The sequence below is a fragment of the Mirounga leonina genome, unplaced genomic scaffold, assembly GCF_011800145.1.
Source record: "Mirounga leonina isolate KUSES-001 unplaced genomic scaffold, KU_Mleo_1.0 Mir_82, whole genome shotgun sequence".
In the NCBI taxonomy this organism is placed as follows: Eukaryota; Metazoa; Chordata; class Mammalia; order Carnivora; family Phocidae; genus Mirounga; species Mirounga leonina.
Genome location: NW_023270825.1, coordinates 42,033,794 through 42,177,972, shown reverse-complemented (window position 1 = coordinate 42,177,972; position 144,179 = coordinate 42,033,794). Strand labels below are relative to the sequence as shown.

Genomic DNA, 144,179 nt, shown 5'->3' with positions numbered 1-144,179 from the left:
GCTCAGTTAACGATAGGAGTTTTGTTTTGCTGGTTGGGCATTAGAACTTTGGGGCCAGAAGAAAAAAAGAAAAGAAAGAGAAATTTGGGACCAGAGCTGAACTGTTGACATCAGCAGCTGGTGTTACCAAACCTTCCCACCTTAAGCCTTAGGCGTTTCTACATATTGAACAACATTGTAAAGAATATCAGTTTGAATGAGATCCAAGTTATGAAGTCCTCTTGTCTCACTCTTGTACCTGCCTCCCTGTAAAAAACCTCTCGTCCAGGTCCTCTGTCTGCAAAGACAGGGGCGTCCAGCCCAGACTGCCATTTGGTAGTGAAGGGGGAAGCTCAAAAGCCTTGCTTTCTTCTGAGACAGCATTTTTATTACAGCTATTGTAAAACCTCTAGCCAATTTAGATTAGATTTTTTAAATTGTACAGTTATAAAATATTTTTGCCAACATGTCTCAGTTGTTTTTTTTAAAATCCTTACTGATGCTGATACTTAAGCATTTTTAAAATTTTAGTCCTTTTTTTTTAGTTAATTCTTAAACTTTCTTAACAGATACATAAGTGAAGCATTACCTAAGAAGGAATCTTGAGTGGAAAGAAGCATCTTTTTGGCAAGTAGTCCAATGACAAGACAGAGCTAAATTCCCAGGTGGAGGGGCATCAGAGAGCTTGTAACTAACCGCCATCTGAAGTCAGCCCAGTACCTGGATGCAATCACACAGCTAGTGCATTTTCAATGTCATGACCCATGTACTTGGGCGGCTGCCAAAGGGGTGTCTTATCCTCACATATCATAAACTATTAAGTAACTGAATTTAACAGGCACTTTAAACCAAGCCCTGGAGTAGGTGTTTGGCAGGTGTGGTCTCACCCCTCCAGAAACTTATAATCCTCATGGGAAGAGAAGACATTTTCCCATACTAAGCAGTTAGATACCAAACTGTATCTCAACATAGATGATAGAACATGTACCTATATTTTAACTCAGTTCACCCACAAAATGGAATAATAATACTTACCCACAGGGTTGTTGCTAAGTGAAATAACTATGCCATTTGAATAAAATATTTAAGCCCTGAGCATACAGTAACAGTTCAGGAAATGTTATTTCTTTTCCATCTATTCATCAAGGGGATAGAGAACTTAAAGATCACCAGGACTCGTAGCTTCATCCTATTTTAATTTTTTTAAAGATTTATTTGTTTGTTTTGGGGGGGAGGGGCAGAGGGAGAGAGAGTTTTAAGCAGACTCTGCGATGAGTGCAGAGCCCAACGCCGGGCTCAATCTCATAACCCTGAGACCAAGACCTGAACCAAAACCAAGAGTTGGGCACTCAATCGACTGAACCACCCAGGGGCCCCAGTATCTTCATTTTAAAAGTAAAACTCAGAAAGGTAAAATGAATTGCCCAAAGTCACACAGCTAGAAAGAGGCAGAGCTAATAACCAAAGAAACGAACTGTATTTCTCTTTGGATTTCTCAGAAAGCGATTGCCAGGGTTCTTCAAAATTCCACATTGCCCCCTAAATGAGTGCCCCAGAGCAATAACCTGAGGTCGCTGAAATGACAAAATACAAGTCCCCCACCTAGGTTTAAAGCCACATTCATCCGGTTTCAGTCGAGAAAGCTGCTAATGGCTCTTACCATGCCTTTCCCAGCTGAAGCACAGAACCAGAACATTTGCAGCCTGAGGATTCCCTCCCACTGCTTGTAGATCAAACACAAACAGAAGCAGTGGGAGGCCGGGCCATCTCTAACTGAGAGAATCAATATCAATGAAACAGACAAAATCCCAAAATCTCAAAATAATGAAAACAAAGATATCCAAGTAATAAAATCTGCTAGAATCACAAAGACAACACAACTCCGATCTCAGCTGGCTCAAAGAAAGTGTCCATTAACAAGGGATTAACACAAGGAAAGGACACAACCAGTCAATAGGAAATGAAAACATTTCACACAGTCTAGTCGAATTTGAGCCCACCCTCGGATTATGGACGAGGGTGTGTTGAGACGGTGTGGTCCTGACTATAGAAAGATAGTCTCCAGAAACCATCAGCCAGATGCCAACTGAAAGAAACACCCGAACCTGCTGCTATTTGTTGGACTGAAAATTTGGGCTGAAAGGCCAGAAGATAAGGCAAAACACAGATTAACTGCCCTTAAGTAGTCTTGTCCATTGTGATTTTCAAATTAAAATTTGAAAGAAAGCCTCCATCAAAAGAAAGGGGGGAAGGGAAAAAAAAAAAAAAGAAAGAAAACCAACCCCCAAACTGTGGAATAAAATTTTATTAGTTTATTATAAAATAAGTAAAATGGCATTCCCATGCCCAGTATGAAGACAATGTGGGTACTTTTCTGTATAAAATATTACAGTTTGGAGGAAATCAAAAGCAAATATCAAAATTGGAATATAGTTGACCAGTGCGCATGAATTAGTATAATAATTATATTCTACTAATGGCTGTGATATTCCTAGTTAACAGCCAAGCAGCCCATAGAATTGAATCAAAAGTATGCTATTTGTATGATAAAATTCAAACATTTCTGCAGGGGTTAACATTTAAAGTTAAATGATTTTTTTTTTTTTTTGCTCATTTTATTTGAGGAAAACGCTGTAATGACATCCACTTGATTAGCATATCATTAACCATATGCACTGATTTCAGATAAAATGGATCTCCTGTGTTTGTTTGGGAATCATTAGCAACTCCAAGAAGGTTGCCAATTTAAAAAACTGGCCCCATGAGCACGCCAAGCTCTGTAGTCTGAACCTAAAAATGTGAGTTGGACCCCTGGAAACTTATTACAAAGAAAAGCAACAGAAAGGAACAGAGAAGAGGGAATGGCTAAAGTCTGAATCCTTCCCAGACACTGAACTACAGCAGTTCAGGCCATTTAATAGAAAACGAGCCCAATAATCATCAGTAGCTCACGGCTAAGGGGCCATAGTTCACACATGACAGATCAGGACACACCATCACATGTGTGATCTGCAACGGAAGAGATTATTTGAAAGTGGGACTGCCTCAAAAAGTCTGACTCGTCCCTAAGGGTTTCCCTATGATGGACGGGTCACTATTCCAGAAGAAAGTCATATTTACGATGGCTTCGCCCATTCCGTGGGGAGCTCTGCCATCCAGGGTCTATTTCAGCAGCTGCCATCTGAAAAATCTTTCCTCCATGGGTTTTACGTCTACATGTGTGTATATACAGGCTCGCGTAAATCACTCATTTGTTTCCCAATTACTAAAATATTCCTCATTTCGTCTACTTAGCATCCCATGTCTCCTAAGGAGAAAACATTTTAGCAAAAACGTGAAGCTTAGTCCCCAAAGCTTATTACTTAAATGCAAAGGATTTGAGGCAGGTCTTTGGGGCTATTAGGAAAGGCTTAGATAAAAGAGACAAGAGTAGTTTGGGGTTGTTTTCTATATCTGGCTGTTGGGAACATCTTTTCATGTAAATGCTCTCTGAAGCTTTAAACACACACACACACACACACACACACCACTTAACGAAGTGGCAAGGGTTTTGAAACTGGGTCACCCTAGAATCCAATCTCAAAGTGATAGACAATATAGTTACTTGCCTAATTATTCTCCCTTATTCTTGCTAAAAGAATCCCACCTCAGGATCTTTGTTCCGATAAAAAATGCAGCTTCCTGGACTTCCATGCAGACAGAGTAGCCATGAAACACGTTCTGGCCATGAGATGACGGGATATGGGTATGAATTCTGGGGAAACTTTTAATTAGGAAAGGCAGCCTCAGCTGGCAGGGTCCTTTGCCTCCCCGGCCTTCTCCCTTCTTCCTGCTAGAGTTCCAGCAGCCACATGGCAATGATGAATCCAAGGACAAAAGTCAACACACTGAATGGCAGAGTGGAAAGACAAAGAGCCTGGGTCCCTGGGAATATTGAGCCAATGCAGTGCTTAGACTGCCTCCCCATGACATCTTGTTTCATGAGCCAAATGAATCCAACTTGCTTAAGCCACCAGCTGTCAGATACTCTACTATTTCCAGCCAACGCACCTCTGAATGATAAACTGTCTCTGGGCTTCATTTCCTTATCTGCAAAAAGGGGGTGGAACCTTCACCAACTGTCAAGATTTGCTGTAAAGCCTAGTTGATAGCTATATAATTCCTAGTGTAATGCCTGGCTCACAGTAATAACTGGATGCCATCATTATTATTATTTATTAATAAGATTAAAGTTATTTCTTTTTCTTTGGCAAAACTCGAAGGAGCAGAGTCAAGCTTTCCCTGAGATGAGGACTATCTTCTGGGCAAGGTGCTGAGGTCATTTTGGGGTGGAACCAGCTGACTGAAATCAGCTTTATAAGGACCCTTACCTTACTTAGTAGAATGGCCAATAAATAGCCAATATCCAAAGGCTGTGTCCCTCTGTCCTTAGTTTAGAAGATTTTTCCGGCTTATTGCTAATGCATACTAGCTATTTTTAACACTTGGAGAGCAAACTGTTGATTTCTTTATAGTGAAACCAAATCCCTTGGCTGCATTTCACTCCTGAGCAGCAATCACACCAGCAAACTGCAAAATTAGCATCTAATAGCTCATTTCAATGAAAAACCAGAAGAACATTCTTTGGGCACCACAGGTTTTTGCCTCCAAAGATAGCACTTCTTTTTTTATTTCCTGAGTATGTGAAATTGCCCTAATTCTGACTTACTTAGTGGGATATGCATTTGGCTTCCTGGTTTCAATTTTGTGGCCAAAATGATCAGTTGTTGCTCTTTTCTGAAGGCTGTATAAATTAGTTTTACTTGAAGTCTGTTGATCTATTAGTCCAGCACGATCAATACGCGAGGCTTAAAACTAAATCCCGGGGGATGATTTAGAGCATCCTCTATGACATACATCCCAGCATCAAGACCCTGGTCTTCAGTGCTCTCCCAGGCCCTTCCATTGCTTTGCCACAATTTGGCTCAACATCCCAGTTAAGCAAATTCAGCATGCTAGTCAATGGTGGCTGAGATTTTGTTAGGGCCAAACCAAATCAAACAAAAAACACCTGTTTGCTAGGAGGTCCATTTGAAGAGTGATAACCAGAAAAAATGGCCAAAATGAATCTCATGGTCTGTTAAGTAGGCGTTTTCTGTACCACAGAGATTTCAGTCAACTACTCCTAGGTGTTTCAAGTTTCTCAATTGTCTAGAGGAAGCTCTATGCCAGCGCTCTCCAACAGAAGCATAATGTGAACCACTAACATGAAACATATATGTAATTTTAAGTTTTTTAGTAGTCACATTGAAATAAAAGTAAGAAGACCCAGGTAAAATGAATTTCAGTAGTATATTTTACTTAACCCCCAAATATATCCAAAATACCATCATTCCAACATACGCTCAATAACAAAAATTAATGAGATATTTTTACGTTCTTTCTTTGTATGAGATCCTTACAATCTGTGGTGTATTTTACACTTATAGCACATCTCAGTTCAGACGGGCCACATTCCAGGTGTTCAATAGGCACATGTGGACGGTGGCTAACATATCTGACAGCTATACCATAAGGCCTATCATTTCATGTGCTGCCTTAACATCCTGAGGCCTCATGGGGGCCCCCACGTTCTAACTGTGAGTTCCCCTGCTCTTGCCACCCAGTGGGAAAGGCTCCCTACCCAGCTAGTTTCCCTAGCAGCCAGACCAGCTGTGTTCCACCTGGTCCTCAACCGAATGAGCTTCACCTCTCTGCAAGCCTGTGGAATTATTCAAACAAGCCAATCACATCCTCCTCTGGAAACCGGAAGTCACCTAACCCTCTTGTTACTACAAAGCTAGCATCCCACGGCCCCTGCTGCTTCCCTTTGCTCCCTGATGCCATCTCTATGTGGCTCTGCATGGCATGTGGTGTCTCTCTACCCCCAGCTGTGAGTATATGGGAATAATAAACGGCTGTCAATCTCCTGTTCTGTCCAGTGGCGTGTATTCAGCTCTCCTTAGAACCTTAGGGCAGGGCTCTCTCCTGCACCCATGAGGTGAAGAGGAGGTGAGCAAAACAACAGCATGAGTCTATACTTTTTAAGAGAGCTTTAGAGTCAATTTTTCAAAAATATCTAGAGGAATCTGGACTCGTCTCTTAGCTTTCCTACATTTACATTGTTGGAAAAACCTTAGTTGTAACTTTGGAATACATTTTCTTATTTTGTTAATATTTTTGGTATTTCATGGTGCTAATCTTTTAGCTCAGCTTTGTAGCTGGTCATGCTTGGTTCTGTATTATTTTGTTGCATGTTCTGATCTTTAGCATTCGTGCTGAAGGGGACTGATAAAATCATCGTTAGACAATAACATGAATTTACTTCAAAGATAAAGGTCTACTCCATGGCGAAACACTCATTTAGTCTGAAAAGGATGACAAATTCCTGGCAAGAATACTGCCCCAGCTCTTCCCGCGCCTGTGGCAAGATCACTAAGCCAGCTGTCCACCTCAGAATCCTCTTGACGTCGGAGATGAAATCTCTGATCTAGAAACCCTGAGCTATCCTTGAGCCTTTTTCATGATCCCTAATCTATATACAGCAATCAATGGGCTGCCGCCCCTTCCCTCAACATACTACTTCCAAAGCATCTTTTGAATATATATCCTTCTTCATGCACATCACACACGCTTTCATCCAGGTCTCCAGTGTGTCTAAGGGGAGCCATCAGGCTGTGTTCCAATGGGTTTCCCTGTCTCCAGGCCCTCTACCTTCCCTCCATCCTCCAATCTGCAGCCCAGGTGGTCCAAAACTCAGAGTTCATTTATAACTTTTTGTCTTAAATACCTCCAACTTCTCTTCACTGCTTCCAGGTAACAACCCAAATCCCTTAACCTGATAATCAAGACTTTTAAAAATCAGGCCCCAGTCTATCTTTTCATTTGTTTTTTTTTTTAAGATTTTATTTATTTATTTATTTAGAGAGAGAGTGAGCATGAGCAGGGGGAGGGGCAGAGGAAGAGAGGCAAGTAGGCTCCCTGCTAAGCGGGGAGCCTGATGCAGGGCTGGATCCCAGGACCCCAAGATTGTGACCTGAGCCAAAGTCAGACACTTAATCGACTGAGCCACCCACGTGCCCCTACCTTTTCATTTTAACCTTCAGCCACCGTTTCTCATTTATCCCTACTCCAAATTATTTCCAGAAAAACCCAGCACCTTCATGCTATGGAATCTTTATGGAAGCTGCTCTCCACTTGGCTTGGCTTGTCCCTAATTCCTACCTTAAAAAAAAAAAAAAGAGAGAGAGATTGGAGTGAACGTTTTAAAGGAAAACCACACATGGCAGTTCAGGACACTGCCTTGTAGAACACAAGTTCTCCTTCTTAAGTCAAGCACAGACTACTCTGTCAACCATGCTAGACACGACAGACAGCCTTGAGTCATCGGCTGCCCCCAACAGATTTATTTGTGTGATTTGCTTTATCAGAAGTAGCTGTAAAGAAAGTGTATCTATAAACACATAATAAAATAAAAATTGTATTTCACTTCATTATAGTTTATCAAGGCTCAGCTTTGTGAGGACGGCTCCTAGAGCAGAACAGGGTGAAGAACACCATCACTGCCTTCATTGAGAAGGAGCCGCAAATCCTGGCTCTATCAATTAGCTCAGGTGTTTAGCTTCCCCGGCCTGTTTTCTACCTATAAAATGCAGATAATAAGTTACCTACCTCCTAGAGGAGAAAATCTACATTATGTACTTACACAGCACATAAAAATAGTACTAGTAGTAGGACTATCACAGGCTTATTTTCAATTCTTACATTTATCATAGTAATTAATCTTAGAGAGAAAACTCTCTCTGATGGGAAAAACACTTCAGTTAAAGCCTGCTGTAGAATAAGGGACCCCAAAGGTTTTTTTTGTTTGTGTGTTTGGAGGGGTTGCTTGTTTTTTTTGTTTTTGTTTTTTTGTTTTGTTTTTGTTTTTTATATCCCACGAATACACTATTTACACCAACACTGCTGGTAATGAGAACCAGAGGGGAGCGATATCTTGGTATCTCCAGTGCCTGGCACTGAATGAAAGCAGCAGGCTCCCCTAGCCATGGGCAGGTGACAAAACTTCTCTTAGAGTTTCATCACCCTTATCAGTTATTTACCCACATCTTTCAGCCTGGAGAAATTTCAGATTTTTTCCCAAAACACTGGTGCTTTGAACAAAAGATGCAGGCGTGTAGGAAGACGAAGCTTGCCAGGGAGGAAGGGGGACACGGAGGAGAGAATGTGCCCAAACTAGATTTCTCCCACTTCGCTACCACCCGAGGCCAGTGCCAAGAAATTATCATCTTAACTGGCAAGGAGGAAGGAATTGAATATTTATGGAGTGTCTACCTCACACGGGTGCTTTGCTGGGTGAATTATATAATAATAAAAACATTAGCTATCTTTTGCCATGCCTTATACTAATTGCCTTACATTTTTTTCGGTTTATTCTCATGACAATGTTGTCAGCTTTTAGGTAGGTAGCTCCGTTTTACAGAGGAGGAGTTAGAAGCTCAGAGAGGCTAAGTAATTTGTCCAAGGTCACACAGTGAGTTACTTTAATTCCACCTAGAACTAGACGCTGGATCTGCCTGACTGCAGTATATCTGTATTCTCAGTTCCATGTACCACAGTAACTCTCAACAGGCAAAGACCTCCAGGGGAAAGACTACCATTTCCTATTAATGCCCAGCTCTAGGAGAACCCCTCACTCATAGTAGGCGCTCAGGAAATGTTTATAGAATAAATAAAAGTAGAGAAAAGACTGGAGCAAAGTAGGCATGGAGTGTTACTATATTGCCAAGAAGCAAGTGCAGGAAATAAGAGAAGAGACGAGAGGGTGTCCTTCATAATTCACAGTGACACCCTGTAACATGGTTATGCTATTCTTGGTCAGCTACATTTAATGATGCCCATAGTCAGAAAGAAAGTCCGCCACCGTGACCATCATTTTGCAAGCCTGGTTGGACTCTTCGTACCTGCTGATTTCCATTACATGCCGTTTAGAAAAATAATTGTGTGACCCTGCCCCGTTGTCATTAAATATAAATCGTTCGTTTGGCTGCTAAAATATTAACACTCAAGGAGTGCAGAGAGACCAGCAATTTTTTTTTTTTTCCAGATGCTTTCAACCGAAGGCAGAAGATACTAGACGGCTTCCCATTGCAATGGACCACATGTGCGTGGCTTGCTCTGCTGGAGGCGCTGTGTGGCCCAAGTCACAGAGCCATCAGTCACGGATTATGGCTGCAAGGGATGTCTGCACTTAATCTCATTTTTGAATGAATTAATATTATTAGTTTTGACAAATTAATGGTATTAGATGTGCAAGGTGAGTATGAATTATGTCCACATCCACCTATTACTAAATGTGCCTCATTCTTGCGTGAGAAAGCTTATTGAATCAATTCAGTGGAATCCCCTCCCGTTTCCATGTTTGAAAATGCCTTCTTAGAAGCCTTAAAGAGATGGGCTTGTATACCTATGGACACGTGTTTAATGATATAAATCTGTACTTCAGTCCAGGCTGAAAGGGGCTACATAATTGAGTCAATCAACAGAGGAAGATATGACTTTGTGGTGACTTATATATACATCCTTACAAATGTAATTCTAAGTATACTCCACCTGAGAGAATCCTATCTTTTAGAAAAACTTTGAGCCTCCCTGCCTGCCCTTCCCCATTCTGATAAAATAATCTGTGCTAAGGTATACCCATTTCTTTAGTATTAAAAAAGAAAAAGAAAAAAACAGTCATATGCTTCTGTGTATCTTTTTCAGTTTGAAACCATTATTTCCCCCTAACTTAAGTCTAGAAGAAATGTATGCTCGGGATGCCTGAGCAGCTCAGTCTGTTAAACGGCTCCCTTCGGCTCAGGTCATGATCCCAGGGTCCTGGGATCGAGCCCTGCATCGGGCTCCCTGCTCAGCGGGGAGCCTACTTCTCCCTCTCCCTTGGTCTCCCAGCATGTGCTCTCACTCTGTCAAATAGATAAATAAAATCTTAAAAAAAAAAAAAAAGAAAGAAATGTATGCTATTAGAGTCCTAGGTCAGCAAAACTAAACATGATGTGTGTGGTTGAAGATCTCGGATAGATGATGATCAAGTGTGAATGAGCCTGAATGATTTTCTTAATTGATGGTTTTTCATGATTAATTTAAGGAGTCTATAATGTCAGATGCTGTGAACCTGTTCATTTTTTTAACCTGGATATTGTCACAGCAATTGTCACATTTAGTCCCTGTTTTAAAAACTCAGATTTTGTTCAGATAATAGGCAGAGATGCCTTGATTTCAGGAAAGGTCGACTTTCCCCCCCCCCCCCCCCACCATCTATGGTAATCCCGTTATCCTTCGTGATGATTAGTGATCTGGTTCTGGCCACTGAGATGTAAGCAGAATAAAGCTTTTGAACCCAGGTTCAATACCTGGTACTCAATAACTACTTATTGCGCCAATGAGATATATTCAATCTATATGTTCTCAATGTGTAACAAAAATATTCTGTACACCCACACCTTTAGTAAGTCTTACAGACTTTCTCGGAAAATGTACATATATGTACTCAAGTAACCATATCATTCCCTTCCTGGATTCCTCCTGCATCGTCTCACTTAAAATCTCCACCATTTTCCACTTTATTAAAGCCTTTTGCCAACATTCTATAGAAATGCTGTCTCATAGAAATATAATGTAAACCACATACATAGTTTTAAATTCACTGGTAGCTACATTTGAAAAGTCAAAAGAAACATGAAATTAATGTTAATGACATGTTGAACCCCAAATATCCAGTATTATTTTGACACAAAATAAATATAAAAAATTATTGAGATATTTTACCTACTTTTTTTCATTTTAAGTCTTTGTCTCAGTATGTATTTTATACTGTAGCTCATCTCAATTCAGAATGACTTTCTCTTTCCCAATCTAACTTCTCATCCAACTATTGACCTAGTTAATTCCATATCATGCTCAATGTTTTGAAATGCTTTCTTCTCCAATTTATCAAATTTTCATTCATTTTATATCTTTCATTTTGATGAGTATTTGTTACTTAGTGCCTACTATAAAAAACAAAATATTTCCTGCCTTTGAGCTGCTTACATGTCTGGTGAAGGGAGCTCTGCTCAGAGCTAAGGACTCCTTCTTTGCTATTCCCACTGTGTTTTTGGGGGGTTTTTTTGTTTTAAGATTTTATTTATTTGACAGACACAGCGAGAGAGAGGGAACACAAGCAGGGGGAGCGGGAGAGGGAGAAGCAGGCTTCCCGCTGAGCAAGGAGTCCGACGCGGGGCTTGATCCCAGGACCCTGGGATCATGACCTGAGCCAAAGGCAGATCCTAATGACTAAACCACCCAGGTGCCCCCGCACTGTGTTTTATATGCACCTCCCTTATAGCAGTTGTTAGGCTTCCTGCACCTAGGGAAGGGCTAAAGAGACAGAAAACGGTGTCCGCTTACAGAAGTGGTTTTGTCTGTGTATTAGTGATAAATAGGATTGTATATCATAGGAATTTGAATTGGAAGAGACCTCAGAAAGTTCAATGCTTAACTTTATGTGACAACTTGACTGGGCCACAGGGTACCCAGATACTTGGTCAAACATTACTGTGGGTGCTCCTGTGAGGGAATTTTTGGATGAGATTAACATTTAAATTGGGAGGTTGAGTAAACCAGATTGCTCCCCATATTGTGGGTGGGCCTCATCTAATCAGTTGAAGGCCTGCATGAAACAAAAGGCTGACCCTCCCCTGAGCAAGAGAGAATTCATCCTGCCTGAACACTTTTGATGGGGACATCAGCTTTTTTTCTGCCTCAGACTTGAACTAAAACATTAGCTCTTACTGGGTCTCAAGCCTGATGGTCTTCAGAATGGAACCACACCATCTGCTCTCCAACTCACTGACTCACCCTGCAGATCTTGGGACTGGCCAGCCTCCATAATCATGTAAGCCAGTCCTCTATAATAAATTTATTTGTGTGTACACACACACACACCCCTCCTATTGGTTCTTTTCCTCTGGGGAACCCTGACTAATACAGAAAGCTTTTCATCCAACCTCTTCATTTTAGAGTTGAATCAACAAAGGACCAGAGAGTTTAGTGACTGCTTAAGGTCACACAGGAAGTTGGGAATGGATCAGGACCAGAAATAAGTCCTTGAATTCCTATGTTAGTGCTCTTGCACACTGTACCACATGCACAGTACCACTGGTGTGCACATGTGTGTGCATGCACACACACACTTTTTAAAAAAAAAAATGGCCTACTTAAATGAGAATTCTGTTTTTGTATCCAACAGGGAAGGATATGGAACTCAAGTAAATCATGGTGAGAAGTCCATCAGGGTTACATGGATAGAATTCATTAGCTCGGGGTACAAATGAGGTTGGCAGTAAGAAGTTTGAAGAGATGACAGCCATAGCTTTTCAGTAAGGATGGAAAAAGCTGTCTGGGGTTTTGGCTCTGCCTGCAGATCTGGGTCGATGATTTCATGAATAAGCAAATTGAGATTTGAGGTTTCTGTTTGGCACATTTCTTGCTACAGTGCATTCCAACCCAGAAGTATCAGAACCTTGAGAAGCTAGGGGTCACGCTCAGCTAGAGTGAGCTGGAGGTCCCAGAACACAGCCACCGAGACAGCCTCTTGTTGCCAAGATGGAATGAGAACAGCAGTAGCCAGTATTTACTGAGTGCAATGGGCCGGGCACTCTTCTAAATCTTCTCTTCAGTTAGCTCACATAATCCAACAGGAACTCTATGAAGAGTTGCTGTCATTATCATACCCTTTCTGCACACGGTGATACTGAGGTAGAGGGAGGTTAGAAAGTGGAGGGTCCGGGATCCAGCTCAGGTGTCCAGCTCCAGATCGGTGCCCTTAACACCATACCACCCCTCACGTGTAGAAGCCTGAACATTTCCTCTGGAAACTCATAAAGTCGTAGGTTCTATTCAAGTATATGTGCCGAGAAATCTTCTGACCTCCTAATACTGCTTCCTGAATGAGGGCGAGGAAATCTGTGTTAGTCCTAGCTCTGTCACTAATTAGCCTCCCGCCTTTGGCAAGTCACACCCTCGCTTCTAGGCATCCATTTCCTCATATACGAATTATGTTGCTGGGTGAATTCTGACAATCACATCTACCTATGAAGTTCTAGGATCCTAATCGCTCTGAGGTTATACTTGGAGACTATCATTATATAGATTCTTATTGTAATCTTTTTAGTTATACTCAGGAAATACCTTTAATAATATATAGATGACTTGCTAATTTGCGAGTAAAAATCTTCAGAGGGTACATGTCTTATCTTTTGAATGATATTTTAACACCATGCACCTTCTAGTATTTTCAAATGGGATCAGGAAAGAAAAAGGATTTCTGAAGGAATTTTTTTTTAGGACACAAGGCTGAGATGTGCATTAAGGTAAATGTTCTAAATATACATGGACATGTCATGAATGGGGAAATGCACAACAGTTTCATTAATAGAGAGTCCCTTGTGCATAGTTTGCATTAGCCATTGTCCAGCAAAAGAACATGGTCTAGGAAGAGTTGAGACCGGGAATCCAGCTCTAGGTCTGGCACCACCTACACCTGTGATCTTGGTTGTCTCCTTGCTTCCAGATCTCAGTATTTAAAGGGAGCTGTTTAGTTCAACTAATTTCCTTGTGGGTACAGTGGTGAAGACATGGGCGAGGCCTCCCCGGAGGGCTCAGTTCTGGGGCCATGCTCCTAGTGTGGACCACCTAAGGCAACTGCACCCGAAAGGAAGTCTCACTCTTGGCATCTCTCACAGGCTCCATTGGATATATGGTTAAAGGTGGGAGTTTCAAAGTTGTGTCAAAATAATTTGAGAAAAGAACAGGAGGATGAGTGCCCCTTTCCTTCTCCCCGGCTCAGAGCATGGGATCCAGAAGCTGCCCCACGTGTCACACCCAGTAGGTAGACTCTAAAGGACCACCCTCCAAAGCTCATGTCTTCCTCAGAGTGTAATAGAAGGCTATTGTCTCTGTGACTAGTTACCTTAGAAGCAGGGCTCTCAGAAATAATTCTCAATTTTCACTAAATCCTTGCACAGCCCCTATTACACGTGTATTTTGATTCACTGGCCCTTTGGTGAGGAGGCCACTTTAGATTCCATCTGGTCCTTTCCCAGAAATTTACTTTAATTCGGTTCTGTTCGTTCAATATAATCCACCTCTGGGTGTGCCTTCTGAGGGAGGAGAGGTCTGGCCCCAGCTCTCCCACTCTGTTCTAGACCTGTGATCTTAGACAAGCCCCATTCCCTGTAATCTGTCCTAGCACTTCCCAGTAATGCTCTATCCCAATTCCTAAGCTAATCTTACCGTGTTTCTGTGATTGGAGAACTAGTTGGTTAACTGCTCTATAACACAATTCTACAGGTAAAGAGACAACCATTCCTGTCTGTGGCCTCTGTGTGTGTGTGTGTGTGTGTGTGTTTCCCAAAACTTCTTCCAGACTTGAGTTTTGTAATCCTTAACCACCTTTTTGGTTCTTCTCTGGAGACTCCTGAGAGTTCTTTTTGTACCAGTATATTTGGTATCATACCTACCAACCCTCAAGCAAGCACTAACCCCCCACAGTGATTAGCCCTAACCAATATTTAAGTGCTTAATTTTTTTCTAGTTCTGTTTGTTTTGCCCATGACTCTAATTCATGGGTAGGTTATAACAATGGCTACCATTTAAATTGCTAGAGACCTTATTTGGGGGAGAGAAAAAAAAACCCTAACGTGTTGTTTGTCATTATTTTTGTTTTAAAATTCTGCCAGGATTTTCTCCCTGCACCTTCCTTCATTCTAGGTATTTTAGGAATAACTAACAGTGAACTTGTCTGTGTAAAACTGCCCTGAGCTATTCTTTAAGTTAATTATCACTTCTTCTGGTTCTGTGAATGGCTGTTCAATGACACTGTCAGCAAGTGGAATGAACCAAATTACTTTAATTATGGAGTAATTGCACAGAGTGATGGTAATTAAATCTTGATCAGTTTAAGTGAGTGAATTAATTGCTTTAACTTGGAATGCACACCACTGCAAGAGGAGTTGTTTTGTAGTTTAATTAACACCATTCACTAAAGTCTTATCGTATCTAAAATGTAGACAATTAATGAGTTTGATATTATTCTCACCTTCACAAGAACTGGGACAGAATACATGCTGAGAAAGGTAGCGTACTAGAGGAATGAAAGAAAACTTAATATTCTTGTCACTTGTATAGATATATTGGTTGCAATCTCTACTTTGCCTTCTGAAGAAATGTGCAAATAGAAATATTTCCATATAATTAGCTTCTGGCCCCATTTCATTTCAATATTCCCTGATCTGTGCAACAGTATACATTTCCAAATTTGTTAATGTTTTAAATTTCTACAGCCTGAATTTATCCATCACTTGCTTCCTTTTCGGTTGGAGGAGTCTTGGCCTCGTGAAGGTTTGCTTGGGGTCTTCACAGAATTTGATCATTTGTCAATCATCACTTAGTAGTTTTAGATTTCCATGCTTTCTATTCCATGGTGCTGGGAAAGGCTTTATGTTTTTAGAGGAACTTTTCTGCCCAGATCTAGATCAGCGATGCTCAGCCTAGACTGTCAATTAGACCTACAGAACTTTAAAAAATTGGGCGCCTGGGTGGCTCAGTTGGTTAAGTGACTGCCTTCAGCTCAGGTCATGATCCCAGGGTCCTGGGATAGAGCCCTACATTGGGCTCCCTGCTCCTTGGGGATTCTACTTCTCCCTCTCCCTCTGCCACTCCCCCTGCTTGTGCTCTCTCTCTCTGTCAAATAAATAAATAAAATCTTAAAAAAAAAAAGAACTTAAAAAAATTACCAACACCCAGGCCCCCTACAGAATTTTAAGGGGGTGGGATCTAGGCATGAGTATGTTTTAAAAAGCTCTTTAGGTGATTCTAATGTGCATCACAGGTTGAGAACTGCTGCTTTAGAAAGTCTATGCCTCCCACTCCATTAACCCTAAGAGAAAGAGGGTATTATCATAAATTTCCATATAGAGACCCTCTGGCTTGTTCGAGTGGTCAGGACCTGGATCCAGTCCTCAGACCCTCTGCTGCCAGGTCTTAAGGGACAATGCCTCATAAATCTATTACAACCATACTCTAGAATAAATCAAATTGAGACATCCTAGTTTGCAAACTAGGGAAGCAAAGAAGCGAAGAAATGAACGTGATTTATTTGGCAGTCTTGGACATTGTCTTATTAAGCTCCAAATAAGGAAAAGATGTATTGTTCTAAGTCCCAGGATGTTAGTATGTGCACAGTTGGTTTCAGGGTCATTTCGTAAGTGTCAGTGAGTCCTAATGATTAAATAGAATTAGTTGGGGGAATTGCATCTGCCAGCTTAGCCCTGATTTGAGTCCGAAGTAAATTTCTCAAGGTCATACATTGCCAAAGCCAGAACTTGAATCTGGTCTTCTCTCATTTCAGTGTCCCCAGAGGTGAGCCTCTCCTTCATAGGATCTGGCTCAGAATTAATCCAAGACAATGGGAACTTGGCCCAAGAAAATGTTAGGGTTTTAGAAGTGTTCACACATGAGTTGTCAGGTGAGTTGGATTCTGAAACTAAGATAGTTTTCTATGTGGAGAAAGAGAAAAGGTCCTAAAAGCCAATGTGCTAAAAGACACGTGTGTGGGAAATTGCATGTGGTCTTGCTCTGACTACAGGACACAGTGTAGAGGGCAGAGGTATGTTAAAATCAGTGGCCCAAAACCATCCATAACCTCTCCTAGGCCAGAAAGGCAATTTTATTTAGCTTGTTGTAGCAAGAGAGAACCATCAGCAGAAGGTCTGTGGAACAGCTCCGTAACAGAGAGTTGGGAGAGGCTCATTACAGGATTCGGGAGGAGTGTCTGAGAAAGTGGAGACAGCGTTCTGAGAATGTGTTCTGTATTTAGGGCCATTAAGAGCAGGGTTAATTCAGTAATTGGGTGTTTAATCATTTTATCCAGGAGATAGAAGGAGCGCAGCGCGGCTAGCATCATCCACTGTGAGGTCTTCCATGTTAATTGGGAAAGGGGGATAGTTAATCATTTTGTGGTTGCAGCGTATCTTTGTCTGTGTTTCAGACATGGTTGCAGAGCAAAGTTGTCTCATCCTTGTTCTGTGAGCACAGTTCGTGTTCAGTTGGGAACCTCACAGGCTAGCTGCCAGGGATGATTCTTCCTTTTCAAGGGTCCAGGCCCTTGAGTGCCTTTTAAGGAACTAGGACTTCAATGTTGAAGAGTTTTACAAAGTGGAATGACATAACACAATTTCTGTTTGGGGGAGACCCCTTGGGTGGCTATGTGGAGGATGGTTTTGAAGGTGGCGAGACTGGGTACAGATGGGTCAGTAGCAGCAGAGGCAAGAAAATGCCCCAGGAATGAGAATGGCGAGGAATGGACAGCTAAGAGATGCCATAGGGGCAGGCAGGGGAAACTTGGGCTACGTAACAATTCAAAAACAAGTGACGATACCAAGCTACTTAGACAAATCAAGCATGCCTTATCTCCAGTGTTTCACTGGGGAAAACCATGAAATTTTGAAGTTTCCTTTTCTTTGAAAACTAAAATCCAGTGTTTACTATGTTCCTGCTAGGCAAATACAATTTCTTAGGCACGTGAAACTTGTCACAGCTCTGGTAATGTCCCTGTAGTAGCCTTTTCTTACTCAGGATGCTACGTTTGCAGTATATTCATCCTGGTACAGTCAGAGCAAATATAACAAAGAGACTGCTGGTCCCAGGTGTTTTTTGGGGGGAGATGGACTCCATCTATTTGGTTCAAGGCCATGAGTCCTGAATCAGCTGCCAGGAGCCTGAGCAGCAAATAGGAAGGACAGGTGGGGAAAATAGGGTCAGGTCACCTGGTTCAGACAGTTTCCACCCTCTCCTCATCCCATTCTGTCCCAATGGGCAAAAAAGAGTAAATGGGCTATTCTGGGAAAGCAAGAAATCAGCAGAATACAGCAGAACCCTGGAAATTAGGAGAACAAAAAGAAAAAAAGAAAATTTTCTTTAGGGTAAGGCAGGAGATTGGCAGTCAGTGAACATAAAGGAGAGGAGACCATCTTATTTTTAAAAAACAGAGTGCTAATCATATTGTCCTGCTTTTTTTTAATCCATAAAATTGTCATTTACTGATATAAAAATAGATGCACAGAGAAGATTCAAGTGATAGGGGGGAAAATTAACCAAAGGATGAAATCCAGTTGCAGTAAGTCATAGAGCATTACAGCTATTCATGGCCGTAAGTTACAGGGGGAGAAAGGATAAGAAGAGACCAAAAAGTCTTTCCTTTTAGTCCTTTTGTTTGTTTTTTGGGAGATTGCCACAGGTCACTTAATTTTAATCTGTGACAGCACACTTATATAAATAGCTTTGCACAGAGCGCTTCTTAACATTTACTTCTGGTCCATTTAACATAAACGTTTTGAAGAGCAGATACTGGTTGAGAGCAACATTTCACAAAATTCCGATGTCTTATTTCCCCAGCACTTCTACAAGCCTATCCTGTGGATTAATCTTTTCTAAAACTGGTTTTTGTTTTGTTTTGTTTTGTTTTAAGCCAAATGAAACGCTCAGAAAGTGAGGATTCTATTAGTTCGTGACCTTATGTTTTAGTGGAGAAAAAGTGGCTTTGCATCCCATAAAATGTATTAATGTGGGATAGAAATCTTTATCCTTCTACTTATACTAGGTCCCGTCAACAGGATGGATTAGGCCCTAACTAATCTGACATTAGTATTAAAACAAATATTTAAAAACAATGTATCCATTACTGGAACATTAGGTATGGGGCTTTATTTCTTGGTATTAAGATATATCTTGACCCCAAAAATATTTTGTAGAAATCATGACTATATGTGAAGTTGGGTTGGGAATACAGATTATGACTTACATCACTTTTTTGAGTCAAGAATGATGGCCGTTGAAGAACTGATTAGTGAGGCAGCAGATGAAAAAGATGGCACCTTGGGGCACCTGGGTGGCTCAGTCAGTTGAGCACCCTGCTCTTGGTTTCGGCTCAGGTCATGATCTCACGAGTCATGAGATGGAGCCCCGTGATGGGCTCCATGCTCAGTTGGGAGTCTTCTTGAAGATTCTCCCCCTCTGTCCCTCCCCCCTCTCTAAAATAAATCTTTAAAAAAAATAAAAAGAAGATACTCTGTGACATATTTTGCTTCTCTGCCTTTGTCCAACCTCAGTGTTGAAGGACGTCTGCCATGAGCAAACAACACATCAGTGTTCAGATCTCATAACTAAACTGCTGTTGTTAGAACAAAAGGCATGTCAAAGTCTTCAAAAACCATAAACAGTACAATTATCAACAAATTGGAAATGGCATTACATACAGCTACAGATGTAGTTAATTTAAATTATTTTCTGAAAATACAATTTTACATATTGCAAAATGTATCTCATTTCTATCCAATTGCCTAGGTTTTTCCAACACCTAATTATCACTCATTTCTTTAACGCATTTTATTTTGATCTCATGCCATTTGTTTTCATTCTGACAAAACCCATGGGGCATTTAGATGCATAGTATATTGTTCCTGCTCTCGTGGAACTTAAAATCTACATGAAGAATCATTAAAGGTTAAATGGTGGCATATTTAAGTAACACAAGATCAGTGCTCGAAGCCATAATATATTGCTTAAGTAGAAGCAATCATATAAGGGCCCTCTGCTGTGGCGGGCAGGAAATCATTGTTGGGCTGGAGTAGTCAGTTGAAGCTTTATGAGGAAATGGGTATCGGGCGCCTGGGTGGCTCAGTTGGTTAAGCGACTGCCTTTGGCTCAGGTCATGATCCTGGAGTCCCGGGATCAAGTCCTGCGTTGGGCTCCCCTGCTCAGCAGGGAGCCTGCTTCTCCCTCTCCCGCTCCCCGCCTTGTGCTCTCTCTATCTCATTCTCTCTCTCAAATAAATAAATGAAATCTTTAAAAAAAAAAAAAAAGAAATGGGTATTAACCTGGCTCCTGAAAGATGGATAGGGGCCATAGAGTGCTAAAACCCCCCAGTTCTTGGGCTGGGGGAGCTTGATTTGTAGTTTTTGCAATTTCCCAAAGTACTTCCACCGTGGCCGATTTAAAGCTACTGAGTTAACATCATGGATCATGAAATGGGAGAGAGACGCTCACAATTGGCTCTTGTGAGCCAGTGTAATCTGACTCCAACACCACTGAACGGGAGATTTTTAAGTGATGAAGATTCATTCAGTTCAACAAGTGCTTTGAAGAAAAAGAGAGGATGGCATGGTTTTAGGTCTTCCTAGAAGCAAGATAGCATTTTTGCCTTATCTCCCCCAACCCCGCCCGCCCCCACCCCCTCCTCAATCCCAAATTCAAGCTCAGTCCTAATTATGAATCGGTTACTTTTGAAAACTACGTTCAGGACCTTTCCTATTAAAGGTGACAATAGGGCGCCTGGGTGGCTCAGTTGGTTAAGCGACTGCCTTCGGCTCAGGTCATGATCCTGGAGTCACTGGATCGAGTCCCGCATCGGGCTCCCTGCTCGGCAGGGAGTCTGCTTCTCCCTCTGACCCTCCTCCCTCTCATGCTCTCTCTATCTCATTCTCTCTGTCTCAAATAAATAAATAAATAAAATCTTAAAAAAAAAAAAAAGGTGACAATAGTGATCTAACACCAGCAGTGCCTTGGAGGTGCTGTCCCAGGGGTGGTGATGGTCTCACCCTGATCTATGTACCCTTTCTTTCTCAGCATCTCTTATGAACAGGACACGCATTTCCAAGATGATGGGCCCAGATTAGAAGCAGGGGCTTTGTTCCCAGAACAGATCAAAGTTACATACAAGCACAGAATTACAGGATTTAAAACTTGGTAGAACTTGGCTGATTTGCTCACTCAGCTATACGTTTGAAGTGTTCAGTGGGGACCCCAAGTCCTGATCTCATCGCTTAAGAAATGTTAAAATGCCTCTGGTGATTCTGACTTTAATTCACCCTGACTGCTAGAACAGGAGCTTTGGAAACGAAAGGAGTAGCAAATCTCCTGTGTGAGATCAGAGCTCTAAGGGGGACATTTTGTGGCAGCTTCCTTGGATATGTGTGTGTATCCAAAAAAATTAACATGACTTAAGTATTTCTGGCCATTTTCCAAGTGCAGATGTATGACTGGGGGGAGGGGGAGAAAATGTAATTTGCACATTCATTTATCCATTCATTCATTCATTCAACTATAAAAAGATGAAACTAGACCTCATTCTCCTTGCTTCAACCCTTGCCTCCTTTCTCTTTTTCCCTATTATTTTCTCTCCACACCCCCTTTTTTCCTACCTCCCCTCCCATGAACCTTGATTAACGGACAACCTCCAAGTTTACAAAAACAGCTTTTGGAAGAACTGTTCTGACAGTTCCTGGGATGAGATTGATCCAGTGATCTCCACTAAGAGTCACGAAAACCCAGAGCCATCTCCAACTATCTGCAAATATTGCAGCAGTTAGAGATAAAGAAATTGTAACCTAGCAGACCACAAGATCCCACATCCCTCCCTTCTCAGTTGATAAGATCCCAGACTGCATCATCTTGGATAGTCAATGTGTCTTCAGATCCAGATTTCCAACGGCTGAATAAAGCCTTTAACCTCTGTTAGAAATACTTGAACTATTTCTTTTTCTCTGACACAACAAATATTTAGGGAGTATTTCCTCTGGCCCAGCACTAATCTCATTGTTTCGGGTACATCAGTGAAAAGACCCCTGCCCTCATGGGGTCCACATTCCAACTATCCACCAAACCACAGCCTGATTTTTTTGTTTGTTTGTTTGACAGAGAGAGACACAGCGAGAAAGGGAACACAAGCAGGGGGAGTGGGAGAGGGAGAAGCGGGAGCCCGATGCGGGGCTCGATCCCAGGACCCTGGGATCATGACCTGAGCTGAACGCAGACGCTTAACGACTGAGCCACCCAGGTGCCCCACAGCCTGACTGATTTTGGATATGGAACAGCAGGTTTATATAGGGGAGTCATAAACATAAAGGCTGAAGGCAGAAGTCTAAGATTCTAGACCCATTGTCCATTCCCCAAATATTGTTTATGTGCATAATCCCCTCTCTGATGTCCCATTTTCATTCTAAAGTGGATAATGACCTTTTATCGAACACTGCACTTTCCAGAAAGGACCCCCAAAGTATCAGACTCTTAGGAATGGTATAAAGTGGGAGATTTAAAATATAAATCTTAATTTGACAGAAGAAATGGAAGTTCAAACGCTTAAGGCAAAAAGACTATTGATATCTCTGAGAGTATATAGAAAGCACCCAGCTCAGTGTTTTGTAAGAATTACTAAGGCAATAAAGGACTACTACCAGAATAGTCTTTTATTGTCTAGAATTCCTCATGCACTGTGATAATAAAAAGTGGACTCGATTTTAGTTGATGTTATTGTTTTTAGACTCTCTTCAGACAGTGCACTGCCATTTTGCCTGTCCCCTGGGCTGACCACCCTGATCATCCCCTACTCTTGGGGACACCACTGTTCTTCCTTCAAACATTTTCTTAGATTCATCTCATCTATAGAGTCTTTTTAACCAACCTATATCAAGCTGGCTCCTAATACCTGTTTCTTCCATGATCTTCTCCAGCCATTACAATCCGTTTCTCTTAATTAGCCATTATTTAAATGCAATCCGGAGTGTGTGAATTACTCCTTCCTGCACATCCTGTATCTTAGACTTAACATAATGAGGACAGGACTGGGTCTGGTATCCATTACCCACCAAATGATAGGTGCGCAGTAATTGTTTTATCAGCAGGTAGCAAAGAGGATGTGGATGGCTTTGTGCAAACCACCATCCCCCTAAACCAGGGACCCCCTGATTCCTCTCATAGTAGGGAAGCACATCAGTGTCCCAGCTGGGCCCAAACTGTGCTTCCTGCAGAGACTCAGCTTCGTCTCATGATCCAGTGCAGCTAGCCCACTGGGGGAAGAGCCACCAAGCCGGGCAGCTCACCTAGTAGCGACATTCCAGGAATAAAGGGCAGAAGGCTGCTGAAGTGAAAGATGGGGACTTATGCCAGAGTCAGAAAGAGAAAAGAAAGGTCAGGCAAATCTTAGTGAGACCTTGAGGCCCAAGCAATACTGTCTGGAACCTGGGTAACAGAATGTGTCTTCCGAAGGGTAGGACTCTGCCCAACTTTGCCATAAATCCCTGTGTGGTCTCCAGACAATGGTAGGAGCTCCATGAGAGAGCAATGTGATGGGGAAAGAATAGCATCAGAAAGGAGAGTGGTGCCTGGCAAGGGTGCCACCTCCTCATTATAAAAACCCTAACTTTTAGGGGCGCCTGGGTGGCTCAGTCAGTTAAGCGTCTGCCTTCAGCTCAGGTCATAATCCCAGGGTCCTGGGATTGAGTCTCGCATCGGGCTCCTTGCTCAGTGGGGATTCTACTTCTCTCTCTCCCTCTCCCTCTGTGCTCTCTTTCTCAAATAAATAAATTAAAAAAAAAAAACCCTAACATTTATTGAAAACACAACTTGTTGCAAACACTAGGCTAAGGTACTTTATGTATATTATTTATTTACTCTTCACAGTCCTTTGAGGTAGTTTGATCTCATGGATATGATGTGACAGAACCAGGATGGTAGGTGACTGGTTTTGTTCAAGAACACATGTGAGGCACCGCCCAGGAAACATCAGACATGCTTGTGGGGTGAGCTCTCCAGGGGCTGAATACTAGGGTGAGTTTTTCTGGTGGCTATTTTATTCATGTGACCACATTTGATGTCACTGTTAGTGAAACCCCAGAAAATGTGGGTGACAATAATACAATAATCATACCGGCTGAAGGAGAAGGTAGATAACCAGGAATTACAGATAAACAAAGTAGTCTGGGCTCAAATATCTGGAGGGCTGGTCTGGGATGCAGGAGCTTGAAGAGGAGCAAGCCTTGGGGGTGTGCATGGGAGGGAAGCGGGAAGTCTCGTCCCCTCCCCCCTTCCCTCCCCACCACCCCTGGAGGAGGCTAATTAGCCAGTGCCAGTTCCTAGGCCAAAAAGAAGTGACTGCTCCTTACACTTAGACTAGTGGTTCTCAACCTACGCCGAATGCTGGACCCACCTGGGGGCTTTAGAAACGGCCCCACTTACTGGCTCAGAGATTATCATTCACTGGGCTGAGGTGTGGCCTGGAGGGGCGGATCAGGGTTTTTCAAAGCTCCCCCAGGTGATTTTTTTAAAAAATTTTATTGTTATGTTAATCACCACACATTACATCCTTAGTTTTTGATGTAGTGTTCCATGATTCATTGTTTGTGTATAATACCCAGTGTTCCATGCCCTAATTTGGGGAAGGAAACCGGCATCAAAATCCAGGAGGCACAGAGATCCCCCAGGTGATTTTAATGTGCAGTTGTCTCGGTTGAAAACCCCCGGGTTAGGGCAAGCCCAGATGAAGGAGAGTTGATGGCACCTAATATTTATTGAGCAGCTACTATTCCCAGGCACTGTGCTGGGTGCTTTATGTGGATCCTTTCTGATCCTTAAAATCAACTTGCCGGGAGGTATGCTCCTCTCATTTTGAGAAGTGAGTAAACTAAGCCTCGCTCGCAGCTAAATCGAGGTCACAGAGGCTCTATCCCATCTGCCTGCCCCCAAGCCCAATCCTTTCCTGCTCTATGTCCCGGCAGGACAGGACCGCCACTGCGAACTCTGACAAGAGAGGTGGAAAGACACCAGAGATTATCTTCGTGAACACTCTTCACGAGAGATCATAAACACACCAAGAGAGACCTCTGAGACCTCTTCCGCCAGTGCCGTGTGATTGCCCTTGAGCCTGGGTCCTTCCTCCCAGCGGAGCTGCCATGACCTCTGAAAAATGTTTGCCTCTGTGCCTGTTAGGACTTCACCGTTCTCGTTCTGATAACAGTGTCATGCCAGGTGCTAGGGGGTGTGTCAGAGAGACAGGATACCCAGTGCCTGTCTTCGGGAAATCTTTTGTTGAGCTGAGCAACAACTATTCAATGACACCACTTTGGACTAGTAATCTGGGGTAAGGGGGATTATTTGAAAGGCAGAGAATTGCTCTAGCAATTGGTGGTCCTCTGGGGCGCCTGGGTGGCTCAGTCGGTTAGGCGTCTGACTCCTGGTTTTGGCTCAGGTCGTGATCTCAGGGTCATGAGGTCAAGGACTCCACGCTGGGTGTGGAGCCTGCTTAAGGTCCTCTCTCTCCCTCTCCTTCTGCCCCTCCCCCCCAAATAAATAAATAAATCTTTAAAAAAAATAAAAAAATAAATGTGGTCCGCGAACCAATGGCACCCACAGCCTATGGGAGCGTGTCAGAAATGCAGACTCTCAGGCCCCCAACCCAGACCTAGTGATTCGGAATCTGCATCTTAAACCATCCCCAAGTGATACATTTATATAGTAATGTTTGGAAACAGTGGTCATGAACAATATTGGCATTACTTCTGTCCCCTGTTGTTGCTTTAGGAATATGTTTTATTTCCTTTCTCCTACAAATCTCCCCCGTGCTCACACACGCTTTTTTTTTTTTTTGAGCATTGTTGCAATTCTCCCTGCCCTTCTTAAAGTACATGAAACCAAGATGAACAGGGAACGTGGATCCTGTTTATAACGAAGTCTTTTGTCAGGTTTCTCTCGATGGCCCCAGGTGCCCTGGCACAGCTGCTGATATTTAGTGACGTTCTGCACCAGCAATTCTAGCATTTGGGAAGTGAAATTCATTTTTCTGTCTCTGGCTTATGAAAGCCTGGGGCAAAGGAGGTGAAGGAAGGGGAGCTTGGAGGAAATCAGTATTGGAAGTATCAGGTGCAGCAGCGAGGTCAGACCATTTCCATCTTAGGTCCTGGCGTTTTCTTGAGGCCTGGGCAATCTATCCCTTTAAATGCAGATGGGAGAATTTCTTTAATAAGTCCATAGACAAAGGTTTGTAGTTCTAAGAGGCTCCACATTTGACTCAAAGTCCTTATATTGAGTTACACCCTCTACAGGGATTGTGTTCTGCTCTATGTTTAATTACTCTCAGAAATGGTCAGTGAGGTCCTCTCAAGCACAGTCTTCAGGCACTTGTAATATTAATTGTTCCATTTAATAAGCAAACCACAGCCCCATTTAACCTTTCATGGATGTATGATTTTCATCTAGTCAAGTAATAAAGCAAATCACTTTCTTAGGTCCTAGATCGCCTCTTTTACAAACCTGTGCTCCTCGTTTTAGCATCACAAATAAAGACCTACCTTCGCTACTGAACAGATTAAAAAACAAAATCTACTCAAAGAGAGGAATGAATTTACAGATATTGGGAAACTTTGGAGGTTCAGGATTGTGGGTGACTTTGAAACAAATTGTATTATTCCTGCAAAGTTGCAGAATGATGCAATATAATGTTTGCATTTGGGAAAATTAATCATAATCCTGTCATCGGTCAGAAATATAATTAAACTGATTAGTGTCATAGGATAAAAATAAAAAGCAAGGCCTGTGACAGCTTCCTGCAACCCCCCCCCCCCCCCAGCTCCCCAGAAAGGCTCTTAAAGGAACATTTAAAACACAAGTCTTTGTTCCCTCAATCTATGGTGCTCAGGTCAGGTGGACCCTGTGGCGTGGCTGAAATATTTCAAACAGTCACTCACAAATGTGTCATTTGACCTGCTGTTCTTCCAAAGAGGTATGAAAAATGTGTTTCTTGCTGAGATAACTTGAAATCAAATAAACATAATCTCTTTAATTCTTTCTAAATAGTTCCATATTTTAAGTCTAAACACAATAGAACACAAAGCTTCTAGCTTTTAAAAAAAGTTTATTTTTTTTTATGTGTGTTGTTGGATTTTTTTTTCCCTTCCAGTTTGTGTTAGTTAGATTTTAAGAGTATAATTTACACTTCAAACCAAACGAATATATTTCCTTCGGTTTGGAGACACATACACAAAAGATGGCAACATTTTTACTTGATTAAATAGAAACGTGTGCTTTCACAAGAGTGCTATCTTTAAGCAAAGACAGACATTCTTATTTATATTAACCATCACTTGTTAAACCAGAGGAAAGTCTAAACCAAGGCTCGCAACAAAATTGAACGATATTTCCTTATGCAAAATTGGTTCTGGTCCATTGTTTCTATTTATATGCAATAATGGCACTCCCTCAAGTTTGTAATAACACTGTCATGGCTGAAGGGAGTTTGTTTTAGGTATTATATCTATTATCTGCTTCCTCTCCCTTCTTTAAATAGAATCTCCAAGGAGAAAGTCTGCATGTGGCATGGATTTAAGAACAAACGATAAATCAAAAGCTTTCCTAAAACCTCACTGAGTAGGATGTTATTTTAGATTGTTTTAAGATTTTTAATAATTCTTGTTTGTTTGCCCTTGACATTGAACATTCAATGACACAGAACTTGCCTTATTCTTAGTGGAGAATTATACGGCTTGAAGTCCTCGTATAATGTTCTATTCATTTCCTTTGCTGCCTTCACGCAAGCCTACCTAACCTTTTGCCCAAACAAGGAATATTTATCTAGGGCTCCCTGTGCAAGGATGAATTGAGCGGTTTGGAAGTGGCTGCTTAGCTCACCACCACTAGAGTGTGCTCTGGTGCCGTAAGATTCAGAAGGTTTTCTTCCGCGGGTCGGCAAGGTACATGGTTGAAAGGCTTCGAAAAATTCTTTCCATCTAACCGCAGAAGTGTCCCTTTAAGTGTCTTGGTAAGACTGGATTATGTTCATGGATTTGATTAAGGTAGAACTGAAGACTTTACCTTCAGTACTGACACATGACAGTATTCGGCGAGAGTTCATTTTCGGATTTGAATTAGCTCCACTTAGTTCCAGTGGGGTGGTGGTAAGAAATAGTATTTCCCCTCCATCCACGAGCTCTGTCTTCAGGCAGTAACTCTTTCACCTTATTTATAAAATAGTGTCGCTGTGGCCCCAGGGCCTGGATGTACGCTAGAGTGACCTGGGAAGAAGGGATTCCTGAGTGACAGTGGCCCTGTCGCAAGTCCCCGGCAGAAGCCCCTGGCAGAACCTTGGCCGCAGGGTGGTGGTGATGAAAGCACAGTCTCCTTGGGTGTCCGCGCTGGAGGCTGGTCGTGCTCCTCAATGTGCTTCCAGCACCTGTTAGCAGCACCTCCCCGTCCTTCAGCACCTTCTTTTGCTTTACTTCACCCCCCCCCCCACCCCCCGGGGAAAGCGGATGACTGGGACTCTCTTCAGGCACTGTGGCCCCTCAGTTCCCAGTGACCCACAGTCCTTTTGCTCTTGGTCCCTTCAGTAACTTCAGACCCAATGTCACTTCCTTCTCCTGGGGTCGGCCACGGTTGCTCCAGCAGAGTCTGCGAGGTCCTTGTAGCTGGGACCACTCGTCTCCCTGAGATGTCTAAGACTCACTGCTCAGGCTTCAGTGACCACCAGCTCTGACCAGAAGGTAGCCCAAGACCACTTTCACAGAAGTATGTCCCCAGGTCTGCCTGGATGGATGGAGGTTCAGCTCAGGTCCAGCTCTGGAGGCCACCCTGAAGCAGATCGGCCCTAGAGGGACCACAGCCCAGGGAGCCATTTGAGGGGGCCCAGTGTGCCCGGCTTCCTTTGCCCCTGGATGGGCGTGGAGGGACCCCAGCACCTGTGTGGGACTTTGTGCTCCCCTTTCCGTACGAACCCAATTTAGCTTGGGAACAGACAGCATCCCAGAACCCTTTTCAACGTGGCAGTGGTGGTGCTTCTCTTCAGTTGAAGGTTTTTCTTATACAACAGGGACACAAGGAGGTAGCTTGGGAGATTTCAGGGACACCTCCTACCCCTGTGCACACTAATGTCCACCTAGCCCCTTTCAAAGCCACTCCAAATAAAAGCAGAATCTAAATAAAAATAGTGCACTTGCTATGTAAGTACAACTTTAAGCCAAGTCATGTCATGAGAGGCCTCTCCAGCTTCCATCCAGAGCCCCATCCATATGGATTGGACGTCCAGGAGCCATCTTTCCTCTGATGTGGCTCCTGGGCAGTGAGTCCCGCAGACTCCCTTCCCAGAAACCCAGGGTAGCCAGTCCCTCCTGGACTCTAAGCCTCCTGTGGCAAATGAGGGCCGTCTGTCCTGCTACTGATCCCAAGATTCTACCAGGACCAGGAGCCCCCTAGATGCCACTTTTGGACACCCCATAGGCTTCTAAGGACATTCATGGAGATATACCGTGTGATAACAAAGTCTCCAAGCCGACCCTCACTCTTCTCTTGCTCTCTTGAAGTTCCCTCGGCCTCCGTGTTTGTATGACTTGCAGACAATCTTTGGTCAGTTAAAAACGATAGAAACCCAGCAATGTACTTCTCGCTTGGACAACAGCATGATCCTGTGTATGGAAAGAGCCTGTGCTCTTTCCCCAAATCCTTCAGCTTGTCAGTTGTGTGACTGAAGGAGTTTGCTCCAACTTCCTAAGCCTCAGTTTCCGTTTTTATACCGGAGAGGTGCAATGGGAACAAGCCTTAGTGTGGTCTAGTGCTACCCCAAAAGTGCAAATCGGTGCTACTGCCTCAAGCAGAGAATGGGGTCAGCTGCGCACGTAACTGATCAGCTCATCTGCACAGGGTGGCTCACTGGATCACATTCGTCCGAAATGCCTTTAAAAAGGAAGTCATCTGTTACTCCTTCTTGGGTTTCTATTACTTACAGGACAAGCTGTAATTTCAAAGGAACAAAGGTTTGCCAGACTTGAAAAGAGAAAGAGAATTCTGAGAGTTGCACAAAAATAAATATTTTCCTACCACAATATTGAGTTTTCACCACCGACCATGCCCTAATATGTTGGCTTTTAAAAATCACTGCGATTACTTAACTGAAATTTATTAAATGTGCCATAGGAGAAGTTGGAGATATAAAAGTGAAAAAACAAAACCAAAACCTCGGTGGCTCCAGTGAGCTTCTCTCATGCCACCTGGGGATAGAACCACACACCTAGGAACTGTAAAAAGAGACTGTTAAATAGAATTTATTGTGCATAATTGTAGTTACAGTTTATGATGATGAACACTATTTGATAATCTCATACCAATACAAATGCACTATCTGGGAGTATTTCCCCCTAAAGCGCTTTACCCTTTCAGCATCATGGCAGGAATAGAATATTGTGGAAGAACATTGAATTATAAAGCCAAGTTCCAGTTCTGCCGTCAACCAGTTGTGTGGCTCAGGTGAGACCCTTAACCTTCCAGGTGTCTGCTTCTCTATCAGTCAAATGAGGAGTTGTAACTTTAGATCAGTGAGCCCCAGAGCACGCTAATCAACAGGATCATCTGGGGAGCTTTGAAAACGTGCAGCTATCCATTCTCCCTCTACCTGGAACTGTTAATTAGAATCTCCAGGTGTGGGCTCAGGAATCCACATTTTTAAAAAGTTCTGTCACATGTTTCTGATGATCCATGGGTTTAAGGAATGCCTCGTTAGAAAGCTGGCCACATTTGGCCTTTCTTTAAACCACCTCTTTTCTCACCCTGCTTAAAAACATGTCTCTCAATTTTACCTGGTTTCCGCCATTACCTTCCTGCTCCCTGCTCCGGGATTTCATGACACACTCCTTTGCATCTGTGGCCTTAAACACACACCTCTGCTCCTCCTGTGTCCTCGGCTCCCTCCTCCACTGGGAGCCCCACACTGTCTCTACTGCTTGGGTTCCTATCCCTGCAGCTGACTAATCCCAGTGGGTGAAGTCTCCTACCAGGATGAACCCAGCCCCTCTCACCCCACCCCTACCCCTCACACATCCAATCAAGCTCCAGGGCCAACACTAGCCCAAGACAAGGGCACTTCAAAAATTAACTCAAGGATTCAGTGTCAAATCAAGGGGTACAGACAAGATTCCCATTGTGGTTAAAGTGGGGGCCCTGAGATGAAATGTGGGGGTCTGAACTCTTGCTCCACCACTTGCTGGTTGTGTGACGTGGGCAAGTTACCTAACCTCTCCATAACGCCCTTTCCTCATCTGTAAAATGGGAATATAAATGGTTTCTAGCTCACAGGTTACTGGGAATGTAAAATGAGATCATGTTTCACAGCTAACGTTTTTTGAGTGTTTATTATGCATCAGGCAGTACTGTAAGCATTGTATATGCATCAATACATTTCAGTGGTGGAGGGCAGTCCAAACCCAGGCAGGGAAGCTCAAAATCCACAGTCTCAGCCACTACTCTATAATTCATGTAATGTACTTGCTGAAGTGCCTAGCATACGGTAAGAATTGAATAAATATTTAAAGAAAACCCAGAATCTGGGCTCTTGCTTTGTACACTGTGACTATTCTTTTATAGTCCAATTTCAGCCAGACTCTTCATTATTCTCTATCTGAGACTCCATCTTCCCACCTTGTCTACTTACCCAGGTCCCCCAGGACTCAGTCACCTCCTAAGAGCTTCCTCTTATAAGGCTTTCCTTCCTGACCTCTTTGTCTTTAACCCCACATGATCTCTCTGCTCTTCTGCCATTACCATGAGAAGGACATGACTGTGTGCTAGCCTGATGGAAGATGGGAGACACACAGAGGAGACTTATGTCACATGGGTCCTCCCAGCCAAGGCCATCCTAGACCAGTTAGCAGCCAGCAGATCCTCAGACCCGTGAGTGAATTCAGCCAAGATCAGCAGTCACCATGCTGACTTCCCCATGGGCAAACATAAACCCTTATTGTTGTATGCCACTGAGGTTTTGTGGTGTTTTCTTACACAGCATTATTGAAGCAATAGATGACTGGTGCATAATTGTTAAGTGATATCACATGGATGCAATAATAAAAGCCAGAATGTGGGGAATCCTACAGGATAAATAATCCAGTTTCTTCTCTTGTCCTGTAGAATTCCCCACATTCTGAAGGGAGAAATGTTATAGATGAAAGGAAACTTGAGAAACATATGAGCCAAGGGCAATATCTGGATCTTATGTGAACCTCATTCAAATAAATTTGCTATTAAAAAACATTTATGAGGGCACCTGGGTGGCTCAGATGGTTAAGCGTCTGCCTTCGGCTCTGGTCATGATCCCAGGGTCTTGGATCGAGCCCCACATCAGGCTCCTGGCTCAGCGGGGAGCCTGCTTTTCCCTCTCCCTCTGCCTCTCCCCCTGCTCATGCTTTCTCTCTCTCTGTGTATCTCAAATGAATAAATAAAAAATCTTAAAAAAAAATTTATGAGACCACCAGGGAAATTGAACACTAATGCTAATATTAAGAAATTACTGTTAAATTTTAGGTGTTATAATGGTAATATAGTTATTTTTTTTAAAAGGTTTTATTTATTTGATAGAGAGAGACAGCAAGAGAGGGAATACAAGCAGGGGGAGTGGGAGAGGGAGAAGCAGGCTCCCCACTGAGCAGGAAGCATGATGTGGGGCTCGATCCCAGAAACCTGGGATCATGACCTGAGCCGAAGGCAGACACTTAACGACTGAGCCACCCAGGCGCCCCTATAGTTATTATTTTTTTTTTTAAAGAAACCGTATCTCTGAGAGACACATACTGAAACATTTATGGATGAAATGATATAATGTCTGGAATTTTCCTTAAAATAATCTAGTGAGGCAGAAAGTAGGGGAGAGTTATTGGTGAAACAAGATTAGCCATATATTGGTAAGTGCTGAAGCTGGGTGATGGGTACTAGAGATCATTATACTATTCTCCATAGTTCTGTGTATGTTTCAAAATTTTTTTAATTTAATTTTATTATATTATGTTAGTCACCATACATTACATCATTAGTTTTTGATGTAGTGATCCTCATTTCATTGTTTTCGTATAACACCCAGTGCTCCACGCAGTACGTGCCCTCCTTAATACCCATCACCAGGCTAACCCAGCCCCCCACCCCCCTCCCCTCTAACACCCTCAGTTTGTTTCTCAGAGTCCATAGTCTCTCATGGTTCATCTTATAGGGGCACCTGGGTGGTGCAGTGGGTTAGGTGTTAGACTCTTGGTTTTCGCTTGGGTCTTGATCTAGGGTTGTGGGATTGAGCCCCATGTCAGTTTCCAGGCTCAGCATGGAGTTTGCTTGAGATTCTCTCCCTCCCTCTCCCTCTGCCCCTCCCACTTGTGCTCTCTCTCTCTCTCTCAAATAAGTAAGTAAATCTTAAAAAAAAAAAGATAATCTCCATTATAAAAAAGTAAGGAAAAAAGGAAAGAAAGAAGGGAGGGAGGGAGAGAGAAAGGAAGAGAAGAACATGAACAAACTGCAAGGACAAATGATGAGTCATGAAATAAGGTCAGAACTAAAGACTTGCCACCAGTGTCACTTATGGTAGAACCCCAAGTTAAGCTATTAAGACCTAATTTGAAGCTGTGGATCCTTCCATGTTAAAAGGGAAGCAACTATGATATAGTCTTAGAATATATCTGAGAAAAAACTCACAATAGAATATGCATGCAAACAATAATCTCAGGATCAATGAGGGTCTAATAGAGTCAACAGCTCTAAGAAATGGCAGGATCCACATCCAAGGAAATAAATACAATAGAGCAAGTCTCAGGACATTAAGAAGAAAATAGCAAGCATAAAACAAAAACTGGACGTTACAAGAAAAAACTTATAATTATGAAATAGGAATAGGATGATAAAGAATAAGAATCATGGGGTGCCTGGGTGGCTCAGTCGTTAGGCATCTGCCTTCGGCTCAGGTCATGATCCCAGGGTCCTGGGATCGAGCCCTATATCAGGCTCCCTGCTCAGCAGGAAGCCTGCTTCTCCCTCTCCCACTCCCCCTGCTTGTGTTCCCTCTCTCACTGTGTCTCTCTCTGTCAAATAAATAAATAAAGTCTTAAAAAAAAAAAGAATTAGAAATCATGAAGTGAAAAATACAGTTGATTATATATACTATTAAAAAAATTCATTAGATGAGTTTGCTAGTAGCCTATTTATAACTGAAGAGATATTTAGTAAATTGGAAGAAAGAAGTAAATCTCTCAAAATGGGGTGCCTGGGTGACTCAGTTGGTTAAGCGACTGCCTTCGGCTCAGGTCATGATCCTGGAGTCCCTGGATCGAGTCCCGCATCGGGCTCCTTGCTCGGCAGGGAGTCTGCTTCTCCCTCTGACCCTCCCCCATCTCATGTGCTCTCTCTCAAAAAAAAAAAAAAAATCTCTCAAAATGTAGCTCAGAGAGATAAGAAATGGAGACTATAAAAGAGATGTAGAAACAAGGAGAAATCCAATTGGAGTTCCAGAAGAAAAGGAAAGATTATATAATAAAGAAGCAATCTTTGAAAATATAATAGCTAATAATTTTCCAAAACCAAAAGAACAAGTGAGTACCAAGAAGAATAAGAAAGTTCTATGTAGAAAGTTCTATGTCCAGATAGATCACAGAAAATTTAAAAACAATAAAGGTGCAGAAAACAAAATCCCAAAAGCTGCCAAGGGGAGAAAAAAAGGCAAAATAGGTAAAAGAATGACAATTACATTGATGGACTTCTTGGCAGTAGATGACAGGAAAAAAAACCAAATGATAAAAGTGCTGAGGGGAAAATGATGAATCTAAAATTCTATACCCAGCTAAATTATCATTCAGAATCAGGGTGAAACAAAAGACAAGCATAGATCTACAGAGATTCAGAAATTACTAAAAGATATATTAAAAAAAAAAAAAAAAGATGAACCCAGAAGGAATAGCATAATGAAAGAAGAAATAATGGGAAAAAAATGAGAAACATGCTGGTAAATGTAAGTATGGCCTGAGAAAGCACTTTATTTTTTTTAAAGATTTTATTTGCTTGTCAGAGAGAGAGAGGGAGAAAGAGAGAGCCAGTGCACAAGGGTGGGTAGGGGAGGGGAGGCAGGCAGAGGGAGAAGCAGGCTCCCCGCTGAGCAAGGAGCCGATGTGGGAATGGATCCAAGGACCCTGGGATCATGACCTGAGCCACCCAGGCAACCTGAAAGCGCTTTATTTAAATATAAATACTATAAGGTGTTTGATTACATTTTTCCCTGTCTCCACTACCATTACTCCTTAGGACCGAAGTCAGCTCTCACCTAGATTACTAGTTTGGTTACTGCTAACCCCTTTCCCTGCCTCTAGTCTTACTTGTCTTTCTTCTCCATTCTGCAGCCAGAGGGAACTCTCTACAGCATAAATCATACAACCCTTTGACAGTTTCCTAAGGTTTTTAGGAAAGAGGTCTTAGAATTACATGTGTGAGCAGATAAAATATGATGCCGGCTTGAGTTTTGTTTTTGCTGCTCTAGATACTTTTTCCTTCTCCATCCCAGGAAGGAAGTTAGATCTCTGTGTTCACTTGGCTCTGTGTTGGAGAACTAAAAGGAGAGGTTCTCAGGAGGACGACAACTCCAGGCTCAGCTTTCATTTGTGACATTTGGGATCATGAATATTGGCTTGTCCCAGAGACGGAGAGGAAGGGCAGAAGAGCTGAGGATTTAAGACACAGAAATAGCCAAACTAGAGGGGTGAGAGAGATTTCCAGAGATAAGAGATCAGATTCTTGAAGGTTTTCAAGCAAGCAGATACCCAGGTTCCCTTGTTAGCAACACTTGAGACTAAGCACTGGTGGAGAATGCTGAAGTCAGGTCAAGGGAACAAGGGTGGGACTACATACATACAGAGACATCTCTTTTGTATCCAAGGGGAATATTTCTGCAGACCCAAACTTGGCATTGGCATTGATGACATCTGCCTTCAAGGGAGAATGTGGACTTGGACAATGGGCACACCAGTAGAGGCCACCATACAGATTAAGCCCAGAATGTTGTGGCTGTATAAGCCTCAAGACTCTCATATGATCTGGATAAAGTGGGAAGGAGCCCCAGTAACAACTGGGAAAATTCCCTGACAACCAAGTGGGATAGAGACTCAAAATAGATTGTTTGATTTATTGAAATAAAGTCAATGTACCCTTATGGTGTAAATTAAAATTCCTCTCTGCTCCACTTGGGTTACCATCTCTGCACGATAGAGCCCCCATCCCCCACCCCCAGACCTACCTAGCCTCACCCTTTACAGCCTACCCTGTGTTCTGCACTCTAGGCCCACAGATCTGTTCGCTTGGATACACTATGTCCTCTTCAACTCCAGGTGTTCCCACACCCCATTCACTCCTTCCCTCAGGCAGCCCTTATCTGGCAAACTCCAAACTCCAAACTTCAGGTCTCAGCTTCTTCAAACCCTCCTGTGATCCTGTAACATCCTGGATGTCCCCAGTCATAGCCCTCATCACACCAGATTATATTGTCTTTCACAATAAGGTCTGTGAACTCTGGGAGGAAGAAATAATGCCTGCCATACTTTTAATTGTTTACCAGTGTACAAAGCCTGGCACACAGTAGAGAGAATCCCAGTTGATATTTTTGAGGTGACTAATAATATTGTTAGTAATATATAATTACTATTAATATAATAAAAATGTTGTTACAAACATTTGTTGGAGTCTTTACTCTGTGCCAGGCTGGCTGCTAAGCACTTACCCCAGATTTTTTAAAATTCTCATAATACTCTCATTTTACAAATAGGAAAAATAAGGTAAGAGAAATTAAGCAACTTGCTCAGCTAGTAAGTGATTGTGGTGGGTTTGAACTCAGGCAGTCTAACACCAAAGCCCATGGAGTTAACCATTGCCTTCTAGTCCTAAAAGGAGCATGGATCCTGGTAGGCCAGGTACCACATGCTTCTGGACTCCAGCAAGACTACCACTCTGCTGAGAGGCCCATCTCACCGTTCATGACCGCTTCCGGCAATCTGTGCATGCTGTCTGCTCACTCTATACCCTCCACCTCTTCTGCTCTTGCAACCTTCCTTCATTTCTTCAAGCATGTGTGCTTATGTCCTACCTTCGTGTCTAGGATGTTGCCTTCTGAGGCGAAAACCTTCTAAGCCCATCTTCTTTCATGTGCATGGGGGAGGAAGTTCCCATTTGTCCCTCAGATAGCATATTTGAATCCAAATGATAACATGTAATGAACGGTACCTCGCCCGACTCCACTCATTTACAGTCAGCTTATTGCAAATCCTGAGCCCAATCTTGTGATTCAATCAAATGATACACTCAACATGGTGTATTTATTCCCACAAGAAAACAAAGCCCTTTTACTGGGTTTGTGGAAAAATAAAACATCAGGAAAGGCATTAACTGCCCAGTCTGCCATATCCCTTCTCCTGATGCCTGATAGAAGTCTCATGTGTTCAGGTATTTTTCATCTCAGCTTATCTTGGGCTTCCCTTGGACTTGCTGTTACTATCCTTCCAAGGTGAGGATTCAACTCAACATCCTCACCTTTCCCATCTTAGAGAGACAAGCAGTAGGGATAGATCTTGGGCATCATCTAACAGGATGTAAAGCCAGCCCCAGAATACGTGGGGCTCAGATTCCAGAACTGCCCCCTCTCCCTATTGTGCTTAAGCTCTCATCTTTATTGGAGCTCCCATCCTTCAGAGAAAAGCAGTTTCCTACTGTGTTCTGTTAACTGAGAAGTAAGGGGCTTCTCCCTCACTCGTCTTATTTTATTCCTAAGGTCCAAAAAGAAGAAAGATCCTCCATCTTATCTTACTTATGTAGATAAATTTAATGAGACACTCTTCCAATGGGTTGTGAAACACTAAGCTGTCTTTTGACTCTCAAAACATTTTGAGCCAATGTTTGCCTTCTTCTAAATCCCAGCTACTACTGTATTGATATTTTCTAACAGGAAAGAAAAGTTATCAGTCTCAGAAAATCATTAAAATACACTCTGACACCTATTTTACATTTTTTTCTCCCTAACTTCCAAGATTAGATCATCACAAGCAAACTGACACTTTTAAAGGCAACATCCCCAACTTTGATGTTTAGTGTGGCTGAATGACTAATCATAGAATTTCAGGTCAGGGAGAAGTAAAGAGCAGGGTCACAGCCTAACTGGCCAATAGGGTCTTGGGGTATTGCTCCTCCAAGAGCACCACCCAGGGACTCCATTGCCTACACTCAGAGAGACCACTGCACAGTCCATGATAAATAGACTTTATTTATTTTTAAAAAATTTTTAAGTTTTTATTCAAATTCCAGTTAACATACAGTGTAATATTAGTTTCAGGTGTACAATTTAGTGATTCAACACTTACATACAACACTGGGCACTCATCACAACAAGCACAGCCCCCATTCCCCATTCCCTATTTAACCCCCCCCCCACCTCCTCTCTGGTTACCATCAGTTTGTTCTCTATAGTTAAGAGCCTATTTTATGGTTTGTCTCTCTCTTTTTTTCCCCTATGATCATTTGTTTTGTTTCTTAAATTCCATGTATGCATGAAATCATTTGGTATTTGTCTTTCTCTGACTGACTTGTTTTGCTTAGCATAATACTCTCTAGTTCCATCCACGTCATCGCAAATGGCTGAGTAATATTTCATTGTTTATATGTACCACATCTTTATCCATTTATCAGTTGATGGACATTTGGGCTCTTTCCATCATTTGGCTATTGTAGACAATGCTGCTATAAACATTGGGGTGCATGTATCCCTTCAAATTAGTATTTTTGTATCCTTTGGGTAAATACCTAGTAGTGCAATTGCTGGATCGTAGAGTAGTTCTATTTTTAACTTAAAAAAAAAATTATTTATTTATTTGAGAGAGAGAGGTGGGGGAGGAAAGAGAGAGACAGTAGGGGGAGGAGCAGAAGGAGAAGGATAAGCAGACTCTGACCCAGAGTGGAGCTGGATGTGGGGCTCAATCCCATGACGCTGAGATCATGACCTGAACCAAAATCAAGAGTCAGATGCCTAACCGACTAAGCCACTGAGGCGCCCCTATTTTTAAATTTTTGAGGAATTTCCATACTGTTTTCCAGAGTGGCTACATCAGTTTGCATTCCTATCCACAGTGTAAGAGTGTGCCCCTTTCTCCACACCCTCACCAACACCTGTGCTGTTAATTTTAGCCATTCTGACAGCTGTGAGGTGATATTTCATTGTAGTTTTAATTGTATGTAGAATCACTACTTATATGTGTATAAATGAAAATATTTAATTCATTTTATCAGCTATGTTAAATTCATCAAGATGTTACATATCTATACTTCAGTAATTTTTCTTTAGATGTTGAAAGCATCAATGCAGGAATCCGGAGAGAAAGAAAATATATCAGGCTGAGAGTCAGGTACTAGATCATTATTCCAGTGATTAGGAGCTTGTAAACCCTGTCACATGGAAAGTCCTTTATTCTACTAACTAAATGCCTTTGATGACTTTGGGTATGTTAGTTTGGGCAACCTAATATGCTGTACAGAAAAAGGGGGAAGAACTTGGGAGTTTGCAGAGGCAACTTTGGGAGAGAGGGGGATGAGGAGGAGAGCGAGTAGGAAGCTGAGGTGATGGTTGTTGGTGGAATATTTCTTTCCATTCTAGTAGAACCAACTCCTTTGGCACGAGTGGATTTCCACGGAAACTGGAAAAAGGGCTGAGTCTGGGCTGATGCAGCATGACCAAAGTGCTAGAGGCAGAGGAGAATATGGTGGCAGAATTTCCACCCTGAAATATTAGGAACAGGTTTGGACTTCCACAGACCATGGAATTGGGTGTTTATCCAAGGTAGACCAAGTCTCCAGGGAGCAAGGAGCTTCCCAGATCACATCTAGGCTGCAAATGAATGCTTTCTTTTGCATTCTTTTGCAACTCTTTCAAATTAACTTTGAAATGCAAGTAGAAAAGTGTAAGTTTTGGGCGCCTGGGTGGCTCAGATGGTTAAGCGTCTGCCTTCGGCTCAGGTCATGATCCCGGGGTCCTGGGATCGAGTCCCGCATCGGGCTCCCTGCTCCTTGGGAGCCTGCTTCTCTCTCTCTCTCTCTGTCTCTTATGAATAAATAAATAAAATCTTTAAAAAAAAAAAGTTTAAGTTTTACTTGCCCTATTTTAAAATCATATCCTCGAGTGTTTCTTCCAAATGTTAGATAATAGCAATGATAGCAAATATTTATTGCGGCTCACAATGAATGAAGTTTTGTTCTTTTTATTATTTACTTATTATTCAGACCAAACTTATGAGGATGGCACTATTGTCATTCTCATTTTTTATTTTATTTTTTTATCATTCTCATTTTTTAAATGAATAATCTAAGGCCATAAAAGTTAAGAAACTTGTTAAAATTCACAAGGATAATTAGTAGAGCCAGGATTTAACACAAGCTGCTCCCTGAACTATTAGTAAGAAAATGCTTAATGTCACATATGTGCTATAATTACTTTCTAAATTACCTGCATAGTTATATGTCTCTTAAATTTCTTTTGTCATTTGATTTATATCTTTTTAAGTCTGGTTTAGGAAAGATCTTCCTTAGAGTGGGTGGTTTAGATATAATCTCTTCTGAAAACAATTGGTAAAGTTAGATATCCTCTCTACAACCTTTCTACTGCCAATCATCAAATACTTTTTGAGTACTTATTATGTAGGTACTATGATAGGCACTGGGATAAATCCATAGTTTTAGTATTCAATATCCATATTCAATCTGATAGATACATTTTAATACTATCTTTACATCTTTTACATCTGAGTGTAAAAAACCTCATTATTTGATTCTGAATTAGAACAAAGATTTAAAAAACTCTAGTTGAATTATTCAGGTATAAGTCTACCAGATTTTGAAATAGTAGTACCATATTTGTTATGAGACTCTTCTGTGTGTGGGCCAGACATTTCTTTTCTTAAATCCATATTGTGTTAATGGTCTGACTTTTCCAGCCATCCTGCCTCAAATGCATTTTCTTTGGTCAGGCAGAAAAACAAAATAATATTTGCCCCATACATTTTCTTAGTTTTTGTCTCAAGGGTCTTATTGGAGGGACTATTAAAGACAGCTGTGATTTCTTTCCTATTCCCTTTTATACGTAGAGCCTAACTCCCCTTCCCTTGAATCTGGGATGGTCTTAGTAACTTGTCTGACCAACGGAATACAGCAAAAGTGACATTCTGGGTCTTCTGAGGCCAAGACATTAAACAAAACTGAACAAAACAAAAACCCTTGCAGCTTCCATCCTGGCCTCTCATAATTCTCTAGGAAACTTGAGCAGGTCAAGTACCCTGAGAGTGCAATGCTGGAGAAGCCACATGTGACCACTCAGAGCAAAAGTTTCAGCTGAGCCCAGCATTCTGGCCATCTCCACCTAGCCATCAGACACGTAATGAAGGCAGCCTGAACCTTGCAGACCATCTACCTGCTGAACATCACCAACTGACCTCAGTTATGCCATACAGAACAGGAGAAATTTATAGCTGAGCCCTGTCCACATTTCTGACTCACGAAATTATGAAATATAATAAATGGTTTTGTTACATGCCACTAAGTTTTAGAGTAGTTTTGTTTTTGCTTTTGTTTTTTTTTTAAGATTTATTTATTTGAGAGAGAGAGAGAGGACATACATGCGAGTGGGGGGAGGGGCAGAAGGAGAGGGAGAGGATCTCAAGCAAACTCCCCACTGAGTGCCGAGCCAGAGGGGATGGGGGTTCGATCTCATGACCCTGAGATCATGGCCTGAGTGGAAACCAAGAGTGGGATGCTCAACTGACTGAGCCACCCACGTGCTCCTAGGGTAGTTTTTAACACAAAAGCAGATAACTGGAACAAAGATTTTCAAAATACTTTATGAAAAATTAATTTCTCTAATATGGATACAATTATACTTGCAAATCAAAGTAGAAAGGCTAAATGAGAGAATTTTTAAAATGTAATTCAAACAGGAAACAACTGATTTAGGGCAAACATTTATATGGCTCCTGTATTTCAGGCTCTTCATATAATCTGCAATTCAAAACAGCTGTGGTTTTGGCTTTTTTTCATTCTCATTTGTTCCTTTACAAATATTTTCTTATTCTTTATCGAAGTAATAGAATGCACATGGCAAAATGTATGATAGTACAGAACAACTTATAATGAAAGCAGTACCTTCCCTCCTGGTTCTCCCCTCCCACTAGTCTTTTTCAGGGGCAACCACTTTCAGCCTTGTCTGATTTGGGTCCTTCTCATGACTACCTCTCTCAATAATAGGCCTCCAAAGCTACCTGTTGATTTATCAATTTAAAACACTATCTCTTGATGAATGAGGAGGATAGACAGACAGACAGAATGAGGATGTGGTTCATCACCACAATCCTTACCTCCGCTTCTAATTTCGAGAGTTGTCAGGGTACCTTGTCTAATTTTTGCTTTTGTGCCTTTAAATAATATTCCTTTTATATGCTATTTTAGAGTTTTGTTTAAAGAAATTGGTTCATTGACATTTTGAAGACTCCTGATAGACATCACACTATAAAACCAAGTATTTGTTTTTGCCAAAGGTCTGGAGCATAATTCACAAAATTTATGTTCGAAAGTAAATTGGTTTCAGGAGCGAGTTTAGTATGCAATTACAGTAGATCACCAGAAGGGATTTTGAAAGGAAATTTACTTTCATGCTGAAATCTATTTTCCTTGAGTATAAAACACCTCCCTATAATCCCTTAGATTACACCGAAGTAAAAAGATGCAGGGACAATAATGAGTTATCACATGCCAACTCAGGGTAATATTCTGCTTAGCATTCATTACAAAACTATCTTCTAGATAAGTGCTCCACAATCTCCCTTCCTTCCCGTTTTTTCATTGAGATGTATCACATATAGATAGGAGAGTGCTTAAAAACGTTTATAAATAGTTTAAAGAATAATTATAAAGAAAATATCCAAGTAGCCACTGCCCAGGTCAAGAAAAGAAGCACTGACAGCACAGTAAAGCCCACAGGTACCCCTCCCCATCACAGTCCCCACCAACCCCCGAGGTAACTACCATTATCCCAACATCAGTGACGATTTTTTATTTTCTTTATAGCTTAAAACTTTACGGATAGATCTCCAAACAATTTAGCTTAGTTTCACCATCTTTTAACTTTAAATAACTAGAATCATTCTATCTGTACTATTTTATAACTGTTTCTTTTGCTTGGTATTTTTTATGAGAGGCATCCATACTTTTCCATGGTGGTTAACTGTAGTTTGTTCATTCTCTTTGTTGTGTAGCAGGTTATTGTATAAATATACCAGGATTTGTTTCTCTGTTCTACTGTTGAGGGGTGCTTGGGTTTGTTCCTATTTTGGGGCTCTTATGAACTATAATGCTATGAACATTTTTTGTAACTGTCTCTGGCTTCTCTAGGTACAAATGTGGCAATGGAATTGCTAGGATCTAGGCTCTGCATATCTTTGTCTTTCCTTGAAAAACGTGTGCTTTCCAAAGTGGTTGTACCAATTTACACTCCTGCTAGAATTTCCATTGTTCTACACACTTGCTGACATTAAATATAGTTGGACTTCTACGTTTGCTAAACTGGTAGGTGTGTAGTATCCCACAGGGGTTTTATTTTGCATTTCTCTGATGACTAATCAAGTTGAAGACATTTTCATACTTTCACTGACAATTCTAGGTCACATTATATAAATATCTTATAGATTTTTGATACATGTAGCTAAATTGCCCTCTAAAATGTTATATCAAATTACTTCATCACTAACACTCTATAGATATTAAATACCTTCAACAATTGGAAAGATCGAAAATGACTTTTTTTGGTATTTATTTCAAATTCTTTTGGTTACTAGTACATTTGAGTGTTTGAAATTATTTTTCTAAGGTACTGTACAGGGACATTTGTGTCTTCTTGCACTGTCCTGTTGTAGGTGGTTTATGGGATGGTATTCCAGGTAGCTAATTTCTAATCTAAAGTACCGAATCTAAAATTTTACAGGTGTTGGTAAGATTAAGACACATTTGACTTTATTTTAAGTGGGATTTAGTGGTAATAATGGCTTCTAAATCACAATTTTTAAGGCAGATTTCAGTGCATTAATGTCTGTGAAGCTGCTGTAAATGTTCGGAAAGAATAAAACAAAGGGGAGTGACTCCTGCTTCCAGAAAGAATGAATAGACACTTTTCCCTATTCCTCCTGCTAAGTGCAACTAAACATTATATGTAAGACAATGATAAGAAAACTAAAGGTGGAGAGAAGAAGGCAGACCAAATAGGAGCCTCAGAAGTTGAAGAACAACATGATAGTGAGTTCCCTGGGTTTTCTTTTTGCCTCATAGATCCTAGATTGGATGCTAGAGCAGCTGACAACCCAGAGATGCCGATGGGCACAGACCAAAAAAGCCCCAACGAAAGCATGTTCTTTCTGGTCAAAAGACAGGGAAAGCATCAGCACAGATACATTAAGAAAGTAACATCTCTACTATAGCCAAAAACCAAAGGAAAAAACAGTGGCCCCAGGCCCTACCCATTCTAGCGAAGGCTGAGTAGGGAGGGACCTAAACTTCCACCCTCTCCAGATGTCCCCAAATACCCACCAGGGTGATGTTGAAGGCTGAGGAAGGAGCCAGAACTTTCATCCTGGCTGGGTAGAAATGGGGCCTCTCTTCTCCACAGTGTCAGCGAAGTCCACATGGGGAGCCTAGACTTCCACCCTCACCCAGCAGTAATGAGCTGCCCACCCCTCTCTGATAAGGTGGTGTCAGATGGAAACTAAAGGAGAGTCATGATTTTCACCAGCAGCCCAAAAAAGGAGGCCACGTCCCTGCCCTGCCTCCTCCTCCTCACTGTGGTATCATCAGAAGCCACAGGGAAACAGTAATAAGATGCTACTTGCCACCCCACACCCCCAAACCCCGCCACCCAGCTAGGAGGTATCAATGGAGGCCTAGTGAAGAGCTGGAATGCCCATATCTGCCCAGCTGTATTGAGGAGCCACTCCCTAAGGTGTCCACAGAAGCTAGGTGCTGGCCATAGATGCCAGGAAGACTTCGCTTTCCCTGGGGATCTAAGAGGCCACACAAATGATCTTATTTCCCTTTTGTTTTGCTTTCAAGACTCCCAGAGCCAAATTTGGTACACCATAGGCCCATACATTCATATATTTACTTTCCTTTAATCTGATATTCTATTTCTAATTCACATGTTCTCTGACCTTGAATTTGCATTATGTATACTGTGATGGTCTTTGGATGAGTCACCTTGGCTTGACAACATTCTTCAGTTTTTCAATCAAACACTAATCTAGGTGTTTTTGTGAAGGTATTTTATAGCTGTGATTAAAGTCTGTGATCAGTTGACTTTAAGACAGGGAGATTATCCTAAATAATCTGGGTAGACATGATTCAATCAGTTGAAAGGCCTTCAGAGCAGAGCTGAGGATTCCCTGATGAAGAAGAAATTCCACCTGTGGACAGCAGCTTCACCCCATGCCCAAGACTTCCAGCCTGCCCTTCCTGATGGCCTGCCCTAGGGATTTTGTACTTGCCTAGCCAGCTTCCACAAACACGAGAGACAATTTCTTGCAATAAATTTCATAGCACCCATATATCTCCTACTACTTTTGTTTCTCTGGCTGAATCCTCAGTAGTACACATATTTTTCTAATTTATAGCATGTATTATAGTAGCTCTCTCTAACCCACTGTGGAATGAACCAGAGCATAGGTACATGTTCCTTATATATTTCACTAGTCTCCCCAAGGATCAAGTTCGACGGTCATGCATTCCCTTAATTTCCCTCCTAAACTCTAATATTTTCTATCTTCATCCTTCCTGTTCTTTCTTCCTTGGTTCCATTCCCTCCAGCCTCCTGTACATCTTTACTTCATTACTGTCTCTCTCCAGATACTCTCTTGGATTACAAAAAAACCCTCATCTGACACTTCAGTCCCTATGAATTCCCAAACTACTTCTCTCTTTTCCTTCACTGACACACTTCTTACCAATGTGTTCTATTTTCTCTTCTTCCATTTCCTCATTTCCTACCCACTACTGCCTGGTTTCCATATCTACTACTCTACTGAAACTCACCCCTTGAACTTTCAAGGTTCAAATACTTCCAACTCACCAAACCTAACAACAGCAGCACCTGCTAGTTGCATTCCGATATCCATTCTCCCCTTCTTCCTTGGTGATAAAATCCTGAAAAGCCATCTAGCCGCAAAGGTACATTTCTCAACTGCCTCTGCCCCTAGGTGTGGCCTGTTAATCAACTGTGACCAATGAAATATAGCATAATTGTGGAATGGCATTTCCATAACCTTCTTTAAAAGGCTGGGATATTCCCATCACTTCCTATCCTTTCTCTTTCTTCCTCAAATACAGATGGAGCATTAGCATCCATCATGGGTCAAGAGATGACCTTGAGGACGTAAGTTGAGTAGGATGGGGCAGGGAGATATAAGGAGCTCAGTTTTTTCCTTGAGGACATGAGAGAGTTGCCAAATCAATGTTGGACTGACTGCTTTGAGACCTCTACATAAGAAAATAAATGCTTGCATGTTGAAGACACTGTAGCAGAGTCTCTGTTACCAGGAGCTAAATGCAATCCCTAACAGGTACACCAGTGGTCTCTCATTGTGCATGTATCCATCCATTACGCCAATATTTGTTAAGTACTATTTTGTGCCAGTCACCATTTTAGGCATGGTATATGGTGCAAATAAGACAGGCAAAGACTGCCAGGTTTGAGATGTTGTTTAGATATATAAATAGGGAAATCACAGTGCAGTTATTTTCTTTTAAAAGCAGTCGCTTAAAGGAAAGAATGGCAGTGTGTAGTTTTGGAATTTATTAGACTCTAGTTGCTACTTAAAATTTCAATAAAATTATTTTGGGAAAGGAGGCAGAAAGAAAAAATAAGTCTACAAGTGAGCCCTGGCACACTCTAGTATTTGGAGATCTGACAGAAGCGAAGCCAGGGCAGAGAGGCCAGTGATAGAAGGAGAGCCAAAGCAGCGTCCTCTCAGGGAAGCCTGGAGGAGACCGGGCTCCAGGTGGGAGCAAAGCATCAGCCCACGTCCTGAGAGGCAGAGTCGGGCACAGAGCACTGGCCCTACTTCATCGTCAAAGGAGATTAACTGTGAAGCTAACGAAGCTTAAGTTTCACGGCCTGTCACTAGCAGGCAGGCTCCTTCCAATGCCTGTACCTAATTTTGTATCTGCAGTTCTGTATTCTTTTGCTCAGATGATTCTCCAAATTGTATAAACTCAAGCCCCATAAAACCTCCATCTGGCCCTCCTCACCGTCCTTCCCCCCTCTGTGACAACCTGACCACATATCCTTCACCGACATCATTTCTTCCTTAGCTTCTTGGGACACATGACCCTCTGCCACTGTTCTCTCCTCCTCTCCTGCCATTCCCGAAACGAAAATAGGGGCTAATACTTGACCTTCACCTTGTCCTCGATACACTATGCCTCGGTGAACTTACGCATCCTTCTCATCCCTACATGAGAACTCCCAAATTCCTACTTCCAACACTGATCTCTACTACCCATACACGGGCAAAGAATTATGCCCTTTGAAAATAATTTGCCATGATAAAAATGTATCTTTTTACAGAGCTCAGAAGCAAAAGATGAAAGGGACATGCTTGGCTCAGTCAGCATGAATCATTGGCGTGCTCTTTCAGAAAAGAAACAGAAAACAGCCTGTGTCAGCACAATGGAAAGTCAGTTTTTTATAAACCTAATCCATCACTCATGCCTTACCATACTGAGAGCTCTGGCCCCCACACCAGAGAAAGGATTACATAAAGGAAAGAATACCCGCGGTCAGGGGATCATTGGGAGCTATTTTATTTTATTTTATTTATTTAAAGATTTTATTTATTTATTTGAGAGAGAGAATGAGATAGAGAGAGCATGAGAGCGGGGAGGGTCAGAGGGAGAAGCAGACCCCCCGCCGAGCAGGGAGCCCGATGCGGGACTCGATCCCAGGACTCCAGGATCATGACCTGAGCCGAAGGCAGTCGCTTAACCAACTGAGCCACCCAGGCACCCAGGGAGCTATTTTAGAAGCTGCCTACCACACGGCCATGCTCTCCAGGAACCCCCAGTATGGCCGAGAAAGTATTATTTAAGTACCCGAGGAAGACTAAGGTATTGGTGGCGCAACTGCCAGCCTATGTAGGTGGATGTTACTCCACAGTGGAGACCAAGTGTTCCACTCAGAGTACTTGTGACTCGTTTTAGATTGTCACTAATCTTTGGTGTATTTTGAGATGCATTCCACAGAGGATGCCCTCCTCCCCTCCCACTTCAGAATAATTACTATAATAATGTAAAATGTAAGCTTAAAAATCTTACTAAGAGCCGTGCTACGTGGTTGTCCTGTAGTCCACGTTCTTCCTTGCATCGCAGCTAACCGTGTACAGCGCACCGCATCTCCGTTTCATTTGTCACGTTGTGTCAAAGCTCCACCGCAATACCCCTGTTCATCAAAGCAGGAGACAACTTCAGCAGGATACGAATTATTGGTATTAACACAGAAACTCAAGTTTCTCAACTCACCGGTTGAGCTTTCCTCGTGGTATAAGGAAAAAAATAGACCAACTAGCGTATTTTAATCTCTCTGAAAGTAACTCAGCGATTTAACAAATCGCACACGGGCTTGTAAGTAATCGTAGTAAACGTGCGGTTGACGCGATGTATTGGCGGGCTTCGCGCTCGCTGCGCGCACGCTTGGGGCGGCTCCGGCGGGCGTCCGCGGCCCTCCGGTGTAGTTCCACCCCACACCAGCGGGGGCAGAGGCGGCCCTGGCGCACCCCGGTTTGCGACCCCGCTCCGTCTCTGTCAGACCCGACCAAGTCAGTGGGGGGGGGGGGGGGGGGCGTGGAGATGGCAGTTCCGCGCCCAGGCTTGTTTTCTTAAGAGAAGGCTCTTGCTCGTGGTGGGCGACTGTAAAGCACATTGTACCCCCGTGGGTCCCAGCGCGTGGCGCGCTACCACCGAACCCCCGGCAGGATGATGCCAGGCGGGCCGCGTCCTCTCCCCGCGCCCGGCGGAGGAAGGTGCGGTCCGGGGAGCGGGCCGAGGCCCGACCCGGAAGCCTCCGCGCGGGCTGTGCTCGCCTCTCGCCGGGAAAGCTCCGGGCCGCCCGAGTCCTTGGGCCTGCCGCGGCCTCCCTCCCCCGGCCCCACGGGGGCCCATGGGTCTCCACGGCGACGGCGGGGGCCCCGCCGGGGGGCGGGCAGCCCGGGTGGGGCCGCGGCGCTCCGGGGGCCTCCGCGGCGGCGTGGCCGTGTTCGCCGGCGTGGCCGCCGTGTTCACCCTCACGCTGCCCCCCTCGGTGCCGGGGGGAGACTCGGGTAAAGTATCTCAGGGCCGCCTTCCCGCCCCTCTCCCTGGTGGGTCAGCTCGCGCCCCCCGGTCCGCCTGCCCGTGCTCCGTGCGGGGTTCTGCGTGCCAGGCCAACTTGTTTCCATTCCTGTAACTGGTGTCTGTCGCTCTCCGGCTCCGGAGAAGGGGCTTGCTGGTTTCGCCTGGTGGCACTTAGCCGACCCCTGCCCCCGGCCAGGTCATTTTTCGGGACCCGAGTTTTCGCTTTCCATTCCTTCTCAGCCCACAAACATTCCTGAGTCCTTATTGTGTTCCAGACAAAAGGAGTCACGGCGGTGGTGACCAAGTACCCTGGGGAGTGTTCTCGGGCGGGCAGAGACAGCACGCACACTACCGACTGCACAGCGACAGCCCGTGGGAGGGAAATGTGGGATAGGTGGGGGCGTGGGGCCTCCTCCCGAATGGCTGGCCAGGAAAGGCCCCCGAAAGGGTGTTTAGTTGAAACCTGAATGTTGAAAAGGAACCGGCCCCGCACACGGTTTGAGGGAGAACGCTTGCAAGAGCGGAAGCCAGCTGTGGCTTCCAGCAAGCTGCTTCTGTTAAAAAGAGAAGTACGGACCACGGAAATCACAGGAGCCGTTGTTACGTATTTGTTACAGGCTTGTTACCTATTTGGGAAGAGGAGCAAGAGCTTGGTTTTGTTTGCTTTTGTCTTGATGCCAGATTAAGTGACCATCCGATAATGCCGGTAGTGCTGTAACTTCTCGAGGTGAATCTATCGATTGAAAAAAAAAAAAAAAAAGGAGTGTACTAGTTACAGTTACGTCTTGCTTCTTAACAAGATGACCCCAAAGTTAGTGGCTTGAAACAACAGGTGTTTGTTATCTCGCCTTCCCTGTGCATCAGGAATCTCCGTGCAGGTTGGCTGGGTGCCTTTCCTCAGGACAGGGTCGTTGTCACGGGGTGGGCGGGAGCTGCAGTCTTCTCAGGGCTCATCTTGGGAGAGGATTCGCTTCTCACCTCAGTCCGGTTCTTCGCCACGTGGGTCTCTCGGGAAGCCGACTCTTGTGAAGAGAAAGAGACGGCACCCTCGACTGACACGGCTGTCCTTTCCTAAACCTAGTCGTGGAAGTGATTGATAGACCACTGCCCTGTTTTATTCTTGACAGTCTGTAAATGCAGCCCACGCTCACGGGGGAGAGGATTATATAGTGAGAACAGCAGGAGTTGGGGATCAGTGGGGGCCATCTTCCGGGCTGCCTTCCACGTTGAGGATCCTTGATGTTCTTTTTACATCCAAATCATTGCCTTCGTTCTTTCAAGTCCTATTGAACAAATAGGAGCAGTGTTTCATTAGTATAGTTGGGAATGGAGTTACCATGTTTCCAAGGCTTACGTGGAATAATAGAAATAACTATAGTTGTGAGAGTTTTGACAATGCGGAGAGCATTACTTAAAGATTGAGTAGTTCTGTACCTTAAAAAAAAAAAGAAAGAAAGAAAACATTGACAGTTACTTACCCTAGTTCTTTGAACCTGAAGTTTTCAGATAGGATGAAGAAAAATAACTCTTACTGAGCACTTACTATATGCCAGGCACTGTTCCAAGTGCTTTACGTGGATTGTCCTTTGTTAACTACCCCTGTGAGGTACGAACTATCAGTATCTTCCTTTTATAGCTGACAAAACTAAGGCTCAGCTGTGTCCAGAATTCACACAGCTAGAAAGCAGGGGGCAGTCAAGGAAAGAACTCAAGTAGATTGACTTTATTTTTTTTTTTTTAAACTTTATTTATTTGACAGAGAGAGACACAGCAAGAGAGGGAACACAAGCAGGGGGAGTGGGAGAGGGAGAGGGAGAAGCAGGCTTTCCGCGGAGCAGGGAGCCCGATGCGGGGCTCCATCCCAGGACCCTGGGATCATGACCTGAGCTGAAGGCAGACGCTTAACGACTGAGCCACCCAGGCGCCCCTCAAGTAGATTGACTTTAGAACAGACTCTCTTAACCTCTGCTCTAAGTTCTTTGTTAAATCCGTCATCACATATATAGTGTTATTTAAAGTCTATTTAAAATCTATGATTGGTGTCTTTATTAATACTGTTATTTTTTCCCAGTAGAATAAAGTTACCCATTTACATTGAGTTACCAAACTTTTTAGGTGTTCTGATTTGCTTAGTTTGATGCCAAATAGTGGTTGCTTCTAATATTTTGGTGTTCATTTTTGGGAATGATAAATAAACTTTTCCAAGTCTTGCCAGTAAAATTTGTATAATCATATCTTTGATAATATTGTTTATATGTTGAAAGTACTGTCCTCCTTGAATGTTGTGTTTATGAAATATATTTTTATCAATAAACAGAACACATCTCAAAACCAGTATAAAGTATGTATTTTTTTTCTTGATAAGTCTTAAATTATACTCCATAAATCTTTCAAATTGTGTAGCCTTGCCAAAATTATTTCTTGCACTGTTTGATACTCAGTTGATTTATGGGTGGGAATACTCGTGATCCTCTGGAGGAGAGTGTGGGAATCTTGCCTTCACATCTATTTGTTATTCTTGGGAAAAACAAAGCTTATTTATGTGTTCATATATTTTAAGGATACTGTCTGTAACAGACTTGATAGATGAGCATATAATTGCATAATTAATATAAAAAGTATAACGCAGAGGGAGCTGGTTTTTGTAAAGGATAAGCATCCACTAACAATTCTGAGCTTGCCACCCATTTGCATCTCAGACAGAAAAGCTGTAATTCTCAAACTTGAATGTACCTCAGAATTGTCTGCAAAACTTGAGCCCCAGTGCCAGAGGGTCTTAATATAGGTAGGTTTGGTCAAGGAATCTTCATTTTTAAAAAGCATCCAGGTAATTCTGGTGCAGTTGTAGTAGGACTTAAATTTGAAGAAGCCCTAGGGTAAAGCGTTGGGAGTAACCGAGCATCCAGGAGGCTCTTTTGTTCCCCCCTAGTCACATTTCTCTTTTCTCTTTATCATAGTCCATTTTAAGAGTAATGTTTCCCTTTAGCTTTTTTCAAGGATGCATTTATAGACTTTGAATAATAGCTATCTTTCCTATTTAGATTTTAGTTTAACGTTTGATAAGAGTAGGTGATGGAAATTTGTCACATTCCCCCAATTTTTATACCTACGGAACTTAAGAATAACATGATTTTTTAATGGTAAAAAGAAGTTAGCGAAAGTAGGCTATTTTTCTTAATGTTAAATGCAATTCTAAATACATTTTACGTGGAGGAGAATAAATAGTGACTTTGAAAATTTGAACTTAATTGTGTTTCATCATACCTATAGAAATACCAAAAAAGCTGATTAAAACGGTTTGGGACTGAAGACAAGCCTAATCCATTCTGGAGTAAAACTATCAAGTGTCAACAGTAGTTACAAAGGGAAGTTAGTTTAAATATTTTTAGACCATAGACTATTTCTTTAAAAAAGTCTCTAAGATGGAAAAAGTGCCTTTGGTTTCCAAATTGCTCTTGAATATCTCCAGAAAACTCAAAAGGTATCCCTAAGTAACTGACTTAGGAAAGCAGTATCTGTCTTTGGGTGCCCTTATGGGGCTTCCATGAGGCAAGCAGTCATTCACCCTAAGATAGGGGTGTCTGAGTAGCAAGGATGACAGTATGATTTGTCTTATTGTCAACTTCTGTGTGCAGGACTTGAATTAGTTTCTTTGTGGGACCAGAGGAGGGAAGGGTGGTGGTGTCTTGAAGACCCCTGAAATGGATAGGATAATATTTTCAACTTAGTAGAAAAGACAGAAATGAAAACAACTAACTAGAATATAAGGCAATCTAAATAAGTGCTAAATAGGTTAGAGCAGGTTCTATGGAGGAGGAAGAAGTGATTAATTCTGGTGGGGGAGGCTAGGGAGGGTATGTATAAAGAAAGGTGTCACTGAGAAGGTGGCAATTGAACTAGGCCTTGAAGGATTTAGAGAGAACACTGGGTGAGAAAATGAGTGATAAGAGGTGCAAAAGAACCATTCCAGAGGAACAGTGGGTAATCAGATTTGACTGAGGCGAGCATAGGTTTCATTGATAAATGCCTTGTAAAGGGACCTTGAAGCCTTTAGAGGGTTAGCCTGTTGTGCTGAGGAATCTGAACTTCATTTAGTAAGCAGAGAGCAGCCATTGAAAAATTTTGGATTAGCGATACAATCCAACCTGTTTTGGGGAGGGGGGGCTGGCAAGAGGTGATTTCAGTATGAAGATGAAGTAGAAAACTGGTCAAAGCTCTTGCTGTCGCCCTAGCCAGAGGGTAAAGATCTACGTCGCGGCTGGGACAATAGAAATTAAAGAAGCATTGATATCCATCGAAGGATAGAAAATGGACATTAATACATTTCCTAATAGATACTAGTAACTTTCATAAACCATCAACATTGACTTCTTACATTGTCCTGTATTACAGTGCCCAGGAATGAATCAGAAATAGTACCTGTGCTCTGAATACTTAAAATATTAACAAATAGACATTGAATTACTGCATCATAATTTTAGAAATAATCGCTGATGGGGAGGAATTACAAAGGACTATGTAAATAACATAATGATTTAGTGGTTTGCAGAAATGTATTACGGTAGTCAGAGCTTACCAAAATAGCCTGGAGCTAATAAGTGCTCGGCAATTATTTGAAGATACCCGACATAATTAATGTAGAGAAGGTTTTCAAATGCCAGTTTAGAGCAGAATGGTACATGTTATGGAGTGTCCAAGCCTCAGAGGTCTGCACATTTTACATTATCATAAAGTTGCATCTTTGTAGATATTTTTATACTAAATTCTTGAGGGACATTACAGCATATTATACTTATATTCTATAAGAATTTTTGTATATTTGCAAGTGTGCACAACTTTTAGGAAGGAAAATAAGCACTTTCTAAAAACCAGAATTCACCTATGTTTCCACTGACCAGTTATTAAAAACTATCAAAGATCATTTGTTCAGTAAGACCTAAGGGAGAAAATATCCTTAGACTATTTCATGCTGTTAAATCTCTACAGATTTACAGTTTTATCCAGTCAAATTAATGCAAAACCCCAGTGCAAGCATTTGGATTTTGAAAACTTTGGAGGAGTGTCATTTTCTAATAGTAATTATTGGTTTTACATTATTTTTTCACAGGGGAACTGATCACAGCTGCACATGAGCTTGGAGTAAGTATTAGTTTTATTGTTTAATCAATGCTCTCATTAACAGTTTTAGGAATTAAGAAAGTTTAATTAAGCATGGAGTAAAGTAGATTAATTTATTTTCAAACCCCAGTTTTTAGTAACTTATAAGTACAGTACGTGACAATTTACTTTAAGTTTTAAATCCAATTAAGCTAAATTATAAAGCAAAGCCTTTACTATATATACAGTAGCTGGCTTATTATCACCCCAAATTTTGTATAAGCTATGGAGAATAAAATAAATCGGGTTAACAGTTTTAATAAGTTTATTATTTAATAAACTTTATTATGGTGCATGATCCCTTTAGGCAAGACCTTAGGACTGTCAGCATGGTGGTAATCCGATAGCAGTGTGGTCTTTCAACTTCCTAACCAATACGAAATTTCAGAACCTGCTTTTTTTCAGTAGCCTTTTAAATGACCCTAATGTACTGTGAACCCAGAGAACAAACTGCTTAAGAACTGACAATGAAATATGTCACCCTTTCTCTAGGTGACACACCATGTGCTAGACGCTGCCAAATCCGCTAAAGAAAATATTTATTTGTATTGGCACAAAAGGATTACAATAGAAAACCACTGTTCAAACATGTAGACATTGCCTCTTAATCTTTATACTTGCCCGAGCAAAGGGCTACTTTGCAATTAAAGCCAGTGTGACTCTTTAGTAGGAGGTGAAAACCTTCTAACTCGCTGATTTTTCCATAGGTTGCCCATCCTCCTGGCTATCCTTTGTTCACGCTGGTGGCTAAACTGGCAATTACGCTCTTTCCTTTTGGTTCAGTTGCCTACCGCGTCAATCTTCTGTGTGGCTTGTTTGGAGCAGTAGCTGCGTCGTTACTTTTTTTCACCGTTTTCAGGTAAAGTAGTTGATGAGTTAAAATTAATTCTGGCTAATTGGAGATGGAGCGTTCTGATGGCCTAACTGCAGGCATTAAATAAAACCCCCAAACCAAAACTCTTACATTGCTTGAATGGTTTTCCTAATCACTCCTGTGATTACACTTTCTTAATTTCCAGTACTTTCATACGCACTTGACCCCTCAGGTGATTACACAGTTGGTTGTGCTTCCTACAATGGAGTCAAGGTGTCACCAGTTCATTATCACAGTTCTCGGGTTAGGCAGAACTAATAAGGTTTGTCATTTTATGAAGATGCAGATGGGCCAGTTTAATTCAACAATATGAAGGTCATCTTTTGGTAAATGATAAATATCATTTAATTACAGTGTTGCTGATGGGCAGCTGCCTATCAGGTCCAGAGCTAATACCTAATTATACTGTATCCTAAATATGCACATGTTGTATACTCTTTGAAATGAGGCTGTTAACTAAGGAAATCAGTTTGGGATATGGTTTTGGTAAGGTTTCACGTTGTTCCTAATAAGGTAGGCAAATTAGACCCCACATACTTCACTGATGGAAGGTTTTCTTCGTTTGGAAGGCTACCTTGCTTTTAAAAAATGGGTCATTAGTTTAGGATGTTGGTAAACTTAATTTGTCTTTGCTGCTTCTGACTCCTTCATTCTTAACCAGTCTAACCTATGCCTAAGGAGATTATAGTTAAAAAATACAAGTTACACTTCCTGCAAAGGGAGAACCAAATTAAAACACTTCTTTCAAAAACTACTGCAGTTTTTATTATAAAAACAAATTTTTGTATGTAAATATAGTATAATTTGAATAGACAATTTCAAACGCCATTTTTGGAGACTAATGTTTTTATTTGCGTTAGTCATAAAATTGCCCTTTGACTAAATTCTTTCTAAATTTCCTCTTTAATTATTTATGGAAAGGTAAAAGTTAACATAATTATAACCCTAAAGCTTACTTTTAAATTTATTTGTGGAAAGCTTTCAGATTCAGATGTTGTAACTGTTGATCATTTACTACATTTGTATCTACATTATTTAATTCATTTTTATTTCAGTTACAGGTTTTCAGTGATAGCCAATCTTTCAGAATGAGATGTTGAAAATAACATCTCTGCTTGGATTGATTAGTATTATGAATACTTTCTTTTTCTAAATGATTAGAGTAATCTTCTTTAGAATTGTTTCTCCTGAGTCTTTTATAATTAAGAATTTATCGTTATTTTTATTGAGAGAAAAACTGATCTTTAACATTTTTAAATATCTAGATTGAAAGGTAGAACTACTTGTATTGAATGTACGAATTAATAATCTTCACAAGACATTTAAGACAAAGGCATTTAAAGAAAATTAATACCTGTATTTATTTTAGTAGTTCATCTGTAATTTATTTTATTTTATTTTTTATTTTTTATTTATATTTTAGAAGATCATTTCTATAACATATATTTAAATGCTATGTGGCTATAAAAAGCTCTTATGCAAATAAAGTGATTTGTTCTCTAAAACTTTTCCATGCTTTTCAATATATTAATTGGTGATACCATTCCACATGAAAACCACTGTAAAAATCATACATAAAAATATTTACAGAATCCAAATAGCTTTGAACAATAATTTTCCTTTGAGTTGTCTACATTTTAAAATAGCTTTTATTATCATGCTTGATTATAATGGGTTTTAGATTAGCACACTTCACCTGTGATCCTTTTTTTTTTTAAATACAGTCTTAATGGTAAATTTGTATATTTGCTGAATAGACTTTAAATCAAAAACCCTTAATATGACTAAACTGGATATTTGAGTGGTTTTCAGAATGTTTTGGTAATATTGTACTTGGGAAAGTTGCTTTCTTTCAGAAAAGGGATCCCACAATATTATCTCCTACATACATTTTAATATGAAAATACTTCATTATTTTGAATACAAATAATTGACAAGGTACACGTCCTCTGGGAACAACCTAGTTCAAGTGGCAAATCTGTTTTGTCAAACAATAGACACCCTTCAGGAGAGAGCAAGCCATCTCTATGGTAATAGGACTAACAGTAGCCTATTGATTGAGTGGAAGAAGACATTATACAATGTCAGCTGGCTTGTTACAATTTCATTTGTTGTATGACCTGAACTTAACCTTTAAAACCTTTCTTCTGTGAATATAAACCCAACAGCAGGACACAGTTCCTGTGCAGCCAATACAGTGACAGCTTTTTTTCCAGCCCAGCGTCCGGTAAATGTGTTCCTTTACAGGTTGCCTCCTTTATCAGAATTTGTTGAGGAGACATTTGACTACTTTATTCATCGACAGGCCAAATCATCATTCTATTTTGTTGTGGAATATTGGAGGGTTTTGATCCAGGAAACAGTTTTATTCTTTCTCTCCCCCCATCACTTCAGAGAACATTACTGTACACGTAGGATTAGCGCTGACTGGTGTGCAGTAAATTAATTCTTTTAACAGGTTTAGGTTTTTTTCAGGTAATTGTTCACATGGCATTCACTATATTTAGCTCTTGGGGTGGACATAAAGACCTTCTGTACCTTTTAAACAAAGATTGTATTTTAAAAGCAAATTTCTGTTTAAATGTGTTGATGTAAAAAGCTCCATTTTTTTCAGTAAACATGACTTAGACTGGAAGAACAATTTATTCGTTGTTTCCAATTACTATGTAATTTTTGCTTTCCTTGCATCTCTCTCTTGCTTTTAAGAGCCGTAAGGTGTCATTAACACTGCATTTTTTTGTCAGTCTTTCCTAATGGTTGACAAGAACTCATGTATATTCGCTTCACCCTAATGTAGAAAGCATGGGAGTAAAAGAGCACTTTGAAAGCTGTATGCGTCACTATACTTTATTGAATTAAAAATAGTAAGATTGTGGCAGTTGTTTCTGTATGTATTTATGTATTGTCCCCTTCAGGGGTATTTTTCAGCATTCACTATGTGAAGGGAGTTTAATACATTTCATTTCTATGAAACAGTATTCATTTTATTAATGTGTACATCTGTGTTTTTAAGACTACATAACACAGGGATTTGTAGGAACTGGGATTTTCTCTTTCAAGGCCATTGAAGTAAATGATGTTTAAGTTTTGATGGTATGATATCTAAAGTGTCACCTTTGAAATTCGCAAATCCTATTAATACAGAATTTAAAAAGTTACAGCTCAGGTAAGTCACTAATATGAATGGGATTTAGCATTGCTTAGTACTTGAATTTCAAACTTATTTTCTAAGCAACCTCAAACTAGGTCCTATATACTTAATAAGGAAGGAGCCCTGAAATCACTGTCTCGCAACATCAACATGCTTACATTTCTTATGCTCTGGTATCACTAAAAGAGAATGGAGTATGTTGATAGCATTGTATAAAAATTCTTTCCCTCAGGGAAGATTTCAATTGCTTATGATCTCAGATCAGGGCATATCTTGTATCATGTATTTTAGTAGGGTCCAGGGCAGGAAATCTACTCTCAATAGGCTTGAGAGTCAGCATATCCTTTCCAAACTATTGTGGGCCAAATGGAAGTATGGAAGAATTCATTCAACAGTGTTTGTTGAGGACTCTTGTGAATCGAAAGTAAAACTATTTTAGTTTTTATAATCAAAATTCAGTGTTTACTTAAAGAAATTAAGACAAGGTCACTAACCATTGAATAAACAGTTTTGCAAATATTTTTTTCTAGAAGGTACTGTCTTAGGAAACTTGCATTAAAAAACTTTCTAACACCATTAACATTGTACAGTAAGAAATCAGATCTCTTCATGTCAACCAGGTTACCTAGAATATATGAATATTAATGATAATTGAAGGTATAGTGAAACCGTGCCTGCTCACTACAAAGAACCGACAACCAATTTCAGTGATATTTAAATATCTTCTGGCAGATCCTTTTGTGCCAGTATTTTATTTTTTGTAAGTGATACAATTCTAAACGTTATGCTGCTGCTAAAAATTAATTTGATTAAACTTTTGGAGGAGGAATACTTGATTCGGAGCACTGTGTCTGCGGTTCTTATAGCTCCAGCTAAGATTCCATTCAATAAAGAATAGGAAATTAAAATGCCATACCTTAGAGAATGTAGAATCTCCTGCTTAAGGGACATTTGGATTTTCCAGCTCACAGAGTATTTTAGATTATTGCCATAGAGAAGAATGTCAAGCTCTTCCTAATTTCAGAGGTAACTATGCAGAAGTAACAAATAGTCACCAAGTTTTTGTAGTTGAAGAAGAATGGAAAGTACTGGAGCATTAATTTCCATTCAGGAGAATATCTGTCTTGATCCCTGGTTAATTGATCATATATTTCTCTCATACTTGTATAAAAATTGCATAGACTCAGACTGGTTAAGCATATTAAGAGCTTGGTTCATTTGCATTTTCTTCTAAGTAGAGGGACATATTAGGCTCAAATAGCAGCACTTCATTTTGAAGGGGGAAAAAGCAGGGCAAAAACTCTTTTTTAAGACTGTAGAGTCTTTTCTGACAGCTAGTCAGAGTTAGAATTAGTTCAAGGAAATGTTAATAATGCACTGCCTGGCCTAATCCCTTTGATATCACCAGGTATCCTCCTGTTCATGGGTTAATTGCTTTAAAAGCGAAGGCAATATTCTGAGCGGTGGGCCGCTTCACCTTTTCACAGCTGTTACCACTGAGTGACAACTAAATCCCATGTGTAAGATGAGGAAGAGCTCAATCTCCAATTGGGAGAAAATTTATGTAAACCACAATCCCTTCAGAATGTGCGGAAGTCATAGACTTTCTTGATTTACTCTGCTTTTCCCAGAAAGCTCTATTGTTCACTTTCCTAAGTCCCATCAACCCTTTGTAGCAGAATATCACAGAGGCAGCAGATAGCTTGAAATATATAAATGCTATCGTAGCTCTGATTAATAGCAGTGCTTATGAGTCAAGTCTGATAACAGTGCAGCTCTCCACTCAATTTCAGATACTGCTAATGGAATCTGTCTTCTCCAATTGTAATATGAGAAGGCCTAATTTGCCATGGAGCTTGGAACTGTCACCAGTAGGGGATTGTGGGGTCAGATGGGAGCTGCCAGGTTTTTGCCCTGCAGCTTGTATCTCTCACTTTGAATAGAGCAGCCCCCTGCCTGCCAGTTAGCTGATAGGCCGCTGTGGGGTTTATGCCACTATATACAATAGGAAAGGGCTACATAGGCTGACTTTATAATTGTGAAGCTAGCTCCTATTTCCACAGCTACTGTGCTGCATAATTTCTAATAAGTGGTTTTAACAAATGTCAGATTATGAAAAGTTTCCTCAATTACAAAAACTTATAAAACATTCAAATTGCTAAATCTGTTTCCTGCCGAGATTTTGCCACTGGAACTAGTCATCGGTCATTACGGCTGTAATAATAAATGCATGTATTTCTTAAAATTACAAATAAAATTCTAGATCGTAACTCCCATAGATGTGCTCCTTTTCAAAGCCATAAAAACAGAAAGCGGTCTTCAGGAATTGAAGTATTAAGATACGCTTTCATAACTGCATGATAAGACTACTTGATATTAAGTCTCTATTGTTTATTGAGTTGGTTAGTGTTGCTGATGAAAACAGTTTCATACCCTCATTCGGCTGATTTTAGTTATTTGGATCTTTTAAGTTTACCTCCCATACGTTTAGTATCTTAATGTTTCAAAATGTATGCAGCATCTTCTAAGTTTTGAGTGAAAGGGGACTTAGTGTGATGACAAGCCAAGGCCAGGGCCTTTGAGAACAATATGCTGGAATGTACTTTTTAACCATTCAGGTTTGCTGTTGAATACAAAATAACACTGTCAAGCTTGAGTCACAAGGTAATTTGAGGTCTTCTGTGTCTTTAAACATTTCGAACAAAATATGAAAATTTGTAATTTGGGAGTTATTTTAAACCAGGCTGTGCTTTCAGAAGAAATTGGCTCCCATTGTGCAAGTTATTTGGCATACCATGAGAACTTAGTAAAAAAAGTAAGGTGTATGATGTTGATTCTTAGAAAGCCCAGGGTTTTTTCTTTTGGATAATTAGGTAGAAGCTGATGAGATGTAATAAAAGGAGTTGTTCTAAACCTTGAGTAACTTTATTATTTATTGGTTAATGCATAAATCTGAATTTTAATGGGAATTGTGTGATTTTATCTTATTTTCGGAAGCTATTCATAATCTTACTCCCTCTGTGTCAGTGTGTTTTTTTTTTTTTGAAGACTACAGGTTTTTTTTTTTTTTTCCCAGTGTTATTTAGTGGTTTAAAATCAGGAATAATACTTTGTACTTTTCCTTTTAGTGTAGTGGTAGTTGGTATTTATGTAGCTGAAACTTCAGGCCGGAACCAGTTTTACTTTTGATTGAATCTCGTGAAATAGAACACATCTTGGGAGAATTTTATCTGGAGTGGAAGTAAATTTTTATAAAATGTGGGAAAAGGGATTATTTGCAAGTTTATTAAAGGTGGAAGTGTGGCAGCTTCCTAGATGTAACTTTAATATACCATGCCCTAAATGATTGACTTATGTTGATTAGGTCCAAGCTTTAAAATGAACAGGAAAGTTTAGGTTCTACTGTTTTCTAAATGGCTACTGGCTATAATTTGCCCACAGAGTATCTGGAACATATTAGATGCTTAATGCGTATTTGCTGCCACTGGGTTGAGTGAACTGCCATGGAAAGAGAGGCTTGGCAGTAGCTAGCTTCCCAGTTTGACCTTTTTCTAGGTACACAGAAGAGATAAATATATGGGTGTTGATTATGTGATTGAGCCAGAAGGTAACATTTATATATTTTCATGAACAAGACCCAGAAAGATAAGAACTCCGGGAGGATGGGGGTGGTAGATTGGCTGTTGTGTCCTGCTTTACCTTACTTCCTTCCCGTAATCCATTACATTTTTTTTTAGTCATCAATATGAGTTGACACTAATAGTAATTTATTTAATAATCAGTCTCAGAGGCTGCATTGTGGCCTGCTTACTCGATCCTACTGCCTTCAAGCAGGAGTTTGCAGCGTAGAAGGAGGGCGGTGTACCCTCCATGTTGGGCCCTTTGCATGCAAGTAACACTGAAGACAAATACATTCGTGAATTTTATGAGACACGTCAAATGTGTGTTCTGAAAGAATTTCAGGTTTCTGTTACTTGCCTTTTGATTGAGGGTTAGACAAACATGTGACTACACATGAAAATCGAATACCACGTAGTGGAAAGAAAAATACACCTTATCATCAATAGCAAACCTGTGTCAATGGTACAAAGTGTAACCTCCCGATTTATCCATTGTGTCAACAGATGAAGAGTATTGCATCAATGAGAAAACTCCTGCACAATCAGTCCCTTTCCTAGGAATCTCATCTAGGTTTCATGGATTTTGTGGACCAAAAAGAAGGCAGTTATGTATCAACCATAGAATTCTGAGCTTCACATTCTTTAGGATGATCTTAATCCTTACCCCATATTCCTTACCTCCGTGGAGAATTTTTGTTATTTGCGTTATCTGGGTGAAATTTTAAATACTTTACCACCCTTCCCGTGCTGTCTGTCATACTCTTGGTGTATCTTTCTCTGTTGACTAACCACTGTGCTTTACTAGAATGTGAACTACATGATGTTAGTGTTAACCCAAGCAAAAAGCAATTAGGAAGATTTACTTACTGCAGATACACTGGGAAATATATTTTACGTGTCACATAAAAATATTTTTATTTACATAAAACATACTTCAATGATTTTTAGATTATTTGATGTTATGAATCATCTGTGTCGTTGCTTTACGCCATTAGTATGAGCCCTTAAATTCAGCATACCTCTCTCACAGTGTGAAAACTTGATTTTGATTGTTAGTACTCAGATATAACTATCTTTTACAATATAGTGGTTGTGTTATTAAAATGATCACAGTAATGGTGTTGTAAGTATGCGATCATTTCTTCATATAGCCTCATAAGATATTATCTTCTATAAGTCAGGTTAGATTCTGGGGTTTTTTTTAAGATTTTATTTATTTATTTGAGAGAGAGAGAGACAGAGAGACAGAGATAGCGACAGAGGGCACGAGTGGGGAGGAGAGGGAGAAGCAGGTTCCCCACTGAGCAGAGAGCGTGATGCGGGGCTCGATCCCAGGACCCCGGAATCACGACCTGAGGCAAAGGCAGACAGATGCTTAACCAGCTGAGCCATCCAGGTGTCCCTAGGTTAGATTCTAAACATATGTATTTCAGTCAAGGAAATGTCTTTTTTGATCTCCTTCTATGAGGCTTTATGAGAATCAAATTAAGAATGGAAAACATTTTTTCTCATATTGTATCTAATTCATCATAACTTGTCCTTAAGTTAAAATGGAAAATAGTTGAGACTATTTTGCCATTTATTCTTGAGTTCTGGTGAAAAGACTTCTTATTTTTGTTCATAACCTCATTTGAATTTCTCTTCTCTTTTTTGTTGAAGTAGTTTCATCAGTGTCAGTAGAAAAATGTGTATCTTTTAATTTAGTGAGCTCATTTTAAGATGCCACTTTAGCACGTTAAGTGTAGATAAAAATTACATTTACTAACTCCTTAGTTGCTTTGTAAAAAATAATAAGCATGTTTATTCAAAAGAATACAATGAAAATGAAAAGTAGGACTCTTGGATTGCCAAGTGAAAACACAGTGGTGTTTTTGATTATGTCATTTTCATTTGGAAAAAAAAATCAGACTGAGTCTATGGGTAGATGACAATTGTTTTGCCTTATTTTGGAGCTACTTATATTTATAGTCCATCTGTATATCTGACTTTCTGGATGATGCGGAACAGCTCATTTTGTGGGCTCAGAACAACCATTTCATTTAAATCTCATGCTTAAGGAATAATGTCAGATTGGACATTCCTTCCATATGTTTTTTTTTTTTTTTTAAGATTTTTTATTTATTTATTTGACAGAGAGAGACACAGCGAGAGAAGGAACACAAGCAGGGGGAGTGGGAGAGGGAGAAGCAGGCTCCCCGCAGAGCAGGGAGCCTGATGCGGGACTCGATCCCAGGACCCTGGGATCATGACCTGAGCTGAAGGCAGTCGCTTAACCAACTGAGCCACCCAGGCGCCCTCCATATGTTTTTAAAAGAAAGATTACTTAGCCAGAAATTTGGATTACCAATTCACTTAACAGTATTGCATTCAGTAAAGTATATAAATAGTGTTTCCTTCTACTTACATAATTTAACTCTGCATCCCCTCACCCCCCGAAATTATAAATATCTGTTATAGCCTTTTCAGGAAAAAAAAAAAAAATTGTGGAGCATGTGTTGTTCTGGTTAGAATTACTCCCCAAAAGAGGTTACAACTAACTTGCCTAATCATTCACTCTGGAACACCCTTCATTGAGAGGGATATTTGGCCAGTCTCATAAAATAACAAAGACCCCAGCAATCAGAATAGACGATGGACTCATTGGAGGCTCTAGGTATTCTGTGGATTCATACAAAAACACTTTTATAAAGATACACATAAACAGATAATAAAAGGATTTGTTCAGTCATCTTGTTTGCTTAACATGTTTAAAAATTAGATTTGCCTTCAGACATATTCATCAATGTGATTTTTATAATATCACTTAGGTAAATCTTCTGAACATTTAATGTCTTCTATCTCAGACTTGCAGTGACTTATTGATATGGGTGGCTCATTGATATTTGGCTCAGTAAGACATAAGAGGAAAAATTTGAGGTGTTTTGTTTGAAATTTCAGAAAAACATGAGAAAATGTAAGGGACTTTATTTACACGTCAGTATGCAAAAGGCAATATGAGTATAAACCTGTATTTTCTCATTTCCTTTGAAATATGTATTTTATAGACAAGGAATAAAGTAATACAAAATTATTTTAAATAAATTATGATTTCTATACTCTTGCCAAAAGAATATTTAACCACTTGAATTAAAGTACAGGGTGGAGAAGTGCCTGGGTGGCAAAGTTGGTTAAGCCTCCAACTCTTGGTGGCTCAGATCCTGATCACTGTGGTGTGCTTGAGACTCTCCCTCTCCTTCTGCCCCCTCTCCTGCACTCTCTCTCTTTCTCTTTCTCTCAAATCTTAAAAAAAAAAGTACGGGGTAGAAAAATGAATATTCCTTAGTTTCTGTAAGATATATCCATATGGACATCACTTTATTTTTAAAAAATCAATGTAACAAAAATTAATGTAATAAAAATTAATATAACAAAATCTAAACAAATCCTTTAATTTTTCCCTCAATTTCATTGGTTACTAAGACACCATTTTTATAATAGTAAAGCACAGCAACAATAAAGGACATGGTTCTTAAAATTTACCCCAATACCAAACCATCTTTTCTTTCAATTTTTTTGCAATTAAAAAAATAAAGAATAAATTCTAAATAGTGGCATAAGTAACTTTATAATAAAGCATTATTTGGAAATGCTTGGACTTGGGTCAGATAATTAGAAACCTTTGTTATTTGAAAAGCATTAAAAACTAAAGATAAAGTATGCCTGAAATATATAGGTGGAAAAACAGTTAATTTTCAAAAAAATCAAAAGGCTTTTGTAGGGACACACACACATATGTATGTGAAGTGAAATAGACTTATTTTTAAGATGCATGAATATGCTGATATGGCTGTATCAGTAGTCCAAAAATAATTCTGTTGGCTTTGTAATTCATTATTTAGAGGATTTTAAGTTCCCTAAATCTGATTTCCTTACTGTGTTTAGATTAGGTTATAGTTAAAAAATTCTATTCCTCAGGTTTGCAAAGTTTTAGAAATATAGAAAAACCTGTCTATTCAGTACCAATTTAATACATTTAATAGAGTCTAGAGAAGGGGCAAACACCCTGGTCTTAGTGAAAATACTTTAGGAAAAACTTCTTGTGGGGTCCCGGAGTGGCTCAGTCTGTTAAGTGGCTGCCTTCAGCTCAGGTCATGATCCCGGAGAACCCCGAGTCCCGCGTCGGCTCCTTGCTCAGCAAGGAGTCTGCTGCTCCCTCAGCTCATGCAGACGGGCGCTCTCCCTCTCTCGCTCTCATAACTAAATAAAATCTTAAAAAAAAAAAAAACTTGTTGGAAAGGTATGCCTATGCTGAGTTGGAAACACCAACTCAGTGGGAGTCACCCCCATAAAGGCAAAACAGTATACCTCATCTGCAAAAAAAATGCTGCGATGGAGGAGAGACAGCTTGTAAGTGTAGGAACTTACAGCTCATTTAGTGTTGCTAGAACACAAACTATGAGATGGGTTATATCAAAAAATGAAGCTGCAGGTAGGCTGAGACCAGATCATAAAAGGTCTTGTCTGTTGTAATGAGGAGCTTGTAATAGGCTTTTTTTTTTTTAAGATTTTATTTATTTGAGAGAAGAAGTGTGTGTATGAAGGGGAGGGAGAGGGTGAGAGAATCTGAAGCAGACTCCACCCTGAGCACAGAGCCCAACATGGGGCTTGATCTCACCACTGCGAGATCATGACCTGAGCCGAAACCAAGAGTCAGAAGCTTAACCGATTGATCACCCAGGCGTCCCTGTATTATGTTTTATAATCAAAGAGGAGTCATGGGGTTGAAGGCAGAAAAGTACAAGATCTTCACTCTGGTGGCAGTGGTGGGCCTAGGGCTGGAGGCAGACCACTGTTGAATTCTGAGGTAGGGCAGTGGCAGTATGGATGGAGAGGAGGATGAGTTTTTAAAATGTTTATGAAGTAAAATTGGCAGGATGTGGTATGTTTGACAGGGAGAGGGGCCAGGAGCTCTGATGATGATTCTTAGGTTTCTTGGGTAATTAAACTCGGTAGATAATGACAGTCACTAAGACAGAATACAGGAACAGGAATCATTTAAGGAAGAGGATGAGAAATTAATTTTGCACGTGTTGATACTAAGGTTCAGTGGGATGCCAAGAGTTGGAGTGGCTTTGTGGTGAGGCGTAGAACAGTCAGTTGGAGATCTGTCCATTTGAGACTAAGGGGGAGGTCACACTAGAGACAGATTCGGTTACTTCAGTTTGTGGTTGGCAGCTGACATCAGGATAGTGGATAAGGCCACCCAGGTGGAGTATGTAAGAGTGAGAAGAATTGGCGTGAGAATGAAATCTTGGCAACACCAGCTTTAAAGGAGATGATGGAAGAAGAGGAGCCATTCAGAGAAAACAGAAGGAAGATCCAGAACCACAGAAGGAACACCGGAGGGATGTGGAGCCAGGCTCAACTGAGTAGAGTGTGCTTGGGGCTGGGATCAATCCAGCAGAGAGGTCCTGAGAGCCTGTTGTATTTAGCAGTTAGATGGCAATTGGGTGCTATTTGAATAGAATGCTCGGGTGACAATGGAGCATAGAGGCTACAGATGTGGACAGCAGGAAGCTAATACTGAGCCTTGCCATGATCCTGAACTGTCTTTGTGAAGTCCTCTTTGAATTCAGCTGCTCTTTAGTCATTTACCTCTGTCTCATTAGGGTGAAATGAAGCAAGCTCAGATAATGTAATATGCCTTGCACAATATAATGAGACTGCCTATCTACAGAGTCAGTGAATGAATTGAAGACCTCCAGAGTCTTCAGAAAGTCCTCATGGCTTGGGGTACCTGGGTGGCTCAGTCAGTTAAGCAGCTGACTTTGGCTCAGGTTGGGATCCCAGGGTCTTGGGATTGAGCCCCACATCGGGCTCCTCGTTCAGCAGGGAGTTTCCTTCTTCCTCTCCTTTTGCTCCTCCCCTCTGCTCATGCTCTGTCTCTCTCTCTCTCTCAAATAAATAAAATCTTAAAAAAAAAAGGAAAAAAGAAAGAAAGTCCTCATGCTTACCACTGCTGACATCATCCTTTGCTTGTCAGCAGATCACAGACTTAGCTCACAGTGTGCTGATGTGGGCCCTCACCTCTCCTTGTTAGCTTGCATATGGTGCCATGGCCCTGGGCTGCACACCTGTCTTCCTACAGAGCATTCAGCCTGCAGATTTATTAGTGTGTGTTGTACTGCTTGTCTTTTAGGACAAATACTTAGTTTTAATGAAAATCTTACGATTTTGAAAACAGCTTTATTAAACCCTTTTCCATCACAGGCTGCCCTCAACAACAGAGTCCAGTCTTGTTTAACTGGCCTGTTCCTTCCTTTAATGGTTCCAGTCCCCTTCCCCAACCCACTTTGCACTACCTGGCATGACTTTAGCTTTCAGTTCACTCATTTCCTTGATGCTTCTACCCTTGTCTTCCATTTGACTGAGACCTAGAACGCTTTGCTCATACTCTTTATTGCCTTCATCAGCCCCCTGCTGCTTTGCTTTCTTCCCTATCCAATCTAGGCCCCATGGCTTATTACAAACTCCCTTCCCTCTTGTCCTTCTGTCCTACCTGCGTCGTAAAGCCGCTAACCCTGGCTCTCTCCAGTCTTTCCAGGCCAGCTTAGGCTGCTTCAGACCTTTCCACAGCCATGCTGACAGATCCTGCCACTCCATATCCACGGTCTCTGCAGCCTCAGCTGAACAGTACTGCTACCTACAAATCCTTGTATGTCTCCTTCAACTTGCGGAGTTTTTCTACAACAGATGTTTTGCATTGTCTCTGTTTTTCGTAGTCTACCAGTTGATACATGTTACATGGTCAGTAAATGTTAATTGATTCTGAATCTTAGCATAAAGCAAACTTAAAGGCAGTATGTTAAAATACGTGTGTTTCAATGGACATTCATAGTCGAGTAAAGGCTGCTGAAATCAATGAAATTCATACAGGCTTAGCTTATGTACAGCACTACGTAAACCCCAAACTGAATAGTAAAATGATGAGGCCTCCAAAAAGTTTTCTATTCTACATATCCTATATATGGATGCACACATAACTTTTGTTCTTAGATATACTGCCCTCTCTTCTGTTTTTCACAAAGCTATGACCTCTTCAGCATTTATTTTCAGAATATGCTCACACAGTTTGCCTTGAAACCTTAATAAGAATAACAAAAAGGGAAGGCAGTGTGTTTCAGTCAGGGCTCTTAGGTGCAAGCAATGGACTCTGGCAGTGTTTTGCAGGAAATAAATGTATTAAAAGGAAGTTGAGAAGAACTCTACAATAATACAGAGCACAACCTAATTTTTAAATGGGCAATGGATCTGGATAAACTTCTCCAAGGAAGACCTACAAATAGCCAATAAACACTTGAAAAGATGCTCGATATCATTAGCCACAAACAACATGTGTGTATTGTTTTGTTTTTAACCATTTAAGAGTAAGCTGCATAGATGCTATCCTTTTACCCTTAAATGCTTCAAGGTATATTTCTTAAAAACAAGCACATTCTCTTACATATCCACAGTGCAGTTTTCAAAGTCAGGAAATTATCACTGATACAACATTGTTATCTATGGAGGTGATTCATATTTTGCCAGTTGTTCCAATAATATCCTATTTGGCAGAAGGAAATTCGAGATCATGAATTTTATTCCATTATATCCCTTTAGCCTCTTTCATATGGACTCGTGGTCTTGTGCTTTTTGTTTTTGTCTTTCAAGACCTTGACATTTTCTTTGATCTATATCAGCCAGTTACTTTGTAGAATGTTCTTCAATTTGAGTTTGTGGGTTCAGGTAATACATTTTGGCAAGAATACCGTAGAAATGATGCTCTGTTCTTTTCATTGGAATAGATCAGAAAGCATATGAGGTTTGTCCCATTACTGGGCTTTATCTTTGATCATGTGGTTAAGATTGTGTCTGCTGGGTTTGCCCCTGTAAAGTTACCATTTTCCCCTCTGTAATTACTCTGTTTATAGGGAGATATCTTTAGACTACGTACATATTTCTGTAAAACTTTTACTAATTTTGGTATCCATTATTATGATGATATTGGCTGCCAAACTCCATCATTTCTTCTACAGTTATTGTTGACTTTCTGTGGATTTTCTCTTCCCCTATTTATTTATATCACTATAGATTCATAGATTATTTATTCATTGGGTAATAATCTATTACTGTAATTATTGATGTTCACATTATCCCTGATTTGACCCCTTTAAGCTGGCTTCTTGTCCTTTTGTCATATCCTCTTTTGAATCCTTCCTCATTTTCTGGTACAAGATATTTCAGATTCATTTTGTACTTGACCTGCCCCAGACCTGGAATCGGCCATTTTCCCAAGGAAGCTTGTTTGTTTGTTTGTTTGTTTGTTTGTTTATTTAATTGACAGAGGGAGAGAGAGAGAGACAGCGAGAGAGGGAACACAAGCAGGGGGAGCGGGAGAAGGAGAAGCAGGCTCCCCACAGAGCAGGGAGCCCGATGCGGGACTCGATCCCAGGACCCTGAGATCATGACCTGAGCCGAAGGCAGTTGCTTAACCAACTGAGCCACCCAGGCACCCCTCTAATTTATGTTTTAAGTAGAGGAGGGAATCTTGTATCTTATGCTGACTTTCCAAAGTAATATTGACAGACAAAACATAGAAATTCCTTTAAAAATGTTACCCATTGTTTAAGATTAATTCATTCTCACTCACAAAGTTTCCTTTCTGTGCTTCGGGCGGATGACTTCCAATATAAATGAAGCTTAACTCCAGTTCACATTTCAAAAACAAAGTCAAAGTAATTATTAGAGGCAGCTCCATGCTATACATGTTCCAAGATGAGCTAGAACCTGGGAATTGAAGAGAAATTTGAGAAAAGAGTAGAGTTTGAATAAGTAGAAGGAATCCAAGAACGCATTGGGTTCATGGGTATAGCATGAGCAAAGGTATGGTGCTGGGAATGGGCATGTCTTATCAGGGAATTTTGGGGAGCCTAACTGGTTGGTGGAGATGATAATGTTGGTGATTAGTGGCTAGGTACCGTTTATTAGGAGCTTCAGTTCCAGCCTGGCTCACTTAGAGTATTTCCTACAGGCAGTGAAGAGTCCTTAAAGTGGGGGGCTAGGTATTCATAAAGAGTATGTTTTCAGAAGTTGAATGTGATGTTATATTGCAGAGTGGTTTGGAAAACACAAGACCACTTAGGAAGCTTAATTGAGTCTAAGGTAGTAGGAATACAAGTAGAAAGGAATTTGGAAAGTAATTTAGAGGGAAGAAAAGCCCTCAATGTGATGAATCAGAGTCACTGGGAGAACAGGGAACTCTGAAAGAAATAGGAAACTGATGATTTTTATAATGGAAAGAAAACAAATATATTGCAAAGAGGAACTCCAAAAGAAGTTCGGTGATACCAAATTTTATTTTAACTTTTTTTTTCTGTGATGCTTGATTAAAAGCCATAGAATGACTCCACAGCTTTTTATCCAAAACAATATAGTTTAGTTTAACAGTGATGATTTAGGGCCATATACTATCATTAACTATTAGACACGGTAATGCTTGCTGAATCATAACACTTGTTAGAGATATTTGGTAATAGCTTTTTCATAATTTTAGATTTATGGGGAAATAGGAAGTTGTTTTGCTTTGATATGCTCTGTCCACCACATTACTAGTCTCAGATCAAATCTTGGAACTGAGATCCAGATTCCTGATTGATTTGAAATGTCTGGCTCTCCTTGGCGATGGGGTTGAGAAATTTGTTTCCAAGTGTGGCGTTTGATTCTTTTTGTGCTATTGAAGTTCACATTCCCGTCCCTCTCTTTAAAGAAATACATTGTTTTCAACTTCAACTTTGTATAAAGAAGGAATCACTAGAAACTAAGAACTCAAGTTTTCAAGATCTTAAAATCACCAGGTATCGTGACAAAGACATGTTTGCCATATGTTGGGAGATAAACTTTGGTGTGATCGTGTGGAAAGTGCCTAGGCCCAAACATTCCACGAGAAGTGAGAATGAGTGTTCCTGAACGGATATTTTGCCATTTCATTAATTCTTACAATTCAACATATTTCCATAGAGCAAGAGAAGTGATACAGGTTTGTAATCTCTCTAGCTACTGTCTCTTCAGGCTTTCTGAATTGGCTTGAATCCTAGAGGTTCCATCTGAGAACTAAACCTCATTCAGTCCATAGGAGACTGAGGAGGTTTGTTCCTTTGTTTGTTAATAAGTTAACATATGGACTTCCTAATTAAAATCTGTTGGAAGAAATTATTATACGAAGTAATGTATTAGCCATATAATGTGTTGGGATAGTGCTGGGTGACTCATAATTTCTGCTGCTACAGTTTATAAAAAGGAAAAGAAAGTCAGTTCTTTTTGTTGGGAAAGAAGATTTCATGTTATCTGTATTTGCAGGCTTTCTGGCTCACATGCTGGAGGAATCCTTGCTGCGGGGGTGTTTTCATTTTCTCGTCTAACATGGCAGTGGTCCATTGCAGCAGAGGTTTTTAGCTTAAACAATCTGTTTGTGGGGCTGCTTATGGCTCTTACTGTACATTTTGAGGAGGCAGCAACTGCAAAAGAAAGATCAAAGGTAACCTATTTTGATCAAAGTGAAATCACTTTTTGTTTTAATTTTTAGACAGATGCTGTATTTCTTTTTAACTTCGGATGCTGTTTATCTGTCTTGATTACTGCTGAGGTAATTTAGGCGCGTTGAGAGAGAAAATATTCTGAGTTCTTTTACTGTGAACCATGATAGCCTTTATAAACCATGGAGCTTTTTTTTTCTCCCAGAGTTCAAAAGTTTTTTGGAGAATGAGAGGATTGAAATCCCCTCTGAGTCCTATGGGAAAGATGGGCTTGTTGGTTAATTTCACCATCGTGCATGTGTGTGTGTATGTGTGTGTGTGTTAGTGTGATCGTTAGATGCCAAGCTCTGGATTGACCACCTTAAATTATATACCATTATGGTACATTGACTTACTCTCTAATTGAAAAAAAGACCAAATTTGTACTTTTTTTTTAAACTAAGAGTATCAAATATATAAATGAAGTAGTTCGGAAGAGTTTCCAGTGAATTATAAGGCAAACACTAATACCAAGATCATTTGAAACGTGAAGGAACCCTGTCTTCTAAGAGCTTACAATCTACACATTGGGAGGTACCAAACCATTTTAGTAAAGGCAGCCTTTTGTTGTTGAAGAATATACAGACAGAAGAATACATGGTTTATCAGTGGTGCCTATAAACAGATCTGTGCTGCTATTAGAGTTCATTTTTTGTCTAAAGTAAACTTTTCTGATTATGAAAATTGCACATGTTCAAAAGAGCAAAAACAGCACCCATAACCTGGTTTTTAAATAAAAAGTGTTCTATTTTATGTATTTAATTTAATAGGAGAAAAAGTAAAATGGAAAGAGTGCCTGAGTTTTAGTTACAGACTTTAGTAAGAATTACACAATATCTTATTACTGGTAGGACTTACCCAGTTATCATGCAGGACTTTCTAAAACTTACTTTGAAGGCAGTCATTTCAGGTCAAACTGCAGTGATGTGATGAGAATGGACAATATTATAAAAAAAAAGTAATGGTGCTAAATATTAGTGTCTGTGGAAGCAAGCCTGTGTCTAAGAGGTTGACTTTAGCCTGACCTATGGTACAAATGCTTGGTTCTCATATAAAGAATAACTTTTTACTATTGTGCTTACTTAAGAGTTTTAGGTAAATTTTTAACTTAGGTTTTTTTTTTTTTTCTTTTTTCAGATAGCTAAAATTGGTGCTTTCTGCTGTGGCCTTAGTTTATGTAATCAGCATACAATAGTACTCTATGTTTTGTGCATAATACCATGGATTCTCTTTCGACTTTTAAAAGAGAAGGTAGGTTTTTGGGTGTTTTTAATGAAAATTCATAATGTTTTAGTAAGGCCTGATATAACATTTATGGCATAAAACATGGGGCTTTCATTTTTTTTTTAGTTTTATATAAAGTATAAATGACCCGAGGCTCTAACAACATTGAAAAAAAATAGGATTTACAAAAATTATAGTTTTTTTTTTTTTTAAGGTTTTATTTATTTATTTGACAGAGAGAGACAGCGAGAGAGGGAACACAAGCAAGGGGAGTGGGAGAGGGAGAAGCAGGCTTCCCGCCGAGCAGGGAGCTCGATGGGGGGGCTCGATCCCAGGACCCTGGGATCATGACCTGAGCTGAAGGCAGACGCTTAACTACTGAGCCACCCAGGCGCCCCCAAAATTATACAGTATTGATTGCAGTGGCATCTGGTCTGATTCATAATTTCCTTACTGATTCTGAGCAGCACCTTGATAATAATAGGCTAAAAAGGAGTTAAAATGAAATCACAGATTTCCTTGATTATTATATGTCCTAAAACAAAGGGTAGTGTATTAATAATAGTTTATTCATTCATCCAGCTGTTTGTTGAGGGCCTGCGCTGCGCAGATGCCGCTCTAGGTGCTAGAGATTCAGCTCTCCCGACAGAACAGAAAGCATCACCGTGAGCCGAGGAACCACATCTCTGGAAAATAACAACCTGTTTTCTCAGAACAGATGTCTCTAGAATTAAAAATGATTTATTTTAGTTTTCCCTTTCCCTCAAAGGAAAAATGATTATTGATTTAATTGGCGGTCAATGTAAGAAAATTACTATGCTGTGTAAGGCATTGTGAGATGGACTGAAGAAGGCAGGGAGCTGAGTTAGACATGAGGTTTTGGAAAGATGGAAGCCCTTTATGCTGTCAGTCCTCCTCCTAGAGGTTGAAACAATGTAAATACAAAGCCAGTACTAGAGTCATTTTGCTGAATTTATTGTTTGTTAATCATACCTCAGCTACATTTATTTATTTATCATTTCATTATTTGTTGCTCTAGTCAGGATTATATTAGAAAACAGATGTTCAGTAAAATTATTATACAGAAATAGGGAAATTATAACAAAACTTTAGGTAACTATTGTATTTACTGTACTTGAATATATTTTTTGTTTTTAGCTTCTGGCAACAAAGGAAAAGTATAACATGGAGGTTATAAAATTCTTATTATGTGTTAAAGGGAAATAACAATCAAAGAGAAGATCAACTTTTTCTTGGAACTGAATTCTGTTAAGTCAGTCATGTCCACCCTTATATGAGGAATATTAAACAGTGTAACAGGTCGTGTCTAACAGTGGTTTTATAGAATATACAGAAGGTTCTTTATCTGGTCTTTTATTATATAAAATAATAAAATATTTTATTTTTGATTTTAAATAAAGGAGATAGAACATAAAAAATATAAATTCAGTGAAGACTTTTCTATAGATTACAAACCTGAAGAGGCCCAGATATTTTTCTTGTGAATTGATGGATGCATAGATGGGGATGCATTAACATCCAGCTGTCGGTTACCTTGGCCAGGCATTTTTTTTTTTTTTTTTAACCAGTCTTCAATTCTTTCTCTTTTTTTTCCAGCTTATTGAGATACAGTTGACATATAACATTGTGTAAGTTTAAGGTGTACAACATGATGATTTGATATATGGATATATTGTAAAATGATTGCCACAATGAGGTTAGTTAACATATCTATCACCTCACACAGTTACAGTTCTGTGTCTTGAAAACTTTTAAGATCTACTTTCTTAGCATCTTTCAAATATAAGCTACAGTACATAGTCCCCATACTGTACATTACATTCCCCAGAACTTATTCATATTATAACTGGAAGTTTGCACACTTAGACCACCATCACCCATTTCCCTCTAGTGCTGCCTTTCCCTGTCTCTAGTGATCACCAGTCAACTCTCTGTTTCTGTGAGTTCAGTTTTTTTTAGATCCCACTATAGGTAAGGTCATACAGTATATGTCTTTATCTGACTCATTTCATTTAGCATAATACCCTCAAGTTTTATCCATGTTGTTGCAAATGGCAGGATCTTCTTTTCGTGGCCGAATAATACTCCATAGTATGTATGTATGTCTATCTGTTTTCTATGTTATCTCTTAGGAGTTTTATGGTTTCAGGTCTTTAATCCATTTTGAGTTAATTTTTATATGTGGTGTAAGATAGTGGTCCATTTTCATTCTTTTGCATGTGACTGTCCAGTTTTCCTAACACCATTTATTGGCCTTTTCCCCTTGAATAGTTTTGCCTCTTTGCCATAAATTAATTAACCGTATATGCATGGGTTTATTCCTGGGCTCTCTACTTTGTTCCATTGATTTATATATCTGTTTTTATGCCAATGTTTTGAATACTATAGCTTTGTAGGATAGTTTGAAATCAGGGAGCATGATGCCTGCAGCTTTGTTGTTCTTTTTCAAAATGGCTTGGGCTATTTGGGATCTTTTGTGGTTTCATTCAAATGGATTGTTTGTTCTATCTCTAAAATGACAGTGGAACTTTGTTAGAGATTGCATTGGATCTATAGATTGCTTTGGCTGTTTTAACAATATTAATTCTTCAATCCATGAACATGGAATATCTTTCCATTTATTTACATCTTCAATTTCTTTAATAAGCGTCTTAGAGTTTTCAGTGTATAAATCTTTCACCTCCTTGGCTAAATTTATTTGTAGGTATTTTATTCTTTTTGATGGACTTGTCAACAGAATTGGTTTAATTTTTCTCTGATAGTTCATTGTTAGTGTATAAAAAAGGCAGCAGATTTTTTTATATTGATTGTGTACCCTGCAACTTTACTGGATTCAGTTAATAGTTCCAACAGTTTTTTGGTGGAGTCTTTAGGGTTTTCATTATATAAAATCATGTCACTTACAAATAGTGACAGTTTCACTTCTTCCTTTCCAATTGTATGCTTTTTATATTTTTTCCTGCCTGATCGCTCTGGCTAAGAGTGGTGAGAGTGGGCATCCTGGTCATATTACTGAGAGGGAAAGCTTTTAGCTTCTCGCTGTCGAGTATGATGTTAGCTGTGGGCTTGTCATATATGTCCTTTCAGTGGCCATATACCTGCTTTGTTGAGAGTTTTTATCATAAAAGAATTTTGTAAATGCTTTTTCTGTATCTATTGAGATGATCATATGATTTTTATCTTTCATTATGTTAATGTGGTATATCATGTTGAATGATTTGCAGATGTTGAACCGTCCTTGCATCCCTGGAATAAACACCACTTGATCATGGTGTATAATCCTTATAATGTATTGTCAAATTCAGTTTATTAATATTTTTTGAGGATTTTTGCATGTATGTTCATCAGGGATATCTGATATGGCCTATAATTTTTAAAATTAATTAATTTTTTTGGTGTCCTTCTCTGGTTTTGATATCAGGGTAATGTTGGCTTCATAAAACATGTCTGGAAGCATTCCCTATTCTTCAGTTTTTTGGAAGAGTATAAGGAGGATGGATATTAAATCTTTAAATGTTTGGTAGGATTCACCAGTGAAGCTGTCTGGTCTAGGACTTTTATTGGGAGTTTTTAAGTTACTGATTCCATCTCCTTACTAGTAATCAATCTATTCAGATTTTCTATTTCTTCATGATTCACTCTTGGAAGATTGTATGTTTTTAGGAATTTATCCATTTCTTCTAAATTGTTCAATTTTTTGGTGTATAATTGTTTATAGTAGTCTGTTATGATCCTTTGGATTTCTTTGGTATCAATTGTAACTTCTCTTTAATTTCTGATTTTATTTATTTGAGCCCTCTCTTTTTCTTAGTTTAGCTAAAGGTTTGTCAATTTTGTTAATCTTTTCAAAGAATCAGCTCATAGTTTCATTGGTCTTTTCTATTTCTTTTCAGTCTCAACTTCATTTCTTTTCACTCTCATCTTTATTATTTCCTTTTTTATACTAATTTGGGGCTTCATCTGTTCATATTTTCCTAGTTCCTTTAGGTGTAATGTTAGATTGTTAATCTGAGATTTTTCTTCTTAACTATCTCTATGAACTTTTCTCTTAGAACTGCTTTTGCTGCATCCAATAGATTTTGGTGTGTTGTATTTATTTTCTTTTTTTTGGTGTGTTGTATTTCCATTTTCATTTGTCTCAAGGTATTTTTTAATTTCTTTTTCGATGTCTTCATTGACCCATTGGTTGTTCAGTAGTATGTTGTTTCATCTTCACATATTTGTGATTCTTGCAGTTTTCCTCTTGTAATTGATTCCTAGTTTCATATTGTGTTCAGAAAAGATGCTTGATATGATTTCAGTCTTTAATTTACTGAGACATGTTTTGTGGTCTAACATATGATCTATCCTGGAAAATGTTCCATGTGTACTTGAGAAGAAAGTGTATTCTGCTGTTTTTGGATGGAATGTTCTATATATATCCATTATTCCATCTAATATGTTGTTTAAGTTTGATGTTTCCTTATTATTTCCTGTCTGGCTGATCTATCCATTGATATAAGTGAGGTATTAAAGTCCCCTAGTATTATTTTATTCCTGTCATTATCTCCCTTTAGGTCTGTTGGTGTTAGCTTTATGTATTTAGGTGTTTCTCCATTGGGTACATAAATACTGACAAATGTTATATCTTCTGCTGGATTTAGCTCTTTATCATTATTTAATGCCCCTCTTTGTCTGTTACTATAGTCTTTGCTTTGAATCTGTTTTGTCTGATGTCAGTATAGTTACCCCTGCTTTCTTTTGGTTTCCATTTGCTTGAAACATCTTTTTCCATCCTTCATTTTCAGTCCATGTGTGTACTTATATCTGAAGTGAGTCTCTCACAGGCAGCAGATAGATGGGTCTTGTTTCTTTATCCATTCATCCACTTTCTGCCTTTTGATTGGAGAATTTGACCCATTTACATTTAAAGAAATTGATGGGTATGTACTTATTACCATTTTATTAATTGTTTTTCATCTGTTTTGTAATTCCTCTCTGTTCCTTTCTTCTCTTGGTTTCTTACCTTGTGGTTTGATGACTCTGTGGTGTTACACTTAGATTCCTTTCTCATTATCTTTTGTCTATCTACTATGGGTTTTGCTTTATGGTTACCATGAGGCTCGTATATAACAGCCTGTATATATATAACAAGCTGTTTTAAGTTGGTAACAAGTTATGTTTGAATGCATTCTAAAACTGTATTTTTATTCCTCTTGCCCTGTGGTTTATTGATGTCATATTTTACATCTTTTTATTTTGTGTATCCCTTAACTAATTACTGTATTTGTAGTTATTTTTACTACTCTTATCTTTTAACCTTCATACTAGCTTTATAAGTGATTAAACCCCTACTACATATTTACCTTTACCAGTGATATTTTTAAAATATTGTTTTCTTATTACTAATTAATGCCCTTTCCTTTTAGCTTAAAGAAATTCTTTTAACATTTCTTATAAGGCTAGTTTAGTGTCCGTGAATTCCTTTAACTTTTGTTTATCTGGAAAGCTCTTACCTCTCTGAGTGATAACTTTGCCAGGTAGTATTCTTGTTTGGGAGTTTTTCCTTTCAGCACTTTGAATATATCATGCCATTCTCTTCTGACCTGCAAAGTTTCTGCTGAGAAATCTGCTAATAGCCTTATGGGGATTTCCTTGTGTGTAGCAAGTTGTTTTTTCTCTTGCTTTTAATTTCTCTCTTTATCCTTAACTTTTGACATTTTAATTATGTGTCTTGGTGTGGGTCTCTTTGGGCTCATCTTCTTTGGAATTCTGGGCTTCTTGGATCCGGTTGTCTGTTTCTTTTCCCAGGTAAGGGAAGCTTTTGGCAATTATTTCTTGAAATAAGTGTTCTGCCCCATCCTCTCTTCCCTTTCTGGGACTCCTATAATATACATGTTATTCTGCTTGATATTGTCCCATAAATAGCTTAAGCTATCTTCAGTTTTTAAATTTTTTTCTTTTTGCTGCTTGGTTTGGGTGAGTGCCATTGCCCTGTGTTTTGTTTTGCTCATTGATTCTATCTGCTTCATCTAGTCTGCTGTTGAACTCCTATAGTGTATTTTTCAGTTCAGTTATTGTATTCTTCAGGTCTGTGTCTTCTGTTTGGTACTGTCTTTCATTTTCTGTGTCTTTGTTGAACTTCTCACTGTGTTCATCTATTCTTCTCCCAAGTGTAGTCAGCATCTTTATGACCATTACTTTTAACTCTTTGTCAGGCAAATTACTTATCTCTGTTTCATTAAGATTTTTTTCCAGGGTTTTATCTTGTTCTTTCATTTGAAATATGCTCCTCTGTCTCCTCATTTTGCTTGACTCTCTGTGGTGGTTTCTGTGTATTAGGCAAAATAGCTGTCTCTCCCAGTCTTGCAGGAGTGGCCCTGTGTAGGAGATGAACCTCACATCAAAGTAGCTACAGCTAGTTTGCTGTAGCTCTTGGCTGTCTCAAACCTTTATGATTGTCTAAGCAGCCTGAGTTTCTCTTGGTAGGTTCTAGTTATTGTGTCAAGACTTGTGAGTGTCCCAGAGGAAGGGATCTCATCAGCACCTAGTTTTAGACTGATTGGAAACTAGCCCCTCAGTCAGCATCTTTAAGGTATGCAAATAGATACAGTCCTGGGAGACTGCAATCATAGACCATACTAGCCTCCAGACCAAGGGATCTGGGGCGGGGGGGTGGGGGGTGGGGTCTCCCCTTAGGGACTGTTGCAAATTCAGGGTTCCAGATGAGTGTACAAGTTTCTTTCTGGGAGGTGCCAGCAAGCTGTGGTGAGGCCAGATGAGAGCTCAAAGATGGTATCCTTCAGCCTGTGTTCCCTGAGAGCACTTCTCTATCCTTTAGATGTGTGGTAAACCTGAAACCTACCGTTCAAGCTGAAGTTTTTTCATGGGAAGACCATGGGTTGTTGTTTCAGTCTATTGTCAGTGCAGTCCCTTGGGGATGGTAACCTGCCAAGAACTGTCTTTCCAGTTGTTTTAGACCCATAGGACCCAAAAATGCAATTCCCCTTGACCACCAGATCCAGGCACTTACGGGGCATCCCCTGTGTGGGCTGTGCACCCTGGCTGACTCTGGTGGAGCTGTGGTGGAGTGTTATGTGAGGTTGGGCATTTGCCTGGCTGGCTTTGACAGAGCTGCGATGGAGTGGTACACAGGAGTGGGCACACTCACTGGCACTAGCAAGATAGAGGAAGAACGCCAGAAATGGCACCCTCCAGCATCTCTGTCCCCAGGGAGAGTTCTACCAGGCTTCTGCCCTTACAGCAGACATTTTAAGATTAGCAAATGAATCTTCTTCACTTATGGTCTAGCACTTTCCAGACTGCTGCTTCTGTACCAGGTTCTGGGGCAAGCGAGTCTGTCTGTAAGTCCTTAAGAGCAGAGTCTCTGTCCCCGACAGCCCTATAATTTTCCTGAACATTTGACCTATTGGCTTTCAAAACCAGACATTTGGTGGGGGATCATCTCTCTGGTGCAGGACCCAAAGGTTGGGGTGCCTTATGTGGGGGCACAAACCCCTTGCTCCTCAGGAAGAAGTCCTATATGTATGAGATCCCTCCTAACTGTGGGTTGCAGCACTGGGATGGGGTTTTCGGTGAGACCGTGTCTCTGTTTCTTCCACACATTTTCATGTGGCCCTTTTATTCTTTGTTATGGAGGCACTTGTTCAGATAGTTTTTAGGTCTTTGTAGATTTGTCGTGTCTGTGGAGGAGGTGAGTTCAGAATCTTCCTATCCCACCACCTTGAACTCCTAATTATGATGGCTTCATAATGTAGTTTGTATTAGGAAGTGTGATGCCTCCAGCTTCATTCCTCTTCTGCAAGATTAATTTGGCTCTTTGGGGTCTTTTGTGGTTCCATACCAATTTTAGGATTTGTTTTTCTATTTCTGTTAAAAATGCCATTGGAGGGGCACCTGGATGGCTCAGATGGTTAAGTGTCTGCCTTCAGCTCAGGTCATGATCCCAGGGTTCTGGGATCGAGTCCCACATCGGGCTCCCTGCTCCTCAGGGAAGCCTGCTTCTCCCTCTGCCTCTCTCTCTCTCTCTCTCTCTCTCACTCTCATGAATAAATAAATAAAACATTAAAAAAAATGCCATTGGAATCTTGATAGGGGTTTCATTGAATCTATAGATGGCTTTGTGTGATACAAACACTTAAAAAATATTAATTCTTCCAATTTGTGAGTAAGGGGTATCTTTCCATTTATTTGTTTCTTCTTCAATTTCTTTTATTAATGCTTTGTAGTTTCTAGTGTACAGATTTTTCACCTCCTTGGTTAAATTTATTGCTAGGTATTTTATTGTTTTTGATGCTATTATAAATGAGATCATTTTCTGTTTTTTTTTCAGACAGTTTATAGTTTATTGTTAGTGTGTAGAAACACAACTAATTTTGTGCAACTTTACTGAATTCATTTATTAGTCTAACAGTTTTTTGGTAGAGTCTAGGCTTTTCTCTATATAAGATCATGTCATCTGCAAATAGAGACAGTTTTACTACTTCTTTTCATATTTGGATGCCTTTTATTTCTTTTTCTTGCCTGAATACTTTGACTAGGATTTCCAGGACTGTGTTGAACAGGAGTTGGTAATACCGAGTAGGCACCCTTGTCTGATTCCTGATCTTGGAGGAGAAGCTTTCAGTCTTTCACTATTGAGTATGATGTTAGCTATGGACTCGTCATATGTGGACTTTATTATGTTAAAGTATGCCCCAGATCAAGTAAATCAGAATTAGTTTAGGGTGGGATCAGCTACCGGCTCAGTTCAGCAGATGGGCAGAGTAGCTGGCTGGGATCTCTGCTTGGGCACAGCTGCAAGCAAGGACACAGTCCTCCAGATCTGAGCACTGGTTGCCGAAAGCCCTGCTCCCCTTCTCCTGCGTGATTCCCAGTGGTTGAGCCGACCCCTTCCTCCCACCATGGTCGTCAAGAGGTGAGAACCAAATGAGCCTCCTGGGAAGTATCCTGCCATGCTGGGGGAGCTGGTTGTCCACCTTGGAGTCTCTTTTCCCACTGGAAAAACTGTCACCCCAGGGGAGCTCTGTTAGTGCAGAGCTGGGCTGGTGTGGGGGAGGAGTGATGCAGTCAGAGTGCTCCTTCTTATTTCTAATGTGGTTCTTCTCAGTCTGTATGGTCCAAGGTGTGCTTTATCCTCACCCCTGGATTCTGGGATTCTTCACAGTGATGTCTTGTCTATAGATAGTTGCTAGCTGGTCTTGTGAGGAAGACTGAAGTCAGGAATGATCTATGTTGCCATCTTGATGACCTCACTCCTAGACAGGCTTCTGACATCAGAGAAGGTTCATTCAGATAATAGAGAGAGGTGCATTGACTGACAACTTAAAAAGTAAATATTTTGTGTTAGTTAATTGAAAGAAGAGCCATATGCTTTTTATAAAACATGCGGGACTCAGAGTGGACAAGGTAGGAGCCTGGTCTGAGAGCCTGTTTATTCTGTACTTAGGTCAGCTACTGATGAATGATGCAATTTGGGGAAGTATGACTCTTCAAAGGACATTTTATTTTCTCTAGTTAAATAGCAGAGGCTAGAAAGTGAGGCCTACCATTGAAGTGACAGAGTAATTGGATCTCACTGGTCAGATGAGTTGAGGCAGAGTAAGAAGTCCTGAGTCAGTTGGTTGCAACCCTGGCTACTCAGATGATCTGGGAAGCTTTTAAAAAGTATGTGTATGTGTGTGCATTTGTGAGTGCATGTATACATACATATATTTGTATATAGGTATGTATATTTATGCTGACCCCACTCCAAAATAATTCTGATTTAATTGGTCTGGGGTGAGGCCCAGACATTGATATTTTCAAAAAGCTCTGCAGGTGATTCTAATGTATGTACAGCTAGGACTCAGAGCCACTTTCTTGCACTCTCTGAAAAAACTCTCATGTAATTGTCTCCCTGTTGATTTCTCACACAAAAGGAAAATTCTCCAGCAATTGCATCGTGCCACTCTAACTTGCTCTTTATAACATGCAGAAACTGTCAAAATATAAACATTTGCTTTATTTAAAACTACTTTTAAGAATAGCAAAGGCATGTTGCTCGATTAGTTATTTCTTACACTCTTTTCATGCCATTATTTTTCTGCATCTCATTACCACTTTAGAAATATCAAATGAAATCTGTACTATAGTAAAAACACTCGATTTTCAATTAAGAGTGTTTATTTGAAAAGGCTAATATAAGTCAACTGCTTGTTCTCCTTCTGGTGAATGTGAACCTTGGTTCTTGTATTCATTGTCACATATGAATTTTCCTTTTTTGTAAAGGAAAAGTTGGCAATTGCCAATTATGATATTTGGAAAAGACCCCCTTTCCCACTTACTAAAGCAACCACTATTTGAATCTTTTAGTATACCAGAATTCTTTTGGGTGTAATCTTTATAAGACTTTGTCAACATTGTCCTTTATTTTAGAAATGTGCAGATGAAGGGATGTCTGGGTGGCTCAGTTAGTTAAGCGTCCAGCTCTTGATTTCAGCTCAGGTCATGATCTCAGGGTCGTGCGATTGATCCCTGTGTCGGGTTCCGCACTCAGCAGGGAGTCTGCTTGTCCCTCTTCCTCTTTGCCTCCTCCTTGCTCTCTCTCTCTCTCTCTCAAATAAATAAATAAATCTTAAAAAAAAAAAGATACACGCAGATAAGAAATATACTCTTAAGAGGCAACATTGTTATACAGAGCAAATTTCTATCAGTACTCCTTCCTATATGTACATTGAGGAAAGAGAGCATTTGGATGAACTGGGAGGTTATTTAAAAGCTAGCTTCATTTGTGACACATATTTCCATGAAATATCCAAAACCCTTGGGGAAAGAATCATATTGTCAGTGTGTAATCATAATAGAGAATATAGTTGAAGTCTACTCCTGGTGATGGTGATGAAGGGAATTGTACTGGAATAATATTTGGGGTATATTCAAAATCAGCCAAATAATCACTCCCACATGTGTTATCCCAGCCGTGTAATGCTGCATGTCATGACATGGTTTTAAATATAAACATGATACTCCACAGAGTGTCCCCTAATATTATTTGCTTCGCTCAGATTTCACCTGCCATGCAAAGGAGTTCAGGCTGATGCAATTTTCTAGTAATCCACAGTACTCAGAAGGTTTAACATAGTATTCTGTGGTGACTTAGTAGAAATTGAGAGATCAGCTCTGAGTAAACATTTTGATGTTTTCCTTGATGTGTTCTTGAAGTTCCAGGATGAATGGACTAAAAATAAACATTGTTACAAAACAATATGCTTTGTGCAGGAACTCTCCCTGGGCTCTCTGTTGAAGTTGAGTCTGTACTTCTCTGCTGGTTTATTGCCTTACGTCTACCTTCCTGTCTCATCCTACCTCAATCAAGCCCGTTGGACCTGGGGAGACCAGACAACGTTGCTAGGATTTTTGACGCATTTGCTCAGGGCAGAATATGGAACATTCAGTCTGGTAAATTTATATTTAAAGCCCTTTTAAGGAAGGAAGCGGTGAAACTTAGTGTTCTGCCTGGGCCTTGACTGAAAAAAAAAACAATGTCTATCAATGACAGTACATAGAATTTTCATTTTCGTTATCTGTGTAACAGACTTCCTCCTTATAAACGTGGAATCACTTAACCTGACATCATAATGTTGGATATCCTAAGTATGTTTTTCAGGATAACAAACATTAAAAAGACTCTGTTGCCAGCATTTAAAACATTTCATTCCTCTTAGTATTGGGTATCACTTTGGTCCCTTGGTCTGTGCTTTTAAATATTTGGAAAAGATTGAAGAATCAGAAAAAAAAAACCCTCAAAATTTTTAATTTACCTTGACCAAAACACTTTCTTTTTTCATATTTGACAAATAGTGTTCATGATAGTATTTAGTGTAATACATATGTGTAAATACTTTATAAGATATAATTTCACTAGAAGTGTTTTTTTTTTAAGTTCAAAAGGCCTTGTTTTCCCTGAAACGTAAATTAGGGAAAAAACACTGAATGTGGTTAGAGTAAAGGTTATCTGAAAAATAAAAGGACAAACTTTTTTTTTTTTTTACCTTAATAAAGACAGTTGTATCAGATTTTTCTCTCATGGTTTGTGCTTTTTGTGTCTTATGCAAGAAGGCAAATCTCTGAAGACTATGTATTATATGACACCATTGATACAAAATTCTAAACCACGCAAAAAGTAAACAATCTATTGCTCAAGGTACATACAAAAGAAGTAGAACTATATATTTTTAGAAAGTAGGGGAGTAATTAACACAGAATTCAAGGTAATAGTTATCACTAGGGGGTGAGAAAAGGGAGGTCTGTGAACGCTTGGTGAGATACTTTATGGTATTCATGCAGTTCTGTTCTTAAGTGAATGGCGGCTCTGTAGATTTTTAAAAACTCTTTATCCTTTAAATATACATTATATGTGTTGTTTGTAGGAGATATTTCATAATAAACTAGCTTGATGAAAGGATAATTATTAATTACTTTTTGAATTAAATAGTTTGATACTTTCAGTTTATACTCTGGCTTATATTGGTTATTCCGTTACAATATTGCTTGAGGGCCACTCCAGATTTGAAATTTGTATAATTCACACATAATTGTGAAATTATAGACTAACATGTGATAATGAGCTCTAATCAAAGTGCCTTAAAGACGGTCTACGACAAAAGTGTAAAGTCTGTTAATTCATCAGTGTGTTAATTGTTCCTGCCAGAACTAGTTTAACTGATTTTTAGCCCATCATTATTTCTGCAGTTCTTCCTCCGGGATGTCTGTGTTTAATTTCCACTGACTTCACTTCAAAAACTCAGTAAGGCTCTAAAGCAAAGACTGAATGAGGAGAGATGTTGCATTGTCTACTTAAAACATGTATATTCTCAAGATAGTTAAAATGCAATAGCCTAACACAGCTGCAGTTGAAGGCTTACGCAAATAAACTTCTCTCTTTTATGTTTAGGCCAAATCTGAAACAGGATCCAGTATGTCTAAAATTTTGCTGTGAGTATGAAATATTTGAAACTGGTTTTAAGTGAATTCGCTATTAGTTCCTAGACTAAGTGATTTGGGGGCTTCTGGGATTGTTTCTTTGTGAAGCAGTGTGTCTGAGAAGTGGCTCTCACGGGTATGGTAACTAGTTGTTTGTGTGGACTGTCAAACATTCTAGCATTCCTCCAGGAAGAGAAAGCTGAGAGTGAGGGATAAATACAACAGTGAGTTAGTTAGTAGACTGTCAAACTAGAAAGTTTCCACTTCCATTTGGATACAAAATGACCCAGTGCAGTGTTGCTTTATACATCATTTATCCTTTGTTCTGGTTTCGACTCTTTTTTCTAGAGACATTTTAGAACATTGCATTTAGCAATTCGATTCTTTTCTTTTTAGGATTGAGCTCTGTTCTTAAATTCTTTAGAGCTTCATTTATTTAATGTCTCTTAAGACTTTTTCTTTAGGCTGTTCTTAAGCTCTATTTTTGACTTAAATATTTCTAATATCCAACCTTTTTAGAGCCGGTTAAGCAAATATATTTCATCTGTATTACCTACTAGGGTTCTTTGAAAAATGGGTTAATATTTGCTTTAAAACCCACACAGATTAAGACAACTTGAAAAATATCCATACCAATCCTGTACTATTTTTATAATATTTTCAATATAAAATTATGGAAGAATAGTCTTCTATAACACTAAAGTGATCTCCTAACTGATTATTAATTTAGGATTCCCAGGACTATTTGAAAACCATTTTTAAAATATGGGGAGAATATTTCAACTCTGTACATGAGGCAGTTCATAGGTTCTCACAGTTTCTGTCTTGTTAATTTGCTAGCTTGTTTGCTTCCTTCCATCCTTCCTCCTTTTCTTTTTAAATGTCCCTTTCCCCTGCTCCCTATATGTGATACATAATCATTATAGAAAGTTTAGAAAATCCAGGTAAGCAAAAATAAGAAAATTAAAATTACTATAATTCCAATGTGTAGAGATAACCACTCTTGTTAATCCATTAACATTTCTGTCTGTATCTTTCAATGTTTTTTATATTTTTGTTTTGAAAAATGGAATCATGATACGCAGACTTTTTTATTAGCCCGCTGGTTTTCATTTTTTACTGTATCTTGAAAATATTTTCCTGCCACCAATTATATTATGTAACCTTTTGTTGGTTCTCACAACTGATTTTAAATGTTTTTTTTTTTTTAATGTCTGACTGAAACTTTTGTGGCTCCTTTTTCTTTTTGGTTGGGGAAAATTATCAAGAAGCTCAGTTACAAAGACAGCTTTACCAATGTCTGTGGGCTTTTATTTTATTCTGCTCTGCTCCAGGCCAGAAGACTCACTGCCTGTTCTTTTCAACCTACCTTATAGGGTTGTGATCACATTTGACATTGGCCGTATATTTTGCCTTAACTAATCCCACATGAACTCCAAAGAACTCTCAAGAGTTCTCAATTATAAGTTGCACATAAAACTCATCTATTGGGGAACATAAAAGCCTCCTTTATATTGAAGTAATAGCAGTTAGGTGATATGCCTAGAAAAAAGACTTGACAAAAGTGATGACCACTCACACTCACACTATTTGTTCGAACCAAATCATAATGTAGAATGGAGGCATAATCCTAGCACTCTCTGAGTGAGAGAATTTCTAGTCTTTAATTGTTTCAGGAGGACAGGAGTGTTGAGAAAAGCAACTTATAATTAACTTACTAGAAAATCCTTCAAAATGATGGGACCTAATCATCTCTCCTTTTCCAGTCAAGCAAATTAAATTCTTTTCCCATACATATCTCTAAATTGCAATCCTGTACAAGGAAATTATTGAATCTAACCCTAGGCAGTGACCATGTTTTAGAGCTTACATTTAAGCAACGGATCTCCAAGAATTAATTTTGAAACTGACTTCATTCCTTTTGAAGAATGGTTTGAAATGGACCTCATGCTGGAATCAATTTTTCAAGTGTATTTGAAAATGAGTAAGAATATCTTCTCATAGTAGATGAGTCTCCATTAGTAAAATACACATTGTGTGGTTTCCATAATTATGGCATCACATTTTCTCCAGTAAAATTGCCAGCAGGGAGAAGAAAGTTCTTCGAGAGGGTGTATAGAGTCATTTCTTTTTTAAAAAATTGGAGACTGCTAGAGCTATTTCAGAACTCAGATAACACTTGGGAAATGCTTATTAGTTAATGGAAGAATTTAGTTTAATTATAGGAAAAAATACATTTCTCAGAGATGGCTTAAACATTTTTGAACCAAATAATATAGAAAACAAGGAAGCCCTTTTTTTGAGAGAGAGAGAGAGAGAGAGCACATGCCCACTCGCACACTGGGGAAGACGGGCAGAGGGAGAGGGAGAGAGAGAATCCCAAGCAGGCTCGATCCCACAACCCCGAGATCATGACCTAAGCCGAAATCAAGAGATGAATGCTCAACCAGCTAAGCCACCCAAGCGCCCCGCATTAATTTTGTTTTCAATTGCTAAATCACAGGAGGCCGTGTCTACAGTACTGACAGAAGTTCAAAAACTCATTTCACATGACTTCTTACCAAACCAATCGGGGGATCCAAAATGTTATCAATACAGCCTACCAGCATTACAAATACAGAAGAATTACTTGCTCTGATCCTATCCCAAATAATATAAATTGGTAACCAAATATTACAATTGGAAAACATCTTAGAACCGTTTAACTCTTTCTTATGGTACTTTTTCTCCCAAATTTAAAAGAAGACAAAATAATTTTAACATCTGCCTCCAGCCGTTAAAACTACTCAGTGCATAATCAGATGTATTTTACAAAGAATGTTGTATTTGGATCTAACCAAGTTTGTTTTCTACCCATGATAAGTTAGATTGTCTTTTACAGTTCTCAAGTAACAAGTATGAGGACCCAACTCTCACTCAACATTCAAGCCCTTGCAGTTTGGGCAAATATATGTTTAGCAAGAAAGTGAGTAATATAATTTCTTTTCCTATTCTTTTTCCCATATTCGTTAATTTGATTCATATTTTTAATATGCCATTGAAGAACATTGCCAGTATTATTTTATATTCCAAATTAATGACTCTAATCACTTCTGTTACAGCAAATGTGTATTGCTTTCTTCCTAGGTTTTTTTTTCCTGATAATAAATTAATGATTTTGGAAGATTGAGCAGTATATTACAATCTAAGTAAGCAAGTCATTTGATATCTTAAACTTCTGGTTTGATCCCTAACTGTGCCCACAGCTACTCATTATTATTGCATCGCAAAAGAAGTAAACAACTATTTGAATTCCTCGGAAGAAGAAAGTTACCTCTGATGATAAAAGAAAACCTAGAAAATATAGCACTCTTAACCTCCATTAATTATTTTTTATCCATTTACCCTCTAACCTGAGTGTTTTATGTAAATTTATATATGTACACACATTTATAGTTCTGTTTCCTTGACACTTTATATTATGAGCATTCACCCTTATCATAAAAAGACTGAAGGTCATTTAAATGTCTGTATAAAATTCCATTCTCTGACGTAGGAGAATTAACTGAAGTGTTTTTCTGTTTGGGAATCTTCAGATTGCTTCCACTTCTATTATAAATAATATTAAAGCATTTTTATGGATTAATCTTTATCCACATTTCTGGTTTTGCTTAAAGATTTATGCCTACATGTCAAATTACTGGGTCAATGAGTGTGACTTTTTTTTTTTTTAAGATTTTTATTTATTTATTTGAGAGAGAAAGAGCACAAGCAGGGGGAGGGGGGAGGAGTAGAGGGAGAGCGAGAAGCAGACTCCCACTGAACAGGGAGCCCGATGCAGGGCTCTATCCCAGTACCCTGGGATCATGACCTGAACCGAAGGCAGTTGCTTAACCGACTGAGCCACTCAGGCACCCCGAGTGTGATTATTTTTAAGGCTCTTGATATATATTATCAAATTAATTTTTCTTGAGTATTATACCCACATATGTGCTCATTATGTTGCATCCTCACCAATATTGAAATTGCTGTTTTAAAATCTTTATTATTTTGAGGCATGAAAGTATTCTTTTGTTTTGCATATGTTTAATTACATCTTAAATTTAACAAGATTGATCATTTGTATTTCTTCTCTGAATTTTAACTTTCTATCTCTTGCTGTATAGTTCCAAGTGAAGTTGTCTGTAATATGGTACAGTATGTAGTTGATTCCTGTATTTCAGTTATTTATTCCAGCTCAGATTTTTTAAAATGGAAATCTTTCTTTGTCCCTAGTTAAAAATGGAAAGTTCTGGGGCGCCTGGGTGGCTCAGTCGTTAAGCGTCTGCCTTCGGCTCAGGTCGTGATCTCAGGGTCCCGGGATCCAGCCCCGCATCGGGCTCCCTGCTCCACGGGGAGCCTGCTTCTCCCTCTCCCACTCCCCCTGCTTGTGTTCCCTCTCTCACTGGGTCTTTCTCTGTCGAATAAATAAATAAAATCGTTAAAAAAAAAAAAAGTTTTATAGATCTAATTATTTTCCTATGTAATATTATTATTGATATTCATGCACATAAATAATTTTGGACATATTTAATTTTTTTATAGGGACAGACAGAATCCATCATTGGTATGGCTTTTTACTGGAATGTTTTGCATTTATTCATTGTTCTTTGCTTGGAGGGCGAATTTAGATATTTCAAAACCACTTTTCATGGGTGTGGTAAGTTTTACTTAGATTTATCCTTTGACCAGAAAGTTGGTGAAGAGTGTACAAATTTGTCTCATGAATCTTGTAGAAGAGCAACTGATCACAGAAATAACTAACATTGTGTATACATTTTTACAGATCGGAAGTTAAATTCTTGAACCAGTAAGACCAAGGCCTTTTTTTAGGGGGAAAAAATGCAACATTTAGTTAACACAATAGTTAGGGAGAAAAATACATGTCAGGTAGTTTTAAGTTAGTTATTTCATGTGTGTGCTTACAGATATAAGTACTCCTGCAGATCTCCTGGAATTTCTTAAAACAACCATAAAGAAATAAAGGTGGTAGCTGGGCCTCTTACCCACACACTCCCCTGGTTTTGACCTCAGCAGTCTCAGGCCTGTGCAAGAATGACCACGTTTCTGTGTTCCCCTGGCTGCCACTTCTGAGATTAGAGTATTTCTTCTCTTTGTAGTAGAAGCTATAAGTGTAGACAGCTCCTTTTCAATGGCTAAAGCCAGCTCTTTTCTGTGTGTATGTTCAAGAGGCCTAGTAAATAATAACACCCTCCTTGATCATCTGAGTTCTGAGTCAGTTGAGAAACGAGATAAACCAGGACAACTACAACAGGTGAATCCCCTTTATACTGAGAACGCTGAGAATGGAGAAGGTAGTTTCTATCTGTGGGCAAGGGGGCTTGCTCATGCTGCATCCTGGAATGGACGGACTTACCCCCCACCCGCACCCCTGGTCACAGGCAGGGCTGCACAGGGGGCCCCTCCCCACCCCACCTCTGGCCACAGGGATGGGGTGGGCTGCTGGACGTGTGCGTCCTGTGGGCGGATCACTTCCCAGAGGAAGAGAGGGGGAAAGGGCCCGGCCATGCAGGCCCACTCCCAGCTCGCAGACTCCCCTTCCGCTCAGTGCCTGCAGTCTTACCAGAAGAAGTGAGGGCTGTTATACCAGGGGAGCCTCCCCACATGGGAGGAGACCTCAGGAGTAAAGTAAAACCATCTCTCCATCTCCTCCTCCTCTCAAGTGGCAGGAGTTCAAGATGCACGCCATAGCATTGAAAAGAATGTGTGGATCCAAAAAAGGGAGGTCCGTGTGTCAAACTGGAAAGGAGAAGTATTTGAAAATTGAAAAATAAAGTGACATGGAGTTGGATTAGGGAAGTCTGGAAACGAGACCTGAGTGATCGCAGGCCTGAGCGGCTAGGGGTACACAATGTATTTGTTAAATAGACAAGTACCCGATTGACTGCCTCATCCTGTCAGCTGGATGTCCTGTCTGCACGTCTCTGTCACAGGTGGAGAGATTCTGGATGCAGAGCAACGCGGTGGTGGCCGTCCTCGCTGGCCTCGGTTTGGCAACGCTGGCTTCTGAGAGTAACCGAGTGCTGAACACCAGTGGGCTTCAGTGTCTGGAATGGCTTTCAGCAACTCTTTTTATAATTTACCAAATATATTCTAATTTCAGGTAACACATGCTTATTTTTATGAAAAGTAGCACTCAAGCAAGAAACACTTAGATATTTAGAGTCTTGGGCTTTATTTCACCTTTAACCTCCCCTGGTTTTCAGAGTGAGACAGCTGAGTCTGAATGCAGCGCTGCTTAAACTTTTGAACAGAATCTCAGCATGAGCGATGTGTGGTTTCAGAGCATTGCAAACAAGGGCTTGGGTGGGACACATAAACTATTTGTATATTTTCCTCTGAGGAACCCTAGAGATACTTGGTAGGATCTGGAGGATGTAATAAAAGTCCATGATCTAAAATACCACTTAGATGGAGAGTGAAGACATTTGGGCCTTTTTCTATGTCCTAAAATAATTCTCCTTTATGCTTTGAAGATTTCATCTTTTGAGTGACACCTGGCCCTTATCTAGTTCCCTCCATAGCAGTGAATATTAATTATTTTGAAATAATTAAAGTTCTAAAGGTTTCTTAATGCTTATGCATTATGAGTATTATATATATTTTTCAAAATCTGTTGAATAACCTTGCCAATGAAAATCTCAGTCTGGCATAAAACATGTCCAAGTTTTAGATGATAGTTCATTTCCTGCAGTATTGAGTAAACATTACAGCAGCGGAAGAGTCCACTGGAGTTTCACTGTAGTGAGATTTTATTGGTCTTTTAAAAGGTTCAATACCCCCCTTTTTTTTTAAGATTTTTTTATTTATTTGAGGGAGAGAGAGAGCACAAGCGGGAGGAGGGGCAGAGGGAGAGAGAGAATTCCAAGCAGACTGTGCACTCAGCAGGGAACCCGATGCAGGGACTCAGTCGCAGGACCCTGAGATCATGACCTGAGCAGACACCAAGATTCAGATACGTAACCTACTGAGCCACCCAGGCGCTTGAATTTCCCCTTTCAAGTTAACTTTAAAAACTGATGTGCTTTATTTTTTTTTTTTTTTTTTTTAAAGATTTTATTTATTTATTTGACAGAGACAGAGACAGCGAGAGCAGGGACACAAGCAGGGGGAGTGGGAGAGGGAGAAGCAGGCTTCCTGCGGAGCAGGGAGCCCGATGCAGGGCTCGATCCCAGGACTCTGGGATCGTGACCTGAGCCGAAGGCAGTCGCTTAACCAACTGAGCCACCCAGGTGCCCAAAACTGATGTACTTTATAATAGCAGGGTAGAGCCCATGTTAGGATGCCCGTATCACCAGGAGGTCTGTTGGAAAGGGGATACATGTCCAAGATGCAACTCCGTAGCTGGCTCAACAAGGGCCTGCAAAGCCCACCGTGTTTCCCAAGCTCGTTTTATCCCAGTCTTCTGACTTGGGTCTTTAGGGCAACCCAGGTTCAACACCAGGGATGCTTGTACAGGCTGGGCTGTTTTATTTTGTTTTGATGCCTGTATTTGTCCCAGGGGAATAGAGAGCAACTTTGCTAGGTGGCAGAATGTGGGGCACCACCCTGCAAAGCAGGGAATCACAGTAGGAAGCAGTAGCATCAATCTCAAGGACCGGGGTAAATATTCTGTTCCTAGCAGTGTTCATTTGCTTTGTGATGCTTTGTGATGCTAGCCCAGTGATTCAACTTTAGACTGTTTCTCAGAACCATTACATATAACAGACCTGATAATAACAGGAAGGACAATGCCTGTTCCGTTTTTTGATGCTTTTACTCTCTTGTACTCTTTTTCTTTTTTCGTGGGAAGCTCTCAGAGTTCATGCCAGTTTTCTTTGAAGTCAGAACGTCCACTCTGACATTGAAAGGAGTTATACACTGCTGTTGGCAATAGCAAAAAATGCCTGGAGAGAAGTAAACGACTCAGCTGACTCTTCCTTCCCTTCCTTCTTATTGGTCTCATTCCCTAGTGATTTCTCCGTCTAGAAGGGAGAGAGGACCACAGGGAGCCTGTGGTTTGGGGAAGTGGTGGAAAGGCTCAGGCTTGCATGCAAGAGAGTCAGACCCATGCTATACAAAGTTATGCTAGAAACTGGCAGATTTCCTTTTGCATCTGAAAATCCCTTTGGTCTAAGTGGAATTGACATGCAATTACCTTGAATTTCAAGTGAAATCAGAATCCTTACTTCTTTTTAGTGAAATTAGATGTCCTTTTAGGTGGGGGAAAAAAGGACTTATTTTTGAGCACTAACCAATTCCCTTTTTATAGAAATGATGTTAAATTCCAGAAGTAAAGCAGTACACTGATTTTTTATTTAGTTGCACAATTAGTCCCTTCTCTTTTTCTTTCAGATGATAGCATTCTTTTTCAAATATATGCATCTTCTTAGAAGATACAAATTAGAATACTTTGAAGCACTACATGTAGAGTGTGTGATGGGAAAAGACTGCAGCAGAAAATAAACCCATTCTTGTTAAAACTGTAGCAGTATGTTGCTATTTTAATGTTTCCATATCCTTTTATTTAGCATTTGTGACCAAAGGACCAACTATGTGATTGATAAATTTGCGAAGAACCTTCTAGCCTCTATGCCTCGTGATGCAATTATCTTACTCAGAGGAGATTTGCCAGGCAATTCTCTCCGTTACATGCATTATTGTGAGGGACTGAGACCAGATATTTCACTAGTGGATCAGGAAGTAAGTATATAAGAAATATACTTAGACTATAGTAACAGTAATCACTTTAAAACAATTATTTTTTAAACGAATTTTTTTTTTAATTTTATTTACTTATTTGACAGAGTGAGACACAGCGAGAGAGGGAACACAAGCAGGGGGAGTGGGAGAGAGAGAAGCAGGCTTCCCGCCGAGCAGGGAGCCCGATGCGGGGCTCGATCCCAGGACCCTGGGATCATGACCAGAGCGGAAGGCAGACGCTTAACGACTGAGCCACCCAGGCGCCCCTAAACGAATTTTTTTTTAAAGATTTTATTTATTTTAGAGAGAGAGAATGAGAGACAGAGAGCATGAGAGGGAGGAGGGTCAGAGGGAGAAGCAGACTCCCCGCTGAGCAGGGAGCCTGATGCGGGGCTCGATCCCAGGACCCCGGGATTCATGACCTGAGCTGAAGACAGACGCTTAATGACTGAGCCACCCAGGCGCCCCTGATTTTTTTTTTTTTTAATGCATGTGTCTTTATTTTTGCTGCTGCTGTTCCCATCTAAGTGGCACACACTTTTAGACCAGATGGATAGTTCTCAGACTTTACTGAGCATCACAATCTGGAGGGCTTGTTAAAAATACAGACTGTTGAGCCCTAACCCCAGAGTGTCTGAGGCTGGGAACTTTGCATTTCTTTTTTTTTTTTTTTTTCTCAAAGATTTTATTTATTTATTTGAGAGAGAGAGAATGAGAGACAGAGAGCATGAGAGGGAGGAGGGTCAGAGGGAGAAGCAGACTCCCTGCCGAGCAGGGAGCCTGACGCGGGACTCGATCCCGGGACTCCAGGATCATGACCTGAGCCGAAGGCAGTCGCTTAACCAACTGAGCCACCCAGGCGCCCTAAACGAATTTTTAATGGCAGATTGGTACAGGTTTCCCAGTTACTCGTAGATAGAATATATATCATGTTCTTTTGTTTACTTTAACTAATAGTATAAGCCATATGAATTGCTTCCTTCTCATCTAAACTGAATGTTTTAAGAATTGGTGTTTTTTGTGTTAGAATCAAATAATAATCTAGGTCTCTAGTTCACATGACAAACCATGAAAGTACTGTATTGTAAATTTATTTTTAAATAGTTCGTTGACATTCTTTCAACCCAGCCATCCAAATTAATACTGCCCACTGGTCCCAGGATTAAAATACATTAGGTTGAATATAAAATAAGTCATACTGCAGGTGAGGAAACATTTCACTCAAAACAAATTATTAACCACAATTCTGCTATAGAATTTGTGTTTTGTAAACTTTTTGGTCTTACGACAAAAATATGTTTGGAGAGGACTTGTGAAAATTTCCGGGTCTATTAAAACGGTCTTCTGGAAAAGAAGAAATGTACTTAAGCTATAAGATTTATAATTTAAACCAAAATACCTAAAAGGGAACAAATCTATCTCTGCTGTTTTTAGAGTAGTCATCAGGGAAAGAGAAATTCCTCATCTTGATACTAATCTTAATACTATAGTTTGAGCAAATTATTAAGCACAATATTTAATAAATTTTGTTGAATGAATGAGTAATTCGAATTTTTGGAAGAAAACCATATAAACAGATTTGTAAATACAGGGAAATTTGCAAATTACACATTTTTATAAGCAGTTTGCGTTTGTATCATCTATACAAATTGATTAATTTGATCTTCAGTCTAGTTTCTGACAAAAGCTAGGCTGTTAGTTGGTAATATGGTATCCCACCATGATTTTAAATACTGTTTAGGATGGCAGCAACTATCATTGAGAAGCATGGATTTCAAAGTTAATTAGACCTAAATTCAAGTCCTCATTCTGTCACTTGCAGGATGTGTGACGCGGGGCTAATGATTTTTCCTCTCAGAGCTTCTGTTTCCTGATCTATAAAATGGAAATGATCATCATATAAGTTAGGTTGCTTTTGAATGCAAGAAACAAAATACCTGAGAGTAGCTTAAACTATGGGGTTTTTAATCTCACATAAGAAGTAGTCTGAAGATTGGAGGTTTTAGGATGGATAATATAAGCAGTTCAATGATGTCAGTGCTCTGGGGCCACTTTTCTACATCCATCTTGAACTGATGAATGCCCAGTTCCAAACATCACAGCCTAAAGTGAAGCAAAGTGCCTCTCTCCTCTCCCTTCCGCTCCCTTCCCCTCCCTTCCCCCTCCCCTTCCATTCTCTTCTCTCTCTCTCTCTCCCCGCACTGTCCTCTCTCTCTCTCTCTGTTGAGAGTAACATGTGTCCCAGAATCCCCTAGCAGACCTCCCCTCGGGTCCCCCTAACCAGTATTGGGTCATATGCCCATTCCTAAACTACACTCTAGCAAAGGAGAAAGACCAGACCCAAGCATATAGCTGCCCTGGGAGACCTGATCAAAGTCAGGATTGTGTGAGTGAGGAAGAGGAGGGTATTAGCTGTTCAGTGGACAATCAGCAGTGTCTAATGTAATTAATCTCACACAATACGGTTACTATGAGAATTATATGAGAAATATTGAGGTCATAGCATATAGAAGGTATAGAATTAATGTTAATATCCCCAAGAATTGAAACTGTTGGTTAATAAAATCTAATGCAGTAAGTATCTTTGAGTATTTATAATGTACACCTAGATTAAAAGTAATTTGTCATTCCTAGTTAAATTACTTATATAAAGCAAGTAAAACATAAGCATAATTGTTCAAAAGATGATATCTAAACTAACAAAGCTTTGAAAGTGTAAATAGGAGTCTTTTCTTAAAAAAAAAGTAAATCTGTACATATAAAAGTATAGATAAGTATAGAATTAAGAAAAAGTGATTTTTCCTGATATTAATGATTTATTTTAACTAAAAGAACATGTGAGGATGTGTAGTTAATTTGGACATACTAGTAAATTCAGATAATTTAGCCAAAAGGGGTTTTCTCTTTGAGGTCTAGATGATCATACATTGAGCTTCTCAAGGGCAGAGACTATCTTCTTCACTGCAGGTGAGCAATACTTGTTTCTTGAGTAAATGGTGAACGAAAGAATAATGACACATCTCTGTATCTCACGCAGGTCTTCTAGTCTGGCCACCTTAGACATTTCACTTCAGCAAACAGAATTTGCGAACCATTCAATGCCAGGCACTGTGCCAGGTGCAGAGGCACAGAGCTGAAAACATACAGTCCCTTCCCTCTAGAAGCTCACAGGCTAGCGAGGAGTAGGGTCAGAGCTGTGGCAGAGGTGAGGTGTAAAGTGCTGTAGGAGCATATCATTCTGCTGTGGAGCCGGGGTGGGGGCGGGGGACGGGGGGGGCGCATCACAGAGGAAGTGATACTTCAGCTTGGTCTGAAAGTTGGGTACACATTCTCTAGCTAGGAGAATGGGGAAAGGTCATCCTGGGTAGTCTGCCAGATGCACGGAGGTGAGATCAAACCAGGTGCTTATGTTACCAATAATAGTCACAGCTTAAGAAATGAAATCCAAGGTTTAAGTCATTAGAGGAGAAGTCAGGGCCACGGATGTGAGTTGTGATGTTAATGTTTAATGAGTATATCCACGTCGTAGAACTTTTTCATTGCACTCGATAAACCTGATTCTTTTTTAAGAAGTATATAAAAAATATGACATCATTTGTTATTTTTCTGATAGATGATGACTTATGAGTGGTATTTACCCAAGATGGCAAAGCATTTACCAGGTGTCAACTTTCCTGGAGACCGGTGGAATCCTGTGGAAGGAATATTACCTGGTGGAGTGGTCACATTTAATCTTTATCATTTTCTTGAAATAAATAAACAGTAAGCATTCTTTTCATATAATAGCTTTTCTAAAATCTTAAGCTTTTCTAAAATTATTTATGTAGCAGCTGTGCCTCATCCAAAGACCAATTTTCTACACCTATTTCCCTGTCTCCGGTGAGATTATCTTTGTAATTAAATTGAATATCTGTGCATAAATGAGGCCAGGCAGAAATAAATGTTATTGTTCTGGGTAAAGGAAAAATAAAGACAGATTAACAAGAATGGCAAATAAGATCTTAGTACAACTCAGAGAAATTGGAGATGTGCCTGTCTACTTGAAATCATTGCAGGTGGATCGCAAACAATTATAGCTTCCCCCGATCAACACCAGGGCCCCCTTTTAAGTGTAAAGCAAATGTTTTCCAGGAATAATCACTATATAAAAATAGCTTAAGGATTTTTTTTTTTATAAAGGATAAGGCATTTTTGTAAATAAGAAAAACACCTACAGTTAACGCTGGCCGAGATAACGTATGAGAATTGTGAATTCTATACTTAAGAATATAAAATTATTCATAGTTAAGGTCAAGAATGAATAACTCCTTCAGTGGTATAGTGTTGAACATTTTTCCTAGCCATGAAGTGCTTTGGATTGTCCAGAGTGTGAAGAAGACTTGTTTGTAATTTCTATTCTCTTATAAAGGGAACTTGAAAAATTCTTTCTAAATTCCAAAGTTAAATTATCCCTTACTAAGAATATGACAATGTGGTACTTGTGGTGTTCAGAGGCTGAAGTTTACTGTGGCTCATGAAGTAATAAGTAATCAGTATCAATGTGTTATGAGAGTAACATTTAATTGTTCTATTTTGGAATAAAATATCAAGAGCCATTAACATCCGTAAAGAGGCATTTTTTTTGGGTGAATTTTATTTAATTCAACCCCACAGACATTTATTGAATTTACTACGTTCCACCTCATGTTAGGCCTTGGCAGTAAAGTGAGACTCAGTTCCAAATTCAAAGAGACCACAATCTAGTTGCATCTATACAGAGATATGCGTTTAACTGGCTATAATATAATGGGGTAAGCTCTATATTAGCCAAGCTTTGTCAAGTGTGATACCCAGCTCAATATGTGTTTACTGAATGGATGACTTAACTGGGAGCATGGATGAAGAAGCAATTAATTCTGCCTGGGGGCATTCACTCCACATTTACTTAATAAATATTGAGTGGCCATGATGCCCCAACAACTATACAAGCTACGGCCGCTTGGGCATGGCCTCTTGCCGTTGCAGTCTTTCAGGGAGGGTTTTGGGCGGTGCCTGACGTATGAAGCGGATAATTACATTGTCATCCGGGAAGCATGGCAGTGTTGGTACGGACAAAATGTTAGAGACTTAAGGACGAGGTAGGAATTTGCCAAGTGGGCGGGAGAAGGCTGATTCAAGGGAAGTGCTTGTGTGAAGTCCTGGAAAGGGCTGGCTGAGCTCTAGGGAAACTGGGGGTGGCCCAGTAAGTGTGGAGCACAGGGCTTAGAGGGCTAGGTGAAGGGACGATGCACAGGGAGGGCGGGGCCCAGATTGTCAAGGGCGTTATCCCATAGACGGGGTTGAGGCCTGGCCTCGTTATGGAAATGCTGTATGCTCCTTGGAAACTCTGGTGTAAAGAAGAGCAGCATCTGTCTTTAAGACAGCTGTCATAGTCTTAACATTTTGGTAAACTTTTTGGAATTCCATTCAGTACCATCAATTATTTACTTACACGAACACATACATTCTCACACACTCATACTGCACTAGCTGGGATCATACTTAGTTTCCTGTTCAGTTTCTTTTCACCTAATATCATGTCATAAACATTTCCCCATGTACTCCGAAAAGTGCCTTTATTACCGTCACTTCTTGATTATTTAATATTCTTATATAGATGCACGATGACTTAAATAATCTATTTTTGGACATTTTTGTTTCTAGACTTTGGCTATTATAATATAGCATGGTGATGAACTTTCTGGGCCATCAGTTTTTATTAATCTGATTAACCAAGGCCTCAAGATTAATGTTGCTTATTGGTATCAGTTTTTTAAATAAAATTTTTAGTTTAAAAAGTAACATTGTTCATTATAGAATAAGAAATTATTTTTTTAAACTAGAAAAAATATGGTTCTATCACTCAGAAATACAAATAAATCAAAAGTGCATATTTTTACAAAATTGAAAGCATAAAGCAGAAGAATCCTGTTTTTTCAGTAAATATCATAAAACCATTTTTAAATGTTTTTACACACTTTTTGAAAATATTTTTCGTAGGTACATGTACTATATTTTAATCATAGAGGAATGGAACTATTAGTAGATATTTAACATATCTTAATTTTTAACTGTCATAAAATTATAGACTACATTAAATGACTTTTGTGTGTATAGTTTTTCTTTGGAGGAAGTCGAAGTTTGAATTCTTAGGATAGATTCTCAGACATGAAATTACTAAGTCAGAGGACATGAACAATTGAAAGGCACTTGATAGAGATTTTTTTTCCCCAAGCATTGAACCATCAGCATCATATGAAAGCTCTCTAAATGGGTACTTTTTAAAAGGAAGGAAGCTAATATTAACACTTACTATTTTATTTTATTTTGTTTTAACATGAAGTAAAATTTATCTTTTTTTGATGTATAGTTCTATGAATTTTAACACATGTATACACTTGTGTAACCCCCACAACAGTCAGGATACAGAACAGAGCCATGACCCCAGAAACTCCCTTCTGTGTGGTCTATTCTCCATTGCTATAGTTTTACCTTTTCCAGAATGTCATGTAATGGACTTATAAAGTATGTAACCTTTTGACGCCAGCATATTGCACTTAGCATAATGCCTTTGACATCCATCCAAGTCGTGTGTACCGATAGTCTATTCCTTGTCATTGCTGAGTAGTGTTCCATTGTAGAGGTGTAGTACCACAGCTTCTTTATCCATTCACCTGTTGAGAGACATTTGACATTTGGGTTATTTTCAGTTTGGGGATAGAGCTGCTATAAACATTCATGTACAAGTTTGTGTGTGAATATGGATGGGATTATTGGATTGTTTGTTTTCTTAACTATTGGGTTTTAAGAGTTCTTTATGTATTCTAGGTAGAAATCCTTTGTCAAATATGTGATTCATGAAGTTTGTAGCTTTACTTTTTATTCTCTTTGAGGTGTCTTTTGCAGATAAAAGTTTTCTGATTTTGATGAAATCCGGTTATCAGTTTTTTCTTTTACGGATCATACTTTTTTTCTTTTTTGGATCATACTTTTGGGTGTCACATCCAAGAACTCTGCCTAATGCCGGGTCACAAAGATTTTCTCATGTTTTCTTCTAGGAGTTTAATAGTTTTATGTTTTACATTTCAGATCAATGATCTACTTTGAGTTACTTTTCATAAGGGGCAGGGGATTAAGACAAGGTTCTTGGGGATTTTTTATTGTTGTTTCTTTTTGGCATATAAATGTCAAGTTGTCCTCATAGTTGCTGAAAATGCCATTGAGTGGAATTTGCATCTTTCTCTGTATTTTACAAAAAAAGAATTCTTCTGGGTTTTTTATTGGTTTTAATTTGATTAGTGTTTTCATAGTGTATCTTTTTTTATCCTTTTGTTTTTAACCACCTATATCATATTTAAAGTGGGTTTCTTGTAGATAGCATATTTATTATCCATTCTTACACTATCATTTCATTGGTATATTTAGACCATTTGCATTTAATGTAAATATTGACATATTTAGATATATGTCTACTATTTTACGATTTGCTCCCAATTTGTTCCCTCTGGTTTTTAGCCCACTGCTCCCCCTTTCCTGCCTTATTTTGGAAAATTTGGTTTTTTTAGTACTGCATTTTAAATTATTTATTGAGATTTTTTACTATGTCTTTTGGTAAATTTTTTTTTTTTTACAGTTGATCTTGGGAATCATGGTGTACATACTGAACTCTTCACAGTCTACTCAGGATTGATATTTTGCTACTTCAAGTGGAATATAGAAAATTTGCTGCCATATAAGTCCCTTAAACCTCCCCACTTTTGGTTGTGTTGTCATATATCTTATATCAGACATGCGATAATTTTTGTTTTCAACTGTCATACATACATTTTTAAATTTAAGAGAAAAAAATAGTCCAAGATATTTATGCAGATATTTACCAGATCCGTCGCCTTTCTTTTGATCCTGATAGTCCATTTGTCCTTTCGTATCATTTCTCTTCTGTCTGAAGATATTCCTGTAACGTTTCTTTTAGGGCAAGACTGTTAGTAGTGAATTCTCTTAGTTTTCCTTTATCTGAAAATGTCTTTATTTCTTCCTCATTTTTGAAGAGTATTTCCAGATATGAAGTTCTGGGTTGTTCATTTTGTTTTGTTTTGTTTTGTTTTTCCCCACCAGCACTTCAAAAATGTTATTTTGCATCCTTTTAACCTACATGGTTTCTATTGGAGAAACCCACAGTCATTCAAATCATTGCTCTCTGTGTGCAATGTGTTGTTTTTCTCTGGCTGCTTTCAAGAGTATTTGTCTTCAGTTTTTAGCAGTTTGATTACGGTGTATCTGGGCATGGATTTGAATCTAATCTGTTTGGGGTTCACTGAGCTTCTTAAATCTGTAAGATGGTGTCTTTCACAAAATTTGGGAGCTTTTTAGACATTATTTCTTCACTTTTTCTGCTTCACATTTTTTCCCTTCTCCATCTGGGATTCTGATGACATGAACATTAGACCACAGGTGCCTGAGACTGTACATTTTTTTTTCAGTCTTTTTGCTCTTGGTTTAAATTATATCATTTCTCTTGATCTGTCTTCAAGTTCACTGCCTGCCAGCTGTCTGTCTCTTTCTCTCTCTCTCCAGACTTAATATTAAGCCCATCTGGCAAATTTTTAATTTCCATCATTGTATTTTTCAGGTCTATGATTTCCATTCGGGTCCTTTTTATATCTTTTATTTCTTTGTTGAGATTTTCTATTTTTCCATTCATTTCAAGAGTACTTGCCTTTACTTGTTGGTGCATGCTTATAATAGGTATTTTAAAGTCTTTGTCTGACAATTCTCACATCTGTGTCATCTTGGAATTGACATCTGTCGATTGCATTTTCCATTGTGAGCTGAGATTTTCCTGGTTCCTCATACGCCAAATAATTGTGGATTGTATCCTGGACATTTTGAACATTTGGGCCTTATTTAAATCCTAGGGAGAATGGTATTTTGTTTGTTGTGTTTGTTTAACGGACCTTCAGTCAGGTAAATCTCAGGCTGCAAGTTCTGACCTGCTGTCTGAGGCCTACCGTTCCAGTGTTGGTTCTGTTTTCAAAGCATTTGCAGTGCTATCTGAATCAATCCCTGTGTGTGCTGCCCATTACCCAGTCTGGGACCTGGGTGGCCATCTGTCCAGTGGCTCATTTCTCAAAGTCTATTAAGGGTCAGATCCATGCATGCTGAGCTCAGAGATAAGCCAGGAGTTCATACACAACTTTATGGGATGGCTCTCTTGACCTCCCTCCTTTCTGTCTTCACCCTGGCCCTTCCCCCTCCTTGGAGCTTTCTTTCCGGTTCTCTGGGCAGAAAACTGGCTCTTTAATTTCCCTCTTCTGCCATGTACTTCCTGTGACTGTCTATATGTGGGACCAGGCTGCCAGAGGACACAGAGAGGTAAAGAGCCATGAGGATTTGCTCCCAGCTCTTGCAACCATAGCTCCTCTGATTAGAGAGCAATGTTCCTTTCCCTCCGAACTGTGGGAACCAGCCCACCGTCGTACTGCTGCCTCGTTGCCAGCACAGTACTGCCTGGGGCCTGGGGAAGAAGAGAATGGGGGCAAGCCAGGGCATTTCCTCTGCTCTCCACAGTTCCCTTTCCTCCTCCCCAGGCTTTTCTTGGAGCTCTTTTTGTCCTCACTTGGTATGTACTTCTGGGTTTTATGCTTCCCTTGAGTCCAGGCAAGGCAATACTGGAAGGGGAAAAATGGAAAACTCACCACAGGTTTGGTAGAACTTAGAATTCTGGTGTCTCTCCCCATCCTTCTTTACACCATTTACTTTTCAGAGTCCTCAGATTCCATGCATTCTGTCCAGGAAATCTGGTATGCAGTGGGAGAGACAGGGGAGAGTGTGCTTACTCCATCTTCCCCAGAACCAGAACTCTTCTAATGTTCGAGTACTGTACTTTGTATCAGATGCCTCATTTAATCTTAAATGGGTTATACCCATTTCACAGACGAGGAGACTAGACACAGGTAGTGAAGTAATTTCCTCCAAATCATAGAGGTCATAAATGAGGGGGGGAAATCTAAAATCTAAGCCAAAAGTATCTTGTTTCAAAGTTCATGAAGTTTTTTACTTTCAAGTAATTTCTTCTAATATGCTTCCCTGCCCTCCCCACTTAGCTATTGCTACTCAGGCATACACCACAAATTGGAATAGAACTATTCAATTATAGTGAGTTTGAACCAAGCTTATTTAAACCATTTCTATTCCTAATTTTTGCAGGATTCAAAGCTCCTAATAGTTTATTCAACCTAACTAATTTGATTCAGCAAATATTGTGAATTAGCTAAGCATTGTGCTATTTGCAATTCAGAGTGAATTCAGAGATAGAGAGCCTATCCTCAGGATGCTTCTGGGCTACTCGGGGAGATTTGTGAATGGAAACAATAAGCACAATACAATAATGATAAAAGAGACAAAAAATAAAGTGCAATGGGAATTGAGGAAGGAGACATTACTTCTAAGTAGGGAAACAAATGCAGCCTTATATTTCCACCTGTAAAATGAAAAAAAAAAAAGGTGTCAAATAAAGTGTCTGTTTACATGTGAGACAGGACCACAGAAACCGTCACTCTGACAATGCTTGTCCCCAAGTGATTTCTTACAATGTTATGAAGAAATCGGTTTTTATCGTTTATGTCTGTTAACTCCCCCCCCAAATCTCCCCAGATAGCTTTTTTACACTAATATAAATTCTAAACAGCACATTTAGGAAAGATTTAAATAAACCAGAAGGTTTTTGCAAATGGTTTATTGGTAACAGTTTAAGGAGTCAAAAATGACCCTTCGTGAATTGTATTTATTAACATTTAGAACTTGGAATTAAAAATATATGTATTTTTCTGTTTTCAATAGAAAAAAAACATTTGTTTGCATAGGAATTCATGAAGGTGACCCAACCTGGAAAAAGAACTATTCACTGTGGCCTTGGGGCTCTTGTGACAAATTAGTTCCTTCAGAGATTGTATTCAACCCTGAGGAGTGGATTAAACTTACAAGAAATATCTATAACTGGACTGCAGAATATGGAAGGTATGAACAGCAGCTGTATTTTTCATCAGAGCAAAGCGGTTTTGTGTGCTTACTAAATTTTGAGATGCCCTGCATATTTTTGATTTTTTTTATTAGTTATTAATACTATAATACTAGTTATTTGCTGCCCATGCAAATCATTAAATAGAGAACATGTATTTCTTGTCCTCGTGTTTGAAGAACAGTAGGGAGATGTGAGGGCAAGGGGGGCTGTGGTTGAGTGGGCTTCCCAACAATTTGGGGCATGGCACCTTCCACTTCCATCTCTCGTGATGCTGTATTGTCTGTCATCCTCTGTCTTGCACCCTGAAAGTGGAAGACATCTATTAACTGCAGTAGAGCTTTACGAGGTACTCTGTGTCCCATGATAATTTGCACAATGCATGAACTTACCCTATTTGTTGTTCTTCAGGAATGGCAGATAACTTCTCTCTGGGGGACACTGGCCTGTGATGAGTAACTCGTTGTTCATAGTTGTTCATCATTAGCCTGCTCATGTTGTTTGGGGCATGATCAGTCTTCCAATAAGCATCTCTACAGAGCTGATTCTCTCCCATATGGAAACTGAGTCACCATCTATAGAAATGTGCCTCCCTTGCCTATTTTTAAGTTATGGATTATTTAAAGATTCGATAATTATTGCTTATAATTCAAGAACAGGCAAGATGATATGAAAAATGCTACAAAGGGGTTTTGGATCCATTCGTGAGCAAACAGACCACATTGCACCAACCAGAGATGGATAAGTAGGTCTATATCAAAGCACTCGGTGACCATGGTGAGGAAAAGTTAGAAAATAATCTATTCTGGGCACCCAGCTGGCTCAGTCATTGGAGCATGCAACTCTTGATCCCGGGGTTGTGAGTTTGAGCCCCATGTTGGGCATAGAACTCACTTAAAAAAATAAAGAAAAGAAAGAATATAACCTTTTCTGCAAACAGCTGACCAAAGTACAAGTACCCAGCACCACTCACTATGTCCATTCTATCAAAAGAGACACATAATAAGAAAGTCTAATTAAGAGAGAAAAATTCAGCAGATGGTTCAGCCAGTGCCCTGTGATGGCATCCTTGCTGCAGCAATGATGTCAGCAAAGCCAGGAGCCCCTTCTCTCAGGCTTACCGCCTTGCTTCCCAGCTCTTTGGCTCTTGGCCGTGTCCGTAGAGCGACCCAGGCCTTGCCTCTGTCCCATTGCCCATCTAGCACTTCTTAAGGGACAGCAGGTTCTTCAGATGCCTCCAGCCTCTTCCCACTAATCCTTCGTCCACTCCCATGGAGCGCTGGGGCTCATTATGCAGATTAAGAACACATTTACCAAGTGCTCAAATTCCTAGCGATCAGATTTCTCTAGGAGAATAAGTTTATTATTTCGGTCCCTATCAGTCCTTCAAGATCCAACCTATTTTATTTGCCTTGTAAGATTATAAACAGGGATTACATGTCCGTAGCAATAAACGTAGCCAGCAGAAAAATGTCACTGTTTTCTTGTAACTGCAGGTTTGATCCATCTTCTTGGGAATCTGTGGCCGACGAAGAGATGTGGCAAGCAAGGTGACTAGCCCACACTTTTGTGTTTGCAGTCTGTTTTGGGGTCAGTGGTGATAATAAAATAGCATTTACGAGCAGTCTTTTTGTTTGAGGCATTGTGCTGATTGCTGTACATTCATAATCTCATTTTGCCCTCAAAACAACCTGTAAACCTATCAGGAAGTCGCTATTATCCCCGTTTTACAAAAGGACAAACTGGAGGTAGAGAGGTTACTTGTCCAAAGCCAAATAGCGACACGTGAGAGAGTCTGGAACTTGCGTCTGCCCCACCCAGGAACACTGCTCTGCTCCGATGCTCTCCTGCCTCAACTAAACCAAAGTGATTGAGGAGAAGTTGATAAGGCCCCGAATCCATGGGTAATGTGCTAGTTAATTATGTAAGCACTTACTCAGTGTTTCCTAGAGGCCAGACACCATGCCGCGTTTGGAAGCTACACCTATGAATACAACACAATTCCTACCTTCAAGGAGCTCACAGTCTAATGGAGCAGACGGACTTGTTAAAAGAGATTTGAATACAGGTGTGCTAGATGCTATACTTTCCTGTTGTTCCTGTATGGAACACTTCACGGGGACGCTGTGGATGCTCTTGGTTCCTGTCATTATTTTAAAATATTCGAAATACTGGGGCACCCGGGTGGTGCAGTCGGTTAGGCATCCGACTCTTGGTTTCAGCTGGGGTGGTGATCTCAGGGTCATGGGATCGAGCCCCACGTGGGGCTCCGCCCTCAGCAGGGAGTCTGACTCCCTCCCTCTCCCTCTGCCTCTCCCCACTACTCTCTCTCAATCTCTCTCCCAAATAAATAAGTAAATCTTCAAAAAAAATAAATAAAATATTTAAAATATCTAACACTCACAGACTTTGGCCTAAATATAATATAAAAGTCCTCAGTGGCATATAGACGGGGAGACCAAGTACAAGGGAAGCATCTCCTTCAGGGAAGGAAGGGGGCCCACTCTGAGCCAGAGACTGTGCTTTGCAGTGAGGATTGAGTTATGATATAAGGGATTTACGTAAGTTTAAGGAGGTTTTTAAAAAGTTGCCAAGAAATAGAGCTTCAAAATAGCAATTACAAAAATAGCCGTACTGCGGTTTATGCAGCAGTGTTCTTGAAAAAGTCAGAAAACAGCATATTGCAAGTGATCAGCCTAGTTATAGGGACAAACACTTGCTTTGAAGAACTGATCAAAGATGCGCCGTATGTTTGCACAATTCTTCACTGCGATTGAATGTAGGAAAGCTGGGGAAGAAATCACATAAAAGAAGAAAGCAGGTCATTATTCAGGCAGGTATTGATTTAATGGGTTTGCTGAAGACAATTTGGATGTGTTCATGTGGTCAAAGAGTCTAGCTACCTTTGAGGAACCAGTCACACATGGCATGAGCCATTGTAATGGGTACCTCCAGGGCTGTGCTGACAAACTCAGCAAGTACCCCCCTTCCCAGCTGCTCTCTCATGACAGTGACGTACATCTGGTGGAGATCTGATGTATAATCGTGACGATGAACTTAAGCTTTTTCCTAAAAGCTTTGGCAAGCAGTGTGAATGCAGCATGTTGGCAGCGGGGACACTTCTATGAATATGAGAGAGGAAAAAGTATATAATAAAGGTTTTGTATGTTCTTTATCGGTGGGAAATCTGGCAGATATAGCTTTAAATGTGAAATTTGACAACATGATTTTAATGAAGGTTCCCCCCTCCCCCCGCCCCAATTCCCAGGATGAAAACACCGTTCTTCATCTTTAACCTGGCAGAAACCGCGAACATACCTTCAAATGTGAAGGCTCAACTCTACACTCACGCGTATAACGTACGTTACACTTTTGTATCTATATGTTTGGTGGGAAGGTGGTGGTGATTGGAATGGGGAGTGTGTATCGCAGTAGAGTTTTTACTTTGTCGTTTCTAGTCTTATTTGGCTTTATAAAGCAGTATAAATGGAAAACTACCTGTGTACCACAAATAAGGTCTAAAGTAAATGGTGTGGTTGGCTGATGATACCCCCTCCCTAAAGATGCCCACATCTTCATCTCCACAGCCTGTGAATGGACGGATAGCCTTACATGCTGAAGGAGACTTTGCACGTGTGATTAAGTTAAGGATCTTGTGGTAGGAAGATTATCCTGGATCGTCCAGGTGGACCCAGTGTAATCACATGGCCCTTCTAAGAAGGAGGGAAGGAGAGTCCAAGGCAGAGAAGGAGAGGTGATAATGCAAGCAGAGGGCAGAGAGAAAGATTCAAAGGTGCTGGGTGGCTGGCCTGGAAGGTGGAGGAAGGGGCCACAAGTGGGGGAGTCCAGGCAGCCTCTGGAAGCTGCAAAGGGCAAAGAAACAGATTCTGGAGCCTCAAGAAAGAACACAGCCCTGCTGGTTTTACAAAAACCTTGATTTTATGTATTTTGACCTCCAGAGGTATAAGATAATATGTGTATGTTGTTTTAAGCCACTGTGTTGGTGGTGATTTGTTACAACAGCAACAGGAAACCCATAGGGAACCATTGGAACAGGACACAGCCCCTACCAAACAAGTTCTAACAGGTTGCCCTCCATGCAAACGTCCCGCTCCTCGCCTCACTTGAAGCGATGGGTTCGTGGCTGGTTGGGATTTCCTGAGAAAGATAAAGGGTCTTGGAGAGTGGCTCTGGAGCAGGTGGTCCTCGCTGGTGGGGAACAGGAGGATGGAGCAGAGGCTTGCTGTTGCCTTGTTGTAACGAGCCCCTGCTTTTCTGCGATTCATAGTCCTGGGCTCTTCAAACACCTTTGGAGACCGTCTGGGAGCCTGCTGTCTAAGAAACAGATGTCCTGGCAAGGACCAGTGAGCCCCGAGCCCCGGAGCCATCTCTGTGAGCAACTGAGGTATCCCTGCCACCTCTAGACTGCTATGGGGCTACTCACCCAGCTCTGGTTTAGTGCTAAGTCCACATCGCACTGTGTCCCATCAGTATGACTCATCTTACTCCTGAATGTTGTGGTCATGGGCTCATTGTTTATTCATGTATTCACTTACTCACAGAGCATTTCTTGAGCACCCAGTCTGTACCCAATACTGTGGTGGAGACAACCAAGCATTGTCCCTGCTACCCAAGAGGTAGCAGCTACAGAGGGAGACAGAAGATAGAGTCATCAGTTACATTAGTCTTGTAAGGGACATGAAGGGTTTGCAGAGGAACCGTGAGGAACAGCAGGCTGTACATGCATCCACCTCCTGGAGAGGGGCCGGTGAGGACGGGAGGGGAGCCTTTGGAGGAGACATCCCTGGAGTGTCATCTTGAAAGATCGGAAGGAGCTGGTGGGGCAGAGTAGTGAGAGAGTGGGCCAGGGAGGACAGTCCACAGGGACAAGGGCAGAACCCTCCGAGGTGCCCACTCGGGGACAGCAAGGGATGGATTATGAGAGACTGCAAGCTGGAGTTCTGTCTGGCAGTTGGCAGATCCAGGTGCAAGGCCTGCTGCACCATTAATTGCCGACTGTAAGTCAGTTCACCTTTCCAGGCCTCGATTTCTTCTAAAAATAAAAGTAGACTTTAAGCTTTATCGATTATCTCTCATGTCCTTGTCATGTCATAGCCCGTTCATCTCTAATACCCTGTGATTGTGTGAACAACAAGCAGTATTTAGTGGGGAGAAATCTGAGGCTTACTGTTATTTCATATTCTCGTCAGTGACCCATTCCGTGGTCATTTGCCAGGCCAGTACTGAAGCTGATTCACAGATTTATTGTGTCCTGTAAACTTTACTCTTTTCAGTGGACACAAGTCCATAGGTCTCTTCTTTGCATATGTCTCCAGAGGTGTGACCTTGCTTGCAAGACATGTAAGGTCAAATACTTGATGGGTCCACACAAATCCACCCCCTGGTACTGGTTTTTCAAGAACATTCTTGTTAGGTGTAAGACATTTTTGTTGTTATTTATAGTATTCCACTCAATAGCTCATACAGAACTTTAAGTTCGGGGGACCTTAAGTTCAGGTGTAGTGGGGGAGCAGGGAATACCCCTATTTTCTTTAGGAATACATTTGATAAATGGGTGTCCCCAGTAAATAGGATAGAGTCTGCTAAGACAAATGTCACAGTAACCCATAGAGGAGGAAATACAGTGCCACGTGATGAGAAATGACCAGCTTCTTAAGATACAGCACACGTGGCTTAATGGGCTACCCCGAATAAGTTGATGATGTGTCAGTAACAAAGTGTTCTAGAAACGGGTAGTATGCTTGTTCCGATAGCTAGAGACTATAAAATGGGGAGGACACGACTGAGCCTCTCATTCTCTTGAGCCATTGGGGAAGGGCTGGCCTCTGTTTTGAACTCCAGAACTTGGTAGGACTTTGAACACTTGGGAAAGTAAAGAACCTGAACAGTCCTGAGCGCCTGCTCTGTGCCTGGCAGCGCTCCGTGCACTTCACACACATCCCTCATCGGAGGGGCGCTCGGGAAGGGAGCAACAGTAGAGTAAACAGACCACGAGGAAAGGTAGAGAAACACTGGATATTTGACTGAGAGAACGAAAGAGTAGGAGGCTAGCTTCAGAGCTTTGATGTACATGCAAGCGCAAGGTGACTGTTCCCTTGGTTCTGGAGGGAAAGAAGCGAAGGGGGAAACTGCTTTAAAAGCCAGCTTGAAGACTGAGACTTATTAAATACTGAAATGAGACATGGAACATGAATTCTGGGATTTTTCCTGTGGATGCTATTTAAAGGTAGGTTAGGTAGGGACGCATTTATCTGCCCTGGAGTAGAAGTTGGGGCAATAGCTAGTATCTTGGGTCCCTTTCAACTGAATGATGTGATGGATACAGTTCTAACCGCAGAAGCCCTTTGTCCCTCGAGAAAGCATCGTTCCTTGTTCTGTGCGCTCGCCGAGTCTGTGGACGACCTCACGTTCCTGCAGATCCGACTCCAATTTGCCAGCCCCCAAGAAGGCTGTGGAATTTCCACATAAGCAAGTCTAGTATTCCACTGTGCAGATTTGGCTCTGCTTTATTTGTTAAATTTTAATGTTTCTCCCTGGAAAACTCAGTATCAAAGACTCAAACTCTGTCCAAATTCATACGATCTCTGATGTTGCAAAACAAAATTCCTGATTTCTGTGGGCAAAATGTTAACTATCGAAATTGTAATTATAGGGCGCCCTGAAGATTTTTAATATCTCGCTCTAAGGATGTCTCTTAAATTCCTTTACGCCCAGCCTATTTGATGATGGACTTGTTTGAGCTGGCTTATGGTTGCCATTGTTACTGCTGTTGTTTTTAATGAAGAGAGAAATTTATGTGAAAAGGAGGGTCAAAATTTAAATTCCTTCCAGTTCTTTTTCCATGCAGTTTTCTAAAGAAAGCTATTTTTTTTTCTCCAACAGCTAAATTTAGAGTTTCAGCCTTTCTGCCTGTTGAGTAAATAGCTTTCCATGAATTAGAACTAAATCCCTTTCCCAGAACATCTTTCTGGAGGAAGAGCATTTTGTCCTGACACAGTGTGTCTTAGGTTCCCTCTGCAACATCTGAAAAAACCCAGAAGCAGTTTTAGATGAAGCACATTTGCCTCCTGCCACTGTAATAGTTACAGTCACATTCTTGCATTTTCTGCATGGTCTAGCAATGATTCGATTTTTACTATAGGCTGTGTGGATTTTCCTTCTTGTGTGATTAATTCCTCTGTGTTTTCTGTGTTTTAAGAAAAAGTCAGGGGATAACAATGGAATACCAACATCTTTGCTGTTTTTCAGCTTTATAAGGAGATTGTCTCTTTACAAAAGGAACACCCAGTGAATTGGCACAAGAACTATGCTATCGCTTGTGAGCGGATGTTACGCCTTCGGGAAAGAGGTGCAGACCCTGAAGTCTTGTTATCTGAAACCATCAGACACTTCCGTCTCTACACTCAGAAAGCACAGAATGATCCACAGCTGCCTGATATTTTCGTTGTTCTAAAGCACCTGAGAAAGGAATTGCAAAGTCTGAGAAATAGGAAAAATGTCTGAGGCAGCAGGATGTGAAAAAACCTGCTCATCGTTCAGCTTCCAGAATTCCAAAGTCCAAAAGTTTTTCCTCCAAGAAAAAAAATTGTAAAAAAAAAAAATTGAAGACTCAGTCATTTCCCAGATAGGGTACAGCAGTACTATTCAGTGGGGTGTTTGAGTGATTGCGATGTGCTACGTATGCAAATTCTATGTATCCCTTGTCACTTAGCATTTCAGTGAGAACCTTCCAGAAAACCCTCCTACATCTTCTGTCTTTCACCTAATGACTTTGCTTGAATAGATGCTAGAAGAGAATGGGCTATTTTCATGTACTTTAAATATCGATTGTGAATCGTTTATTGGGATCAGTTTTGAAGATTGCTTATTGCTTATTGGGATTAGTTTTGAAGATTAAATTCATAAAATATTAATACCAGACCAAAGACACATTTTCTGTTTCTCAAAAGCGATTTTTTTTTAAAAGAGTGAACCTTGCTCTGCTTCAAATTAAAATACTTTTTTTTTTTTAAGTAGCTTTGGTTGTTACATAATCTCACACTTCAAGCTAAACACCAACCCAGTGAATATTTTGAAAAAAGTTGGGAGTTTTATTGTCTTTGATAATTCTCTGAAATTGTTAAAAAATAAAGCTGCTAATTTGCTTTCTTTCAGTTGCATAAAGTGGCAAATAAAAAGGATTTTGTATTTCCTTAGTTAATTTTATATTTATGTTTTACTTCTGTTTGGGCTCATAAATCCAGGCCCAATAATTAGTAGGCTCCTGCTGCCAAAATGCAAAAAAAAAGAGGGAAAAAAAAAGGCGGGGACTGGGGGGTGGGGGGGATGGGGAAGTGGTTCAATAAATTCATTTCTGTTACAAGCATCTTTTATACATATTACTAAAGAGAACATAGTAAGAAATGCAAATAATAGTTCTTTATTTTATTATGACAGTTAATTAATAGCAACCTGTTTTAATGAATAAAGTCACTCCGAGTCCTTCAGCACTTCCTAAGTAGAGGCCAGAATCTGTAGGGATTCTTTTCCCCCCAATTGTATAGTTCCTAGACTCCAAGCGCTATATAGGCCCCTGTATAGAAATGCTCACTAATGAAGAGGGAGGGCTAGAAGCTTGTCTGCATTCAAAGATCACTGGTGAGTCATTCAGCAAGAAAAGGCCCCTTACCAGGAATAGTCACAGTTCCGTGGCATTGTACTAGCAAAAGGGTCTGATCAAAGGTCTCCTGCGGAGCTTGCATGGTTCCCTTTCATACCACGACCATAATTAAAACCACTAATTCTCTTTTAAAATGCTGCAGGATGCCATGTAGGCATCTGTCTGGAGTGTCCTTTGTGATGTCATAAGCTGTTAAGGACCAGTGCCGAGGGCTTTTGAGTGAAATGCCAGTCATGAAGGTACTTCAAGACAAGGGTGCCTCTCAAAGCTTGACAGGGCCTTGACTGCACAATTCGAGCTGAATTTGCCCCTTGTCAGCTGCCAGTAAATAAATCTCAAAGGGGGCAAAGCTGAAGTTCCATTACCTGATCCATGGGGCTTTGTTGGTTTTGGCATCACACAGGGGAAGCCCTTGCCCTTCCATTCTCTGGATTTGAAGATGTCCATTGGAGCCTGCAGCGCCTGGACAGGGTTCAGAGCGGAACCTTTTGAAGAGTGTCAATAGTTGTAACAGTTCAGCTGTTAGGAAGACAAATAAATGGAGGAGCTCATTAATCCGCTTTTGGCTCTCGGTGCCTTTTGCCCTTTTATCACAGCCTTATTAGGCTCCTACTCATCTTGAACCAGAAAAAAATGAATTGGAGTTGTTGAGTACTAATTGGCAAAGACTTTTCATCATGGGCCAAGAACTTTCACTGACTTGAAAGTAACTTCTCCACAGGGAAGAACCAAAAACCTGGTTTACCTTAAAACAAAAACCTGTTGAGTTCGGGGTGGTGTAAAAATTTAAGGAAGCGTTGATAAATTGTCTAAGTTTATCCATTTGAAAGAAATCGTGTGAGATTTCTTTGGATTTGGATTTCCACTTTTCTTAAAGAGGAAAGTACAATAAAATTCAAGTGAACATTCCCAGGACATGTGTTGTTTTTCTTGGTTCAGGAGAGATGGCGTGCATGGGTGAGGTGACGGAGCATCAGTAGGTACGTGGGCGTGAATATGCATTTGGGCATCTATATACACGTGGCGTCGGAAGGACCTTATGGAAAGGAAGATTTCCTATTGATGGCCTTGAGGATGGCAAGTGAAGGCCTCTTTTTGAGGGTACCTGCCTATTACATTTGTTTATATGGAGGCGCTCTGTATATATGTCTGAATATACTTCGTGTATTGACTGTGGTCAAAGGTTGCATAGGTTCTTCTGTATAGTACTTTGTGAACAGTGGCTTTGGACTGCTCTCTGTTTGAGAAAGCACTGATACCTATATGATGGCTCGAAGTCAATAGGATCGTAATTATTTAAATTGCTAAAAACCCTCAGTACATGCAAAAAACAGCAAGCTGAGCTGACTTGGGCACGTTGGGCTTCATTCCCAGATCAGCTATTCTGAAGCATTCTTTCCTTTCTCTTGTGTGTGGTTAAACAGGTTGCTTTCTCTTTCTTTCTCTTCCTTTTCGTTGGCTGGTGCACGGACACCACAAACGCTGACAGAAGGGGTCTCCTCTAGTCTAACCCCCTGACATGGGAGAACATGTGAAGGAGGTGACTTCTCATGCAGGATTTGGCCAGGATTCTCCTAGCAATGTCCCCGGAGTGCCGCGGGTTGGCAGGACGACAGGAACCCCACAAGGCCAACTTCTGCCTGGACTTTGGCCTGAGGAGCAAGTGGGAGCCAGCAAAGCCAGCCGCTCTCCCTGAGCTGCGGTGCCCTCCTGCCGGGCCCCAAGGCTGGCGCACACGAGTGCAGGGACCGAGGCTCTGTGCCCTCTGACAACCCTCCCCCCACCCTCAGCCCCACGCCCATGATGGCAGCTATGCTCCGTCCTTACTGTTGACTCTACTCTTCTCTTTGTGGCTTTCAAAGGTCCCATTTTAACAAATGCTTTTGTCCTATGACTCAAAATAAAGCTCAAATGGAAGGGCATCATTACTAGTACACGTTCTTGAGATCTTCTGATAGACACTGTGAAATGTTATCTCTGTCCATCTTCCTAGTATTTTCTGATGATAGAACCGTTATGTTTACTTAGCCTTTATGATATCTAAACAATTGAGTGTTAGGGTGATTTTTTGATACCCAGCTGATTTCTTTAAGTCATCAGGCTAGGATATATGAAGACTAGTTTTTTTAATTTATATTTTAAAAGTTAAACAATGTGAGTCCTTAACCACAGTACCCACCAATATCCCTTGGAATTTAGAAATGTTAATACTTTTGGGGCGCCTGGGTGGCTCAGTCATTAAGCGTCTGCCTTCGGCTCAGGTCATGATCCCAGGGTCCTGGGATCGAGCCCCGCATTGGGCTCCCTGCTCCACGGGAAGCCTGCTTCTCCCTCTCCCACTCCTCCTGCTTGTGATCCTGCTCTCACTGTGTCTCTCTCTGTCAAATAAATAAATAAAATCTTAAAAAAAAAAAAATGTTAATACTTTTAATATTCAGAAAAAAAGTTTTAATACCAAAGGTTAAAAAAAAAAGGATCCTGTTACAACAAATCCTTTTACTCTGTTTTGATGCTGGTATATTTTGCAAATGCACCAATGTAGAGTATTACTGGTCTTCTAAGTGACTCCAAGTCCTATGGTTAGGTGAAGAAAAGAAATTCCGGCCCAGGAAAAGATTCACACGCTTTATTCATCCTCATATTTTGTTGTGGATGCAAAAGCATTCTAGAGCTTATACTCACAAACAAATAAGTAATGTTTCCAGGGATTCTGGGAACATCTAAAGGCCAAGATCTTGGCACAACATTAGAGAGCAAACAGGGAGCTACAGCTTTAGCAGCGATCATATTCAATAAAGATGTCATTGTCAGTACCCTCGAAAGGTCTGTTTGATTTGGATCAGCATAGGACGGTGTAAAAAAAGCCTCAGGAATAACACAATGTGCTTACCTGGATATAGGAAAGCAAACTAATAGGAATATATCTTGAGAAAGGGATTTTTCTGAAAAAAAAAAAATTCTGATTGGTCTTCAACACTGTAATGTACATCTGGTACAAAGGATATGTACAAGAAGGGTTAGCGTTTGTCATATTGTGAAAAGAAAAAAATGGGGGGAGAGATGGGTAGAAGTTCCCAAACTATAAATAGGAAGCCCTCAATTATTGACCTATAAATGGAGTCACCTGGATCTTTTCCTAGGATCCCAAGTGTTATTGGTTGGGGTTAATTTTCAGTGACGTAGGTATTGTGATGATTTTAGAGAAGTCAAGTTGATAAGGTGGAGAAACTTGCAAGATACGGATCGAACACATAACTGGCCCAGGTTTCCATCCCAGGGATGGAGCTCCTCCAGCAACCCAGTAGTCTTGCCTTGTCCATAGTCACCATTAGGTGAGGAGGATGTTAAATAACATTCTAATGAAAGATAAATAGAAATCCAAATCTAAGATTTAACCCTTTCATAATTTCAATTGTTTATAATTTGCTGTAAATCTGTATAAGTAGTATTGGGGAAAGAAGTACAATAGATGGAGTATAATCTCTATATATTCTAGATTATAAACTGATAAATAGACATTATGTCCTGTTTTTGAAAATATGCACACCACAATCATCTTCTATGTAGAAGTGTTACCTAAAAGGAGGTGATTTTGTAATGGAAGGTTTTAAAGAAGATATTTTGAGATTTCTCTCATCTCAATGAAATATTTCCTGGATGGTTGAAACATTGGAAATACCCTTCTACCTGTGGTTGTTGCTTCTATGGGAAAGTGTGAGCCATTGAACCCCAAAGGGAACACTGCTTGGGAAGTGAGACCCAGTTTGCTCATTGTGGGCTTATGGTGGGATGGGACCTACATGGGTCACCTGGTACCCTAGATCCTTGAGTGTCGTTCAAGACACAAGAAATCCCAGTGATACCCTGGCATGCCAAGATGTGAACTCAAGAACTGCAACAGAGGGCCATCTAGGATCTGAGGACAGAGTAAAAGATGCAAGGACTAGAATCTTCTTGCAGTATCTCCCCTCAAAATAGGTTCCAGAAGTGGAAGGAAAACATTATATAATTATATTATTTATTAACAGTGCTTTTAAAAGTTAATATACAAAAGATAAGGGCTCTTTTAAAATACTCAAGCAAGGGCACCTGGGTAGCTCAGTTGGTTAAGCGTCTGACTTCAGCTCAGGTCATGATCATGGGGTGGAGGGATAGAGCCCCACATCTGGGGCTCCCTACCCAGCAGGGAGTGTGCTTGTCCCTCTGACCCTTCCCCCACTCGTGCTGTCTCTCCCTCTCTCAAATAAATAAATAAATAAATAAATAAATAAATAAATAAATAAATAAAATAAAATCTTTAAAAAAATACTCTGGCAAAAGCTACAGAAACTTTAAAAGGGGTTGTTTATAAATGGAAGATGATTAATTTATCAAAACACTAGGGCTCCTGTGACTGAAGAGTTAAAAGCCAGTCTAACAGGTGAGAGGAAGTTTCAAAAGTTTTGTTCATAAAAGAATGAAAACCCAAAGTTCAACTATGCAGCACTTAAAATGGGAAAGTTCACTGATGGAGAGCACTTGTACTTGGTTGTTTTTATTTAGTGTGTCATAATTTGTTTGCTACAATTAGAATACATTCCTTCAATATTCCTTCAACTATATAGCTACACAGTTTTTATATTTTTCTTTCAGTGATCAGAATTCTTTTTTTTTTTAAGATTTTTTAATTTATTTACTTCAGAGAGAGAAAGAGAGAGAGCACAGAGGGAGAGGGAGAATCAGACTCCCCGCTGAGCAAGGAGCCTGACACGGGGCTTGATCCCAGGACTCCAGGATCACCACCTGAGCCAAAGGCAGACATGCTTAACCAACTGATCCCTCAGTGATCAGAATTCTAACCACTAACCTACACAGTCGCCTGCATTCCCCTTAAGGCCGTTCCTCAGAGTACAGGATTGTGCCTGGTTATGGTGTTTGTCAGCCTGGGTCAGGGAGTCAATTTAGTGGAAATTGGGACCATCATTTTTCTTAGTGAAATAGAATAAAAGTATCAAGATGCATCTGAGGTAACAGGGGTAAGACCTCTTTCATGAGACTTTCAGTATCATTCCTTCCGTGTGTGTGTGGTTGCATGTGTAACACATAGATCGCGCGATGTATTTGTGTGTGTGTGTGTATAAACACTTGCATATAAATATATACATGTATGTGAACTAGGTCATAACATAAAATGTATTTCTTTTTTTTTTTTAAAGATTTTATTTATTTATTTATTTGAGACAGAGAGAGTGAGAGACAGAGAGCATGAGAGGGAGGAGGGTCAGAGGGAGAAGCAGACTCCCTGCCGAGCAGCGAGCCCGATGCGGGACTCGATCCCGGGACTCCAGGATCATGACCTGAGCCGAAGGCAGTCGCTTAACCGACTGAGCCACTCAGGCGCCCATATAAAATGTATTTCTTATTGTGGGTCACAGAAAAGAATACATTGGAAAGCCAGTGGCTGAGGAGAATTTCTCCAACTTTATTGAACGTGAATGCCAAAAAGTTAGTAAGGGATCATCTAGTATAGCTAGCACAACGATTCCAGTTTAGTGAATGAGGAAACGGGCCTACACTCAGTAAGCGACTTGATTTATGTCACATAGCTAGGTAATAGCAGAACTGGGACCAGAGCATGAGCTGTTTGGCTCAATAACTGTGACTTACATCATAGCTAAATAAAACCAGCTACATTCCACTGCCCACTGTGTGTCACATTAAAGTCCCCAAATAACACGGCCATATTAAAATTATGATAGACTTTTCTAGAGGTAAATGGTATCTAAAATCGAGAACTATGTTGTAGGATATTGTTTAAAAGCCATACACTGAGCTGCTTTCTTCCCCTTCTCCAAACCTCAGGGATATAATTTCTTTTTTTCCTTCCCTTTTAGATAGAGCCTGTATCCCTGGCCTTTGGCAGAGAATTTCCCTACCCATTCTGGTTTTAGGAACATATACCCAAATTAAAACGCTTTAAGTGTGGTAAGAAAAAGTCACTTTGAAATCTTGGAAGTTGTTGGCATAGATTATATTGCAGCTCAATCAGCTACTGAAAACTCCATTTGAAAAATGTTACACTAATTTATATATTCCTTACCCCTTCTAAGCGGGGTTCAAAACATAATAGTATTTCTGTGTTTTACAGAAGGAAATATGTCCCAGCTCCACTGGAATTAGACTTTTCTTCCCAGAAACCAAGGCCATCTAGAGCTAGTGTTCGTGATTGTTCCGTTCGGTTCGGCCACTCTGTTAAATTTTTTAAGTGTCCAGAAAGGCAGATTCCTCTCTGGAGACCTAAATGTCTGGTTTCCTAATTGTGAACATTACCAATTCAGTGTTTAGGTAATTAGTGATTGCTTCCAAATTTGGCTCTTGAGTCATATGTATGATTTGTAAAGATATATAACAATGGTAATATCAATAACTATTACGGTTGTTGATGAAACAACTAATTCCATTTAGTAGCCATTGAATGGCTTCAATGATCTGAAATCCCCTAAATGTCCTGCATTTACTGTCAGAGTTGGAAGTAGTTTGGCCCTTCATCTTTGGGAGGCAAATACGTCTGGCAAAAACCCTTGAGACAAAGACCACACGAACCATGCTGCACACCCTCTGGGCTAAAGGTAAAGGGGACCCGTTTCGCAGGGTTAGCATTTATGTGACAGTACTTTTCTCCTTCTCCATGTCCCTTGTGAACACTCAGTTGATCCACAGAACCTGAAGTTGTTGAATATTATGAGCCAATAACAAGGTAATGTGTGAACAAAGCAAAATGTGTGAACCTACGCAAGAATCAAACAAAACTAGAACTTTGTTTTAAAGCAATTTCATGAAATTTTGGTAAGATGGAGAGTCTATGTTCCTTTTTTATTATAGTGCAGGATTGTTACAGAATTAAAGAAATACCCTAACAAAAACCTTTGTCTCGTCCCTGAAAGTGCCCGTCACAGTGCATGGTCTCCTGCAGGAACTCACCACGGCCTCCCGCAAAGGGCAGTTCCAGTGCCGATTGCCTGGATGGAGAAGAACATGCAAGGATGTGTGCCTGCCGGGCTCATTTTGTCCCTAAAAGAGCAAAGAGCAGGAACTTAGTCCTTCCCAGCTCTTCCATTCACTCTCCCCGATTCCAGGCTGTTCCAGAAAGCACAGGCCTTTTGTGGATTGCACTAGAAGCACTCTATAGTATCGTGATCAGAGCTAGACACCCAGCTCTGCCATTTACTAGCTGCATGACTTGGAGCAAGTGTCTCTGTGCCTTAATTTCCTTTTCTGTAGAATGGGGAGAGAAGAGATTTGCCTGATGATACGTCTGGAAGGATGAAGTAGGTTGCTATGTATAAAGTGCTTTGAACATACCAACTGCTCACAGGGCAAGCTGTTTTCATTAATATGCCAGTAAAACCAGCTCCCATCCATTTGATACACCTGAGTAAAATAAGTCTAAAGAGCCTCCTGCTGCCAGCTGCTTTGCCTCTCTCTTGTATATTTAAAAAAGGCCTCGGTAAATACGCATCTGGAAAACTTCAATAAATAGTTCAATTTAAATTACAATGATAATTATAAATAATGTGTTACTTAACTTATGCGGAAAACTGGCCATTAGAAGAGAGTAACCAAGAAGCACTGAGCAGATGAAGAACTGAAAGCAGTCCCTTTAATTAGGAAAGCATCTCAGTCTGCGAGCACGTGCACGTGCACGCCTGTGCGCACACACGCGAGTACGATCCCTCCCATGTGACCCCAGTACCACGACGGTCCTTCCCTCTTCCTGTTGGCTTCCCCAAAGCATGGGCCACCTGGAAGGAAGCTTCAACATTACTACCATTTGCCTTCTCTCCCCAAACTTAGATTTTGCCAGATTTTGATCTGGATCTCGTTCTACCTTCCCCCACACAACGTGGATTCTGTTGGTCCCAGAGACCTCTCGAAGAATGGTCTCCTCGACACAGCTTCTCAGAGCACTTAGAGGGCTGACATGGAAAGAATTTTAGAAAGCTTGGAGTCCTGAACTCAGGACCGCTGCTGGGCTTTTAAAACCACGCTTGGGACAGAGTCACGGATTTCCCAGTGGGGATGAGTGGAGTGCCCATCAGTATGTTCTGCAGATGAGTACTGCATCCACTCACCCGTTTTTTGTTTTTTTTTTAATTCATTTCATCAAAACACATTTTTGGAGTTGCTACAATGTGCCAGGCCTGGGTCCTAGGTTTTCAGAGGAAGAAGGGAACCAGACAGACAAGGGCCTGTCCCCTGTGGAGTTTCCATTTTCGGAGGGGGTGAAAGCCAAAATGCAAATCTTACAAATCTGCCCAGGGGTCCTTTTCGCCACTGAGGGTATCCCACCTGTTTCTTCACTGTTACAAATGCTGATTGGAAACTGTTTGCCACCACTCCCTCCATCCAAATGAACAAGTTCCCACCCATGGAGAGGTCTGCATCTCATTTTCAGGTTATCTAGAGCCCTGCTGAGTGCACAAAGGGCTGCACTGGACCCACGTCTTCCCACCCCCCCACTTTTCCCCACCACCATCCATGATACTTTGCCTTCCCTGCCTACCCCTTGTCCTACAGATCTCAATGCACCGGGTTAAAAAAACACTAGTGCCGGGGCGCCAGGCTGGCTCAGTCGGTACAGCGTGCGACTCTTGATCTCAGGGTTGTGAGTTTGAGCCCCACGTAGGGTGTGAAGATTACTTCAAAACAAAACAAAACACAGTGCTGTCTACCAATAGCAAAGAAATGTTCTCACTTCTCCCATCACCACCCATAGTAACAGAGAAAGGAGGAGACAGGTGTGAGAAGCCTGTCACGTGCTCTTAGGCACGGTGCCTACCTCTCCTGAGACCCACCACTCAGGTTCTAGACATGCATTCAGGCCTTCCACACGGACCCTCGCTGAACTTCACTGCAGGGAAGGACCAGGTCCCACTTCTCCAGGGCAGTGAGAAGAAATTGGCACTTCTGTAGTATTCTTGCCCAAAATGTATACCCTCACTTTCCTTGTGAGAAAATATCACACAAACCCAAATGGAGGGACATTTCACCAGTACTCTTCAAAAGTGTCAAAGTCGTGAAAGGCAAGGAAAAACGGAGAATGTCCCGGATTAGGGAGACCAAGGAGATATGAGAACTACATGCAATATGGGATCCTGGCTCAGGTCCTAGAACAGAAGAACAATATCAGTGGGAACATTGGTGAAATTTGAATTGAAGTCTGTAGTGTAGTTAACAGCATTGTCCTTAACAGTTTCTTGGTTTGGATCATCGTACTGTGGTCATGTAAGATCTTAAATTAGGGGAAGTTGGGCGAAGGATATTCAAGAGCTCCCCGAACAATTTTTGCAACTTTTCTGTAATTCTAAAATTATTTCAAAATAAAAAGGTTGTGGGTTTTGTGGGTTTTTTTAACTTCTTTAAAGGCAAAACACTCCTTTTCCCTCTTGCTCCTCATCATTCTGTGTTGCCTGTTTTAAGCCTCAAGATGAACAGTAGTTAGAACCATAGTCTTTACTACTTGGGCACACCACTGATCAAGAGGCAAGTTCCTTAGGGCCAGAGGTTACAGGCCTGCCACCAGCCCTGCCATTGGTGTAGGTGGCCCTCGTTGGCCCCGGACCTGAGTTCCCTCCTAGCGGCCACCCACTGGGACCTGGGTGAGGACGAGGCATCTCCAGGGAGCCTTTGGCTCTGTTTCCAGCATCTTAGGGAGGCTCGGCAGAGGTCTGTGGGATTAAATTCCCCGCAAGCCCCTGGACTTGCACCCAGTTTAAAGACAGCAGGATCTAGTGTCAGGATTATTCCTGTGGTCCCCGTTTCTCTCTTCAGTCAGTCTTTACAGGAGGAGAGGGAGTGAAGGAGAAGCCCCCTTAATACCCTAATTCTTTCCGAAGATGATTCAGGTTTTTGTAGCTTCATTAGCATTTGCAGATAGAAATACATTTTAAGTGGCATTATGCTAAGTAATTATTCTTACAGGATGTGAAATGAAACACATTTTACTCAGCATGAAATTATTCCTGCCACGTACTGAGTTTGGTGACAGCTTGAGAGTTTGGACAGTGGGTTGCAAGAAGGGGAGAAGCAATCTATGTATTAAAAAAGAAATTCCACCCAAAATACTCCACCAAAGGTAAGTCCTTGTAGCGAAATAATTTTGGCTGGATGGAATATTAAACCTGCTACTATAAATTTCACGCCTTGCATTCCTAAAGCAGATGCAGTGTGATGATGCCAAAAATTAACTGGAAATAATGCGACTTGCCTTGTGTACTCTATCCAGTAGAGGGCATAGCAGATAAGCGTTGTGTGCGTTGGTGACTTAGCGACTGATAAGGCTTGTTTGTAATTGCTTCTGTAAAGATATGTAGCAACATGCTTGGATGCTTATTTACATTTAGGAATGTGGTTTGGAATAGGAGGTTTAGATTTATAACTTTGTTTTTGTCTGTCAATACATGGGAGACTTTGGGTTGTTGCAAGCATTATATTTACCAATGCGCAATGTTAAATTGCTGGATTTAATTGTTACAGTACAGTGAATTATTCTATTATTTCTTACTTTTTTATCCTAAGGAAAATTCAAACTTTCCAGGCTTTAGGGCAGGATAAAATGGCTCTGAGCATGTCAGCGTCTCAAGAGCACATTATTTTCTTATTGGATTGTATTAACTTTACAGATGGAAATTTGAAGGAGAATTAGAAGGCTTAGGGATGGGAAATTTGGAGAAGAAAAGAATAATGTCTTAAGATTTCTGGAGGGGTTAACTGGTAAGTCATTTTGAAAGCTGCTGATGCTAATTCTCATAGCAAGAGACATAGCAGACCCTAAAATTATCAGGAACGAGGCACAGAATCGCTAAGAAGGAAGAGAATCTTGTGTCACACTCAGAATTGCCAAAGGATTATTCAGGCTTCCTCTTCTCTTCTTCTCCCTCGTTCTCAATACCTGTTATAACTGGCACAGATTTTTCTTGTGTAAACTCCTAATAGGGCAGCGTTCCACGATGGAGGCGGAGGGTGTTTGGCAGTCCCTCTTAGTTTAAAAGCCAGACAGCCTTCTGCCTCAGATGCACGTATTGCGACCCAAAAGGACAACGACATGACATATATAAACAAACACTCGCCACAAGCCCAGGGCCCTGCAGCTGAAGGGAAGGCAGGGGGAATGAAGATCTGCATCACGGAAGCTAACCGAACATGGTGCTAAGGGGAAGGGTGTGGGCCCACCTCCTGCCAGCAAATCCACTATCTCCTGAGGGGTGGCCAGGAGCGGACAAGCGCCGGGGTCCTGCCCACATGCGTGATCTGACCCGATCCGTGGCCAGGCACCGGCCGGTGGTTCTGGAATCCTGGTTGTCAGCGCCCCAATCCCTGCCAAAGACTCTTCTCCCTCCGGAGCTCTTCCCCACCATTTTGGAGGTTTCCACACCCAACCCAGAGCAGAGGCGCTCTGCGGGGAAAATGGGCTGGGGAAGAAACTCACCAGAGAGCGGGCCTCTGGAGGGGGAACCAGGAACACAGGCTCAAGGGTGGCAGAAGACTTGCTGTGTGTCCTTTTTAACTGTAAATTTTGTACCTTGAGCAAGGATTGCCTGATCTTAGAATTGTAGCGAAATGCAACCCACACCTACAGATAAGGAGAGACTTGCCCATTCCTAGACCTGTGCTTGTTGTCAGCCTCGCCCCCCTGCCATGGGAAGTACTTTCTCCTGCTTGTGCTTTTCATATAGGAATACTGGCCCTTTCTCCCAGGCATGTGCTCTACCACAGATCTTGTTATCATCGGTGTGTCGTTTATATCACAAGGTTTCTTTACAAATGGACTCCCCCCGTGTGTGTGTGTGTGTTTCTTGTGCCAATAGATGGTGGCACTGAAGGATTTCTGCAGGAGGGGAGGGGGGGACAGAGAGACAGCAGAGAGAAAAGTGGGAGAAGCCATTCGTCATTAGAAAGGTAGTGGCAGAAGATTTTGACCTGCAGGCTTATCAATTTAGGGTTGAGTTTGAGGACAAGTTCAAGTTAATGTGAAGGTTAGCATCTCCAGAGCTCTGCCTCCCATCCATGCCTCAAAATCCTATTGGTGGTGCTGTCATAGCAAGTCGTATGCACACCCCAAATGGCAAGAGCCCTGATTTGGCTCCTTTAGAGCTGCAGCTGCCCAATAAAATGCCTAAATCTTCTCAGCTGCTTCTCCTGCCTTGAGATCTTTCTAATCAGAAACATATTTAATATTGCAAATAAGTACTCCCGCAGTATATGAGTCAGGCTCCTAGCAAAGGACAGAATCTATGCCAGCTAGGGAAGCAAGAAAGGGACAATTCCAAGGCACTAAATGGCGCTCAGGATTGCAGGGAGGTCTGAAGAGACAGGCTCATTAACCTTCCAGAATGACCTCAGCACTGCTCTGCAGAACCTAACCACCATCAGAGCTATAGCCTTCTACAACCAGGAAGCTCTCTGTCAAAATTGGAAGCTACTACCCCTGCCTTCAACTCCAGAACCTCAACATCACTGTCATCCTCAGGAAGCCACCGTGTTCAAGATGTCCCTGCACCTGCTCCAACCAGAGCCACCCAAGTGCTCACTGGAATCCATGCCAGCAAATGGCCAGCCCACCACTGCTTTCAGCACTCGCAAAGCTAGTGATCAGACACAAGGAAACTTAATGTACCTGAATGAGCTTGCCAGGAAAATGAACAGAAATGAGGGCTAGGTCTCGCTCCTGCCTTACAAATCCCATGGAGCGCATCTGAGTGGCTGAGCCATGCTCACATCTGAAACTCCAGCTGCAAGGGCATCTGGGAAATGCAGTTTTCATGTCCCAAACTCTACAGTACAGAAAGCATTCTAGAAGGTAGTTGGAGTAAATGTGGAACATTAACACACTGTATTTGCTACACTCCAAACAATTTTTTTGCTTTTTTTTTTGAAGAAGTTTATTTATAAACTATACACAAGAATAAATAGTTTTTTTTAACCAAAAAAAAAAAAATGTGCATTCAGAAATGGGCAAATTAGTAATGCAGGATTGTTCCAACAGGAATTTATAGGTACTGAGGTCAACACAGAAAGGGCAGGGGAGGGTGGGAATTATTTTATTTCCTCTCTCCTAGCAATAGAATAGAGGAATTAGCCAAGATCAATGTGTTGTGTCTCTTTCTGTGATGGTAATTAGGACATGATTAGAACACGGAGCAGAAGGGCAAGAGGTAGCTGATTTTACCCACTAATGACATGGAGGCTAGTGGGAACTTCCCTGCTGTGAAGACTAGAAGTGAGAAAGGGAATGACTGCATCATCAATGGAATAGGCAAAAGATATAAAGTGGTCGTGGCCATCTGTAGGAATTGGGTGTGCATGCATGAGCAATGGAATCAACATGGTTCCAGAAAGATCAGAGGGCCTGCGCATAGGAAAGAAACACAAAACAGAACCCGGAGCCCCTTCCACTTTCCATTGTCCTTTGAGAAGCAATATTAGGACAACATGGTGTGAGCAGAAGTCCATCCTTGAGACGTTGCTGGAAGGCAGAGTAGGAAGTGCCCCTCACGTGTCAGAACGTGGACAGTGCTGCAGCAAAAGAACAGCTTAGAAAAAGAATTTCTGGGAACTCAAACGTCCAAGAGACTACAATACACCATCCCAAGGCTTTCAGAAGCTGGAAGGCCACTTATAAAGAGAAGCATAACATACAACCGAATAAAAGAGACCAAGGATTGCAGAAGAGACAGGAGGTGGATGGGAGCAGTGAGACACAGCGGAGATTATCCTGGGGGAAAACCTCACAAAGCTTCATGCAATTTAAGATGGACAGTCACAAGTCTGACTGAGAACCAGAGCACGAACAGGCAGCAGTGTCCCGACGGCCACACAGAGTGGGGTTCTCTGATGTCACCAGTATAAAGTGCAATCGCATTGTGCCTGGAGGGGAAGCAAGATCAACTGCTCTAAAGCTCTGAGTTAGGGGCGCCTTGGGTGGCTCCGTCCATTAAGAGCCCCCGCATTGGGCTCCCTGCTCAGTGGGGAGTGTGCTTCTCCCTCTGCCCCTCCTGTGCTCGTGCTCTCCCCCGACTCAAATAAATAAATAAAATCTTAAAAAAAAAAAAAAGGCTCTGAGTTACTTATGACCTTCATCATAGACATGAACAGTTTTACTTATTTAACAGGTTTTTTTTTTTTTTTTTTGAGCATCCACTATATGTCAAGTAATATGAAATACAAAGGCAGGGTCCGTTAGGGGGTTTATAGTTTTAGAGGGCCGCAGGTCAGTAAAGAAGCAATTACTTTACAATGTGGTAACTGCGGTAGTAAGGGAAGCATAGAGGATTATGCAGAACACTTACCCAGACTCAAAGTGGGAGACTGTCCTGGGGAGCAGGCCAAGCTGAGAGGGGACAGGGGACAGGGGACAGGGAGGAGAGTGAGCAGGCAGAGGAGGGGAGGGGCTCGTGCAGCAGGAGCGAGAGTATTGCCATTGCCAGAAGAGGAAAGAGCAAGTGCAGAGCCTTGGAGGGGAGGGAGAGAAAGGCGCCTTTAAGGATGGTAAAAGAATTCTGGCTGGTTGAGAGGCAGAATTGGATGTGAAGGAGGCAAGAAAGGAAGCTGGGAAGCAGTGTGATGGACCGGCTCATGCAGGATCTTAGGAGCCACATTAAAGAGTTTGGATTTTATCTTGACGGCAAAGGGCACTCTGGGAAGTTGCAGACTGGGGTGGGACGCCTTGTGAGTTTAGTGATGGGGTGAGAGCAGTGGAGGGACTAGCCTGGGAGCAAAGGCAGGGTGCGCAGAAAAGGAGCCCATGGGAGGAGGTTGCCATCATGCAGAGGTGTCTGCATGATGGTGCTGGATGGCAGGGCGCATCTCCTGGAGAACCACAAGCCCCCCAGCAACCCCCGTAAGTGTGGTCTCTCACCCTCAACACAACCAGCTTTCTTCTCTCCTCTCAACTCCCGCCCCCTTCCCTCACCTCTTAGCTGTCTCCTGTGTAGTTGAGAAAATAGAAGCCATTAGAAAGGGTTTTCTCTCTCCCTCACCATCAGACCCACCTGCTTCTGTGCCCCTTCTCTTGCCCTTTTGTGCTCCCAAGACCTCCCATCACACACCAAGCCCATGATGACCTGAAATCCTGTGCTGGCCTCCTTCTCAAGGACTCTGCTCCTGTGGGCCTCTTCTGCATCACTAGTGTCTCATTCCCTCTCTGTCTCTGTGTCTCTGTCCCTTTCTCCTCCTTCCAGGATCCAGTTCTGCCTTTCTCTCCAAGCTCCCTCTGGGTCCTTCCACATTTCAGCCTTACTGGCCCCAACTGTTTCAAGCCCTTTCCTCCCTGAGGGCCTGTGTGAAAACCACTCCACCTGCCAGAAAAAGATCTTGCCATTTGTACCAGTTGAATAGTGGCTCCCAAATAATCAGATTCACCCAGAACCTCCAAAATGGGAACTTCTTTGGAAGCAGGGTCTTTGTAAATGTAATTAAGATGAGGTCATACTGGATTCAGGTGGGCTCTAAATCCAATGACAGGTGTCCTTATAAGAAGAGGAGAGAACACACAAAGATATAAACACAGAGCAAAGAAGGCCATGTGAAGATGGAGGCAGACATTGAAGTGGTGCCTCTCCAAGCCAAGGAGCCAAGGAGTGCCAACAACCACAGCAGCTAGGAGGAGGCAAGGGAAAATGCTTCCCTAGAGCCTTCAGAGGTAGTGTGGCCCTGCTGACATCTTGATTTCTGACTTCTGGCCTCCAGAACTATAAGAATAAAATGCTGGTGTCTTCAGCCACCCCGTTTGTGGTCATTTGCTATGGCAGCCCTAGGAAATGAAGACCCCATCCTTACACCACCCAGGCCTTCTCAGCCCTGTCCCTTCCTTAGGAGGGCCTCCCTGGCCATATTATTGAAGATTTCTCTCATATTTTCTTCTTTGTTGAAACTAGTTCATTTTCTTTATAGCCCTTTTGTGAGAGGAAATCATATATTTATTGGCTCTAAGCACGTTGTTATTGTATTATATAATTTAACATTCACACAATCCTGGGGGGTAGATATCAATATTGCCATTTTAGAGATGCAAAAACTGAGTCTCATTGGAGGTCATCACTTGAGGTGAGACTCAGTTATTATATAATACAGTAACAGGTGCTTAGGAAATGTTAGCCTCCTTCCCTTGACCTGTTCTACTCACAGAGCCTTTGCTTCTTCAAGGGTGGCTCTGAGACACAGGGAATGTGCCCTGCCCTGGGCAGGAGGAGCCTTGGATTCTGGCCTCAACAGAGCTGTGAATTCTGTTTGACACCGTCCTTACGGCTAATGTGCACCTCAGATACAGTGAAGGCGGAAGTGTCTTTAAAAAGATAAGCACTTACTAAATATTAGAAAATAAAATCATTTATTTTTCTTTGGTCAGCCGATATTTCAAGTGCATCTGTTGTGGGCCAGACACTATACTAGGGAGAGAGGCTGCCATAGTGTGAAACCTAAGAACGTCATCCTCTGCCACATCAAGGTTTTGAGGAGAGTGGGTCCAGTGCCTCCATTTATTCACAGGGTTGGAGAGTCTCTTCAATCCTTCTCTTTATGGCTGTCCATACGAGGTTTAGCTCACCTTTTTGGGCAGACCAGCCTCCAGTCTGAAATGAACTCCCTACCAGGCTACTTTCTGGGCTGTCTGTGATGAAACCACCAACAAATGTTAGGAATTCTATTTTTCCAAAGACCTGAATTTGAATAGCAATTCTGCCATCTTCTAGCAACCGTCCTTACATTCCTGAATTTCCCGAAGCCTCACTTGCTACCCTGTAGAATGGGCACACTACTCACATGGAACTGCACATGTGAGTAAAATACCAAGGTGCACAATTGCTGAATCATGTGTCAAGACTTTGTTTAGCTTTGTAAGAAACTGCCAAACTGTCTTCCAAAGTGGCTGTACCATTTTGCATTCCTACCAGTAATGAACAAGAATTCCTGTTGCTCCACATCCTTTTTTTTTTTTTTTAAGATTTTATTTATTTGTTTGACAGAGAGAGACACAGCAAGAGAGGGAACACAAGCAGGGGGAGTGGGAGAGGGAGAAGCAGGCTTCCTGCCAAGCAGGGAGCCCGATGCAGGGCTCGATCCCAGGACCCTGGGATCATGACCTGAGCCGAAGGCAGACGCTTAACGACTGAGCCACCCAGGCGCCTCCTTTGCTCCACATCCTTGTCAGCATTTCGTGTTGTCAGTGGTTAGCCGCTCTAATAGGTGTGAATTAGTAGCTCGTTTTAATTTGCAGTTCTCTAATGGTATATGATGTTGATCATCTTTTCATATGCTTATTTGTCATTTGTACACCTTCTTTGGTGAGATGTCTGTTCAGAACTTTTGCCCATTTTTTAGTCAAGTTGTATGTGTTTTTATTGTTGAATTTTAAGAGCTCTTTGTTTGGGTACAAGTCCTTTAACAGATATGTGTTTTGCAAATTTCTCCCAGTCTGTAGGTTGCCTTCTCATTCTCTTAACAATGTCTTTGGCAGAGCAGAAGTTTTTAATTTCAATAAAGTTTAACTTACCAATTTTTTCTTTCATGGTATTGTATCTAAAAAGTCATCGCCCAACCCAAGGTCGTTTGGATTTTCTCCTGTGTTATCATCTACAAGTTTCACAGTTTTGCATTTAACACTTAGGACAATGATCTATTTTGAGTTAATTTTTGAGAATGGTGTAAAGTGTCTAGATTCATTTTTTTTTGCATATGGATATCCATTTGTTCCAACATCATTTATTGAAAAGACTGTCCTTTCTCCAGTGAATTGCTTCTGCTCCTTTGTCAAAGATCAATTGACAATATTTGTATGAGTCTATTTCTGTGGGTCCATTCTGTCCCATTGATCTATTTGCCTTGTCTTTTGCCAATACCATACTGTCTCAATTTACTATAGCTTTATGGTAAACTTAGAAGTCAAGTAGTATCAGTCCTCCAACTTCATTCTTCTTCAATATTGTGTTGGCTCTTCTGGATCTTCTGCCTTTCATATAAACTTTATAATCAATTTGTTAATATTCACAAAATAACTTGCTGGGATTTTGATTGGGATTGCATTAAGTCTATAGATCAGGTTAGGAAGAATTGACATCTTAACAATATTGAGTCTTCCTTATCCATGAGCATGGAATATCTCTCCATTGATTTAGATCTTATTTGATTTCTTTTATTAGAGTTGTTTTAGTTCCCTTCTTATAGATCTTGTACATATTTGTTAAATGAATACCTCATATTTGTTAAATGAATACCTAAATATTTCATTTTTGTGTGCTAATGCAAAGATCGTTTACATTATATTGTACAAGATAGGAAGTGAAAGAAGTTGCTAAGGAGGGGAGTGGTATTGTACATTTATGTTTAAGAAGATTGTTCTACTAACAGTATGGAAGACAGATTTGATTTGAGTAAAACTGGAGATAGGAAGACCACTTAGAAGGATTTTTTTTTTAACGTGTACAAGTAGAATAAAAACCTAAACCGAGGAAGTGACAAAAGGTATGGGAAATGGTTAGTCTAGCTCAAGAAATAAGGCAAATAGTAAGGATCTTCTTTTCTGGAGGAAACCAAGCAGACAGACCTTCCAACAGCCTTGATCACTATTCACCCGAACTAATCTTGATATGCCAGGGAGGTGACATTGAAAGACCAAAATGGCAGTGTTCACTGCCTGCCTCAAATTCCATTTATCCCCTGCCTCTTTTCCTGCCTAACACAATACCAGTTTTGCTCAAGTACCCTCTTTTCCCACATTACCAAGTACTACAGGGGAAGCCTACTGTAGCCCAAACTCCAGGGGTGGCTTAATTGGTCTAAGGGTGACCTCACCCACGTCACCAGGACTTGACCAGGAATGTGCAAAGGGGCCAATTCTGGCCAATGAGACAAAAGAGAGAGTCTGCTGAATGGGGTGGGTACAGAGGCTGAAAAAAATTTCCTCCATCCTAAGTGAAAGCCACGAGAAGAAATAGTCTCGTAATTTGCTCTGAAGGTTGTCCTATCTTTGTGGCTCCCAGAACTCAATAGCCATATTGCTATCAGCTGGAAGATGGAGCCAACAGTGAAGGTGGGATAGCATAGAGAGAGCATCACTGAGCTGCCGAGTCAAGGAAACCACATCTCTTCATTGTTTAAGGCAATTTGAGGTGGGATTTCTGAACATCTGAAAGTACCCATCTGTTGAAACTGCCCATATTCAGCAACTAAGCTACAGGAAGCTTGCCTGCTATCCACCCATCCCTCTGAGGATACTAAGTTTTTTCTTAGTATCTGAGAGTAAGAGTTTGCCTGCTTGTTTTCTGCTCTAACCCCCACATCTGCACCTGATTTAAGAAATATCTAATGAGGGCGCCTGGGTGGCTCAGTCGTTAAGCATTTGCCTTTGGCTCAGGTCAAGATCCCAGGGTCCTGGGATCGAGTCCCACATCGGGCTCCCTCCTCGAGGGGAAGCCTGCTTCTCCTTCTCCCACTCCCGCTGCTTGTGTTCCTGCTCTCACTAACTCTGTCTCTGTCAAATAAATAAATAAAATCTTTAAAAAAAAAAAAAAAAGGAAATATCTAATGAATCAATGAGTGAATGAAATACTCAGGAGCCAAAATTTGAGACATTTGTCTAGCTACTCCCCATTTCCCACTTTGTTTCCTCCCATCAAGATTTACCATTATTGAGTTGTGACTGATGTGTGCCCTTGACCATTGCCAAAAGATTATAGCAAGAAATAGCTATATCAGAATTGCTTGATTGTCAAACACACTGTATGATGCTTTTGGAGTTCCTATACAAAGTCCCCTCAAATAAACTTAATGCCAGAAAAAAAAAGCATAACTCTCCTGGAGAATTGTTCTGCTTCTTTCTAGTAGGTTGTGTGGACTATCTCATTGGGTATCCTTTTTTGCCCTGGCTACCAGGAAGCTCGGTACCTAATCTGCAGCTAAATCACAGTGACTCTATTACACCTGACAGTCAATGCTTTCTTCTTTCTCCTTTCTTTGGCTTTGCTTTTCTAATTTTAGTTGAATGACCTTATTGTGTTTGCCTTCATTGTAAGTTGCTTCAAATCCTTTTCAGAGAGGTGTGTATAAAAAAAAAAAAATTAACAGCTCAATTCTGAAAAGCCATGCAGAGCCTGAGTTGGCACCACTTCCTCTTTGTAATAGCCTGGGAGGGCCCCCAAAGTAGCCTGGTGCTTTATCTTTACAAACACATGTCAGCCAGAGCCGCGGTGCTCACCAGAGATCTCGGGAGACAAGGGCAAAAATCACCCGTCATTTTCTACTGAATGGGTGTCTGGAGGACCATTCAGGCTCCTAGTGGCTGGATTTGGTGGGGTGGATTAACGTGGAGAGCCCTTGGAAAATCAGCGTCCCCCCTGCCTGCACTGGCTATTGTTCCAGAGGTGAGTCGCTCTGTCTAGTTTGGAAGATGGACTCTCTCTCTCAGGCCTGGCTTTGTACGCTCAGGGTCCTGTGCCCTTTCCCCCACCTCTGGGCCACCAGCCTCTCCAGCCAGCCCTCCGTGCCAACTGGCAGAGGGTGCTCTTGTATAGCAGATCTGACTCCCTCCCCATGAAGGAGTTCCCGGGGCTTTCCCGCTCCAGCGGGGCTGCCTCCACCAGCTGGGGGCCCTGGAACCCTCACTTGGGCACATTGCTGGTTTTTTCCAAAAGCTGGCCTAGGCCGTGCCCCCAAACCACTGCTGAACCGGCCTCACTCCCCTATGAGCTTGTGTGCCTCTCTCTGCACCCCGGTTTCCCCGCAGGTAGAACAGAATGAGGTTGTTTATGGGGGACATAGTTTGGTTTGCTGATACCATATGTGAGTGTTGGAGGGGAGAGAGCTACGCGAAGACACAGTGCCCTCTCAGAGCTCTGCAATAATAGATTTCATGATTTAATTGGAAATTTAGTAAATCTGCTAAAACATTTAGTGGTTTAAATTTTTCCTGTTCTGCAGCGAAACAAAAGCTTCTGGTTTACCCTGTGTCTTTCAACAACTTTAATTTCATTTGTAAATTACGGATGGAAGTAGCATTTCCACTCGATTGCATACTGGGCATTAAGAAGACAAAAACCTTCATTGTTTGCAGCCCTTGGGATTTTTTTTTTTTTTTCAGACATTAAGCTGTAGGTGGCATTCTTTATACTTGACAGCAGAGCACTTTTGTCAGGCGTTTAGTTGACAGGATTTACTGCCAGCCCATCCTAGGTGTGTGAAGCAGAGAAAACAAGAAAATATTTCGTTCAGGTGGGCAGAGAGAGGAGGGCAGAGGCCCATCAGCCTGATCGGGTAACTGCTGCTTTTCAAACTGTGTAATTAAAGATCTTTAGAGTTCTTCGAAGGGAATTAATTAGTAGAGAAAGGCTGTTTTGTTTACAGTCTTTATCATCAACATAATCAAAAGCCAGCCTAGATACTGGTGGCAAATTGGACTGAATTCTCCAAAGCCAAGGGCACCTCATGCAGAGCTTGCTTTCAGAGGTTTGTTCCATCTGTGCGTTAACTTGCCATTGGGCGGAGGGGGAAAGGTTGGGGGGGGGGGGGTAGGGATGCGCGGGGGAGGGGGTAGAGGAGAGGTATTCCGGAGAGTCAAAACATCCGTGGGCGGTGTGGTGTTCCCATCACCAATACCAACCTGTATGTGGTGTGTTGGCAGGTTGGGATTAGTCTTTAGGTTCACCTGTCCAGATGGTTTGTCCATGGGTGACTGTGTTTTCAGGCCCAGACCACCGCACCTGGGAAGCCCTAAAGAAACCATCTGGTAATGGGTCACAGTGGATATTACCGTCCTGGCCTGGTGGCATCAGACATACCTGGAACACTGCATAATAAATGCAGATGTCTGGGTCCCACTCTGACCCACTGAACCAGAACCTCCTGGGATGGGACTCGGCGGGAATCTATGTTATTAACTCACTACCCAGGTGCTTCTGTTATTCGGCCAGGTTTGATATACAGAATGACTGGTCTAAACCACCAGGTGACCTTTTTAGTGAAAAGGCCTGGGCATGAAGTGGGGAGAAGGGCAGGGGTACCCAGGAAGATTACCTGGGGCCAGGAAAGGCTTGTCACGGGGTATTAGACCCACAGCCTCTGAGTATAGACTGAAGCTGCCGGGAAGCAGGGCCAGTCTTTGCAGAGCACAAGCAAACCCTCACCTTGAATGATCATCCTAGAAACCCAGCCTCTGCAATAGGGGCAATTCTCCAAGCCAAGAGAGACTGCAGGGCAGCTGCTATCCTATTGTTCCCCGTCCTTCCAAAATCCCATTTCATGGTGCCAGGGCATGTTTGGAAGGACTGGCAGACTGAGGGGAGGGGCTGCACTGGTCAAACGATTGTCCAGCTTGCGAGAAGCGGGTCTCAGTAGGACCTGGGTTTTATAGGCCCAATTTCATCTGATTACCTTGGTGCTAATATTCCAGACCCTGTCTTGCCTGAGCTTGACAAGAGCTCAGAGATGGCTTCCTCAGCGGTCCCACACTGTGCCTGGACTTGGCCACCTCCGCAAATCATGCATACCACATAACCTGGATCTCATAGAACCTCTAGCCCTAGCCTTTTACTTTAGTTTCATTTTCAATGGAAAGTTTATATTGTAGGGGCGCCTGGCTGGCTCGGTCGGAAGACCATGGGACTCTTGATCTCAGGGTCATGAGTTGGAGTCTCACACTGGGTGTAGAGGTGACTAAAAAATTACATAAATAAACTTCAAAAAAAGTTTATATTGTAAAAGTAATACAAATATGCTGTTAAACAAGTAGAGGTGTTCAAAGTGGGGAGTGAAAGCTCTTCGTGTGATCTTACCCTTCAGAGATAATCCCTCATTTTTGAGATGCGGACACTAGGGTTCAGAGAGGTGAAGTCTGTGATTCTGTGGCAGAGCGAGGACAGGGGTCCCTGACCCCTCGGCCCAGTGCTCTTTCCACCTACTCCTCTTTGAAGGAGGCCTCTATCAGCACCCCAGGTCTTCAGAAACTTCTTGATGCCATCAACAAGGAGGGGTCTAACTCCTTTCTCATGCATCAGTAAAGGTGATCAGCACACTTTTCTGGAAGCCTGAAGTCATAGCTCCAAACTGGAATCTTCCAGATTATAGGAAACATACCCTGTGGCTGATTCCTCCTCTCCCCCTCAGACCTTTACACCCATCAGTCTCTTGTCGCAAGGCTTTGCTCTTCTGCAGCAGGTTCCCAGAGCTTACAGATTCTCGACAAAGAAAGCAGAGCTGAGCATTGTCTCTAACTGTTGGTCGGGTGGGGTCCTGTGAGCCGCGCACCCGTGGCCATCTGGGAAAACGCCCTGGGGAGAGCAGAGGGGAGAAGGCAGGCAGAGCCGCCGTCCCCCCAGCAGAGCCCACTGTGCTGTGTTCTGGGCGTTCCCCTAAAGGCCTGTTCACTTTGTCCCGGGACTCCTGGGCACTCAAGCCCGCCCCGCGGTTGTTCTCTCCTTCTCCCACGTGCCATCCGGCCATGAGGCAGGGCATGGGCGAGGTGGGGAACTAAATGTCCTGGGCTCCAAGCAAGGGGGACACACGGGCGCGGTGTGGCTACAGGGAGAGGCTTTCACAACACTTGGCGAAGTGGAGCTTTATGCCTCGGGGTGTGTGTGTTTTCTTCAGTAGGCCCCGTGGACAGTCACACTCAGGCCAGCTCTCAGTACTTGCAGAGTCCTACTGGGACAATAAGAACTTTCATGACATAAACTGTTAGTTATGAGGCACCAAGCATGTGCCAGCCACCAGGCATGTGCCAGCCACCAGGCTAGGTGCTTCCCGCAAAGTATCTCATTTAATCTCCCCTCGCAGAGGGCGCTCTTATCATCTCTCGGAGAAGCTAGCTGCCCCAAGAGTCAGGTTTCCGATCCTGGTTGATTTGATGGCAAAGCCTGACAATTTCTCAGTGTAAATGCAGGCCTGGTGTCAGATCTTAGCTCCTACCTTTCCCAGCCTGAGACAAAGCTGACGGAAGAAGGCCAGGTCAACTCAAGTGAGGACTGGTTTCTCACCCTTAATCCCAGCAAGGGGATGCTGAGCAAGGCCGTCCTCCTGTCGTGCTGGGTGGAACTTTGGGGGACACTGTGTTACCTGAACACAGGACAAGGACACACTCACCTGGAGCCAGGACTCTGTTATCCTGCCTTGCTGATTTATTTATTTGATGTTTAATCCCTTTTCCCCCCCTAGAAAAATGATCTCCACCTCTTTTGAAACCCTTTGCCAATCGTTCTGTCAGCTGCAGTGACGTAGATGGACCACGGCCATTGATAAAGAAATAAAGGCCTCTGTCAGATGTCAGGGTGCAGAGGGAAGCCGAGGTGGCACTAATCAGGAGGGACACCCAACCAGCCCAGAGGTAATGTTCAGGGGAGCCCAGAGCAGGTTTTTTTTTTCCTTTCACCATTTTAAAATTCATGTCAGCGAAGCCAGGTTCATGGTGCACCCCTCTCTTGCTTCTTAAGCTTAGTCTGAATCTCCTCCACATTTGCTGTGCCATTGTTGGAAGAGACCTTCATTTTAATTCTTTTCTCTTCTGTGGCCCCCTCCTTCTCTCCCTCCTCCCCAAATGTTTTAGCATCTGTTAATCCCAGCTGGAAACCTTAGCAGATAAAAGTGGTGTTCCGTGTAGATTGCTTCCAGAACAAATACGGGGTGGGAGATAATTTAGCATTCAGTTTCAGGAGAGCTTAGGGTGGGGGCTGCAGAGGCCAGCACCTCTCCCTCATAAGACATCCAGGAAAAGCAAAAGCAAAGTAATTCCCAGGCTCAGATGGAATGCATGTAGATCAGGTTCATTTCCAGAACGGCCGCTGCCTGCATTTAGGTGATATTAGAAGCCACCATGACAGGAAAGTAGTTTTATGCATAGCGGCTTAGCCAACACTCTGAGAACTAGTTTAGTGAAGCTATCAGGTTGAAAAATACCAAGTCACAAAGTTTTAATGAAACTAAGTGTGGATCAACGTATCATAAAGAGCATCCAGGATGACTTAAAAGATCCACGGGTGGAAATTAGAATGGATCTTCGGGATTTATTTGGCAAAGCCCCATCTATTTTGACCTTTTTTTTTCCGTTTCATATTAAGGCTACTGAAAGTGTGTTTTGTTTGGCTGGGGCTGGAGGAAGACAGCCGCTATTGGGACCGTTCCGCTGAGGCTGCCACTGAAGTTGAGCGGCATTAATTGACTGATAAGGGCTGGGCATCAAATAGCAGAGAGAAAGGCCATCACAGATTTTCTTGCTTTATTTCTCTCTGCACTTCATTTACATCTTAAGCCATATTGGTGATCCAGATTTGAATAAAGCCACAGCTTAAGCCGTGATTAGATCTCAATAGCTTGGATTTTCTATGAAATTGCTGCATTTTTACTAGATGTATTTAGAAATACTGGTGAAAACTGACACCTTGGGTAACTTTATCATTTAAAACGGTGCTTCGGGTGGATAAAAAAAAAAAAAAAACCCACGCTAAAATGGGGGTATTAGTCGCCAGGCCTTTGACTCAAGCAGTGTCAGGAGTTAGAATTATACAAAAGCCAAGCTGAGCACGATGTGGGCAAGAAAGAATGCAGATAACTCAACCCACCACCTTCCCCTAAGCCCACTCTCCCCAAAAATGTTAATCGAAGCAGTGATCCCATAACCTGAAGAAAAATAAGGAAGGCAAAAGGAATATATAATGCAACAAGGAGCTTTTTTAATGCTGAGATTTTTTTTTTTTTTAATCACGAAGCAATATTTTTAACTCTAAGGTTAACCTGCTAATCCTTAAGCTGGTGATATGACAGTGTCGAATGTGATGGGATTTTGTGATTCTCATTATTGTTATGTATTGTTCTTTCCCTGGTATTCCATATTAATATTTATAAATGCCCTTTTTATAGAACCAAGAGGACCAAAACCCATTATTAAATTTTTAAAATGGACAACCCTCGCATCCAATATAGTTGATTACAATTTAGAACAAAAAGGATTTCGGTAGTAATCCACTTCTTGCTTCTCGTTGTTGTTGATTTGTGTGGAGAGCAGAGCTCCTGACGTTATTTAAAACAACAACAACAACCAAAAAACCCCTACTGCTTGGCCAAAGTAACATCCAAATGACAGAGAATAACAGACTATTGATCCTGCTTCACCAGAAGCAGGTGAAAGGCACCAAGAGCAGGTAAGGGGTTAGGATGGAGAAAAGGTGTGCATTTAAAATGCTAAGTCCCCCACCAAGAGCAAGCGCAAAATGAAAGAATCGATTAAAATTTGAAAAAGGAGGTTGTTCATTCAGTTGTTTTCAAGAGCCTCATTTTACTTGACAAGTGGCCTCCAAAGGGTTCAGTAGGCATCCATGTGTGTGAAAGAGGAAGTCTCTGTAATAAAGAGAGGCGAATCAATCGTCCCACAGCCTAACTGTCAGGGAGAGTCAAAATTGACAACGGATCTACCCAGTGCGTTCTCCTTTCAGCACCATGGGATGCAATCAAACATCCCTTAGAGTCAAAAAAGGAAGGAAAAGTCTCTCAGCTCAGCGACATTACTATGTCCTCAGCTCTGGGTAGCTAAGAGTCTTCAGCCCCAGAGAGGAATATTCCTCATGGAAGAAAGATATTTTATGGCCAGCTGGCCCCACCACTCCCTCTGCCTCCAAAAGGACCTGAATAACTCAGGGTAATTAGCAGGAGTGTGTAGAACTAATTGGCTGTAGTTTGGGGAGCCCTGGGGGAGGTGGTGGCTGGGTGGCCTCATTTTGTAGAGAAATCATCAAGGAGAAAGGGTAACTAACATTTCTGCTCATGAAGCCAAGAACCTGGAGCAGTTTTGACAGATTATTAGAAATGTCTCAACTGGGGCGCCTGGGTGGCTCAGTCGGTTAAGCGTCTGCCTTCAGCTTGGGTTGTGATCTCAGGGTCCTAGGATGGAGCCCCGCATTGGGCTTCCTGCTCAGCAGGGAGTCTGCTTCTCCCTCTCCCTCTGCCCCTCCCTTGCTTGTGCTCTCTCTTTCTTTCTCTCTCTCAGATAAATAAATAAAATCTTAAAAAAAAAAAAAAGTCTCAACTCTATCCCTTTGGAGAGAGGGTGTTTTCATGGGTTGTATTTTTATTCTTGCTTATAAAAATCACTTTTTTCCCAACTCAATGTCCAAAGCCTGGGCTTCAGAATCAGACCCAAGTGTGAGTCCTGGTTCTTTCTCTTCAAACTGTGTGATTTGTGGCAAGTTACTTTATCGAATCTCCTTAACTGTAAAATAGGGAAAATGAGGTGCCTGGGCGACTCAGTTGGTTAAGCGTCTGACTCTTGGTTCCGGCTCAGGTCATGATCTCATGGGTTGTGGGATCCAGCCCCGTGGCCCCGTGGCAGGTTTCTCGCTCAGTGGGCAGTCTGCTTGAGATTCTCTTCCTCGGCCCCTCTCCCTACCCCCCACCCATGCTATCTCTTTCTCTCTCTGTCTCAAAATAAATAAATAAATCTTAAAAAAAGGGGGGGGGAGGGAACTAACCCTACTTCGTGCTGTTTTGGGAGAGCCAAATGGGATGAGTACAAGTTGTGTGGGCCTGGCCCAGAGTAAGTGTTCGAGAAACAGTAGCTCTAATATGGCCATGGCTTGGGAGATTTGAAACTCTGATTCCTTATTTGTGGATCATTTTCTCTTTTATCCTCTCCTGGTTTGGGAATTACAGCCATAGATTGTTGTAACTATAGGTTTGCACATGAAGGGGAGTATGGGGGGGCCCAGGTTGCTTGAGGAATTCCAGACTAAGTTTAGCCTTCCAAGATAAAACACTAGGGATTTATTTTGAAATACATCTAAGGTATTTTCTAACACCATTAAGGAAAGACGAGTCAGAACTGACGCCTAATGGTTCTGACAGTCATTCTATTATAATGCAGAGTTATGGCCACAGAGATGGTGTGTCAGCTTCCAGCTATGTATGTTGAAAGCAGCAGGGGAGTAACTCAACTCCGATGAAACCCAAGTTTGGGGAAGCAATGAGAAGGCTATTCATCGTGACCAATCTTTATAGAAACTGGCCTCGCCTTCTGGGGAAACATGTCTTACGTTTCAAGCATGTGGTGTTCGTTCAGAAAGTAGGCTAAGGATGCAGGCTTCTCAGACCTCTCAAAAACACGCCAGCCTATGTCTCCTTGAAGTCCCTAACGCCGTCCTGTCTTTAAGCATCTTCATCTGAACTCTTCCTAGAGGGAGTCCTCTGGAGTGAGGTTGGAGTGATTTGCTTTGGGTGCTTTCTCCTGCTTTTCACGGGAGACCCTAGGCTTCTTGCCATGCTCTTCTTAGGCAGTTGGTGACCTGAATCGGCCTCATGGGTCTCCTCTCTCCACCATCACTCACTCAGTGGGTGCAATCCAAGGGTGCATCTGGGAGCTGGCTACCATGGTGGGTGTTCTCCTCCCACTGACATATCAAGTTTTACCTGTCCCCTGCTCCATTTCCTTAGGAGGACCCCGAATGAGCCTCCGTCACCCTAGGAGAAAGCTTAATAAAAGCTTGATTAGGATTGAATACCTGCATTCAGCTGTTGGTGCTAGCCTAATGTAATAATGACTTCTTCCCCCAGAGATGACATTTCTTTTATGCCAGACAGGTTTGGTGCCCTGGCTCACATGGACTCAGGCCACCTGTTCCTCCTGCTGTGACTACGGCAACACCTTGCTCTGCTGCAGCCCGGAGCCCCTTTTCTCACCTGTGACTCTTCCCTCTGCGTCCTGCCCCCGGGCCCCTCTCAGCCCCCTGCCTGCGGGAGCCAGCCCGCCTTGCTCACACACACGCAGGTCTGCACAGGCACGCGCACACACGCGCACAAGCCTACAGGTGTGCCAGACTCGGCGCTCCCCCGAGCACACTTGGGCCAGCAGAGACAGGAGCCCATGGGCAAAACTCCCCTCTCCCGTGTCTTCCCGTTCCTCAGAAGCTCCACTGCCCACCATGGTAGCCAGCTCCCAGATGCACCCTTGGATTGCCTTTCCCTTCTTCCCTGTTTTATTCTCTCTGGTTCCCCCACTCTAGATCCCCAAGTTTACTTCTCAAAATAAACTGCCTGCACATAGGCCCTTAT

The 144,179-nt window shown here is 41.1% G+C and overlaps 1 protein-coding gene across 5 annotated transcripts; it reads left to right on the top strand.

Annotated features, from left to right (window-relative positions):
- Nucleotides 1–48,815: 48,815 nt before the first annotated feature.
- TMEM260 (transmembrane protein 260) lies at nt 48,816–139,407 on the top strand. 5 transcript variants are annotated; one of them, XR_004677043.1, is made up of 17 exons: nt 48,816–49,076; nt 54,197–54,228; nt 54,954–55,105; nt 72,266–72,443; nt 73,618–73,731; nt 84,985–85,164; nt 86,660–86,700; nt 89,570–89,653; nt 91,252–91,366; nt 92,661–92,830; nt 95,238–95,409; nt 99,023–99,171; nt 106,267–106,443; nt 107,941–107,994; nt 109,713–109,803; nt 110,733–110,849; nt 113,714–113,837. XR_004677043.1 is itself a non-coding variant. In XM_034992854.1 (16 exons), the coding sequence occupies exons 1-16, from the start codon at nt 48,917–48,919 to the stop codon at nt 139,323–139,325; spliced, it is 1,893 nt and encodes a 630-aa protein (XP_034848745.1). In that variant the 5' UTR covers nt 48,816–48,916; the 3' UTR covers nt 139,326–139,407. The 5 variants fall into 5 exon arrangements, 4 of the variants coding, with proteins under 4 accessions (XP_034848745.1, XP_034848743.1, XP_034848742.1 ...); XM_034992854.1 differs by lacking the exons at nt 110,733–110,849; nt 113,714–113,837 and adding an exon at nt 139,302–139,407; XM_034992852.1 differs by lacking the exon at nt 110,733–110,849 and having other exon boundaries at nt 91,252–91,273; nt 113,714–116,033.
- Nucleotides 139,408–144,179: the final 4,772 nt, after the last annotated feature.

What these genes read in the sequence shown, in the direction of transcription:
- TMEM260 (XM_034992851.1), top strand. Translation starts at nt 48,917, where the DNA reads ATGGGTCTCCACGGCGACGGCGGGGGCCCCGCCGGGGGGCGGGCAGCC. An exon ending in AATATGGAACATTCAGTCTG is followed by an intron (nt 85,165 to 86,659) that starts GTAAATTTATAT and finishes TTTTATGTTTAG; the next exon opens with GCCAAATCTGAAACAGGATC. An exon ending in TTTCACTAGTGGATCAGGAA is followed by an intron (nt 95,410 to 99,022) that starts GTAAGTATATAA and finishes TTTTTCTGATAG; the next exon opens with ATGATGACTTATGAGTGGTA.